This window comes from Pituophis catenifer, unplaced genomic scaffold, assembly GCF_029215685.1.
Source record: "Pituophis catenifer annectens isolate HBS135680 unplaced genomic scaffold, rPitCat1.0.hap2 SCAF_3, whole genome shotgun sequence".
Taxonomy (NCBI): domain Eukaryota; kingdom Metazoa; phylum Chordata; class Lepidosauria; order Squamata; family Colubridae; genus Pituophis; species Pituophis catenifer.
Window position 1 is genome coordinate 88678059 of NW_027256883.1, and position 144179 is coordinate 88822237.

General features: G+C 36.2%; 5 protein-coding genes across 10 annotated transcripts; 3 read left to right on the forward strand and 2 right to left on the reverse strand.

Annotated features, from left to right (window-relative positions):
* Positions 1-12954: 12954 nt before the first annotated feature.
* Positions 12955-24809, forward strand: SNRNP48 (small nuclear ribonucleoprotein U11/U12 subunit 48). Its single transcript, XM_070939099.1, has 9 exons — positions 12955-13128; positions 14535-14648; positions 16410-16470; positions 17826-17891; positions 18753-18941; positions 19401-19522; positions 20501-20622; positions 21470-21634; positions 24661-24809. The coding sequence occupies exons 1-9, from the start codon at positions 13006-13008 to the stop codon at positions 24692-24694; spliced, it is 996 nt and encodes a 331-aa protein (XP_070795200.1). The 5' UTR covers positions 12955-13005; the 3' UTR covers positions 24695-24809.
* A 926-nt stretch (positions 24810-25735) lies between these two features.
* Positions 25736-36578, reverse strand: ROPN1L (rhophilin associated tail protein 1 like). Its single transcript, XM_070942598.1, has 6 exons — positions 36492-36578; positions 33773-33930; positions 33138-33261; positions 32138-32299; positions 27602-27777; positions 25736-25900 (listed from the first exon to the last, which is right to left on the reverse strand). Exons 2-6 carry the CDS (start codon positions 33901-33903, stop codon positions 25840-25842), a joined length of 654 nt encoding a protein of 217 aa, XP_070798699.1. The 5' UTR covers positions 33904-33930; positions 36492-36578; the 3' UTR covers positions 25736-25839.
* Positions 36579-38084: 1506 nt separating this feature from the next.
* MARCHF6 (membrane associated ring-CH-type finger 6) lies at positions 38085-90564 on the reverse strand. 3 transcript variants are annotated; one of them, XM_070940774.1, is made up of 26 exons: positions 90526-90564; positions 81943-82039; positions 77671-77744; positions 71598-71741; positions 70475-70547; positions 69053-69221; positions 66433-66625; positions 61490-61551; positions 60718-60750; positions 59782-59833; positions 58893-58951; positions 57916-57987; positions 57537-57605; positions 57329-57403; positions 56420-56554; positions 53588-53707; positions 52538-52638; positions 51894-52031; positions 50105-50306; positions 48850-48919; positions 46650-46831; positions 44729-44863; positions 43665-43754; positions 41995-42127; positions 40567-40702; positions 38085-40211 (listed from the first exon to the last, which is right to left on the reverse strand). In XM_070940774.1, the coding sequence occupies exons 1-26, from the start codon at positions 90542-90544 to the stop codon at positions 40121-40123; spliced, it is 2724 nt and encodes a 907-aa protein (XP_070796875.1). In that variant the 5' UTR covers positions 90545-90564; the 3' UTR covers positions 38085-40120. The 3 variants fall into 3 exon arrangements, with proteins under 3 accessions (XP_070796875.1, XP_070796874.1, XP_070796876.1); XM_070940773.1 differs by having other exon boundaries at positions 57907-57987; XM_070940775.1 differs by lacking the exon at positions 90526-90564 and adding an exon at positions 81298-81365 and having other exon boundaries at positions 57907-57987; positions 81943-82013.
* Positions 90565-111164: 20600 nt separating this feature from the next.
* Positions 111165-125638, forward strand: LOC139316044 (carboxymethylenebutenolidase homolog). Its single transcript, XM_070942599.1, has 5 exons — positions 111165-111379; positions 113790-113897; positions 118256-118398; positions 122851-122942; positions 125416-125638. The coding sequence occupies exons 1-5, from the start codon at positions 111165-111167 to the stop codon at positions 125599-125601; spliced, it is 744 nt and encodes a 247-aa protein (XP_070798700.1). The 3' UTR covers positions 125602-125638.
* Positions 125639-132176: 6538 nt separating this feature from the next.
* Positions 132177-141866, forward strand: LOC139316045 (carboxymethylenebutenolidase homolog). Of its 4 annotated transcripts, none has more exons than XM_070942603.1 (6): positions 132177-132279; positions 135149-135363; positions 136820-136924; positions 138919-139061; positions 139553-139644; positions 140863-141866. In XM_070942603.1, the coding sequence occupies exons 2-6, from the start codon at positions 135149-135151 to the stop codon at positions 141040-141042; spliced, it is 735 nt and encodes a 244-aa protein (XP_070798704.1). In that variant the 5' UTR covers positions 132177-132279; the 3' UTR covers positions 141043-141866. The 4 variants fall into 4 exon arrangements, with proteins under 4 accessions (XP_070798704.1, XP_070798705.1, XP_070798702.1 ...); XM_070942604.1 differs by lacking the exon at positions 132177-132279 and adding an exon at positions 132446-132473; XM_070942601.1 differs by lacking the exon at positions 132177-132279 and adding an exon at positions 132910-132987.
* The last annotated feature ends 2313 nt before the right edge of the window (positions 141867-144179 follow it).

A 144179-nucleotide genomic window follows, 5' to 3' on the forward strand; every position in this document is an offset into this window, starting at 1 on the left:
GGGGGGGAGTCCCTCCGTGTACGCTGTACACATACACAATAGAAAACGCATCTCAAGGGAGAAGATAATCCACCGCAGGTACCACCTTCCGATGGGGACGGCGGGGTGGGGGGGGAAGGACCCGGTCCTGCCTCAATGGACTTCCCGAAAACTTTCTTCCGTACAATTTAACTGGAATCTTGATACCACGAAATTCTGATGGAATCTACCCGTCCTCCCCCAATCGTTCGCGGAAATCACCCTTCACCCCCTGCGAAAGTCCTTTAAAAGCAAGCCTTTTAAACGTACGTAAAAGTAAAACAGCGGGAATGGGGATTTCTTCTCACATATATTGGAACCGCAGCAAGGCACGTTAAGACTCAGCCTAAGGCTTCCCAGAATTCTAGAGAAGACGATTCTTGTCCGAGTCATCGGATAGCGTTCAAGCATTACGCTTGCTGCATCTTCCTATCTGCTAACGCTTTCGGCATGTCACGAGATGCCTGCCAAGAGTTTTTCCAACGGGGGAAACTCCAGAGTCGGGGGTTTTTGAGAAGAGGTTTTTTATAAAAACCACCCAAGCAAGTGATTTGCTGGCAAACAGCGGCAGCAATTACTTGCTTGCTCGTTCCCATCCTTATTCGCTTGGGGTGGAGAATTGGCAGAAACTCGACAGATGCTATCTATAATAAAAGAACAACAATACAATTTAGAACTATCTGACTTCCAATTGCATAAAGTTTAGACATCCTCGGCACCCTCGACTAAAAAAAAAAAAAAAAACAATTCGCAGGCGGAGGTGTAAATCAAGTGTTTTTCCCGCCGGAAGAAAAATCGTCGTTCGAATTTCTCCCACAACACTTGCTTGCGGCACTGGGAATAAAATATTGCCGGAACATTCGTCAAAGAAAGTTAGTTGCATTTACAGTTTTATTGAAGCTTTTGCAAAAGCTGAGAACAGTTTTTCCATATCGCCACTTCCCTTCAAACAATCCTACATTTTTGTAACCTCCTTTATCCATTCAAGGTCGATAAAGGGGGTCAAAAAGAGGCAGCGATTACCAATACAGCCACCGATCAATCCTATTGCGCAACATTGCAATAGGAATCTTATTGCACAACAAGTGAAGAGGGCAGAGAGACTTCAGAAAAGTCCTGCAATCATGACTCCTAATCGGATCAGCAGAAGATGAAAACTCGAGTTTAGCATGTTGACATCAGGCACATTTTTGCAAACCGATTTACATGCAGCTATAATCCATGTTAGTACAGAGATTGTATGCCTGAGACCCAAAAAAAAAAAATTGTAACCAAGAAGCCAGCCATAAGACTTCTGAATACCTTCAGTTCCCGAGCTTTTCCATCCGTTCTTTGCACTGCAGAACTTTGCCAAAGGATGTGTGGCTCATTTAGCATTTTATAGCCCTAACCTGCCTCACACTCAGGACAGCAAATGTGATAAAAGCAAGCAGGATAAATTTTTAAAATAGGGTTAAGAGGGTTATTTAAAATAATTTTGAAAGGATCCCATGGAACTTGCAGAGAGAATGGCTAAACTGGGACGAAATACGAATGCCTGCACGTTTATAGATACAACTTCAATGTTTAAAATAGGCGGCTAAGAAGCTAAGGAATGGAAAATCCACCTGCTAATAATCACTCTGCCCAGAAAGTGACATGTAATGTATTCACATCTGAAGTAATAAAGGCCTTTAAATCATGGCTTTAATTATGGAAAGGTTAATTCTTTATTAAGCCTGATAAAGAAGCTGGAATAGAGTTCATGTGCCTTGTAGCATTTTTTAAATTAAAACAATAAAGAAGCTACAAGTGTGTAGAACTTTTCTGAAAGACAAACCATCTGATTAAAAACTTAAGAGGAACAAATGGCTTTGTTGCAAGATAGCTGTTTCAAGCACAGCTATTTAATAGGATTATAGTTTTAGGTTCCAGTAATCTGTTCTACTCATGCTGCATTTGAATGATCTATCTTTAGTACAGCCCGTCAGTAATCCAGTAGGTTTTTCCTGCAAACTGGCATAGATGCTTATTTTCTCTACTGCTCCTCAGAAATGACGGAAAGCAATTCTCACTAATACGCACAAAGCAGTACTGTATTCAAGAAGTTGCTGAACTGGGATCAGGCAATTATTGACATTTAATCAGTATCCCCTTGAAAATATTTGATGGAATATAATCACAACTGATTTCAAAGGAAATGTGGGGGGAAATCAGTACTTGGGTTAAAATTCAACATGTCAGGCCAACAATTCCCAAACTGGTCTGCTAGGAGGTCAATAGCAGCCTTTTCAGATTTAGCAGACTGGGCCTACTTGTTTCTGAGCCTTTTGTTTCTTCCTGTTGACAACAAGTTCAGCTGGCCAAGCCAAAGCCTCTTGATAACTCTGCTCCCTGCCTGTTAGCCGGCCAGACCTTTTATTTATTTATTTATTTATTTGTTTGTTTGTTTGTTTGTTTGTTTGTTTATTTATTTATTTATTTTGTCAAACATGTTCGAGATAACAGGAATAAATATAAACATGGATATTAATGCAGGAAATGAGTATGAATAAATGGAGACAGTAGGACAGGGACGGAAGGCACGCTGGTGCCCTTATGCACGCCCCTTACAGACCTCTTAGGAATGGGGTGAGGTCAACAGTAGAGAGTTTAAGTTATGGGGGGTTGAGGATGTAACAACAGAGTCAGGTAGTGCATTCCAGGCATTGACTACTCTGTTGCTGAAGTCGTATTTTCTGCAATCGAATTTGGAGGTCTCTATCTGAGTCCTGCCCTCTCCCTGCTTACCATCAGTTAGCTGTTTCTTGAGAAACTTAAGGTCTGAATGGTGGATATTCTCTGTTGAGACTCCAACTTCGGAACAGTCCCCATATGTGAGGAAGGTGGCTCCTACCCTGTTTCCCCCAAAATAAGTCATCCTCTGATAATAAGCCCAATCAGGCTTTTGAGCGCATAGCAATAAGGCCAAGCACTTATTTCAGGGTTCAAAAAAAAATAAAAAATAAGACAGGTTCTTATTTTCAGGGAAACATGGTATTCTCACGGACTTCCAGAAACGTGTGGAAAAACCTGACTTTTCCAAGGGACCTTTGGAAGATTAATTCTGCATGGAACCATCAATATAATAATGCTTTTACATAAATTGCATTAATATTTGCAGCACTGTTGTTTTTGTTCTATAATTGGATTATGTAAAATGCCTCAGACAGTAAATTGATCCAAAAAATAAATTAATAAATAGGGTATGTGGCCAAAAAGAGGGTTCATTGAAATGTGTAGGTGATAATACAGATAGTCATGTGAATATTAACATTCAGAAAACTGATAATAGTGACCTAAGCCTTAAATACATTTACTGATTCTAAATACACATTTGCAATGTTGGACAGTATATTTGTTCTAAAAATTGGTAAGGGGTACATAAAATACTTAATTTTTGATTTAATTTTTTGCTGCTGATTTTAAGAAAAAGGCCCTTAAACAGGGAGGCTATGGGAAATTATAGATAAATGCAGATATTGCAGATATCTTGCCAAACAACATGGATTTAGATGCTAACAAAGTTGAAAATGTAGGTGGGGTTGAATTGGATGATCACATTTCCCAAAGGTTTATTTTATGATCCATGAATGTAGAAGGTTTGCCTGGACTTGTTACCAGGAGTCATAAGTGACTTGAAGGCACAAAAAAGAGTAGTATCTAGCTACAGAGTTTTGATAATTTATTGTTTCTATTTTTTCTTTAAGTAAATCAAATCACATCTACCAACTGGATGGGAGAGTTGTTCGATCCATATAATTCTATAAATGCCTTCAAGGGAGACATATGTTTAACAATTAAATGAATGCCTAACCTACTGCATTAAATGAGATTCTCATAATTAAATGTCTTATTTAATAGTATCTTTCAAAATCTATTTGATGGAATATATTTCAATAAATCGTGATGTTAATAATGTAAATTTTCCAAAGATCTGTTAGCAAACAAATAACTGTTCAAATAATTCTGCTAAATCTAAAGCAATTCATTCTAGCTAAATCTGATAGTACGCAAAAAGGGCTGTGGAACTGTTTCTTCCTTCATTTATTTTTTAAATTATATATTTCAAATTTAAATATATTTAAATTTATTTAAAATATTATATATTCAGATAGCATGCTCTAGTTACTATATATTATTTAAAAATTACAACTATGGTATTAGATTTGTAATCCACTTTTATTTTCATGTGGTGAAACCCAAAAGATCTTTAACTAACAATTATTTCTATCAACATGACAATTCCATGTTTACCTTTTCTAGTTATTTACGTGTTTTCCTAATCTCAAAAGCCCCACACATTCTAATCACCTTTAAGATTTTAAAGTAAAAAGTGTCTTTTTTAAAGTCTGCCGCTACATGTACAGTATTGACTTTTTTTCTTCTTCTGTTCAATTGTGTCCAGTTCTCACAGCTATCTGGACAAATCCCTGCAGTTTTCTTTGGAATATTTTTCAGAAGTGGTTTGCCATTGCTTCCTTCTTAGGGCCCAGAGAAAGAATGACTAACATAAGTCACTTAGCTGACTTTGTGCCTAAGGTGGTATTAAATAACTCAATCTCCAGATTTTAGCAGATGCCTTAACTACTACATCAAAATGGCTCTCAATAATCAGATTCCCTTGTATAAAACATATAATAAAATATTCAAGTAATAGACCACTTTCACAGTGCAATTCTTTATTTACTCAAGTAATTCCCACTGAGTTCAAAGTAAGATTTTAGGTGTATAGTGTCTTTTAATGATGTTAAATTAGTGAGTAAAATAATTATTTTTTCTGCCTCCTTTGCTGACATCTGTTCTTGAGTAGTTATATACTGTTCAGAAAAACATACCACAGGATATATTAGAGCTGTAACTGAGGAAGAGAGGAAAATTAATGGAAATTGGCAAGCCCTTGTCCAACAACACTGAGTAGGCTTGTCTTCTATCAATGTTAGATTCTCAATAGACTCATATCAGAGATATTAGGTGATATTCTCCTCCCTCATAAATTAAGTAAAAAAAATTCAAATGTAAATATGAAGCTTTTAATGAGGTGGAAATAATTGAACAACAGGCCTGTAGCAAAAGATAGAGTTTTGAGGGAATTTCTAAGTATCATCTTGTTAAAACAGAGATGATAAAAAGAAGAAAAAGTCATTGCCAAGTGTTTAAGCCAGGGATCTCCAACCATGGCAACTTTATGACTTGTGGACTTCAACTCCCAGAATTCCTCAGCCAGCGCATGCTGAGGAATAAGTATACCTGCTTATCCAAGACAAGCAGGTATATCATATAAGCCAGGCAGACAGCCATAGAAAGGAAACTCCTATATCTCCGATACCTTGTCCCTACAAGGAATCAGAGTGTTTTGCAGAACCAGCAGCAAGTTTGATAAAGTGAGACAAGCCTTCCTGACAAAAGGCTCCTTGATGGATCCTTTCTTCTATCCGAAGGTGCAGGGACTCCTATCTGAGAGTGGTGACAGGCTACAATAGAACCAGATAGCCAGAAACAGCCGTTTTACTTTCCCACAATGCTCCACATAAATAGTACATTTGGGCATTCTGGGAAATTAAAAAGATAACCGGAGGGGAGCAAAGAAAATTTATTAAATATTTGTCCTTTTCCTTTTATGTTTCTGTAGTTTATTTTATCTTGTGTAAATTGTTATTTTAACAAAAAATTATATTAAACAACAACCTGTCATATTAAGTACCAATATTTCTTTTTCTACTAAGATAAGGAAAGAATAGATTCATTACTACTCTTACTTGTATCTATGACGCATGCAGCATTTCCTGCTAACAATAGAGATATAATACTTGTCAAGTTTGGGATATTTTAGCCCATATGCAACAGGTGCAAAAAGAAAAAAAGTCCAATTTTATCTCCAGCATGCTTACACAATTTAATGCAACCTAAGATTCCTAAAAGTATCTTGCAAACCAAAATATCAGTGCCTACACACTTTTAGGAACATCTTCAGCATGTGTACTGAAACCAAAATAAATTGGACCCATGATGCAATTTTATAAAGCTTGAATTAAATAAGCCTTTGCCTCTCAGACTTGCAATGAAAAGCAGAGCCCTTGCTCAATTTTATTATGATACAAGTATTGTATTAAGAGTTGGCTCAGGGGAGTATTTTGAAAATAAGTCATACAGTATAAAAAACCTCATTCAAAATTATATGGTGATTTTGCATCCCGGAGAGGCTCTTGGATGCAATTCTACTGCAGGAAAGGTCCCCCTCCCCAAAATAAAATATTCTACATAATAAGAAAAGAAGCAGAATAGAATATTTCATCTAAAGGAAAAGGGGGGGGGAATCATAACAAAGGTAGAAAAAGCCCCAGACTTTCGTCCACTAAAACAGCCTTCAGGCAAAGTTTAAGGAAACTAAATTTCATTCATAAAACAATGTATACACTGTAAAACCAAACTTGGCTAAAGTGATCTCCAAATTGACAACAGAATAGAGCAAGGACTGAAACTGACTATGCAAACAAGATGACCTCATCTGCCACAATAGAAAATCTTACCAACAATTAAAATACTATGTCCAGTCTAAAGAACACAGAAGGAATAAATTTTCATACAAATACCAACACACCAATAACAAAGAACTCAGAAACATATAAAAAGTCACTAACTCACAACCCCAATTTGCCACCTTCCCCCAGGAATCCATGCTATTGTCACTGTTGTTACTGGGCCAAGAAACAGAAACTCTTTCCAACTGCAGCCTGCCTTGAACTTATTTTTCCTTGCGTTTTTCTCCTGGCTTGGAATAAGACAGGGACCAGATTGAACTTCCAACACTAATATAAAATTTCAAGGATATCTGATACCTCAAAAAGGCTCAGCAATAAGGCAATTTCTAACATTAATTAAAATATTTACTGCAGAATATGTTTATTTCATGAACACCCAGCTGATTACAAACTGTATTTGCTTCTTGATATAACAGGCCTGTGGGTCGGGCTGGGGAAGGGGGATTCTTCAAAGTGAAATATAGGCAGCTTTAAAAAAAAAAGACCCATATATTTTATTAGTGTCAATATAAATTATATGTAATTTAATAACTGAATTGCCCCCGGAATGAATTGCCCCCGGAATGAATTGCCCCCGGAGATACAGATGATCCCTGACCTACGCGCCTTTCGCCGTGCCCTCAAGATGTTATTGTTCCAACAAGCTGGGCTGGCCTAAACATGAATTTTAATGGTTGTTTTAGTTTTTTTTAATAATATTGGGGCCAAATTATTTAATATATTTTTAAATTGCTTTTAAATTTTTTGTATATGTGTGTTTTAGTGTTGGCTGTGCACCGCCCTGAGTCCTTAGGGAGAAGGGCGGTATAAAAATTTAAATAATAAATAAATAAAAACTGCATGTTCCCTTACATTCTGTTGATTTAATAAAAAAGGGCACAATGCACAAAGCTCTTTTGCTGTGCTAATAATCCTTTTTCCAATGCATGCAAACTTCTCTGAGTAAATACCAGGCATTCCACAGGTTGTGAGAGAGCCAGCATGGTGTAGTGGCTTGTGCTGGTGTACAAGCTGGAGACCTAGGTTTTACTCTTCTCTTAGGCACAAAATCAAGCTGGGTGGCCTTGGGACAATCACTCCATATCAGCCCTAATCAGCATTAGACTCTCTCATCACATCATGCATTGAAAACTTTGCTGTGTGAACTTAGTAAATGCAATACAAAACCAGTGGAATTACAACCCAATAGGAGAAATGTTTAAGGTCAACAACAACAACAACATTCCATTGCTTGTGCAAACTATTTTGTTCCTTGAAAGAGAATTGCATGATCATTCTAACTATTCACAGCCTCACAAAATCTCCTATGTTGAAATATATCTTTGATTTGGCTTTGGAGTGCATGAGTATGCATGCTTTCACACCCACGTACACTCCTGCAGTTCTGACAGGCTTTCAAATTGCAAGCTGCCAGCTCCAACATGTGAATCAATATCTCTCACATATGATCTTTAATATGCACTCACCCAACCCTTGCCCCCAAATCTGGCTTCTTCAATCATTCCCTCTTTCCTGCAAAGAAAATGTGGGTCCTTAAAAGAAACAAAGTGGAATTCCAGGAACACAGAATAAGAAATTGGGAGTTTCATCCCACCCAAACAACTATGATAAATGTCCTGAATTATCCCAGGAAAGCCAGGACAAATCCAAGGAACAGTTCACTTTGGAATCCAGGGGAGGTGATGTTCAATTTCTAATTTATTTTGACTGTATTAGAAACTTTAGTTTCTCTTATTTGTGTCTGTAAAACGTAACAAAATGTCATCAAACTGGGATCAAGATTTACTTTTCTCATTACTATTTCTTGGGAACTGTCCTTCTGAGACTACTAATTGAAGAACGATCTTATAGTCTCCTGAGAGTGGTGCATATATTGCTTTGCCAATCAGATTTCCTGTGTTTCAGGGTTTGTTAAAATAAAGCTTGACTTTGCTTAACTATATGAGATTTATTTAAAACCCAAAGGTGAGAGGAACAATTGAGACTATTACTTACACACCTTCATTTACAGGACCTAGAAGGCTGCATTATACAAATTATTTCATTTTTCTCAACTTTACCCTATCATGACCAGTAAAGAAGAAAGATGAGAAATATCCGATCTCTCAGAATCACTGGAGTTAGGAAGAATTTATTATGTCTAAACAATAGCATGGCAATCTTTATTTGGAGGAAAATCAAACAAATTTTATTAGTTCAAGAAGCCCCAATCTTCAAAAGCAGGTTTTGGGGAAATAATAATGACATAATAACCAGCATTTTTCTTCAGATTGAAGTCATAGATGTTGATTCTCTTCTATAAAATGTTTGGACTAATTGGTGTATTTTTTTTCAATATTTAGTTTTCTCTTCAAAGAGATTTTTCAAAATGTTCTATTAAACAACTAATTAGGCAATCTATTGTTTCATTATGTAGTACTGTATTCTGCTAAACTCCTTTAGCTCACTGAGGTTCTTGAGAACTTCTTCAGGTGGATCAAATTGCAGGTTTCTCTATAACCTCCTTTTTAATTCAATCTCTTAAACGTCTGGAATTTATCTGCACTTGGATTGCTACTAAGAGGAACTCCAATGCAGATTGCTATTTTGCTTTAAGAAAACAATCCCTTGACAGGTGTGGGGGTAACATTTCCAGATGTGGCCAATTCTGTTCATCTGTCAACTGCTTTGCCTACATCTGCTGCATCCCCATTTGGGAAATTACAAAAGCATAAATATTATTCTGAAGTAGCAAGGAATCTTTAATATATTTTTCAGTGGCTATTGTAAAACAATTAAACAAGAACAGAAATTAATTATCCTCATCAGTAATTAATTCTGAAAAAAGAATAACAATTTCTTTCCAGGCAGCAAGCTAGCTTTATTCTTATTACAAATTGTTTCCAGTTTTCAGGTAATGAAAAGCATAACATTAATTTGAACCTGTAAATAGCATTTCATGGGTTTGAATAAATGATTCTCAGCAGACTTTTAATGAATGTGCAGACTATGTTGTAGATCTGCAGATTTCTTTATATAGAATTTAGAATTCACACCCTTTCTCTTCTATTTACCTAATTTTTTGATGTGCCATTGCTTTTCAGTTTATCAGTTACATATTTCATTATTCCCACCCAAACATTCATGGATGTGATACAGTATCCTGCAATAAGAGCTATCTATATATTTACCAACTGAAATCAATTCCACTGGATTTGGAAACAAATTACAATTCCACTGGAAATTAAATACAAAGCAAGGATCTAACTAGATATTACAATTGTGAAGGATTAAGGTAGAACAGTTATAAATGTTGATTCTAAATCTATTTAGCATTTGAAACTTTGCATTGTTTGTAGAAATAAAATAGAAACCAGTGTTCTGAAGGGTACACATTATTGAAGAAACTTTCTCAGAAAAGGCAGTCACCCTACATTACAGCATTTTGTGCCAATTTAGGGGAATTTCCACACATTCCTCATCCTTCAAACTAGCTGAAAGCCAGTCGTGATTATTTTCACTTTTGTTGACAGGATAGAATAATGCTATGCCAGCTAAACCTCTACAGAACAATTCAAAGAGAACTGTACTGAGGAAAGATTTCCCAAGACAAAAAAACCCTCAGAAGCTCTGCAGAGCTGTATCATTTCAACTAAAAAAAACCCCAGTTTTACTCCAGTGTCAAATGAGCCTCAGCCAAGCCAGTTAAAAATTGGCTTAGCCGATGCTGTATAAAATACCGTAATATAGATTCAGAACTGATTTGGAACAGGCTTAAAGATTTCATTTGGAAATGACAAACTTTGCTTTTTAAAGGCAATTCTACATAAAATATGTGAAAGGCAAGCTTTAGACTGAGATGCTAGAGTTGCCCTTGAATAAATAGCTCAGGACTGAAATGATCTCATTATGGATTGAAATGATGTTGTTGAGACCAATAATACAAAGGATTTGGGATAATCATCCTTGGGATAAGAATAGCATTAGGACTAGAATTATTGCTCATGAGATGAAATACCCAAGACTAGACCCGAAGCAGTGGCATGCTTCGGAGCCTTAGTAGCGCAGCAGACTAAACTGCTGTTAAAGTAGCACTTAGCTGCCAGCTGCCTGCAATTACTGTGAGTTCAATTCTCACCAGGCTCAAGGTTGACTCAGCCTTCCATCCTTCCGAGGTAGGTAAAATGAGGACCCGGTTTGTGGGGGCAATAAGTTGACTTTGTATAAAATAGAACATCGCTTGGGGGGGCTCTACTAAGCAGGTATATACAAAAGTATGAAGGCTATTGCTTAATGCATTGTAAGCCGCCCTGAGTTTCCGGAGAAGGGCGTCATATAAATCGAACTAATAAATAATAAATAAAATAAATGCTGGAACAGCATGAGCTCATGAGAGCCAATTGTTAAGTTTTTTGGTTTAGTGGAGCTTGAGGTACAGCAAAAAATATAATCCTAAGTAATTGTAAAGAAAGGCACTCTTTGATTTTAAAGAATGAATCTAGTATATGAATTAGTTATCTATTTTTGAAAGTCTTTGTGCTCTAAAAATGACAAGATGTGGCATTATTGCTTAACACATTGTAAGCCGCCCTGAGTCTCTGGAGAAGGGCGGCATATAAACCGAAACAATAAACAATAAATAAATAAATAATTATGCTACTACATATATAATCCTGATTTAATAAATGCGACAAATTCACAATCAAAATATGGAACTAAAATGGAGCTAAAATTAAATATAAAAACTAATCTAATAACACACATTTTGAGGGAGCCAAAGGATGGTGCATGCAAACAAGTGCTGTTTAATAATATAAATCACATGAGAAATTAATACTTACATTTAAATATAATAAAAAAGCTCATCCCTTCACTAATAAGGTCTGCCTTAGGAATTTTTTCCTGACTCATTCAGCTGGACTTCAAAGATTATCCTTCCATCTTCCAAGAGATTCTCATGTAACATTTAAAACACATAAATATTGTAGCTAATTAGAATGTATTTAGCTAATTAGAAGGTCATACATTCCATCTCATTTGTACTGTCGTTAGGTTTTCTTTTCAAATTCATTTTATGCCTGATATATAGTTCATGCTTAGTTCTCACTTATTTCATTATCAGAATATTTATTTATTTGTCAGATATTACAGAATATCAGTAATCCATCTTAGTAGTTACTCACAGCTCACACTATAGTTGTTATTCACAACTCATAATCGGAGTGAGTTTCCATTACTTCCTAAAGACATTTTCTTTTCATATAACTCTTCATATTGTTCTTTTTGTATGCAGAAGTGCAATTTCCTCATTTCCAATTATCAAGTACCCTGAGTTTATGACAATTGAGTACAAGTATATTACCCCCGTCAAAAATACTATAATCAAAATAATATAATTCTCCATCTGGTGCACTCCCAATAGGTTGGCACTGTGACTATATATAGATATCCCAAATCTCTTGGTTTCTAGCCTGGTGCTTTAAACACTAGCTCTCTTAGTATTATATTATACACTGGTATGATAACATATTAATTCATATCTTCTGTTTGTCATGGCAATATGTGCTGTGCAACTATTTTTGATTCTCTCTCTCCCTGCACCTCCCCCCCATTACGATCTAGAATTGAGTATAATTTGCGACTATATTGCATTTTTAACAGGATGCATTTAACATTCATTGCCTCTATAAATGGGTGGGGAGGGGATCTAGGAACTGAGCTTAAACAAGAGGCTTGTATGAATGAGGAAGAGAAATATGATTTAAAGAGAAGCAATACGTCATCTTTTTAAAAATACACTTTTGACCATTAATTTGCTTTCATTTATAGTCCAACGAGAAAAAACTGGGGGGGGGGGGGTGGATATTAAGCATGCACATTGGTTAAGTAAAAAATGGTTGCATTCAGTTTCAAAAGTCTATAGAGAAAATATTGATGTGCTATTTTGAGCATGTTTCTCTACGGTTAAAGGTACCACACGAAAACAGAAAACAAGCGTTAATTTTATTACATAACTAGTGGAACTACAGCCATTTAGATCGCAGAAAGAAAAGACTGAGCATTTAATGCATCTGAAATGCTTGACTTGCCAATGACCATTTTGACTCTACTCGCTTGTCTCACTTGCACTAATTTAGTCCTCCAACACGAGATGTCCATAAGAGGGCGATCTTCTGTTTCTCTCGCGGTCGGGCGTAGCGGAGAAATATCACGAGATTCCACCGCGAAATATCGCGAGACTCCACGGCGGAATGTTTTGAAACCAGGCAACTTCGCTTTGCTCGAGGTTTCTTAATTATTGAAGTTGCCTTCGATTTAAAAAGTGCTTTTTTAAAAATAAAATAAAATAATGATCGATGGTCTCCTAGACTCCTTCTCTAAAAACGATTCTCTTGACCTAGCGAAGCTTCCAGGTTCAAAGTAGGACGTTACTTTGCCAGAAGTGAAGATGGTGTCGCCTCTGAATTTGGGCGAAATTGAAGCGAGAGTGCCCTATTCCAAAATGGCTGCCGAGACAGACAGTCCGGTGGAGAAGCGTCTTCTTTCGTTTCCGCTGTGGTTTGGGACCCCGGTAAGGTTCTCTTCGAGCGGCGTCAGATCAGGGTCCCCAAGGGAGCTGGGTTAACCCTCTGTCCGGGGAACGAGGAAGAATGGACAGTCAGCAAGAGCTTTTATTCAGTTACGTGCACCAAACACTTTTTGAAAAACCTCTTATAGGGTTGGCCTGCGCAGATCTGGTCTACCCTGAAACAGTTAGAATTTGCTGCATCCCCTCGAGTGCCATCTAGGGATCATTCGGATTTTTTGCAACTGAAGGCAGTTCTATATTGGGGCCTCTTGTGTGATTTTTGCAATGATTAATGTTACCATATACACAACATAGAGCCAGTTTGGAGTACTGGTTACTACACAAGGTTAGAAACCAGGAGTTCTAGTCCGGCTTGTGGCATAAAGCTGGTTGGGTGACCTTGGGACAGTCACACTGTCTCAGCCCTAGAAAGGAGGTAATGGGCAAACCATCTCTCTCCACACCAGAGGTCTTCAAACTTGGCAACTTTAAGACTTGTGGACTTCAACTCCCGGAATTCTCTGGGACAATTGGCTGGAGATGGCTGGAGAATTCTGGGAGTTGAGGTCCACAAGTCTTAAAGGGGCCAAGTTTGAAGACCTCTGCTCTACGCATACATACACACACAAAAAAACAACAATAGGCAGCATGTAACTAGGAATGGCTGATGATGTGAAAACTAAGGATAGGACCTAGGTAGTACTACTTAGATGGAACACCAGGAATCATAAGGATATATATAAAGTAAACATGGAAGACAAACAAAAATTCCTGGAATTTAGCAGTGGCAAACCATTTATGTATTGCTGCCAAGAAAACTACCTAGATTTTCATCAGGAGTTCAGTTCATCTTAGAAGAAACATCTGCTCAGTGTTATCTTACAGAGGAAAAGAGAGTGAGAGCTAGAAATGCTCTTGAACATTTCATTTATCTAGAAGTGCTGGAACTTGCTTTCTTTGTTTTCTGGAAGATAATTCTCCTGCTAGTTTTAATATTTATTTTTAGATTGTGCCTTCAAGTCATTGTTAGCTCCTGGCAAATGCCCGGACTAGTTCCTGCAGAAATTTTGGAAATGGCTTGCCATTGTCTTCTTAGTGCTGAGAGTGAGTGGCCAAAGGACACCCACTGGCTTTGTGCCTAATAATATTGTTAGCTCCTGTTTGCCCTACAACAGCAGCCTTGTAAGGAAGATTGGGCCTAGAGAATGATTGGTCCAAAGCTTTCATGCCTAAGGAAGGGTTACATCTTACAGTCTCTGGGTTTTAGTCTAGCACCTTAATAATTTCATCAAATGAGGCATGGGGAAAATGAAAAATTGAAAATCATGTTTTATTGTCAAACATGTCTACTATTCTAAAGTCTTACCACTGTGCTTCATGCTAAAACCTATTTTCTCCTTTTTCTCCAGAGTGAGAAAGTGACCTGTCCTTATGATGCTAATCATCAAATGCCTAAATCTTCCTTGGAGAAACATATGATATCCTGTAGATTGAGGAAACTAGACTATTCTAAAGAGGAAGAGGTAATGCTTTGCTATTTTCCCCCCTTTTAAAAAGGTTATTCATATTTTGAGGATGGAAAGAAAACATTTGCTCTTCTTTTGAAAACAAGGCTGGCTTTAGATATTTGAAATGGACACCTGTTAGATGGACACCAGACTATTTTCCCCTAAAGTTGTTACTGCAAAAATCTGTTAGAACTCCATTAGCAAATTAACACAGATACTAAAATCAAAGTCATGGATGAGCAACTTGAAGGCTATTCTACCCACAGCTCATTGAGACCTCCCCACCCCACCCTGTTCACTTTCTCCTGATGCTCAGCTGATGGAGAGAATTTGATAGCTGCGAATGATAAATTTTAGAAAAGACTTCCAATAGTCTCAGAAACTTGCTTCTTCCATAAACCAAACTAATTTGGTATATTGTGATTCACTTTTACATACAGACAAATGGCAGAACAATTATAGCCAGTGTTTATTTTGTTGTTCCCTTTGGTTTACTCTCTCACAGTTCTTTTACCTCATTCTAGTATTTCTGCTAGTTTCAGAAAGTGTTTTCAATTATTTTTACAGATAAAGTTTTACTTTAAATACTTTCCACAGTTATATTGATAAGGTTATTGCAATATTAGATAAGGCGTAAACATCATGCATTCTGTAGATACCATTATACTATCATAGTGCCCAACGATCTTGTCTCACCTTTAAAATAAAATAAAATAAAATAAAGATCAGTAAAATCAGTTTGTAACACAGTCTTTACTGGTAAGAATTTCTTTGTTCCACAAAGGCCACACATGTTGGCATATAAAATTAAAGTTCTACATTGCTTAAAGTGGCAATCTCTTCCTTGCAAAGCCATCCATATACCTGTTTTGGACATTTTTTTTCATGTTTCCAACCTTCTCATTTTAGGAAGGATTGGTGAGAAGTTGGTTGCCTTGCACCTTCAGAGGGATCTGAATGAAATGGTATTCTAGTAGATTTCAGGGTTGGGTATGTGACTGAAATGGCATTGGTTGCATTTGTGGATGGTCTCTAGATGGAACTGAATGGTGGTAGTGCAACTGTCCTAGCTCTGCTTTATTTCTCAGTGGTTTTTAATACCATCAAATGGACTGGCTCCGGTAGTTAGACATTTGGGACAGTGTTGTAGTAGTTCTCTTCCTTCATCCAGGATTGATGCCAGTAGGAGAGAGGTCTACCCCACAACACCTCTTGTGTGGGGTGCCACAGCTGCCTCCCCACTAATATTTAACATCTGCATGAAGCCACTGCATGAGATCATTTGTTGACACAAGTATCATCATTATCACTATCATCAATATGCTAACAATGCTCAGTTGTATATCTCCACCTCTGTTCAGACAGGAGGTTCTGCCTTAGTGTCTGGAAGCTGTGGAGTCTGGATTGGGAAGAACAAGTTTGAACTCAATCCCAGTAAGATGGTGGTTTTAAGTTTTAGGACTGCCTGGATCTAGAGAGTTGTGCTGTGCACCAATGTGAAAAATTATAAAAGGAGTGAGAACTGGACATGATTCTACTACAATTTTGGAGCTGGGGTGCCAAATCTTGTAGATGATTTATGAGGATGACTTAGGAAATTATTTGATCAGGGAAATCCAGTACAGTGGGTTTGTTTATCTGCTACTTTTATCTTTTTGAATATTATCTTATTGAATATTATCTTATTTCATCTATTTTCTATTAATTTCGAGGCTGGTGGCTGATCAATTATACTTCCATTTGATAATATTATTTTACATATATTTTGCTTCCTAGGCTGAAATGTATGATTCTACTTTTTTCTATGACAAAGGCAAAATTCCTAAAGTTCAAATGGGTGAGTATGAATGTGATAATAAATACTAAAGTACAGTACTGAAATGTAACATACTAACAAATGCTCATTCATATTTTTAGAAGCAAGAATAAAAACATCAGACCAGATCTTGTATCTGCTCTCAGTTTAAAACGTTGATGCTATGCAGAGATGAAGTATGGATATATGTTTAAGAGCTGTCTACAAGTAGTCTTCAATTTACAAAGATTGCTTAGTAGTTGTTCAAAGTTACCACAGATCTCTCAAGGTTACATGTCAGGGTTCCAACCGATGCCCTAATTAAATCATAAACCTCGAGCCAAGCTTCAAAAGAAATCCAGTTGTTTATTAGGAGCTTTATGTTCCAAGTGAAGCCAACTCTGACTCCATATAATTTATGTTCAAGTTCTGACCCTGTTTCCACCCTCCTCCCAAGGTGTGTCACAAAGCAATTTCTCAGCCGCTGTGGATAACCTCGGAGATGGCCTTGACAGAGATATAGCTGGAATGTGCTTTTGTTTTGACAGACGTGCTGCCTTGCCGCAGCTGCAGAGTTCATTTTCCCATCCCCTTTGCCTATGGCAACTCAAGAGCAGACCAGGGATGCCTTGCGAGTTGACAACTAGGAATTGAACACACACGTCCCATGACTATGCTGAGCATTTTGGATGGCCTGCATTTATAGCTGTTTGCAGCATCCCCCAGGCATGTGAGCCATGATTGACAATTTTTTTGCTGTAAATTGTTTACTTCTGGTTTCTGGCAAAAAACAACAACACTCATTGTAGGTAATGAATATGCTTAATGACTGCAGCATTTGTTTAGTAAGTATGGTGATTCACTTAACTATTGTCACAAAAAAGGTCCTAAACTCAGATGTGGTTACATCAAGTTGCATTTTTAAAATGCTTTTATTTTCAAGGCTTGGAATCAACTTCTACAGGTGAATTTGTGGAATTATTTGTATTGTAAAGAGACAATTGTTGATCGTTTTTTATAACTTGCTTAACAATGATAATTAAATAAGATACAATTAGCTGCATCATAATAAGTGAAAACCAACACCCCAATCAAAAATAGATAAATAAACATTGTGGCTTAACACGATATATGAACAATGTTAGTTTGACTACCCCAAGACTTATTTTTTTCAAAATCTGTAATTTTTGATTCTCTTGATTTTATAAGATTCAGCAAGTCTGGAATACTAAGAATGACTATAGAAAAAGAAACACATGATTTCCAATGATACAGATTTCTGAGTATATTGTTAACATTGCTCATTACTGCAAAATTATAGTCTCTTTTTCAGGCACTACATTTAATGATTACAAAAGTATACTTATGTTACGGTGTTATCTTTTGTTTTGCTACAGACAAAGATTTGCAGTTTGACATTATTAAAAAAGCCATGGCCAAAGAGTGTGGAAATTATTGCCCAGGTAAGTGAAAGCTAAGCTTTGTCACTGGGGAGCCCACAAACATCCACTTGGTATAGAAACTATGGTACTGACTGAAATTCTAAACACAAATTTGATTTTTATTTACTTGCCTTGCATATGGTGAATAATGGTCTGATATAAAGAACTCTTGTTGAATATCTCCTTTGCTCTTCTCTGGGAACTTACTAAAAACATTTGCTTTTATAGGGCTCAGTCACTGTTTTGCCTACATGCCACCTAATTCCTAACTGGGAAATCATTCCCATTGCCAAATGCAAAATGGGGACTTTGATTTCAAATACACTATTAGCCCTGCTGGGACAATTAGATGTACTATAAAAAACAGCGAGAAGCCCAGTTATGCATATACAGTATACAATATACAAGAAAACTATGTTCCCTAAAAACTGGGTGTAGTCCCCAATCCTCAAAAAATTGCTGATGAAATATAAATTTTAATATGAGAAAGGAGGAAGCTTAATAACGACATGGGAATAATTTTTTATTTGAATGTAATATTTATTTGGTGTTACTCACTTCTTAGTTTTAACTCCCATTTTTCTAAGTGTGAGCTCAGCATCACATTTAAAGGTGCAGTGCAGTCTTCACCCCACCCGACAAATTACATCTCACATTCTAAAATTATGGGCGATTCCTTTTCCTAGCCAATTTCCAGTTTGTCCTAGGAGTAAACAGCCTTTTTGATTCTAATTATAGTAGTAATAGGTCAAATGAAGTCAGTAGCTTCATGGAAACTCCACAAATAGCAGTCTATATCAGGCCACTTGCCACATAAAACTTCAGAACATTGCTAACTGTGTTGGTTTTGATTGATAAATCCAAACTGTCCTCACATTTTAGGAACTTATTCATCTCAGCCTGCGGAAGTTCCACAAAACCACAAGCGTTACGTCTGTGATCTGACCCAAGCTGACCGCCTTGCAATTTACGATTACGTCCTTGCAGAGACAAAGAACCAGAGGTCAAGATCTCAAGCAACAGAAAATGACAGTGATCTGTTTGTAGATTTGGCAGCAAAAGTCAACCAAGGTCTGGAAGAAAAATTTACAGCTTTTACATCTGCTTTTTTATATTTAAAAATTACAAAACATGTAAAATGTCTCTTGCTGAGGGATCCTTTTTTCTGTTAAAATGGGATGCTAATAGTATTCCCTGTTTTCTTATAACACTGGCATTCCCAGATTAATGAATTTGAATTAAAATTAATGGGACAGAAATTGGCCTGAATTGCACTCAGTAGCTATTGCCTGTCATTGGCACCAGGTGATCAACCCCTTTCCTCCATTGCTGAGACAGATTGCTGTCACAGCAGTGACATTAATTTGCTTTATTTGTTATCTTGAAAAACCCCTCCTAGTAAAAGTGGTCTAGATTACAGGCATTTGCTGAAATTATCTATCATATATAATCCTCATTTTTGTACTTATATTACTGAATACATCCACTGGAATTATTGTTTCTAAAACCGCATGCTTTTTTCCCTTTTAGATGATGGCCAGAAAGGTCCAAAATCTCATCTTGAAATTCTTGCAGAGATGCGGGATTATAAAAGACGGCGGCAATCGTACAGAGCTAAGAATGTTCATATAACAAAGAAATCCTACACAGAGGTCTATATGATTTGGGAGTCATATTATCTCAAACTATTTTCTTCTTACTTTAAAAACATCTGTATATTTATTATTTATTTATTTATTTATTTATTTATTTATTTATTTATTTATTTATTTATTTATTTATTATTAATAATAAATTATTTAAGGTATATGAAATACCTTAAATAGGCAGGAATATTTAAATTCTCCTGTTTTCCAAAAATATTGTTGAGTTGAGGCTATCAGTGTGTAGATGCTGTCATTGTAGATAATACATTGCAATAAGTTAAATTTGCCTGATCTTAAAAAGTTTATAACCTTGAATATTTGGTGTCAATTATTGTAACATTTAGATTTACTGCAGTTCATATTTTTCCCAGTTCAGTTCAGTTGGGATGGTTAACTATAGCCAGCACGTGGCAAAAAAAATAGGAAAAATATTTGGATGGATAAATGAAGTACAGGCCTAGTGACCATCTTTCAAACACTTGTTTTATAAGTTATTTTTAATATTTAGTTCTTCATTTGCAGATATTTACTTTCTCTTTCAATTTACGCATTTTAATTGCTTAAGATAATTATAATGCATTAACAATATTAACAGCTACATTACCTTTCGATACATTTTTTCCTTTGTTTTATATTGGGACAATTATTTTACATAATTTTATAATAACTGGAAAACATTAGTAGCCAAAAGGAGAGAAATGGGTTGAAGGAATGAATGTAAGCAAAGTACACATAGACCAGGAGTGTGAAACTTGCATTATCATGGCGTCGTCCTGTGACATATCACGACTTTTTCCCCCTTCATTAAATCGGGCGTGGGTGTGGCCAGTGCGTGATGCATCCAGCCCGCAGGCTGCAAGTTTGACACCCCTGACATAGATCTTATTAGTGACATTGTGCATAAGGCAGCTTTCCATATGATTATTTAGCCTGTTCCGGCATACCTTAATATTTTATCTAATTTCAATATTTCTGAATACTCAGGTAATCAGAGATGTGATTGGTGTACACATGGAAGAACTTACCACTCATTGGCAGGAGGAGAACAGAAATATTGGGGTTCATGAAGATGAAAAATCCTCTTTTTCAGCAAAGTCTTCAGGAAGGTATGATTATCATTGCCAAATCTTTGCTGTTTTCTAAATTGGCAGTAATTTTAAGAAATCATACTTTTTGTTCCTCTGTTAATTCAAACAAAACTGGAATTACTGACTTGCAGATTAGGTCTGTGTATCATGGTATTGTGCTATATATACCCAGTGTCCAATACAGTTTACTTTCACTCTTTCCAATGCCTATTTCCTTTAGTGATGTTACTGATTTTATATTTTGTAAAAGTTGTAGAACATCTATTCCTTTATTGCTTAGAAATGGATTGTTGACCAGTTATTGACAACAGATAAAATTATCGTTTGATAGTTGTGAAAATAATCAGAGAAGTTAAGAATGCTTATGTGAGAAGCAGGGCTTTGTTTAAATATTGTGTCATGGCAAGTGGCAGAAGCAGGTTGTCTTTCCAAGCACAATGGCATTCAGAAAGCAGGGTTAAATATCACAGTTGTTAAAAATAATGGCTTCCTCCTTGCAATATTTTACAGAAAGATTTTTCATAATTCAAATTTTATTAGAAAAACAACTTTATTCACTGTCTAGCTTCCTAAGCGCTGTCATCTTTAAATGGAAATACAACATTCAAATAAAAGTAGGTAGCAAACAATACAGAGGTAGATATTTCACTTTATTTCCCACTAATTCTAGTGCAGCTGAGATCCGACAGCAATGGTGATGCAGTTGGGCTATATTTTGAAGCCCAGTCCTCTCTTACATGATTCTGTGCAGCTAATTGTTATGTCATTAGTGGCAATTTTCACCAAGAGAAATTAGCATTCATTCCCTCCCCCAACATTAATGATCAAGACCACTGCTACGATATAATTACTGTCTTTTCTTTAGTAAAGAAGAGCGAAGATCTGCATCAGCTGATTCAAGGCAGTCTTGTGGAAGTTCAAAAGATATTGATTATACTCGACATAGGAGGAATTCAAGTAGAAGTCCAGGCAGACGGAAAAGAAGTCGAGAAAGAGAAAGAGAGAGAGATTCCCGAAGGAAAAGAGATAGGTAAGTAGTATCTTTGATATCTGACTTGTGTTGAACTAGAGTGATATTACATCAAAGGCTGGGATTGTAGGACATGCTTAAAACTTGTTTACATTCAGTGTTAATTTGTAGGAAAGAATTTCATAGTGATTTTTTTTTTTTAATTTGATTTATATGCCGCCCTTCTCCGGAGACTCAGGGCGGCTTACAATGCGTTAAGCAATAGCCTTCATACTTTTGTATATTTTATACAAAGTCAGCTTATTGCCCCCACAAACTGGGTCCTTAGAAAGGATGGAAGGCTAAATTTTCATCCAGCTATTGGCTTTAAGTCTTATACTTGCCCAAGATATTAAATCAAAAGATGTATCAAATTAGTAATGATATCAGAATCAATTATAAACTCAACCATATACTTTTTAAAAATAAAAGTTGATTTCATAATAATCAGCATAATCTAAAAGAAATAACAATATGGAATTCTATATATCATAATTTCTCCTATTTCAGAGAAAGTACTAAAAATATCCTGACATAAAATAATTAAAAATAAAATGAATTTTGAAACTCCCCATTAGTTTCCTAGGTTGACCAGGTTAAAATAAACTACTATTACATGAACTTACTCCTGTCTTTTTACTTCAACTGGCCTATAACATAGGCAGTGATTTTTTTATATAAAAAGGGCTGTTGGGAATACATGGATTATGAAGTGGTGTAAATAAAACTGAAGACTTAGCATTGGGTTCTGTTTTAACAACCAAATATACAGAAAGAGATGAAAATATTACTCGAAAGTAATTGTGATCTTATAGAAGTATTTTCTTTAGGATTTATAAGCAAAATACAGGTAGTCCTTGATTTACAACAGTTCATTTACTGACTGAAGTTACAACGGCACAGAAAAAAGAGATTTATGACCATTTTTCACACTTATGACCACTGCATCATCCCCATGGTCACGTGATTTACATTTGGATGCTTGAGAACTGATTCACATTTACGACGGTTGCAGTGTCCCAGGGTCATTTGATCACCTTTTCTGACAACCAAAGTCAATAGGGAAACCAGATTCACTTAACAACAGTGTTACTAATTTAACAATTGCAGTGATTCACTTAACAAATGTAGCAAGAAGAGTCATAAAATGGACAAACTCACTTAACAAATGTTTCATTTAGTAACATAAATATTGGGCTCAATTGTGGTTGTAACTTGAGGACTACCTGTAACTTTTTTTCCATAAAACCAGGGTGAATAAATGTAGCTTTTAATAGGAAATTGTTTTATTCCATGTAGGATTAAATCTTAAATGGTAGAAAGTTTTTAAAAATAAGTCCAGTTGCCTCTTCAAAAAGCACCTTTGGAACAACCATGACCTGGATGACTGAGCATCTCCATAGATTTTTAAAAATGAGTTCTTTACTAGTCTGCCCAAAACTGTTCTGTGGCCTGGGTAATTTAATCTACTTAGATAAATTGCTAAACTATTTAAAAAAATAATGAAGCATGCAATATATAAGCAACTGAGTTGTATGAATGTGAAGATTAGCTCTGTTTTGATACTATTGTACTTTGGGGGTAACTAAATCAATTAGTTGTCCTAATAATGCTGATTAATATACACAGTGTACAGAGTAAGATATTACTTATATATTACCATATTAAAAATAGCCATCATTTGCTCTTGTACAACCAGTATTATATAGGGTGTGTTCACACAACCAAACTAAGCCAAAATGTGATCTCCTTATTTATTGCTTAGCTCAGTCATTGCTTAATAACTGGTTATTTAACAATAATTTGAAATTATGAAGGCCTTGACAAGGGTGTTTTACAGCCTGTAAAAAATTGTACAGACTATTGTAAAATGTCATTCCACCCCACATTGTCACAGAATCATGATCTGGGTGCCTGGCAATGTATTTGCACTTAAAACTGTTAACAAATGCCCCATGATTGTGTGATTGTTGCTTGCAATATTTCCTGCTGGCCTCCCCAGAACATCAACGAGGAAGCTGGCAGGGAAGGTTGTGGATTGCTGCAGCCTACCAGGAGGATTCTGTCATCTATGGGGGTTGGATAAAAGAGGTCCCTGCCATTTTGTGCTTGCTTGGATTTCAGCAGCTGAAATTCAATCATGCATGGAGCCCAAAATCCCGCTTTCCCATCCCTGCAGAGAGCTCTGCAAAGGTGGAGAAAGAAGGATGCTCAGCTCCATGCCTACTTGTCCCTTGGCAGCTGAAATCCAAGCACGGACAGAACCCCAAATCCCTCCACAGGCACAGAGTCTCTGTTCACTTAACAGCCCATGAGATCATTTAATGACCATAATGAGGATTGTTGGATCATGGTCATTAAGTGAAGCAGTCAGGTGGGTCATTTTGATTAACAACCCCTTCACTCGATAACGAAGACTCCATTCCCAATTGTGGTTGTTAAAGTGAGGACTACTTGTATTATAAATCACGCTTTATATGTTCAAACATTCTGTGAATCTGGACAGTTTATTTAGTAAACTGTATTTAAGTAGCTTTTAGCTTGTACTATAAGAACATATTCACCATGAGTGTTTTGATTGCAAGAGAAGGGATAGAGTTTTTTTTATCTTCTCTATCTCCTTTTTTGTATATTGGTGAAAAATAACAGATTCCCCTCCATTGGAACAAAGAACAGTCTCAGGAGAAGGGAGACACTGAAAACAGGAGAGGGAAGAAATACTGTAAATTAACTAGCCTTTATACTGCTCTGCTTCGCACTTCTGTGATCTCTCTCTAAAAACTCATTCATTTTGTGCAGTCCAGTTAGATTTAAGATTAAAGGGGAAATAGTTACAATAGTGCCTCAAAGATTCTATATTCTAAGTAGCTGATGAAAAAGGTATCAAAAGATAAATATCAGCAAATGCAGCAGTATGTATTTCAATTTCATTTCAGTATGCATGAGCATTATAAGGATAAACCCTAGTTTCATGAAAATATGATTTTTTTAAAAAAAGTAATAGCGGAATAAGCTCTAACATAATACTGGCTTTCATTTTATTTCAGAGATGAAGGAAAGCATCATAAAAGAAGAAAATAATACTTGCATTTCTATTACAAGAGATGAGGCAAACCAAGTTGTATCTGTTTAATTAACATATCTCACTGACAACTAAGATGTTAGCTACTTTAATAAATATCATTTGAAATCTCTACCACACTTGTAAACTGGATATATGCCACCCAGAGTCACTTTGGATAGTGAAAAGAATGACATAAAAAATTAATAAATAAAATAAATACATTGCTTAATTATTCACATAGACAATTACCACTCTTTAAATCAATTGTTGTTGGTTCTAATATTAAACTATTCTTAAAAAACATTGATTTTAGTAACATTCATCAAAATATTCTGCCTTTATTTTAACAATAAATATATTTTATTGTAAAAATAAAAAATATTATTTATAGTACAAATAAATTTTTACTATAAATATCTGGGTGACAAACATATTCAACACCTCCTCCTCCTATTGTCACCACAACACCCCTGTAAGATGGGTTGAACTGAGAGAGAGAGAGAGAGAGAGTGGCCCAAAGTTACTCAGCTGACTTTCATGGCTAAGGTGGGATTTGAACTTCTACTTTCTAGCCTGGTGCCTTAACCACTAGACCAAACTGAATTATTTTGACAGTGCCAATAAATATATGATGTTCAGTGTTATCACGATTTTGCAGATAGTGAATTGGTACCATATGTATATTCAGACATTAGGAAATAAAAATAATGGACAGCCGTAGACCATCATTTTTCATTTATATGATTGTTGCCCAGACATTATACATAAGAATCTCAAGCACAGAAGGAGAAATCTAAAAGATACTTATTAAATTCAGGGTCTGGAAGGAGCCCTGGGAGAACTATACACTTGATACTATATCACTTACAATATTATCTTCACTGAATGGATGGCATAGCCAGGTTGGCTCTGGAAATAGAAGTCTCCAATTAACTGCTTACTGATTAGATTTTCTACTCTAAATACTGCTTGTTGAAGGAGCAATCAATAGTCATAAAATACCATGATCTGATTTCAGACAATTAGGTGGTACACATTTTATTGGTAGTTCACAAACTGAAAAGCACATTAGAGATTACATTAATGAAAACTCTAATTTTATTACACTATTTGACATGACATGTTATGTACTAAAAATTTGTTACTCTCAAATATTCCTGTTTTAAGGCATCAATTTTACAGTGGAGAAATCTGCAGTGCCAACCATATAGTCCTTACGTGCCCTAAATGAGAAAATAATTATTTTCATTACTATTATTGAAGGAACCAATATTATGCATCAAATCCATCTCACCCCACAGGCATGCAATTTATACATGAAGGAAAAATTCTAAATTTCTTTTGTTAAATAAAATACATTTCTATCGTACAAGATAGACCTCCAATCTGTAGCTTAACTTGATCTCCAACATCTATAACATCTAGGTGCCCAAATGAGGCAGGAAAACAAAGACAAAAGGAGAAACTAGTAATAAGATCCTGTCTATTCTTTTAAATAAGATACATTAAAAGGTAAGCTGTATTGACAACATCCAGCATTTACAAAAGTACATTTAAGGTGGATAAAAGCCTGGTTTTGCTGCCCCTTCATCTAATCAATACATGTAGAATAAATAGTATATAAGAATTAGAATTTATAAAATGATTTAATTTTGTATTAAAGATCCATTATCAGCTCAGTCCGAAATAGTTTTTCTGAATATCGCCAAATTTTGTTACACTGTATGCAGACTTAGGCACACTAAGCACTGATAATCCATCAGTAATCACAATACATTATTTTGTCTGTTTTTTATTTTTATATTTTATTATTACTTTTAATGCTTTTATTTGCAATGCTGGTCTGTGACCATAACAACAATTGATTGACAGTTAAAGACTTAAAACAGGCCAGCACAACATGAAGCCTGCCAATGTTTTCCAACAAAGGAAATTTACAGCCCCTGCTACCATCTCAAAAACATGCTGCTCAGAATGTCCAAGCTTTGTTACTGGTTTGCAAGGCTCCAGTTTTATTAGCCATAGAACAGCTGCTGGCACTCTTAAGCATTCCTTTGTGGCCCACAAGGATTTTTCATTTATCAATGTGGCATTTTCCCATCAACAAATTGGGCATTCCTAATCTACATCAAGATAATAATTTTCTTCCTTTGATTGTCTCACTATTCTCCCGAGTTTTACTTTTCACCTTCAACCATGAAAGTTTGAAGTTTGTGAATCTTGGTTAAAGATTATAGTATAGATATAAAAAGGTAAAGGTTCCCCTCGCACATATGTGCTAGTTGTTCCCGACTCTAGGGGCAGTGCTCATCTCCGTTTCAAAGCCGAAGAGCCAGCGCTGTCCAAAGATGTCTCCATGGTCATGTGGCGGGCATGACTAAATGCCAAAGGCGCACAAAACGCTGTTAAAAGTGGTCCCTATTTTTCTACTTGCATTTTTACATGCTTTTGAACTGGTAGGTTGGCAGAAGCTGGGACAAGTAACGGGAGCTCACTCCGTTATGTAGCGCTAGGGATTCAAACCGCCGAACTGCCAACCTTTCTGATCAACAAGCTCAGTGTCTTAGCCACTGAGCCACTGCATCCCCAATATAGATACAGAGGCATCCTAATTTGTGCTGTAAAAGGAAAGTGAAAATTGTATTTAAACTTTGCATAGCTTATAGAGCAGGAAACACTGCACTGTTACTGGATTCTCCTTTCCCTATTACACTTCTCAAAACTGCTTCATAGAATTAGAGGGCCCTTTGGAGATGTAAGAAAGGATTAGTGGAGCACTCTGCCAAACTGATATAGATTTTGAAGTCTCTTCTCATGATCAAAAGGTTCTAGGCATTTGGAGTGAAGTAAGAGGAGATAAAAAGCTGCTGTTCAGTTTGCGGAGGAGAGGGGGGCACAAGATTCATATACCCATTAATACTTACACTTGTTCTTTAAGAGATTTGAGAAAAGACTCAGATGCTTCCTCTGTTATTTCGTCATCTAAGCTAGCCAAGTAGGAATAGAGAAATTGAAAAGTGACATATGGAATACGGGCTGGTCCACCCTCTGGATCATGCGTCAGAATTTCACATGCATGCTTCATCGAACTGAGCAGGGTCTAAAAAGTGCCAAAACAACAAGCAAACAAGTATACCTTAGAACACAAGGCAAGTACTAAGATTCACTTGTAGCTATTCTAATACTGTATGTAATCAGACTCATAGCGTTTTTCCACAGAAATGCAGAACAAAAGTAAAACGCTACCAGGGCAGCAAATGTGGAAAAGTAGCACAGTTCTTTATAAATATGCACATAATGAAACCTGCATTTATTTCAGTTTTCATCCCAGGTGCATTCACAAAATAAAATAAAATAAATTGCGAAAGTCTATATAAAATACCCAGAAATACCACTTCAAATATTATGCAGTTCTTAGTGAAAAGCATGCAAATCATCCAGAGGTTTTAATGCATGATGATTGCACATATTTAGTGAGGAAACCAGAATGTTGGTAATTTCTCATCATGGTTACAGCAGAAAATGGCACATATAAAACTCCATAGGGGATTTAAGTATTTTTCCTTACCTCTGCATGAGGTTAGTTCTCCATAATTCACCAACAGAAAACATGCTGACACTTAGGAAGGAATTTAGAATGATTCTCTTCCATCAGGCTTTTGGATTTTGATCTCGATCTATTTTATTTTATTGTATTGCTGGCTAGATACATTTATTAATTTTATCCATTTGTTGCAAATAATGTTCTATAGCTTTGTGTTTTAATGGCTATAATCTGTCCATAACTTTATGCTTGGGATGGCAAACAGATCACACAAAACATTTTTAAAATCTCATTTTCAGTCAAAATGAAAATCATAAAATATTTAATACAAAATGCTAGCAAACAGGAATCATTCTGTTTTAACATTATATTATTCATTTATTTTTATTTTAAATTTGTATTCCATCTATCTCACCATCAAGTGATTCTGGGCTGCTTACAATAACATAAATAACAGAATAAAACAATTACTGAATCTGCAGCATGTCACCCAGTGGCCCTATTCAGGATCACCTGATCCTTCAGGTGATCATTTTAGGGGCAGCACAGAATAATTTGTTCAACACCTGATGGACAAAATTTTAATGGTTTTACCAATTTGAATGTTAAGTCACCCAGAGTTGCCACTAGACAGGGTGGATGGCGCATAAATCTAATAAATAAAATAAATTGAATCCATGTCATAAAGGGCTTTAAAGATGAAGACCAATATCTTTTTCATCATTTTCTCTAAAAAGTGGAGATAAGAGTCTGGATGGAAATTGTCCAGGAAGATAAAAGTCTAAAGATGATTTTTAAAGGGATACACCAAGGCCTCCTGAAAAGGTCCCAGGAACATCCCGTTGCAGTGTTGCATTTTTTCACTGCTTAGACACATGGCAGTTCCCATCCTGGAGGTTTTCACCAACTAGGAGGGGCAATGATCTAGATGGCAGATTGTTGTGCTGAGAGCAGAGAATCCTTCCACTTCACCAGATCCAGCAGGACCAAACTGTTCCCAGGTAACTAGGCAAGACACTTGCAGACATCTCCAAGGAACTTGCTCCACACTTATACTCCAACTGGGAATGGAGCCAAGCAATTTTGTCTGCCAGAGGTTCCTTAAATTCCTCCACATGGCCCTGAAGATGAACACCCAAGCCCTCCTTCCCCAGGAGGGACCAGGTGACCCTGACTAGGACCACCAGATGACACTCTGTAGATGCAGTAAGAGCAGAGAAATAATACTGTTACCACTCTTACCACAAGGTAGTCCTTAATAGTAACTCTGATCCATGTCCAGTTGGATTGATGCCTGGTTTTCCTCCAGTGATGCTCTACATTTGTCTTGGTTCTTTTATATTAGTTACCACTAATAAAGTGGGTTTCTATTAAATTCCTCTCAATTGTGAAATTCAAGGAATTTGGATTAATATATTGCAGTTTAGATAATAAAAACCCCTAGTATAGATAGTCCTTGACTTGCAACCATACTGGAGTCTATCTATCACAGTCATAAGCAGTAGTGGGATTCTGCCAGTTCTAGGCGGTTCAGCCGAACCGTTTGTTAAATTGCTGGCTCGCCCCGCCCCTTAAGTTAAGTTGTGGTTTGGAGGAATATATGGGAGAAATTATTTGGTTTATTATTATTGGTAAATATAATTGATTTGTAAGAAATTGTATTGCATGGAAATAATTGGAATATTCATGTTCATATTAATATACAAAAAAGATAGTTATATAACTAATTGATTTATATTAAAATGTTGAATTTATATTAAACAACTGTAATATTACATAATTAACCAATGTGAGGATGGATATAAAAATAGATGACAATGAGAAGGGGTATAATATAGAAGAGAAGAGAAAAATTGAATTTGATTAAGATTAGAGATGAGGATGAAGGGTAATATTGGTTTTTTTAAAAAATAGATGAGGAATAAATATGGCAAAAAGGAAATATAGAAATTGTAAATTTAATTGAAATGATTAAACACTGTTTAAATTTGTGAACCGGCCAAATACTCTGTTCAAAGAAAATAAATTGTATGTTTGTTTGTGTGTTTCTAATTATTGCTATTTATTTATATTTGTTCTCTTTTATTCTTTAAAGTTTAACAATTCATTCTTTATCTTAATATCTTTATATTTCTTTGGGGTTGCCTTCCTTCCATTTCATCTTTTTTACTGTACAGCAATCTTTCTCCTCAAACCTACCACCTCTCTCTTTTCTTTCCTTCTTACTTTTTTTCCCACCCCCCGCTTCTTCTCCTCCCTACTTCTTCTTCCTTTCTCCTTCTCCTCCTCTCTTCCTCCCTCTCTTACCCTCACTCCTACTCTAATTTTCCTTCCCTTCCTTCCTCCCTTCTCTTCCTTCCCTCTCTCTCCTTCTTTCGTCCATCTCTCTTCTCCTTCCTTCATCCCTCTCTATTGCTGTATCCTTTTGTGCATATGGATTACTCAGAGGGCTGAAAAAGTTATTTTTGACTGGTCCTCGCACTTTTGACCAGTCCTTGAACTTACGACTGTCCTCACATTTTACGTTTTGCGCCCTATCTTGTCACCGTGGTGAAGAGAAGTAGTGGTGAAATGACTGACACGGTTGTTAAGAATGTCGCAAAGGGCATAAATGTGAGGATAGTCATAAGTGCGAGGACCAGTCAGAAATGACTTTTTTCAGCCCTCTGAGTAGTCCCTATGCACATAGCCACGCCCACCCAGTCACATGACCAGCTAGCCATGCCCACCCAGTCACATGACCAGCTAGCCACACCCACCCAGTCACATGACCAAGCCACCCCCCCAACTAAGCCACGCCCACTGAACCGGTTGTTAAAAAAATTGAATCCCACCACTGGTCATAAATCATGATGGGCTAAAATGAGTTGGTCATGTGACTGAATCAATTTCACAACCTTTTTTGCGGTGGTTAAGTGAATGCTATGGTTAAGTGAATATCACAGTTATTAAGTGAATCAATAGTTCACTATGGCTGTAGTTTGAACTACAAAACTCGTAAAATGTGGTCATGTGACTGCAGGACACTGCAAAGAGCGTAAATGAAGCTGTGCTGCCGAGCTCCCAAAGTTCAGTCATGTGACCTGGGAGAGGTTTCCATTGTAACTTTGAATCAGGGTTGTAAGTAACCCCAAGATAGGTCCATCAAAACTTTGAACAGTTGCTAAATGTGATTTTCAAATAGAAACAAAATTAAATATATTCTCTTCTTTGAATAAAGGAATCAATTTAACCATCTCTGCTTTAGTTGCAATATGCTTCCGGATTTTGTACTTGCAATAAAAAAAAATGAAATTGATTTTGTTTTTGCTGATTAGATAGATTTGTTGTTATAAAAATGGTTAGCATGTACTATTGTGTAAAAATAAAAAGTTGACGTAATGTTATTATCTTCTACTGTGCTAAAGAGAATTGGAAGTCAATGATGTTTACTTTCTTTTTCCTTCTCTACCCCATATTACCAATAAAAATGTGACAAAAAAGAATAGTCATTAAATGGAACTGGTACTCTGAAGAACGAAAATTTAAATGATGAAATAATTCTGAATCTTTAAGTGCATTTTCCTGTTTTTTAAAAAGTAGATTTATCAAAACAAAGGATTAAATAAATTTAAAACTTTTTAAAAATCATATCTATATGTGTATGTGTGTTTGCATACACCCAAATGTCCATAATGCACATGATTTTCTACGTTTTAAATTATGCAAATGGTGAATTCGATCTAATTAATATTGTATATGTTTCATGGGTCCTATCTTCTGAACCTCAAACTGTTTTTTAAAAAAATTCTCGTAGTTATCTCTTCCTTATACATTTAACCAAAATTAAAAATAAAAAATTATCTTTAAACATCTCTACTATTCATTTCAGAACAACAACAATTCTATACAAGAAAGACTTTTATATCTTACGTACCCCACCAAGAGCACTACAGCCAAGGGCAAAAAATTTCATCCATTCTACTCCATCTTCAAAGGTATCTAATTGAAGAAGATTGCGTAATTGTTCTACTGGTAAGCACAAAGTCTTCCACTTTTTATGGAGATCTATTAAATCCACAGTCTTCTTTTGAGACAACTGTAAAAGCATATACATCATAAAGAAAATATAGGAAAACAAAATTAACTGTTAATTAGCTAGTTCAAAAACTAGTTGCTATCAGGCAGACATGACTGTGTGCCTCCTGGTCACGAACAACCGTGACCCATATGGAAATTGGTAGCACAGTGGACTAAAGCACTGTTATTAACATCTGCTGCTTGCAATTACTGCAAGTTCAAATCTCACCAGGCTCAAGGTTGACTCAGCCTTCCATCCTTTCAAAGGTAGGTTAAATGAGGACCCAGTTTGTGGGGGTAATAAGCTGACTTTGTATAAATATACAAAAGTATGAAAGCTATTGCTTAACGCATTGTAAGCCGCCCTGAGTCTCCGGAGAAGGGCGGCATATAAATTAACGCAAAAAAAATAATAATTGCCAAATAGACTGTGCGCCAGGGTAGTAAGATCAAAGGACAATCTTAAGAAAATGGGACTTTCCTACAGAAGATACTCTGTGTGAACGTGGGGAAGAACAATCTATCTCGCATATACTACGGTGCATACAAGCCATTCAACATGTATGGAGGAAGACCTCATTTGGCAAGAGAAAATGCTGTCAATGTGACCTGATATAGGTGAATGTCATTTAGTTTTAATCCCATTTATTTTACATACTTTTTAACATGTGCTATATTTCTTTGATTATTTTATATTTATTTTACTTGCTCAGTGTTGAATGTTATATGTCTATAATTTGAAGGTGCTTTTGCACGGATAAAGAAAAGCTAGTCCAAAGAAAAATCATTTTAGATAGTACAGATCATTTAAAAATCTAGTGTTATTGTAGATTTCAGCTGTTTAAAAAATATTTTACCTGTTTATGCAAAACTTTAAGGAGGCCAGGGGTCAAACCAGTATCATTTTTCTGTGTAGCAACTGGCATTTCAACACGGTCTTTCACAGGAAGAGGCTCTCCTCTTGACAAAGCATAGAAGTACCTATCATAGTGCCATACCAAATACCGAAAGACAGTTCAAGTTAAAAACATGATGCTTAATGTATAAAGTTTTCAAAATCAATACCACAGCTTACACTAAGTGGGAAAAAGTGTATTTTCGTTTACTCCCTTCAGCTAGGGTGTGACAGGGATTGATCAACTCTTGCTCTCTCAAACAGCTTTCTGTTTAAGTGGATATATTTCCAAATAAAATAAAATAATGCAGCTATCACCATTTCTAGGAATACCTCTGCGGGCTTAAAAGCATTTTAGAACACTCAGTGTATCAGGCTTTTAAAAATAATTTTAAAGATCTAAGCATATTTTAAAAGTCAGGTGAGACAGGAGGCTAGGTGGGCACCTAAACAGCTATCTGTGAACAGACTAATGATATTGGATGTCTGTGGTGCTTTGTGAACAGTGACATAATTACTCTGAGCACAAATATATTTCTAAATGTGTGTGTGTGAAGTCTTCTTAATCAAGACACTTTACTTTGGTTTTCTATTTACCCATAAGACCATTGGAGAACATCACGGGGTTGGGTCCTGATAGCTGCTTTGGTAAATTGTTTCATAATATCTGGCAGTTCAGGTGGAACATGAATCTGCTGTGCACAGAACATAACATCTGGAACAGGCATGGTTATTCAAGGTCCCAAACTAGAATCCTATGAAAATTAAAACGAAACTGTTCATTAATTAATGTATTCTAAAATAAACTCGAGATGTACAAAGGTATAATATATGTTAATATTCTTTAGCACATACACTTCACTTTTCATATTATAACAGCTTATTTTGAAAACAAGCATAGGCAGCACCTATTTATAACTGAAATATGGTTTACATACGAACATAATTTTAAAAAGTCTTCTGATGATAGATTTGGTAGCCAACAAATAGTGATAGCAAAAACAATCCCAACTCATTTTCTGGTACAAAATTAACAACTATATTAGGCTACATCCAAATTATGAAAGCAAACATTTGCTTGCATCAAGGTATTGTTCCCACGCTTTTAGCCATTTGCACATATTACAAATATTTTCCAGAGCAATCTTTCCAACTTTCAGATTATGGGATGGGAGGGGAAAAATAAATATAATCCACTATAAATAGGTGATACATGCTTTGGTGAATTAGAATATCACTTCATAATTTGAGAGTGGACTCCCACATGCACTTGTTGCTCTGCCACAAATTATTTTGTATGTGTTCTAGTTCCTTTAGTCTATCTTCCCATACCTGGCACTGATTACTCTCTTCTTGTTAAAAACCAGGATTCTGGTAGAACTTGTCCAGACTAACAAATTATATTAAAATGCACAATGTTTTGTATGCCTCACTTCATTAGAAACAACTTATTCCTGCTAAGGGCTATACACTCTCACTTCACTGTTGCTTAAATCTTAAAACCCTCTGGTGAGTAGCCAAACCTAAGTGCAACATGGTCCAGAATTCCCTACAGGAATTCATCAATCTGAGATCTTTCATTAGTAAGATGAGATTGCCATACATCAGTAGATACCTGCACCACCTAAGCTACACTGTTTGTTTGTTTTTTGTCATTTTTGTGATCTTTTCTGAAGCAACCAGCAGTTACAGTATTGTGTACAGTACTCAAAAAAATCTGCATGTTTATCTCTGTTCCATGTAAGTCAAACTCTCTCCCATTTGTTTTTCCTTACCACTATAAAATGTACCTTGAAAATAAATAAAACCTGGGAATGACGACTGCAATGATTTCTGATAAATCAGGTTTTAGATATGTATTTCATGAAATCAGAATTCTTATATTAGAATAAACATAGATTTAGGTTCTGCATATTAATCAAATGATTCTCAGGGCATTTAACAAGAAATATATTGTTCTTAACAATACTGTTTTCCAGGAATAATATCCAGAGCCAGAAATTAACATTTTTCTCTTCTGAGGAGTCCTTGGTGCTCTCTGAGCTTCATTGTTTTCTTGCAGACATTTCTTGCATTAGCACTGATGATGTTACCTAGTTTGGATAATGAAACGTCTGCAAGAAAACAAAGGTGCTCAGAGAGCACCACAGGACTCCTCAGGTACAAATTTCTTTTATTGATTTTTCTCTTCTAATATACAATCCAAGTATCTACTAGACTACAGTGTGTTACATACTGCTATTAGTTTAATGCAAAAGTGCAGAACATAACACTCAGCAGAATAATTTCAATATACAAAGTACTAAAACTACAATTAAGTGTTCGTAGCAGCCTTCCACATCATCTTTGGCCTAGGATATGCACTTTCTCTAAGGTGAATGGGATGAGATTGATAGTCTAACATGGTTCTTAAATATTTTGGTCTCAGGACTCCTTCATATTCTTAAAAATGTTTGAGGATCCCAAACAGCTTGGGTTTATGTGGATTTCTCAGGGATCCCCAGAGGTCCCCAGACCACACTTTGACCACACATTGATCTAACATATCTAGGTTAGAGAAAAAAATTAGTTATAGAACCTGGTTTATAGAAAATGCATTTTCTGGGACATTATGTGTGAGGAAAAGAAGCACTGTAGCCAAATAAGATGATTTGGAGGACAATTACAAAAATACAAAAGGCCTTATAGGGCTCCTTCTTGTGAAGAAGGACCTGTATTTACATATAGACATTTGTAAATCCCACTCTCTTAAGCAATTGTTTTATTAAATACTGATGCATCCAGATATTTTTAAATTATAGTCATAAATGTCTATTAGGCTTCTATTTTTTGGTACTGCTCATCTATTTAAAACACTGCTAGCCTAAGGCTCCCTTTTGTCTTTTCGGTGAATAAGATTAAGACACGAAGTCCAGCCTTGATTGCAATTACTGCTTAGGTTCTTTTAAATATATATTTTACAGTCTGCCTTGTAATCCATACAGTATTCATAACTCATTGTGGGGGTAGCAAGTGTAATTCTGCTTCTCAGATTTGTATTCAACAAATGCGTTTTCAGCTGATCGCTTGATGTAACTAGCAGTAAATATTCTGGCTGGACTGGAGTGAGGGAGTCTAGAGTTTAAAAATCCTCTCAGGTAGGAAGGTAACTTTTAGGGGGGAGGGGTGTCAGTCATCCATACGTATATACACCTCCTCTCTCTAGTTGCAACCTATCTCAGGATTGTTATTCAAATAAAATACGATGCTAGAAGCGGGACATCATAAAAAGCTATCCTAAGCTCTCTGTAGAAAGGGGAGCATAAACGTACAGTACCGCAAATGAAGCAGTATCCCCAGCTAATACCCCACCCCACGCTTGAAACGGGAGCTTCGTCCCCTTCCTCCGGCTCAAGTGGCTCTTCTGCTCTAACGGCTAGTTGGTGTTCAGCGGCAAGAAGCTACGGAAAGGACAACTGGTGGAGGCACCGCCACGCCAAGGCTTCGTTTCTCGGCTGCCTCTCGAAAGGTCTGAGCTAGTTAGGTTTCCATGGCAGCGCGCGCGTCTCTGTCTCGTAGCAACGTCGGAAAGGATCGAGAATTGACAACCAAGAGCCGCCGTTGGTCATCCTATTCCGCCGAATCTCTATGGTAAATTCTCTTTTCCCACCTCCCGCACTGGAATTTACAACAGCTCTCGTACTCTTTAGTTTCCTGCGGCCAGCGTACTTTACGCACCCATCTGAGTTAACGTGAGGCCGCGCGACCCTTGATGACGTAGCGTAGGCTGAATACGTCGCGCCCTCGAGCAAGCGCCGTTAATATCGCACAGCGCTGCCTTCGAAACTTCTCAATATTTGAGGAGCTTGTTAAAAATTTGCTCTGGGATAAACTTTAAACCGCACTTTAAAATGCTGCTTAATTTTTAATCTTAAAAAGGAGAGTGTAGATAGAAGTAATATACACGGTAATTTTTTCAAAAGGAGCCATAGAACACTTTTAAATATTACTTTTATTATTAAAAGTTTAAAAGTATTTATGCCAAAGATTATACAGCAACATATGGATACCAGATGTTGGATATTCTCTTTGGTTAAATAAAGGGCCACAACGCAACACAGTTCAGAAAAATATTTTTCTACTGGAAGTTAGAAAGCATGCCACTTAGTTTAATTCTCTGAAATGCTCATAGAAGTAAATTGTACAGGAGATATTTTTCTCCTTCAATTAAAAAAAAAAACCACCTCCATATGGAAAAAGGGATGCACCTGTATATATGTCTTCTCTTAACAAACAGCAAAGCCTACCTGAAAGGGAGATGTGCCTGTATTAAAACACCCACTTCCAGACCTACAAGGAACTAGAAAAGGATTAGAACTGTGCAATACTTGTTAAACTGCGGGCCAAATACTTATGTACCATAGCTACAGAAACTTAATATTCTACTGGAGCAATAAATACTTTTAAGAAATCAAATTGATTACAAATGAAACAAAGTGTTAAGCACAATTGCTAATTTCCAGCAACTTTGGATAGATAACAGATTTTCTAATAATATTTTCCTTTGGCAGATTTAAACACGTTTTGCAATTTACCGGTAATCACAGCAGGCAGAATCAATGTTTGGCATTGGTAGGATTTGTATGTAAAAGCAAAAAAGGCACAAAAGTATATACATAAAAATATAAAAAATAATGAAGTGAACTGGAACAAAATGCCTCTGTATGTTACATAGAAATGCCAGTTTGTATCACTGAAATAGAATACAGTATACAATTCATCTTTTGGGCAAACCAGGACATGTTAAACATTTTGTACATTATTTTAAGTCAACAAATACACTTGAAGATGATCAGATATAAAAGAAATGTTGTAAGGCAAACTATTTATAATTACTGTTAAATAGTAGCAAAAAGAAAACAAGTACCAATACTTTTCTTAACAAATTTTAATAATCATTGAACATCAGGTTGTCTGGGATAAAAACACGAATTACAAGTTACCGCATTTCTGCAAAATGCTACAGGAAGAAGCACAGCATTGCTGGCAATATCCTAAAGGAAAGACTGGATTACTTTGTCTTTTTTAAAAAACAAAGATGTCAAGAACTAATTTTGTGCAACTGAAAGTTTGTCGCTAGAATGCTGTAATTGTGGGCAAACTATGCTCTTGCACAAAATACTGAAATTGTAGTATTTGCATTTCCAAAAGAAATAGATACAAAAATTCACAAGTAAGATCTGTCTAAAGTACAGACAGTTAAAAGCAAGTGGGGGATTTTGGCTATCTTCTCATTACTATGTTTTTTAATGAGAGCAATGTCAAAAAAATTTAACAGCATCAAAATAAAAAAAAACAATCCTTGTATTACTCAAAATGCCAAAATTGAGGTAATGCTCAAATTGTCAGTAATGGAAAAAGAGCACAACCCCATTTCTACTGTATTTTAGCAGTGTGCATAAATTATTGGAAATCTAGACTCCAAATCTTCACCCCCATCCTAAAATCATAGAACCCAAATAACTCTTTTCAGTACAAAAACATGCTGAAGACAGCAAGCTATTTGATAACATAATTTAACTACATTATATTCAGGGGTGCAGTCCTGAGTGGTAACACAACTGCATAGCATTTTCTGAATACAATAAATCTAAAAACTTTTCGCCATTTTTGAATAGGATATTGCATTTTCAAGCACATAAAGAAATTGAAAGGTTTCATATTTCACCTTGTGTTTCAGAAGTAACGACATTAAAATATATTATTATTACCTGCAGAAAAGAATTATACATATAAAAATAACTTGACTTGGGGGATACTTTTGGTACAATTATTGTAAAAATCAACTGATTCTTTAATGTTTCTGTTTCTTGTTCTAGCTGTTAATACTATAGTATTTAGATTCCCTCCCATATACACAAATTCATAAATCCTTCAGAATTAATTGCCATGCAGAATGCTGACCATTTCTAAAATTACAGATACTCATTTTTAATAAAAGAGAATATGAGCTCCATGGTATGCTTTGTGATTTTGGTTGTAATAAAGTTCTAGCAATTCAGAAAAGTGTTGCATTTTTTATCATTTACTTTTCTGTATTTGGTAAATAAGCCAGATAGCCGTTTCTCCTATACTCCAATGTAAATAAATCTTTGCACATTTCAATTCATAACACAGGAAATATTGGCATACACAATGGAAATAAATTCTTACACAAACCTCTCAATTTAGGTATTTTATGCCATTTCTTGTAATGAATTTTAAGTGCATAAAATTTCATTAAAATTCTGTCTTCCAGTTCCAAAAAATTAATGCTTCACAACCAAGCGATTAAAATTGTCTGAAGGAGAAAATTTGTCCTGATCCATTCTACTGTACAATATTACAAAGGAAATCACATGAAAAAAAAATAATCAGGCAATAGAAAATGTACAACAGCTTTGATGTTATACAGAAGTATTTTTTAAAAAATCAAATGAAATTCATGTTTTCTTATCACAGCCACTTCACTGTTGACTGTAATGGTTATTTCATTTTCATATCCTTGATAAGCTAGCCATTGCTATAAAAATGCAATTGATTCTTTTGAAATATATATCTTGCCTACAGCAATATTGTTTTGTGGCACATATGTCAACAGAACAGCAATCCAAAATAAAGTGACAACTAGATTTAATAAATTAATATTCTTTAAAGATGTACAATGAACATTCATTTTTAATCCAAGGTTTTAGGGTATTGGGATATTGCTATTTACACATTTACAGATCTCAGTACTGGTAAATTCAGAAATTGCAGACAGTACACAGCCTTAACTGCTATCTGAATGCCATGAGAAAAGAAACCAAAATTAAAATATAAAACCCCAGCTGAGAAAATAGTTTGGAAATACCCAAATAATAATGACCAGTCTATGACAAAGAACACAAAGGCAAAGGAAGATCAAGTAATTCCATGTGACCATTTCTATTCTTGTGAAGACTGAGGAGGTGACGGTGATGTCCCTGGTTTCCCAGTTTTTCGTTCATAATTCACAAGTCGTTGCCCAACAAGATATCTAGGATTTAAAAGAGGGGTTTTTTTTAAAAAAAAAAACAGTATTCATTTCAGTTTGGTTCTGAAATGAAACACTAACTGAAGGAACATTTCTTCACAAAAGATACAATTTCACTGAAGTTTTTAAAAAAGAAACTTCCATTGTTTTCAAGGGATACAGGAAGGCAGCATTACTATTGTAATGTAGTCAAAACACAATAAACACAAATTCTATCACTGCACAATTTCAGGTGCTTATGAGTGATACTATGAATATCAAAAATTCTGTCCATAGTTCCCAAGTATTCCAGCTTCCTAAATATTTAGGAGATTGTCACTATACTCTGGCATTAATAAATCTTGACTAGGATACTTACTTATCATTTTTAATATGCTCATAAAGGCGCTTGAACTGACGGACCTGAAAGGATAAGATTCCCATCAAAACTACTACCATGAGTAGAAAAGGATAAATCCGTCGTTGTACTAAATTTTGCATCTCAGGAGTGACACCTGTAAATAGTAATAGAAAAACAATGAAACTAAAAATTTGATTAATGCAAATTCTAAACGTTTCTATTACCAATGTGAAATTTTAATGTTAATTAAGTTACCTTTTCATTTGTAATATAACTATAAATATAAACAATTATAAAAATATTACATTTCAACTAATGCATTCTTTTAAAATAAAGGTTGTATGTTTATCTTTGTTAATGCCATTTACATATTTTGAAAAAGCAGTTAATATCTGTGGCATATTCTCAAAAATAAGAAATTGTAGTTAACTGAAAAACCCAACAGCTCAACAACTAGTCTTTTTTCTATTCATTCAAAATTGATTCTCTACTATTTCTTCCTTACTATGCATTCTTGGTAGTAACACCAGGAGCTTTGTGTAAGATCCCATTTGCCTGCTGAGATCCAAAAAGGCAAACAATACCATTTGCCTTCTTTATATGAAATTACTTAAAAGTTTTTATTCCAAATGCTAATTCTGATTAGTAACAACAATAAGGTTATCAGGAATTGACAACTGGCATATATGCCTAATGAAAACTTTAAGGGGAGGGTCACATATATAGGATCCATAGGTCAATCTGCTTTCCATACTGGTATATCAGCTACATTCTAGACTGGTAGTAGTGAACAAGTGAAGCAGGCTGTACTATTCACTGATGCCAGCTATGCTTCCACTCTTCAACTTCCCAAAGGAAATTCAGCAGGTTCTTGGTCACCTGCTGGCCAAATTCATAGAAATTAGAACTAATAAAACTATGGCTTATTTGAACCCTATTTTATATTGAATTTCATATTCATTCGTCCCAAACTTGCTCCAGATTCAGAAAACACTTGCAAACATGACAGGAGCACAAAGTACTTTTCTATGTTCTATGAACTCTCATTTCAATAATCTACTTAAATCAACAGATGAAAAATAACTTATGTGATTATTTTGGGAATGGTACAGATATGTTTATGTTTTGATTACTGAACTTATACTACTCTGTAATAATTTTGATTATAATGCAAATATGACTCCGATATAGCATCAGTTTTTATAGCTTTAATTTCTTGAATATACTTTTTGAGTTTTTAAGCTAAACATAAAATACAATAAGTATATTGAAACTATTGATTAATGTGTTAGAAAGATATGGATATAGTTGATGTATCATTCATATAAATTGCACTATATGAAGATTTGATATTTTTATATAATAATGATGATAATATATTTCCACTGTAAATCTTAACTGAATGTATCGTCCAAGTATGAAATCTGCATTGCCATTTGCACTTACCTAACAAAGGTGTAACGCCAGAAGCTACAATATAAGGTACACAAAGAGAAAGCAGTAAAACTGAAATAACAGGTGCTGCAAGCTTTTGTATTATAAAGTGTAAGTCAATATTTCGAATTCCATTTGCATAAACCTGAAATATAAGATTAAAGATATATGAATAATGATTGCCCAGCAAGATTATATTTAGTGCAAAGCTTATATTCATAACTAGAAGACACTGTCAACGTAAACACAGAGATGAGAGGTACATTTTATTTTTAGTTATATTGATTTTGGCCTCCAAATTCAGGGAATATATCTGATACACAGGGACAACTCAAGGTGGGTAGGACCAAACAAACTGGTGGTAGGAAATTCAAGGATGCAAAATGGATTTAATTTTATCTTTCTAGCACCTAAAGTTACCTAGTTGGTCAGCAAACTTAAATGGCATGATCTGGGGATACTCTGCAACTACATAATAGTTTGAGGGGTAACAAATTATACACCACTGTTTTTTAAAAAATACTTATTTTTTTCTTTCCTAGGGTTCCTATCAGAACTCTAAAATGGGCTGAGAAATAATGACTGTGATAAGCTTCCCAGAATGAGGGAAATATTTCACTGACTGAAAGACACCTAAACAAGGCCATAGTAATCATGAACGAAGTTAAGGAAATGAATGATTACCATTTAGTTGATTTGCAAACAGAATACTAAAGTAAGTGATTCTTCCTCACTAAAGCACATATATGCCTGGGAGATTAGAGCTATGTGAAAATTGACCCATATGGAGGGACTAATTGTTAAGATGTTCTTCAGACCCTCCTTTACTGAATGGGAAGCCTCTGCTAGATTCCATTGTTTTCCATGAATAGGGGAAAAAAAATTCTGTTTACAAAATACAAATCTGTATCCAGGCCATATAATCGAAGTTAATTTAGCTACTAATATACTAATGCTCAATTCAAAATGGACCACTTTGTCTTATATACATGAACATTCTAATAAAACAGACTATTTTCTCAAAATTGTTGTCTTTGATGTAATAGGCCGAGTGACTGATTTTCATCCACAGAACAGTACAGGTAGTTCTTGACCTTACAACCACAATTGAACTCAACATTTCTGTTGCCAAGTAAGACATTTGTTAAGTGAGCTTTGCCCTATTTTGCAACCTTTCTTGGCACAATTGTTAAGTGAATCAATGCAGTTGTTAAGTTAGTAATTCAGTTGTTAAGTGAATCTGGCTTCCCCATTGACTTTGCTTGTCAAAGGTTACCAAAGGTGACCCTGAGACACTGCAAATGTCATAAATAAGAGTCTGTTCTCAAGCGTCTTAATTTTGATCACGTGACCATGGGGATGCTGCAACAGTCATAAGTGTGAAAAACAGTCTTGCCCCTTTTTTCAGTGTCACTGTAACTTTGAACGATCACTAAATGAACTGTTGTAAATGGAGGACTACATGTATTTTCTCCTTTCCTTTTTTTTTCCAGGATATTACATGATCTTCCAAATTGGCTCTGGAGCAGAATTCACGGATGTGCAAGAGAAAAAGATTGCCCCCACTCAGTTTTCTGAGAAAAGCAATTCCAGCTAAAAAGAAATGCCATTAATTATATCATACATTGATATATTCCATCAATATTCTGGTCACTAAATCAAACAAGTTAAATATTTCTGACCTGTTCAATGACTGTTTTCAGCCACCATTGTGGCCCCATTAAAGTTATGGCAGCAATTATTTTAGCATGCAGAACACCAAGGGCCCAGTCCTATTTAAACAAAAGCAATTATTGTAGTTATTATTTCAATACAGAGCATTTTCTCAGTCTAATTAAGACTTAGTAAAATTAGGAAACAGACCTTGTGTGAAACATATTTATCTTGTATCTACATCAGCATAAGAATGTAAATTCAGAAATCCTCATAAAAATGACTTTTCAACTTTTGATGAAAACCCACACGGAACATCTATCTGATTTTACCAACTTGCTACCACTTATATTAAAGTTGTCCGGATTAATGAAGTTATTGATCCTATTTATAGTATATTTCTATATAATACCTAAAAGTGATTACATAGGAGGCTACTGTATATAAATAGAGAAAAATCCCAATCCATTCTAACACTGAAGATAATGAAATGTCTGCAAGCAAACAACCAAGCTCAGAGAGCACTAAGGATTCCACAGGTAGGATGAACTGAACACAAATATGTAAGCAGGCATGTACAGAAACGTATGGTGAAAAACAGCTAAACTATTTTATGAAAGAATAGAAAGCAATTCTCTAAGTCTATTTTCAATATTATTATTTCTGTATGTTTTGAAAGATACATTGATTTAAGCCTAAATTTAGGATCAGAATGTCTCAAGAAGAGTATTATCTGAAACAAGTAATTTGGCACTTAGAAGTTTTCTTTCAGGGTTAGCCATCACATAAAATGGATAAAGAGCCAGAATGAGGTCTTCTCAGGTCTGGAATCTAGGATGTGAAATAGCTTTGAAAGAAGGTATATTTTGAATAACGCAGACTATTTCTTTAAGCAGACTTTTTTAGAACCTTAATTGCATTATATTCTTTGCTGCTTTTAAAACTCTACATTTTAACTGCTATTGGTTCTCCTTGCTGGTTTTAATTTTTAGATCATATTTTAATTTTGTAAGCTATTGCTTTCACAAGGTAGACTTTCTATGTGTCTCCCTTCAATTACAGATTAGCAACTTTAGAAGCTGCAAGAACTGACCTGCCAGGGGTAGAATAATGGGGTCTGATCCAAGGGAACTCTTAGAGGAGCAACAATGACTAGCTCAAACAAAAGTCCAAGCAAGAGTGGAACTACACCAGCCAGCAATGCAGCAACAATTAATGTCTTCATTATCTAAAGAAGAAAAAAGTTTCATTTATTGAGAATAACATAATATGCTGTTTTTAAATAGACAAGTGGGTATATAAATATTAAAATCAAGAGGAACTCAAACATATATAAACTTGTGCAGATGCATAAAATCAGATTTATAAGAGACATATTTTTTACTTAAATCAGATGTGTGACAAAATTAGCATGTCAGCTGGGTGTCAGAGCAATGGCATCATGTCATCAAAGAGGGCACAGGTTTCTGTTAATGATTTTTAAAATTTCCTTTTCCCCCTCTGTATTAAGCCTACTGGAGATTTACGATTAACAGTGACCCAACATTGTGAAGTGATTTCTGTTGAATTTCAGAATTCACTCAGAAATTCAGCAAAAGAACTCCATTCTTTTGTATTGTGGTTCAGAGAGGAAGAGTATCCAAGCAAACTTGATATTTCTTGATGCTCTGCCCTTTTTTGCCTTGAAAATTAGATAGAACTGAAAAAATACAGACCCAGTGAGATGCCAAAGAGTTGAAAAGTATCTCTTTTGTGCCTGTTGTTGTCTGTTGTCTGTTCATCCAATGTTTTTAGATTATTTAAAAAAGATTACAATAGTTCTTGTTTAATGACCAGTTGCTTAATGGCCGTTCAAAGTTATGACGGCCTTTGAAAGGGTGCTTTATGGCCTGTAAAACACTCCTGACTGTTGCAAAATATTACATCCCATTACATCATTGCAATCTGGATGCTTGGCAACCTGTTCCGATTTATGACTGATTGCCAAGCACATTATGATCACATGATCGCCATTTGCAATCTTCTCTACCAACCTCCACAGAAAGTGAATGGGAAAGCTAGCAAGGAAAGTTGCAAGCTGCTGCCACCTGCTGAAAGGATTTTGTCTCATTGCTGGAGGATGGTTGAAAGAGCTCTGTTCAATCTGTACCTGCTTGGATCTTGACAGTCAAAATCCAAACAGACATAGAGCTTAAAATTCTTCTCTCCCTGTCTCTGGGGAGCTCTCCAAAGAAGTGGAGAGAGAACAGACCTGGGGAGAGAAGGAGCCCAAGCTCTGTGCTTGCTTGAACCTCAGCAGCCAAAATCCAAGCATGCATGGAGCCGCAAATCCCTATCTCACCATGGAGAGCCCGCAGAGGCAGGGAGATGATTGTGCGTTGTAGCATGATTGTGCTACAGGACAGAGTTCAAAATTCCTTTCTCCTTACAAAGGCTCCACAGGCACTTAAAAAAAAATAAAAAATAAAAACTATTTTCTAGTGTTTTTTCAATATTTTAATTTTTTTCTTTAAGATTAAAGATTGTCTTGTTAATTATATATGTATAAAATAAATAAGAAAATTAAAAGTGAGAACTGTTTTTTTCTGATGCTCGACTGGAATTCTACTAACTGGTAACAATAATAAACTAGAATGGAGAATATCCATTCTAGAATAAACTAGAATGGAGAATATCTATTGCGGTTATGGCAGATTGGTGACCAGAAGCATTAACCATTCATTTAATGGTAAATGGATATTCTCTTGTCAAATCCATATTGGCACTGATTTTGTAAATGGGTAGCTTATAAGAACCTCCAAAATTATACTCTCAGAATTCCAATAATATTGTAAATCCTTGCATTCAGACTCTGTTCTTTTTCCAATTACTAATATTAGTTTTCTTCTGTAGCTTTCCTGTTTCCAATGAAACATTTGTTAAAATTATAGCATGATCCAAGAGACATGGTCTCATTGCATCTATTGCATTCTCTTCCAAATAAAAATAAATAAATAAATGTTCTAACAACTTACCATGAGGGACCATTCCTTTACCTTCTGAAAAATCACTTGACGTCCTTGTGGCATCCAAGCAACAAGTACCGTCACAGCCCTAATTGTTAGCCAGCAAACATACAGTCCACAAGCAGCTGTATATAATTCATGGATTTTAGCAGTTCCTGTCCAAAAAGACATCAGCCAGCGGCCAGCAAACACTAAAAGCAAAAAAAAAATTAATTATTGCTAGTAAGAAAACTTTGTATTATCTTATGGTCATCAAATAATATGGATCCAAAAAACTCATTCCATAAATATAGTGGGTCAGTCCAGTAAGTTGTCGGCTGCAAACATTTAATGAAATTGAAAGCAATTTCAATACCTGGGGGTCCATTGTTTAATAAAGGAAGGGATGTATGAAATCCTAGTAACTTATTGTAAAATTACTTTTTATTGATCCAAATAGTATGTATTACAAGGGCATTGCACAGTTGCATTACACAAAAAAACAATGGATGTTTGCAAAAACACTTGCCACTTTTGTACTATGTTGTCAGTTTCCTCTAAAGTCAAAAGCACACCCAGTTTTTTTCTAGGAAGCTGAATTGTATACGAGATAGATTATTTATATAATTCGGTATATTATTGATTTACAAAGCTCTTGGTGGTTTGCAATAAAAGCAAATTTAAAATCCAAACATTTAAAGTAAAACAAGTAATTAACATTAGCCGTTAAATTTAACAGCTAAAAGTCTGAACAAGAAAATGTCTTTTGAAGGCCTTTTTAGAAGCCAATAAAAATGTTGGGCCCCTCAACTCTGCAAAAGCAGCATTCCCAAGACTTGGAGTGGCAACACAGAATAACTTTGATTCCAACTTGCCAATAAACAAGCAACTGTGGGTGAAACAATAGATGCTGAGATTCATAAACAGGCATTCTCTAATATAACTTGGGCTGGCATTTATGCCTGAAGAAAGACTAGAATTCAGTTTCTATTCTAGCACCCTAACTACTGAATTTATTGGTTTCTATCCTTTTATTTTTACAACTAACTTAAGGCAGCAAACATCCAATACACCTTCCCCACAACAACAGCCCTGTAAGGTGGACTGGATTAACAGAGAGTCATTGGTTCAAGGTCGCCCAAATGGCTAAGGCAGGATTAGAACCCATGGTTTCCTGCTTTCGAGTCTGGTGCCTTAACCAATAGATCAAATTGACTGTCACAGTTGTTGGTAAATCATCTAAATCACTGTAGTCATTGCCTCAATTGAGGTAAGTAGATTTCAAATTTAAGAAAAATTCTCAAACAATGTATTTGCTTCTTATGAAAGAATATAATCTGATTCAAATAGGCAAATGGACTACCTCTCTGGAATTATGGTCCCTCATAATAAGCACCTCCATTTTGTCTGGATTCCATTTCAATATTTTTTCTTATCTTGTTATTGATTGCAAATACCATTTTCTGACAGTGTTACAGAAAAATAGATGCGGGTATCAATCAACATATTGAAAGCACTCAGCTCCAAATTTCTTGATGATTTCCCCCAATAATTTCATATAGATACCATGTTTCCCCGAAGATAAGACCCTGTCTTATATTTTTTTGAGCACTGAAATAAGTGCTTGGCCTTATTGCCATGTGCTCAAAAGCCCAATTAGGCTTATTATCAGGGGATGTCTTATTTTGGGGAAAGAAGGGTAGTGCAGAAGATTGAAAGTGAATGGAATCCTTAGACACAATTTAATAGCTCCCATCTGAAATAAAAATTGCCTCTGACCAATATTATCAAGTCTGACTCTGAAATAGGAATGGAAATATCACAAAATCATGTCTCCTATTTCCAAATTTCTCAAGGGTTTCAGAAATATACCATCATTAATGGCACTTAGAATTGCTAATAAATCAAGGAAAATTAACAGAATTACATCGCTGAACAGAGATAATCTATCAGATTGGCCAAGGTAGACTTAATGCTGTAGTCTTCCATGAAACAAATATGAAATAGATCATGGAATCTGCTTCTTACAGGACTGATTCGATTAAGTAGTCACCACACTTCCCAACCATTGTAGGTTAGAAATCTGTCTATAGTTGTGCATCTCTGAGGGTTCAAAAAGAAGCATCTTAAGAAGAGGCCTCATTGTCATAGAAAGCTACACAGAACAACATGCAAAATTAATGAAAAATTAAGTGACCAAAATGGATATCTTCTGTTGTGAAATTCATACCTGGTAATGTAAGGCAGATAAGACTTGCAATCAGGAGTGTTATACACATGAAAATGATCAGCAAAAATATCTGAAATATAGAAAAAGAAATGAATTTAATACAAATATATATATGTATGAAAAACAGTATTATAGAAAGTGATTGTTACCTCACAAATCTTACGGTTATATAGTGACAAATAAGCCCTATTAGTGTGATTTACTCTCTGGATAGGATACCTTAATTTATAAATCAAAATTATATTTGATTTTATGAATCAGACCATTAGAGTTTGTTTCATAAGCCATAACTAAGCAAACCATGCTTAGTCTATTGTATGATTTTAGCTTCCGTGTCTGAACAACTGTAATGATCATTTCTGGTTATCTGAAAACCCAGGGCATAATTTCTAAACTTTATTTTAATCTTCATTAGTGCAATTTCAGCACTCCATTTCTACCTATTATATTTTCCCAGCATTCAAAGAATCAAAGTAGTTTTGATTCTTATAAAAAGAATGGCAAATTTCAAACCTTCTCAGAAATATATAGACATACTGATTCACACATGATTACAAGATTAAGATACTTTAAAAGATGGTGTATGCTTGTTTTTGTGTGAGAAACCAACATGAACTACTTAAATGCTATCTCAGCCTATGATTTTGTTAAGAGGTTGTCTAGATTTTTCCAGCCCAGTCCTTACAGTCCTAAGACAGAAATAGTAAAGGTAAAAGTTTCCCCTATCCAGTAATGTCCGACTCTAGGGAGTAGTGTTCATCTCTGTTTCTTAGCCAAGGGATCCAGTGTTGTTCGAAGACACTTCCGTGGTCATGGGGCCAGCATGACTATATACACCAAGATGCACGTAACACTGTTACCTTCCCCCCAAAGTGGTATCTATTTATCTACTTGCATTTGTATGCTTTTGAACTGCTAGCTGGGCAAGAGTTGGGACAGGTAACATGACCTCATCCCTTTGCGTGGTGCTCAGGTCTCGAACCTGGGCTGTCAACTTAACCCACAGTCTTAACTGCTGAGCCACTGCACCCTTCAAGACAGAAATACCCCCTTTATAATTGTTTCATTATATCCCACAGAAAAAAGGCCCAGCCAAGTGAGAATATTGTATCAATCCTATCACAATGGGATTCAAAGTGAACATAAGTCAAAGAGACAGATGATATTATACCCTCTTAAAATTACAACCCTAGGTAAGAAAAACACAGAATAAATTAGACAGTAATTAATTATTCTAGGTATTAAAATAGCCTACCCTGAGTGGGAATTTTAAAGGCCGATGATAAGGCTGAAAACCAACAGGTCCTCCTTGTTGTAATATGGCTTGGTGGGCTGCATGCAGACCTTCTCCTACAACTGGAATGGCATTATTATTGCGAGCTGGTTGGTTATTAGGTTGCTGGTTTGCATTGTTTTCATTCTCTTCCTGGTCTCCCAGTAAGTAAGAATGAAGATCCCTAATACAAGATTTAATAGTATTTAATTGAATATATTAACATGAAAAGAATAAGAATGGCAGTAAGCAATAAAATATGAATATTTTCATGGCAGATTCAAACATTATATTCATTTATTTATTCAATTTCTATAGCCACCCATCTCAAATAAGTGACTCTGGACACCAAAGGTGTCATCTTAATTAAGTGGAATGTTTAAAAGAAGCATTTTAAAACAAACAATAACAAAAAAATAAGTAAATGAAATGTATGTAATATCAGGAAAGTATCCCCCTCCGCTTTATTTTGTGCTTCAAGTCAGTTACTCCTGGCAATTGCATGGAAAAGCCCTTGCAGTTTTCTTGTCAAGATTTCAGAAGTGGTTGCCACTGCCTGCTTTCTAGGGCTGCGTAAGGGTGACTGGCCCAAAGTCACCCACTTGCCTTTGTGCCTAAGGCAGAATTAGAACTCCAAACAGTTCTCCCAGTTTCTGTCCTGATGCCTTAACCACTATACTAAGCAAAGACATTATCAAAGAGATAAACACATGAGATTGCTGCAACTTCATATTTACTCCTTAAAATCAAAATAACTAAAGATGCCTATGTCTGCAACTGCAGCACCCCACAGGATAATACATGACTATAGCCCTTAGTATTCAAGGAGTTTTCAACAACAATTGAGCAATATAGGCCGAGTTATATTCCATTTAAATTAAACAAAATATTGCTTTCATTAAGTGAAAGTAAATGAAAGTTGCTTAACCTTTACTGGGCCAACCTGAAGTCCAATACACAAACCTTACAGGTAGTCTTCGACTTACAACCACAAATGAGCGCAAAATTTCTGTTGCTAAATACATCTTCAGAAAGCAGCTGGTTTGTTGCTCATCCTTCCCACACAGTGGAGGTCATGTGGTGCCATCCTGAAAGCAGGTGCCATTTTGGAAGGAGCCACATTGCGGCCACTCTGAAATTGCACCCACTTGCAGGATGGCACTGTGTGGTCTCCACTCTGTAGAAAGACTACACACAGGGGAAGCTGCTTCCCAAAGAACTACCACAAAGGTGATGGTCTATGACGGAAGGGGGGGAGGAGTGTGTGGGACCCAGCAGAGTGGGAAGCAGGCCTAAGGCCTGTGGGGACCCAGTGAAGGGAGAAAGTGGAGCATAGGATGCCTCAGGTTTGGTGGAGGCCTGAGCCAGGTCATGTGTGAGCTGGGGAGGTACTGCAATCCTAGGCCTCCCAGGGCCTCTCCACTCAAGGTACCCCATCTGCAACAGGAAAAGCAGGGATGGGGGGGGTCATTAAGCAAGCCAGTCACATGGGTGCCTTGCTTAAAGATTGTCCAAACTGTGACCATAATGGACAAGCTCCATTATGGTTACAAGCTAAGAACTACCTGTACTTATCCTCAATGTATATTTTAAAGGAATAAGACAATTTCTCTCTTGCACAAACTTAAAATATAATAAAAATGCTGCATAGTAATTTATACTGCTTCATTTTCAACACATGCTAAGGAGACAAACATTGGACACTCAGCTTCAATTATTTAAGTAATAGAAAGTTTCAATCATTTGAAAGGACTGGACTCTTCACACTTACAATAAGTAGCCAGCAGTAACAGTCCATCCTCGTACGAGCCCCTTCAGCCACTGCCTTGTGTGCCCTTGTTCAAGCAAAGCTGGCAGAACCACTTGAAGCAAAAGTAATTCTAAGGAAAGTTCACTTACAGGAGCATCACTGTGGGAATAAAAGAAGCTGACATATTTAAAAACAAACTCACTGTCTTACTGATGCAAGTCTAACTGTACTGATGCAACTATATCATTAGTTGCATTTTTTCTTAAACATTGTTAATTGTGGGCATTCCTTCTGAGGCAAAATTAAATTAAGTGTTGCATGTCTCCCCCATGACTAGCATAATTCATATTACAATACAAATCATAACATGTAAAAAAAATCCTCCAAATGATAGCCAGCTCATATATATGAAAAATTTATTTTTCATGAATAACTGTTTGGGTCAAATATAATGTTAACTATTCAGTGAAAAACTTGGGTTTCTTGTTTTTAAGATTATGAAAGAGGAAACAGATATTCACATATTATTAAATCCACATTTTAACATCCATCCAAACTAAATATTTATTAGTTAGTTCACAATTATATTACCAGCAGTTCATTTCAAATAAACATAGAATGTTAAAGTCAAAGAGTATCAGCTATGGAATGAAAGTTTTTCTTACCTATAGAGCATTACATTATATGGTAGAAAATGAGGCAGCAGATATTTAATAATTCGTATAGGAAGCCAAAGCATGAGCAAGACAATTGAACCAAAGACAATCTGAAACAACAACAATAAAAAAAAACTCTGTATTAACTTTTCTATTTTTAGCTTCAATTTAAAGCAAATTAAAAATGAGCATAATTCATACTACATGTTTGAAGATAGCAAACTTCTTTCCCCTTTCTTAACTTCCATTCTTTCATTACCATATTTTGCCCTGTCTTTAAAATAAAAAAAATGGTTGATAGATTTTAACATAATCAAAATCCTATGCTAAATTGTAATTTATTCTTTTTAGAATTTAGAAGGACAAGTTTTAGCCATACTATCCTTTGCAAACAATGTTTAGCAATGGACAGAAACTAATTAAGAAGGGGAAAATGCAGATGCACAGCGAGTTTTCTCTAAGAATTTCAAAAACTATCAAAATCCAGGTGTTAATTTGGTTATTTGTAAGTGGTCTGCTCATACACAAAGCCACATTTATGAACCAGTAAGAGTTCAACTATAACTATTTTGACGTTGAAATCACATTCTCAGGTTCCCTTAATTAAAAAAAAGTTAATGTGAGACTATTCATATAAAACACAAAAAATAAGAGGTCAATATAGTGTATACATTGTTAAATAACCTTCAGATGTGGATTATATCGAAAAAATTGAAATTATCTATGACAGCTTTTGTCAAGTTCTATTAGTGTAAGGCACAAAAATGAACCAGACTGCTGGTGATTTAGAACACTTTTCCTTAGAATAATACAAAAAGACAGTAATAAACACATATTTATAAACCATTATTTATGATTTCAATTTCCTATAGATTCAATCAAGTAAATCAAGTAAAAGTATCATCAATGCCTATTAAAATCTGAGAGTAATTATAGTTTGTTAGTTGACATGCTGAGTATAGGGGAAAACATATTTAATTATAAAAAGAACCTGAATGCACAGTTATTTGTTACAATAAGGAAATTAACACTACAAAGAAACTGGAAATGTAACTTTACCACTGACAAAATAAACCTCCTGAGATGTCTATAAATGGGCAAGTGAATCATTTCTTGAACTGGATTAAAATCTGGATCATTTAAATTCCTCAAAAACCAGAGGACACCAGGTCTCAGTACCTGAAAAGGAAAATTAACACTTCAATGTTTTGAAATTATTTTTCTAATAATTTAATATTCTAGAAACCCGTAATGCTCCATATTAATTTTCAGTATAATTACAGCACCCTCAATCTGTTGAAAACTAGTGAGCCAGTTTTGCTGCTAATCAAAGATACAATGTTTTTGGAAAGGTTGTCAGATGATTCTGATGTAAAAAGCCTGCTGGTTGAATGCCATCTTCAGGAGTTGGGAAGCACTCAAACAGCTGAGGCTGACTCCACTAAGAAACATTTGGAACAGTTGGGTCATGTGTTATATATCCCAATCCTGAGCAGTCACACAGTCTCTGATTGAGTCACAAACTTCAGAAAGCTGAACAGAGTTGCTTGGTGTATTTCTTCATAACAAGGCAATAGCCCCATACAGTAGAAGGTAACCACTATGGCAGCTCTTCAATGAGAACAATCAATCCAACCTAGATTCTTGTATTCATGTCTTGTAGCCCATATATCCTGGACTTCTGTTTCTCTGATCTTGGGCCAATCAATAACCCTCCCAAGAAAGTTTGGATCACGATCTTATCATGCTACCCTTTTGCTGCTCTAACTTTGGACTTCTTCACAATCAACCTCTTGCATTTCTGTAAACTAGTGAACAAGCATACATGCCTGTTTTGTGTGCCATTGCCTGTTAATTTGCTTGTAATACAAAGTAACCTACTTTGTAAAAACAGAGTAAACTCAGCTCTATGTGCATGGTTGGTCTGGAAGTCAAGTTTTCAAGAATTCCCTAACACTTTTGGATTTAGCTTGGTCCAGGATTCTCAGAATTTCCCAGTTGAAACTATAGTTGAGTCTGTCCATGTAGTGTGATATAAAGGAGTTTTCATTGTGTTTTCTGATTGTTAGTTGGTGTTCATGGATGCGCTCTGATAATTTAATCCTAACTCCCTCCAGCAACCAACATCCAGATAAACACAGATTAACACCACAAATAATCAAGCAGAAACATAATTTAATCAAAAAACAACCAAGGAGAAAACTACACTCCCACTAACACTGGCAGGGCAATGTATTATATATAAACAGGAGTAAATTCACACTCACTAGCACTAGTTGGGTAACAAAACATCTGTAAGCAAACAACCAAGCTCAGAGAGAACCAAGGAAGACTCAGTTCAATCCTCAACTACATAAATTCTTTTTTATTATATTTATTTTAACAATGATGCTGTAGTTGTGGGAATAACTATTTTGCTGATTGGCCAAAAATATTTAAAAGATCAATGCAACAAAGCCTAGCAGAAGTTTGACAATTTGGAGAAGTCTTACAATAATGGAGCGGGCATCTGAACAAAAGATTGTTTAAAAATTTATGATATTCAGTGTGCAGTGTTTTGCAATTATCATAGTAAGTGCTGACAATGAAAGCAAGCCAGCAAGCTATTTCAAAGGTTCCAGGGTTTCATTAACGGTATGAGGGCAAAAAAGATAATGGTAGATACTTCAATCAAGGCTAGTGGCACTCTACACTAAAACTAACCACCCAAGAGCTGGTTACCTGGTAATTATAATTTTATATAAATCACTTGCAGTCTTAAAATTCTAAGCTATGACAATAGCAGTAACAAATGGAATATTTATCAAATGTCACTGACTCAAAGCTTTTGCATTTCTTGCCAATTCCAGATTAAAGATCTACCTGATTTGCTTCAATGTTCATTTACATTTAATTGGGTGGGAAAAGAACCACTGATAACAAAGTAGTACTTTTTTCTCTCATGTCCTCTAGAGTTTTCAACATGTCAACCCCCCCGCCCCCACCGAGGCAGCTTTAAAATGATGGGTAATTGATTATACAGGGAATGTCCCCATTTAATACAATTAACTTGACTATCTCCCAAACTGAACAACATTCAGAATTTGATCTTCCAAACCTTAAAATTCTTTTAGGGTACCATAATATGATGTTGGAAAAATCTATTCTTTTCAGCTGCAGTACCCAATTCCCATTTAAATTAGGATAGTGCCTGAGTTAAAAGACATTTGAAAAATTTTATATATGCAGGTGTTATGTCTATTTTACACTGTGTTGTAATTGTTTTAATGTCTAATGTAGCCCATGAAAATATACGTGCATATGAAATAATAATACAACTACTACTGCATCTCGCTCTGAAGCTTTGTATAAAGGCCCATAACTTACATATTTTAAAAAATATACAGTTGAAATTTAAATAAATACAAATCCGGTACATATACAGAATCTGCTAGCTCCTTAGTTTAGAGCTCTACAAACTGCTCCCTTCCATCTGGCAATTTAAAAGTTTGTCTCTGAGCTTGTCTCTATCCTCCCTGCCCCCCACCCCCCGCCTTTTCTCCTCTCCTTATCTTTTGTGCCCTTTCTTTTCAGAGTGTAAAACTGTGTGCTGGGATTTTCTTGTTTTTCTCATCTTAAATAAACTGGCTTGGGAAAATGTTCAATTGAACATGATACTAATGGTTTACACAATTAAATCTGCATAGTATTTAGCCTGATTATTCCTGATCTCAATATATTCTGGCATGAAAGGCTTATTCAGATTGTTTGTTGATGAAATAATACAGTTGTCCTCTATACATTTTTAAAATTTAGATTAATTTGAACATTCAATAGATTTTTGCAAAGACACAAATGAAAAAAACTTTTATCATTTAACACCCAGGTTTTCAATGTATTTTCAATACTTACTTCTCTCAGGAGGAGGATGAAGGATGCAAAATAGAAGACATATACCATTCCGACTAGCCAATGTAGGAACATTGTAGTGCCAGGGGCAGACTGAAAGCTTAATTCTCTATCCTTCAAAGTAGCATCAAACATTTCCTATGGAAAAGATAGCAATGATATTTTTCTGCCTTTCAATCTGGGAGCGACTCAGAGCTTTACAATGACAAAAACCACAAACCTTTCCACATGTTCTCATAATAAGAAAACACCTATAGAATATCCATTATGACACTGAATGGTCTATCAATTATTTTTCATAGAAAATTGCAGCACTTCATTGTATGTGTATACTATAAATCTATAGTAATAAACAATCTTCACTATCTAACAGCTAGACAAAATCTTAAAATTAAATTCCAATTTAAAAATATAACCTCTTCAATTTTCCAATTCCAATTTATAAATACAGGTAGTCCTCGACTTATGTCCACAATTGAGTCCAAACTTTACGTTATTGAGGCATTTGTTAAGTGAGTTTTGCCCCATTTTATGACTTTCCTTGCCACAGTTGTTAAGTGAATCACTGCAGTTGTTAAACTAGTAACAAGGTTTTTAAGTGAATCTGGCTTCCTCGTTGACTTTGCTTGTCAGGTCACAAAAGATAATCACATGATGCTGGGACACTGCAACCGTCATAAATATGATCCAGTTGCTAAGTATCTGGATTTTGATCATGCGACCATGGGGATGCTGTGATGGTTTTAAGTGTGAAAAATAGTAATGAGTCACTTTTTTCAGTGCTGTCGTAATGTTGAATGGTCACTAAACAAACTGTTGTAAATTGAGGACCACTTGTATAACTTATCTCGAGCAAAATTGTCACTGCAAAATAAAATAAAGCAATGGTTTCCCCCAAAATGCTAGTCTTACCAGCGAACAAATGTCCAGCCACCAGCCACAGATCAGAGGGAAAACACCTATTTCTACCACCACTAATAAGGACACCTGCAAAATAAAAGTCAGATAGTTGTTTGTATATTCACAAGTGCTGAATATTGACTAAATTCATATTTATTTTTAAAACTTTCTGCCTACAGATTCAATTTTATTAAATATCTGATTTTTAAGACTTTCTTACCTTGACAACTATATAGCACACACCAAGCAAGCGACGTGATCTCTGGAATTTTACAAGCGCTGCCACACCCTATATAATATGGTCAAAGAAATAGGTATATTTCATAGTGTAATATTACTTTGTGGATGAGAGTGTTAATTCACAGGAAATCATTTCAGTCAACAGGACATTCTGAACCCCACACAAATAGAGTAGGTAATCCGCTGTGCTTCCAATACTCCACTACAGAGGGAGCCTGATGCTAATAATCTAAGAATGGAATACAATTAATTGGTCTTTTCTACCCCAAAATAGATAAAGCAAAATCTGCTAGTAGAGTGACCAACCAATGTTCAAATGTTAAGATTTATACAAGTATTTAAAAGGATACATGACTGACAATTAAAGAGACTGCCAGCAGCACATAGCCAACGATGGTTGTGATCAGGCCTTCGAAATGAGAAGCTTGAACCTGAAAACCATAAACAAACATACATCAAATAGACCACTTTTTAAGAAGACCTATAAAACATTGCACATACATTATGAATCGACCATCAGATTTTCTATTACATGTGTATTTCATTTCTAAATAGATTTTAACTTTAACACAAATTTTAACACTAATGATGCTATTTATTATTTTAGCTGACTGAACACTACACAATTGCTTAACTATTTGATTAACCGGTTAATCAAACAGTTATAAACAGATGCTACATTTATATCCTGCCCTTTTTGTAGAGAAACTCAAGTAGGCACACATAGTGTTCCCTTCCTATTTTCCTTCCACAACAAACCTGTGAGTTGAGTTGGGCTGAAAGACAGTGACTGGCCCAAAATCATTCACTGGACACTACGGCAGAGGGTAAACTGGATTGAAAATCCCAATCAATATTCATTTGACACACCACCAATAATCATAATCATCCTCCCACCCAAAGTAGCTTAGTGAAAGATTTTTATCAGGTAGCAATGTCCTTTCTCTGGCCATACCATAGTTTGTGGCTACCATTTAACATTCCCTTTCCCAAAATTCCTGGAATGTGCAGGTAGTATGGGTTTCAGAGGATTATTTGCGTTTCAAAAAGGAATAACTTCTTTCCTTATCTTGTGGGGACAAAAATTCTGTCTATAAAATACCTATTATGAGAAAAACTGGCTGCCCTCTCACCTATATTACAATTTTTGCAGAAAGGAAAGCTAAAGGAATCACAGATACATTCCTTCCCTATGTTTTTGGTGGAAGTTGTGCTTGGATTTCACACCGGATAAAAATCACCCTTCCTTTACTCCAGGAAACATGGGTAACCAGTAGGAAAGAAGGATGATTCAGTTCATAAGTAAAACTTCTGTGGGATTAACAGAATCACTTACATATTCTTCAAAGCCAAGCCCAACTATAGAGAAGTGTCCGATGTGATAGGGGCAAAATGCTAGGAGAGAAAGAAATTGGTGACAGATGGCTCTTTTTGATAAATATACATTTTAAAACTAACCATTAGGTAATAAATAGATGTAAATAACTGGGTTTATAAATTTGCTATATAAACATGGCCCACGTTATGCCAAATAATGATTTAGTGCAAATGAAATGAAACAATTTAGTGCAAAAACCTTTTCAGCCTGTGTCTTGTTTTGTTATTTGAATTAAACAATTCTGGTCATGATTAGGTGTAATTGGTTAAAAACAAGTCAACTTCAGAATTAAGCTGACCATAATTACAATTAACCATAGTTCTCAATTCAGAAACTTGATGAAATAAAAGCAGAAATGAAAACTATCAGCCTCTTCTAGACAACAAGAGCCATGAGCTGAAATCTCTGTGTGGACCAATTATATTTGGGTGAAAATATAATTATTCAATAAAACATTTGATTAATACTGTCTGGATTTTATAGATTTTGTAAAAAAAAAAAATGGCCTCAAAATTATTAGTTTTCATAGCAAAATTATTTTTCTATGGCTTCAGTTTGCATGGGTTATAATTGGCATGTATTAGAATAAAAATCAGATGCAACAAGTAATGGTATGAGCACATTCATGGGTAAAAAAACCATTTGATGCTCTATGTAAAATTATAATTATGCAGTCACTAAATTGCATGCAGGCCTACTATGGAGTCAGTTTCCTTTGAGAAACATAAAAAACCTACTTCTTTTCCTAACAAAAACACATAACTAGTAGTTAAAATTCATGGAGCTCTAGCATAATTTGTACCATATGAAAAATTATTCTGAAATAATTGAAAATGCAATAACTTACCAAAGACAAGTATGAATAGTGTGTTTAATGATACCACCCAAAACACATGTTCCTGAAGAAGTAGGGAAAAATGAAAAGTAACCATACAAAACTAACTGATAAGCAATATTATCTTCTATTGTGTTCTTGTCATTCTGCTATTAATTTCTTTTCTAATTTTTCTACAATGAAATGTAGGGTTTTCTGCAATAAAATTTTTATCTGTAGGCTGTACATTCACATCATCACAAGGAAGGTTAATGCATTGTATTTGTTCAATTTGTATGGCTGACCATCTCAAACAAGTGACTTTGAATGGCAAACTATCATAAAATTAATTAAAACAATTACAATCACCATACAAAAAGAAAAAGTAAAAACATATAGCAGTTGAGAATTATTATATTCCATGTATGTTAGCAAAGCTAGGAAATGGACCCTTTCAGACACTTGAGACCCCAAACCTGGGCATACAGGCAGTTCTTCAAGGCCTTCTGAAAGGCTGACAGAGATGGGTCCCTCCTAATAGCTGGAGGGAGAATGTTCCTGAGGGCAGGCAATAGGCAAAGAAGATATACCAAGAAAGACAAATATCTCTTGGCTGACACGACTCAGAGTATGCCCATCCTGCTAGTAGAAACAACTGGGAGAAGATGGTCTCTCGGGTAACTTGGTCCCAAGTCATGAAGGGCTTTAAAGGGGAAGTGCGCTCAGAAACACACTAGAAACCAATGCTGTTCATGAAGTAATGGGTATTATATATGCCAAGTAATTACTACCTGCGCAGTAAATACGTCACACAAACTATTAAGGTATTTTTTTTTTGGTAAAAACTTGGCATTTCTAAAAAGTATGTGGTATATTTAGCTGACACTGTACTCAAAGATTTAACATATATGAATTCTACTTGCTAGATAAGAATGGCAGTAATAACAATAACCATTACAATTCACTTACCAAAAAAACTAGGGATCCATCAAGTCCAAGCATCTATAAACAAGAAATAATTTTGAACATTAACTAACATAGCCTATATTATAGCATTCAAGAGGCTGCTAAGTTTTAAAGAACTATTTCCCAACCTGTTCTCAATTTATTGGAAAGGTGCAAAAGTTAAAGTGTGTTAAAAGCGACATACACCGTGCTCAACCATTAATTATGGTTTTTAAATAAAAATGGCTGAGTTCACATATTATGCTAATGGCTCAATCACTGTGAATTAGTACAATATGTGCAGCCAATATATGCTGGTCTCTGACCATAATAAAAGTTTGTTTTGATGAATCTAATATTTTTACAAAGTATCATAGAAATGCATATCTTCTATTGCTATTTTCAACTGGAACAGCAGCTTCAAGAATTAGAGAAATAGCAAAAGGGAAAAGGATACTTTATAAAGTTATATTTTACAATTTTCACACTTTAAATTGTTTCAGGACTTTTTGCAAAGTATATTTTCTCTTTTAAATATGCCCTTTTTACCAACAATATTCTTTGTCTTCCCCAAACTGCTGTTTTTTTTCTACTAAAGGAGTGGGGGAACTCTGTATTATTATAGGTTATTTTGTATCAATTGTAATATATGGTTTGATCAATATAAATTGGAAGATGAAGCTGACAAAAAGGATGCAGCATAGAAAACCATCCTCAATGCCAAGCAGATTAAGCTTTTCAAACTGTTTCATGACTACAGGGAAAAAATATTTCTGAACGTATAGGCCATACTCACTCTCTCCCATGTAAGTTCTTCTGCTGCTCGATCCCATTCCAATGCATTCCAATTCATGTCATCTACACAGAGTATCAAAATATTTAACAATAAGAAAAAAAATTGATATATTTGCTATATTCTTCAAGGAGAACACTACTCATATTTGCTCCAGGCTTGGACAGTTCTAGTGTGATGGTTGGGTAACATATTGTGATGTTATTCAGGATATGTTTGAGCTTCTGGAAACAGAGGAATTGGAAAGGATTGTCTGTTCTATAAACACTGCTACTGTACATGTGATCTGTGGACCCTTACTTCTAGCTCATCTAGGCAGGAAAGGTGTGTGTGAACGATCCAAAAAACTGAACTTTCTCTTCTTGGACAGAGAGTATGCCACTAGCATTGATAATGTTACCCAGTTTGGATTAATGAAACATCTGACACCAACATCAGAGAGGAGCAAGGACCCGTCATTTCAACCCTGCGCTACAAATATTCTCCTTTATTGATATGCCACCTGCCTTGGAAGAACACTCTGGCTTGAAGAAGTGATCCCTCTTTCCAGTCCTACTGGAGAATGTTCATCCTATTTCCATATACTTCCCTTTGGGAAGAAAGCTGTTGAAAATGTACTGTTTCAGCTGCAGAGGATTGTTGATGACATGGATTATCTTGGAGCCATTTTGACTGGATTCAAGCCTGAGTACAGAACAGAAGCAGCACTCTTGGGACCCAGTGGGACCTAGGGGTTGGGAGCTTCCCCCTCTTGTTTCTATTAGACTACTTCACATACTTCAGTATCACCATGATACATTATTGAACCACCTATAAAATCAGTCTGCTGGTGGTTCTACTCAGTGCTTATTGATGGGGAGCAATTGAGCAGATAGTTTCCACCCCTGCCTGGGCCAGAACTTGGTGTCTGAAAAACGTGAGGGTCCGCATGGATAGAAACAAATTTAAGATTTAACCTCAGAAAGACAAAGTTACTATTTATCCAGAAACATCCTGATCTGTGAACATTCCATTATTAGTTCTGGACAGAGTTGCTCTAATAAAGTGATCCACACTTCCGCTAAAGGAGGTAGAAACTCTGACTGGAAGCTTTGACCAGGATGCTCAGTCTACAGTGATTCATATCATCATCACTTATACAAATTACTGCATTATAGTCTATAAAGAAATATAAGTTCACAAACTACAGTTGGAACATAAGATTGCCAAGCTACTAGTAGGTGACAGATGCTCTATAAATATTATACCAGTTCTTCAATTGCTGTATTGGTTATCAACAGCTTCCAAGTCCAATTTAAAAGCACTATTTTTGATGTAGCCAATCTTATATGGCTTGACTACAGAGGCTATAATCTCCAGAAATAATCTGCCTGATCCATGCCTGCCTGCAGAGTGTGTATGATTAGGGAGGGACCTGTCCCTATGTAAATTCAAGTGCAAACTGTCAGGAGACCTTGGCAAAGAAATATCTGTAACAAATAAATAAATGCAGGATAACAAGCTATACAATTAAATAGTCCTCTTATAATAATATGCAAGGAAGTACAAATATTTTGGTAACTATAAAGGTGATCTTTTCAATGTTTAGATATGGTCACCTGTTTACCAGAATTCAATAGAATAATTATAATTATCAGAGAAGTCTGAAACTTATTTTATTTGCTGTATTGTTACCGTAATACACTGTGCAAAAATGCACAAAATGATGCTTTTAAAGTATGATAATTGTGTTTACTAATATTATGTGATTTGAAGAAAAAACAAAGTATAAATAATCTTTGAAATTATTATTTTTTCATTAAAAAAAAGATAATACAATTACAGAAAATGGACTTTGGGGAGAGATTTATAAATATCATAAAAACAATATATGACAGACAATTTGCTAAGATAATGATGAATGGAGAAATGACAGAAAAAATCAATATAAGGAAAGGGACTAGACAAGGCTGCCCATTATAACCATTATTGTTTATTCTGACTCTAGAAGTTCTAAATAGAAATATTAGACGAAATGATGAGATAAAAGGGATGAAAATTATAAAAGAGCAGTATATATTACAAGCGTTTGCAGATGACCTGGTATTTATTATAGAGGAATCACAAATAACAGGATCCAAATTACTAGAACAGATAGAAAAATATAGAAAAGTTTCTGGTTTGAAAATAAATAAAGATAAAACAAAAATTTTGGTGAAAAATACAACAGAAAAACAAAACAGAGAAATAAGAGAAAAGTTAGATATACAAGTCGTGAAGAAAGTTAAATACATGGAGATATATTTAACTTCAAGATGTGCAACAATAAAGGAAGAAAATTACTACAAATTAAGACAACAAATTGAAAAAGATTTAGAAAAATGGAAGAATCTTCAAATATCACTTATGGGACAGATTGCATTGATAAAGATGAACATATTACCAAGATTGTTATTTCTATTTCAGACAGTGCCAATTGAAATTGAAAAGACATATTTTCAATATCTGAATAAGATAATGAGGAAATTTATATGGCATAGAAAAAAGGCAATAATAAATTTGAAAATGTTGCAAGATACAAGGTCACGAGGGGGATTTGGGTTACCAAATTGGGAATTATACTACCAAGCAGCAACATTGACATGATTGAAAAAATGGATTGAATTAAGAAATATAAAGTTGTTAACTTTGGAAGGGCATGATTTGCAACTAGGTTGGCATGCTTTTTTGTAGTATGGTAGAAATAAAATACATACATACTTTCATAGACATTATAGAAGAAATGCATTGTTATTGGTTTGGAAGAAGATTAGAGATAAATATTATATGAAAATATCAATATGGTTCTCAATGAAGGAAGCTTTAATACACCCAAATGTTTTTAATTTTGGAAATATTGTTAGATATAAGGATTTGTTAACAGATAAGAGGGAATTGAAAGAGAAACAAGAATTGGAAGAACAGGGGATTGAGATAGATTGGTATATGTATATGCAGATAAGAACAAGTTATGAAAAAATGCTAAGTTACATTTGGAAAAGACTGAGTTAGATAGGATACTCACAGAAGAAAATTTAATATATTTTTTTTAATAATTTTTTGTTATATATTGAATTGGAGGAGGAACAGATGAAAGAATGATAGCTTGGGGAAGAAATTTTGGACATTCAATTGAGCTTGAAAAATGGCAACTATGGGAAAGGAATTATAAATTAACAATGTCCACCGCATACAAGAAAAACCAATATAAAATGTTTTATAGATGGCATATGCCACCGGAGAAGTTAGCAAAAATGTTTAAAGATAAATCAGCGAAATGTTGGAAATGTCACCAACTACCAGAATCTTATTATCATATGTGGTGGACATGTCCTGAAGCAAAAAATTATTGGAATAAAATTAAAATTTGGCTGGAAGAAATGACACAAATACGTATTGAATTTAAACCAGAGTTGTTCCTATTGGGTATCCTACCGGATAAAATTAAAAAGGAATATATTTATTTGATTATACATGTAATAACAGCTGCATTTATTTTTATTGTTGGTTGGAAAAGAGATATAAATTATTAATTTTATAACTATGTATAAAAATTTGATAGTAAGAAAATAATAATAATAATAATAATAATAATAATAATAATAATCCAGAAGTTACATCCAGAAAAGTGAAGAACCAATGATTAAGGAAGTAAATAAAGGAGGCCTTTTAAAGACAACTAAAACAAAAGCAGAATATAAGAAAGAAGTAATTGAGCAGCGAGCTGAAAATTGGAAACACAAAGCTCTGCATGGCCAATACTTGAAAAGTATTGAAGGCAAAGCTGACCAGAAACTAACTTGGAACTGGTTAAGATCAGGAGTACTGAAAAAAGAAACAGAAAGCTTTATTTTGGCAGCTCAAGAACAAGCCCTAGCCACAAACTGTATGAAGGCAAAAATTCAACATGTTACCACCAACAGCAAATGCCGCCTCTGCAATGAAAAAGAAGAGACAGTTGACCACCTGATCAGTGGGTGCAGCAAAATTTCACAAACTGACTACCTACAATGCCATGACCGTGTTGCTAAAATCATTCACTGGAAATTGTGCCAGAAGTTTGGATTTGAGTACAGCAAAAACCACTGGGAACATCAGGTTGAGAAAGTTTTAGAGAATGAGAAACTCAAGATCTTGTGGGACTTTAGGATTCAGACTGACAGGCACTTGGTCCACAACACACCTGACATAACAATAGTTGAAAAGAAAAAAGTATGGTTCATTGACATTGCAATACCTGGTGATGCACGAATTGAAGATAAGCAGCAAGAAAAAATCACAAAGTACCGGGACTTACAAATTGAAGTTGAGCGACTGTGGAAAAAGAAATCGTGTGTTGTCCCGATTGTAATTGGAGCCCTCGGAGCAATACCCAAAGGGCTACCCCGCTATTTAGAAATTCTAAATTTGCCGGACTTGAACATTTTGACTCTACAAAAAACCACCTTACTCGGAACAGCTTACATCCTCCGACGATACCTTAACAGTTCCTAGGTCCTTGGTTAGGACTCGAGCTGCTGAGCTATTAACCAGCCTCAAAGGCTGTGAATCTCACTAAAGATTAACCAATAAATAATAATAATAATAATAATAATAATAATAATAATAATAATAATAATAATAATAATAATTTTATTTCTATACCGCCCTTCTCCCGAAGGACTCAGGGCCGTGTACAGCCTATTTAAAAACACTACAGGAATGAATTTTTACAGTGGATTGGATGACGATTAAGATAGAAGAAACTGTTGGAACAAGAAGAACAAAAAGAAAAGTAGAAGTCAACACCGAGATGTGACAGGAGAGGGATGATTGATGTTTTAAATGTTTATTTGTTTTATAAAAAAAAAATCTTTTTAAAGAAATTATTATTTTTTCCTAGAAAGTAACCCTTGCAATAAATGGGCCACAATATATAATCAGTATACCTTGTCCTCCATTGTTTGCATCTGCTGCATCTTCAACTACAACATCTTCTTCATCTTCATTGTCTTCTTCTTCTTCATCTGGCTGTTCTTCTAGAATTTCTGGATTTTCACCTACAACTACATTCTCAGCAGGCTGGTCCACAGGCTGATCAAGTACAGCGTTTTCAGCACCAGCATTTCCTATACCCTGAGCCTGAATGCAAAAAAATCAACAAAATTTTAGTTGAACTAAGATGATGTGCTGCACTTTATCAATGAAAATTGTTCGGATATTTTAAAGAGCAAATCTAGAAACAAGCTTCATTGAGTGCCGCATCAGGGTTGTGGGGTCAGGTAGGCGTGGCCAGTACATTACTTGTGTCAGGTGCGCCTGTGGTGGCCCGAGCGCTGTGACGGCCTTGTGCAACCCTCTGCCAGTGAAAACGGAGTCCAGGAGGGCTGCAGCTGGCCCTCCCAAGCTCCATTTTCGCTGGCAGAGACACCGCACGCTGCTCCTTTGCTATTTCCAGATTGGCCCCATGGGCCAGATTTAAGTACACCGCGGGCCGGATCTGGCCCATGGGCCTTGAGTTTGACACCTCTGCTATAGAAAGATTCTTAATACCTCAGACCCAGCTGGGAGCTGATTTGGTCTAATGATTAAGGCTCCAGGTTAGAAACCAGGGTACCATGATTTCTAGTTCTGCCTTAAGTTTAAAAACCAGCTGAGTGACTTTGCACTAGTCACTCTCTCTCATCCCAGAATGTCAGGCTCAGGCAATAAACTAATTCCTGCTGCAGCCAATGGATCAACACTCAGTTAACCTGAAAAAAATGTGATCCTGTACTTGCAGGAGAACACTAAGGGGAAAAACAAATGTTGCTATAGGGAGATTCTTAACACTTCAGCACAGAGGTATTCTACACCTCCATCTATAGTATGAAAAGTAGATCCTAGACTGATGTCCCCCTGCTTTGTTTTGCATACATTGCAAAACAAAACATTTGCATACATTGGTGTCATATTACATGCAACGTATCAATCAGCTGAGTATAGGCTGCAGGAAAGAGATCCCTATAGCCCATTAGTTGTACTAAAATTACTCCTTTATTTCCTAAAGGAGGAAATAACCGTAATCTGATAAAGGCCGAGTAACCAAGTTTCAGATGTAGAAATTATTCTGGATGATATAGTACATGTGTTTTCATATATCATCAATCTGTTTGAAATCTTCAAAAGTTTATAAGACTGGAAGCCTCTTCCTTGATATCAGATCAGAAACCAATGAATTTCTGAGATGGACTGGAGATTTTCCATAGCTATCATAGGTGATCCTGTTGAGGCTTTAGTCATGCTGCCAGAGTAACAACACAAGCCATTGACATATTTTCTCCTACGTGCCTTTTTCAACCTAATAGAAACCATAAGGCATTGTAATATGCAGTAAACCAATTCAAGTGGGACATTCAATTCTGAGGGATCAGGAGTTGTAAATTAAGAATGTGGACAAGATGCTTGAAACTTTCTGACTGATTATTTACTGTCAATCTGTTCATCATGGGTGTTTTAACTGCTGGTGAAATGGCCCAGATGGTACGTCCAGACTACAATAAATGTCATTCAATAACTGTATGAAGTCAGTAGGAGGAGTCATCAGCAGACTGGAACAAGATTTAATTTACAGTGTCAATGACACCAGCTTTTCATCTGTTATACCAGAATCAGAAAGGGCTATGAATATTTAAGTCAGTGTCTGGATCATGACAAGTAATTTGAATCTTCTAATAAGATTGACGAAGATTGTTATCTGAAGAAATATGGTTGATCACTTCAGGCATGAATTAGAAGCCTCAACACTTGATATCATAATGCACTCTGTAAATCATCTGAAAGCTATGGATAGTAAACCACATAGCTGCAAGCTTGCTCTATGGTACACTTAGTAGAAAAACTGCATTAGCTACCACTTTTATGCTAAGGTTAATCTAAAAAGTAAGTCTAGGAAATCTGAAAAAATAGATGTTCTTTTATTTTAGGAGCAATGGATACCATCTGGAAGTGTTCCTGGTAACATAGCACTAAACAACCAGTTCTTCATTTAGATCCATAGATTAATCTGCATAGGTCATTATAGTCAAAATGTATTTTAATCCTGTAGAGTGCTGTGAATTATTACATGATGAAAGGTATGTAAATATTTTAAATTTGTTTTAAAAGTAAATGTGCATTTATTCATAAACTTTGTTATTTCAAAATAATGTAAAACAAGTCTGAATTTGTTTTCCCAACAGCGGAAGTAGGTTGTTCATAAAGCTGCTTACTGAAGCTCATTCTTATAATGATAAACCATGAATTAGTAATATGGTTAAACATAGCCTTTCTGTGACATTTAATAAGCATAAAGAATAAAGCATCAGTGTTCAATGTCGGTATAAACATACCACTCTTTGGATTAACCTCAAGTCCTAAAGTTTGTGCTAGAAAAAAAATGTTTTATGCAACAGATTATATGAATGGATCCAACATGTTTTATAAACACTTCCAGCTGTTTAAAGATAGGAAAAAGAGACAGAAAAGGCTTACATGTATCAAAAAAATTCAAACTGAAAGTTACTGCATATAAAGTAAACAGCATGTTACCTCATTCTGTTGCCCAACACCATTAATGGCTTGCTGCTGATTCTGTTCTAGCCACTGTGGTGCACCTCCATGGACAATTTGTTCACGTAACCATACAAGACTGATAAACGCACAGAGTGTGCATGTCACAACAAAACAACCTTGCAAACAGTCTGCCAATAAATTCTCCCTGTTGAAGAAATATTCAACACATTATACAATCAGTTGACATACTGTAACCATTAGTGGAAATCACTGCTGTTGATTGCCTCTACTATCAAGCACCCATAAGGAAAAAAAACATACTTTGGTAGCTTATAGCTATTTCAGCTTCAATTTATTCTATCCATTTCCTTACAAATTAGTCTGCCATTGCATAAAAGTCATTATCAGCAAGTTTCCCTCCATAGAATTTTATTCTATTTTATATTAATAACCATGCTAATTATGGTTATATCATACCAATTAAAATAAGAACTCCTTACCAATTAATTTTCTACAAATAATTAATATCTATTTATTCATTATTAAATTTATTTGTCGCCCATCTCCCTATGGGGCTACTCTGGATTGTTTACAACAGTAAAATGTAAAATTATAAAATATTATAATATTAATATTAAAGTATATATTAAAGTAACATTAAATTAATACATATTTATACATCCTAGTGGTTTTTGTATCTGACAAATAGTGCGTGCATACAGTATAAAATTGGAATTAAGACCACAAATCTTTCAGTTACTTTCCCCATATTATTGGACTCCAGCATTATTAAATAGTATTTCCTTTTATAAACATTTTAGACTGAACTGAAGTGATTTTTAACATCCAGCTTAATGTTTGAAGTCTGACTCTTACTTTATTTACAATTTAAAATAATGGACTGATATTTACCACAAGATTAATGTGGCTTATTAATATTAAAATATATATTAAAGTATGGTTAATTAGATTGCTATTCAATATTAATTCATTGGGTTTTATGTGTGTGGGAGCTTTATAATAGTAACAGAGTAACAGAGTAACAGAGTAACAGAGTTGGAAGGGACCTTGGAGGTCATCTAGTCATGCAGGAGCCCTGTACTAGAGATTCGAACTGCCGAACTGCCTATCTTTCTGATCAACAAGCTCAGTGTCTTAGCCACTGAGCCACCTAGTAATGTTAGAATTGAAGAATTATGTTGCATTTGTAAGTAAAGAAGCCCAATATGCTTTTCTCAAACCAAAGAAATACTATATTCATATACTTTTCTAATAATACAAAGCGAATAGTGAAATTTCATAGTATAAGTTGCATTTAATATGTAGCAACAATTTTATACTGAATTACACAACAGGGATACTAAGATATACAAATGAGGTATCAGACCATAAAAGAGAAGAGTGACCTGTAATTTAGAAGCATAGATGAGAAAAAAAAACTTTTTTGTTAATACTTACGTTGATAACATATCTAATGGCAGCGTCAGTAGTGAGCTCACAGAGCCAGTAAACAAGCACTTGTAGATACGGCCTAAAGAGCAGAGAAAGTAAATAAAATTCTTGGTGAATATCTTGAATGTTATCAAGATATAACTGATAAGAGTATATTTGGCAGCTTCTTCAGGGTTATCTTAACCAATACTAACAATGGCAAATCTCACAGCATATCTGAGGAAATGAACCAATTCAAGCTAAAAAGAGCAAGACATATGTTTTCCCACACAGCAATCTTTACTCTTTAAAATTGGATTGAGTTATATTTATGTCATGTTCCAAAACTGAACACTTAGATACTTAAGGAAATCTGAATCATGTCAGACTATCCACCTAGTAACTTAATCCGTTTAGGTTTGTTTTTTATTACCCAATTAACAATAGAAAATTGCCTCTGAAGTTTCTGGGACAACACATACTATACAAAAATTAAATATTCAATAACTAGTTTACAGGAGAATTAAGCTGCTCTATATAAAGATAAATAAATCAAAACATAAAAACTAAGATTGGCATCGCAATGTGCTGCTTTCTCACAGTTTGGTCTAGTGGTTAAGGCACCCGGTTAGAAACCAGAAACCCTGAGTTCTAATTGTGCCTTAGGCATGAAAACCGGCTGGGTAACTTTGAGACAGTCATTCTCTTTCAACCCATCTCATTTTACAGGGTTGTTGTGGGCAAAATAGGAGGAGGAAGAAGTATTAGATATGTTCGCCACCTTGATTTATTTTTAAAAATAATAAAGACGGGATAAAAAACCTAAAATATAGATAAAACAAAAATAGTCTTTTCTACCACTATTTATGATTTTAGCATGACTACTAAAAAACAGTAAACTTAATATTCTGGAATGCTTCAGAAGGCAGCTTAACACATTTAAGTGTGGCCCTGTTCTTTGTGCAAGCACTAGTAACTCTTGAGGCTATATAGATTAATCTTTGAAGAATTGTGCATGCAACTCTAAGCAACTGCCTTTTCTTTAATGTATGGTCTGATTTTGCTGATAAATTCACTTCCTGAAAGCCAACCAAAAATACGTTTTTCCTACTGCCTTGTACTGCCTATGTATATTGTATAACATACTTACATGCTGTAAGAGGTACAACTCCTAACCATGCAAAGGCCACAAGAGTATAGTGAAACCAGTATCGTATTGCTGTGCCAATACTTGTAACCAATCCTGCAAATATATCTTGGATTGGCAGCCGAGAAGGCATATCTGGAGAATAAACTTTAAGAAAAGGAGGAAACCATGAAACTTTTATTGTTTTAATAGAACTAACATATAACAGAACTGCTCTTAATAATGTATATGACATAAATAAAGAATGGCTAAAATTAATGGGGAGAAAATCACATTGGAAAGTTATTTATACCAAGTTGGACCATTAAGTAAATTACAAAATTAAGTATTTTTATTACTATATTTTATATAGGAAAAGGAAAAGGAAAAACTGCACACAAAGAAATGGAGAAAGAGGGGAGCGAAAAAGAAAATTAAAGCATTAACTAGCTAAATGGAATTTATCAGCATTATAGAATTAGGTTAACATTTCCAATATTTCATTAGTTTTAAATGTGAATATACTGCATCATTTTAAAAATTATAAATGATTGTTAAACGCCAAGTAATATATGAATATCAAAAACAATAGTTAGCACAGTATAAAACATGTAACATTAAGAATAACAGTAGTGCCTATTCAAACAAAGAATTTATGTTAAGAGAAATCCACATTTTGGATGTAACTCCAACTAAATCTATATAAAGATCTATAATCCAAAATCAGTTTCCAACATAATTTAAATTCTATGTCAGGTTTACTTTTGAAATACAAAGTTATTTTGGATATGGAGCAGCACTACTGGAAGTTAATTAGCCGTTCTTCAACAGAAGAAATTGTGCCTTCTTTCCAATAGGAACCACAGAATATCGTTGTAGCATTTCCCATGTACAAACCCAATATATTTTTGCAGGCATGTAGTTCACTAATATTAAATTTAATAATAGTAGGTTGGAAGGGAAATTCAGCTTTTAAAATTTAAAAATGCTTTATAACGTTCTATTATAAAGTATTTTCCAAATTGCTTACAACATTGCCACAAAATATGGAAATAATCCAACCTGCTCATTACACTTCCAACAATATGCAGAGAATCACTATTATACAGAATGCAAGAATTGGGTATTAATAAGACAAAAATAAAATGTTTTGAGGCTTTCTCCTTGCAATGGTCAAAATCATCTGATTTCAAATAAATCCTGCTATTGTAAAAGAACTGCCTACAAAGAGACTTGATAAATTTAAAAACTTATAACACAAAATTCAGAGCATTTGCTGGGTCTCATTTAGAAATTGTTGGTGAAATTGAACTAAGTAAAAATTAAAATAGGTGAAGAATTTAGGTAGAAAAATTGATATGTAACAATGGGAATTTCAGTGGAAAAAACATTAAATTCACACTGGATATTGTGCTTAGGGAAAACTAATATAGGTTGTTTTGTCATTAGTATATTATTCCATTATTAATTGCTAAAATAATTCATTTTTAGTTTAAAAAACAGTGGTCAAGCAGTTTAAAAAGCACTGCTCTATGATTAACCCAGCTACTCAGAAATTCTGGGTTGTACTGGTTGCAAGAACTGGAGGCAACCAGGTCTTTCCAATGAGTGAACTTCTTTATGCTTTCCTCTTCATGAAAATAAAAATTCATAATGCAGCAAGAAATATGTCTGGACTGACTCTTTCCCTGTATTTATTCCAAATTGGCAATACCCTGATAATTATTGCATTGTATTTTATTTAAAAAATTCTGTCAGTATACATCCAAAAATATTTGTGGAGGTAGCCCTCCATTTACAACCACAATCGAGCCCAGTTGCTAAGTAAAACATTTGTTAAGTGAGTTTTGCCCCATTTTACAACCTTTCTGGCCACAGTTGTTAAGCGAATCACTGCAGTTGTTAAGTTTGTAACATGATGGTTAAATTAATCTGGTTTCCCTGTTGATTTTGCTCATCAGGAGGTTGCAAAAGATGATCACATGACCCCAGGACAATGCAACCATATGAGTCAGTTGCCAAATGTCTGAATTATGATCATGTGATCATGAGGATGCTGCAACAGTCGTAAGTGTGAAAAACAATCATAAGTCACTTTTTTAATGGCACTATAACTTTGAATAGTCACTAAACAAACTGTTTTAAGTCAAGGACTACCTGTATAGTCCATCTGGGAGACATGCTCCCTCAAGGGAGGTCATCCAGTTATGGATAATATAAACAAAGTTAAACAGCTACTTGATAATACACAGAATTCAGCATTGTTAACAACGAATGATAACAGTTCTTCAGTTTCAAACAGAAATCTTTCACAGCCCCTATACAGAGATGCAGAATTAAACATGGACCTACAGCAATAAACAAACATGTTATCACAGAATATGGTCCTTCCACTGACTCAAAATAGGAAGGATGGGTTTCTGCCCAGACAAATCAGTCTTGTAAGCTTAGAGGTTAGAACTTAGAGGTTAGAATAATAAATCAGCCATTAAACACTTAAACTGAGAGAGAAGACAAGATCTGTATCAGCAGCACAAGTGTTCTCATCCTGTAGGTTGCTGCGAGTGTTGTGTGGGCACTATGTTGCCGTGAGCGCTGCATGGGCACTACTGTTGCCACCCCATTTGCATTGTGCGTGCTCACGGCCCCGTTCACACATGTGCATGTAAAGACCCCTGCCTCTCCCCCCGAGCCACCAACCCAGAAAGGTTGGGAAATTCTGTCACAGACAACAGGACACAGCAAAATGTAACAGAAAGTGTAATTTGTATTTAGGGTTGGTAAACATTTCCAATTCTTTTATTATCTTTCTGACCTATACTTCCTTTCATTGTCTGTCAAACAATGAATACGTCAAAACATATTAAAGGTATACATTTCTCCTGTTCACTTGTGTCCGACTCTTGGTAGTGGTACCCATCTCTGTTTCTTAGCTGAGAAAGCCAGCATTGTCTGAAGGTATTTCCATGGTCATGTGTCCAACATGCCTAGATGCTGAGGCACATAGAATGCTGTTACTTTCTTACCGAAGCAGTACCTATTTATCTATTTGCATTTGCATGCTTTCAAACTGCTAGGTTGGCAGGAGTTGGGGCAAGTAACGGGAGCAAAGTCTGTCGTGCAATGCTCAGGTCTCAAACCCACTCAGCATCTTTAACCACAGAGCTATCACGCACCCTATATGACTGTTAACAGATTATCTGTTCTTTCAAAGGGAGCAAGAACTTGAGTTATATTAATGCCAAAGTTAAATATTTCATTTTCATTTTCAAAAATGCACTAGTTTCAAATTGCTATTTTTGTAGAATTCTGGTTTTTAGCAGCTTCATAAAAAAGCCAAAAATTACTTCTCTACAAAACTAATAAATGTGGGTATTTGGTCTAGTGCAGGGGTGTCAAACTGGTGACCTGTGGGCCGGTTGTGTCACACAAAGACCACGCCCACCTCGCCTCTGTGAAGGGGAAAAATATCATGATACATCATGTGACGCCAACATGACATGGCACGTTTGACACCCATGGTCTAGTGGATAATGCATCAGACTGGAAACCAGGAGACTATGAGTTCTAGTCTCACCTTAGCCATAAAAAAACCAGCTGGGCGACTTTGAGCTAGTCATGTTTAAGAAACAAGAAAGAAAAGTCTATGGCCTAATTGCATGTAAATCAGATAGTATTTGTTTTATTTAACTGTGACTTATTTAAGAACCTAAATGTAGCATCAAACTACATCAAAACATATAGCTCCCGCAACAGAGCAAAATAGAATACCCATTTCCCAAGAGTAATTATCAAATTTACCTAATAGGTAGACTATTTTTCTACACAACTATCTGGTGTTCAGTGCTAAGAACACAAAAGAATCGCTAAAAGTTCAAATCATTGAAATAAACATTGCAGTAAAACAGCAAATGGTCTTGATGATTAGTTTAAAGATTAGCCTAAACTTGGGGTTGTCTTAAATTTTGGACAATCTTTCTTAGAGGCACATAACAATATAGGTAGTCCTCAACTTACAACAGTTCACTTAGTAACCATTCAAAGTTACAATAATGGCACTGAAAAATGTGACTTATGACTGTTTTCAACAGTTATGACCTTTGCAGCATACTCATGATCATGTGGTCAAAATTCAGATGCTTGGCAACTGGTTCACATTTGACCATTGTTGTGTCCCAAGGTCATGCAATCCCCTTTTGCGACCTTCTGACAAGCAAAGTTAATGGGGAAACCAGGTTCACTTAACAACTGGGTTAATAACTTATCAACTACAGTGATTCACTTAATAACAATTGTGCTTGTAAGTCAAGAACTACCTGTAGTAATTCTCTGAAAACTATACAGATGCTAAACATAAAAATCTACATTAAAAATCTGTCCCTATCTTTAAAAAGACAGCATAAACAGCCTGATCCTTATAGAAAAAACATATACGCCACAAAACCCCCTCAAAACTTAGAAAGTCATATCCTTACATAAAGCCCATGAAATAGACAACACATGTACACCATTAAAGAAAGAAAAACATATAGAAACCTATAGAAAAAGACCTACAGAAACCTAGAAGCAGAAAACAAAACACTGCTTAGATCAGGGGTATCAAACTCAAGGCCCAGGGGTCAGATCCAGTCCAAAGGGTGCTTAGATCTGGCCCTTGGGGCCGCCCTGGAAACAGCAAAGAACTGGCCCGCAGTGCCTCTGCAAGCAAAAACAGAGCTCAGGAAGGCCACCCGTGGCCCTCCTGAGCTGTTTTCACTCGCAGAGGATTGCAGAGGATTTGGTCATCGCAACCAAAAACCAAGCTCGGGAGCCTGTTTTCTCTGACAGAGCGCTCGGGCCACCACAGGCACCCCTGACATGAATGATGTCAAGCTGGCCATGCCCATCCTGGCCATACCCACTCTGGCCCTCCAAGGTCAAACAACACTGATGCATCCCTCAATGAAATCGAGTTTGACACCCCTGGCTTAGATGGTTAGGATATCATCTGAAGACTGGTAAAATTAGGAGCAAATAAACCATGAATTGACTGAAAAAATCATGATTACTTTGGATCTGGTCTGTTGAAATGATCTTGAATCAAATAAATTGTGACTTAATATTCTGTTCACTGGAGTATGAATGAAATAAAGAAAAAGGAACTTCTGTTTTCTTCTTGGCCTTCCTATTGCTTTTCTTTCCTTGCAGCATTTTTCCCGTGGAGAAATACAGTAATGATTCTTCAAGATTTCCCATCATAATGAATTAGAAGTTTGCAAATGAAGTAATTATAACTTAATTTTTTAACCACATCTAATAGCTGAATGACTCTAATAACTAATGACTCTAATCTATAAATTGGTTAAAGCCAGTATGACTTCTTTATGTAAGTACAGTGGTGGGTTGCTCCCGGTTCACAAGAACCGGTAGTAAAAATTTGTAGTAGTTCGGAGAACCAGTAATAATATTGGCTGGCCACGCCGCTCACTTACCCCGCCCACCTCATCAGATGCTTTTTTTTTACTTTTAAAAGCATATCTTTGTGACATATCACATAATATATGTTAGAAGATATTTGTTATATATTTATGTATCTATATTTGTTAATAGAAAGATTGCTTGAAAAGAGAATTATTTGTGATGTATGAACTGCCTCCCTGAGCTAAACCAAGGCAGTACAGTGATACCTTGGTATTCAACTGCCTTGAGACTCATAGAATTTGGTACTCAACACATTTTGACATGAAAATATTGTCCCTGTATTCATCATTTGTTTGGTACTCAATGCCCAAGCTAAAACATGTCAGTGTCAGCTGTCTTGTGTCTCAGTATATTATTCCTTATGGGAAAAATTTGCTTGGTACTCATCATTTTTGGTACTCATTGAGCCTCCCAGAACCAATTAACTATGAGTACCAAGGTACCATTGTAACACCATTTATTCCAAGGGACTGCACTGACTTGGTTAAAATGAAACCAATTACAACATATGTAATTTCACTTCTTGGAACCAATTATTTGAATTTTCCAATCTGGCTAAATAATCCTTTACAAGAAACATAAACCTTAGAATAACTATTTCATGTACACATAGTATATATTCATGTCATATACTTACTTGGTGTGAAAGCAAATCTGTGTTTACATAATTCACAGTATTCTTTTCTGCTGTGTTTGAGCCATTGGACTAAGCTGCAATTAAAATATATGGTAATAATGGATTTACAATGTTAGGAAAAATACATAATATTCAAGAGTTCAGAAACTATTTAAGAATTTTTAAAAAGGAAAATAGTAATATATATTTTAATAACTCAATTTATATTTTATAATTTCATTATAATGTAAGTACTGATTTTCTTCAAATACTTTTGTTAAGAATGAGAGTTTTTGAATTGAATAAGTAAGTACTGGGCAGTGCTGATTAAACCAAAGTATTAAAAGTATTTTTTAAAATATAAATGATTGAGACATTTTGCTTAACTTGAGATACAGTGCTGCTTTAAAAAAAAATGTTTATAAACCTGTTTGAATTTTAAAATGGGTTTGTGAGGCTATACTGAATCTTCAATATTTCTGAATAAATATGAACTAAGAATATAATACAAGCCGTCAAACAAACAAAATCATCCCAAGAACAAGGTGTGTACTATTTCAAGAGGTCTCAAAGAACCCCAAACTAACATCCAGGGGTCTTTCTTGCCTTGGCAAATGTCAGTGTTCATGAATAGAAAAAACAATGGTGTGTGTGGCAGGGTTGCAAAAAGAAAGTCACTACTCTCCCATCTGTAGTTTGCGAAAGACCATTTAGACAAACGAGAAAGCTTTTGGAAGAATGTTCTGTGGACAAATTAGACCAAACTTTTTCCGCTTAAAACGTTTAAGCAACATTACATTAAAAAATTAACAAATTAGGGCATAAAATAAACATAAATATTTAAATGAATATATAAGCAAAATAGAGGCTCAAAATGCATACTGTTATGATTATTTTTGTTTTGAAAAATGAATTCCTCTGTAGTAATAAGCTACTGTTTTAGATCCCACTAAAAATTACTTCTATAACTGATGCTACACCAAAGAAATCACCAAGCCTACACTTTGATCCCGGCCAAGATAACTCATGGCAAATGTAACAAAACGAGAAAACAGAATATAAAAAATGCATATAATGGAAACTTTTATTACAAAATGTATAAAAATGCCCATTAATCATTAATATATTACTCCAAAGGACATTTACAGAATTCTTGCATAATTTCAATAAGAGGATTTAAATTGTATAAACAGTTTGAATTCTGATCTCATATCCAGAATATGTTTTCATAATTAAGCATTTTCACATGTAAAAAAATATTTAGCCCTTTAATAATATATTTTTCTTTAGTTTCTTGCAGGAAGCTTTGGAAGCTTTAGTGAACCCCAACTTTGAAATGATAGGAACAAAAACTCTTGATAAGGTTAGCCCTGCTGGGAATATCAAAAAGAGCTTTTTAGCTAAGGGTAATTCACAATGGAAATGAAGGAAGGCTTTGAAGGTACAGTAAAAGATTAGTCAATTCATCTGAAAGGAGGAACTCCAAAATCAACTTGGAAAGTATTCAAAACATGAAACCATACAAAGGAATGAAGTAACTTAGATATTCATAAAGGACATCGCTAAATTAATTTTATAACCCACTAAGTGACAGGATTATTTCTAGCAAAATTAGTGGATATCCAGTGAACATGAATGTTAAACAAGTATATGCTACTTATACAATGTAGCATACTATAGGTGCAAGAGTGAAAGACATTGAAGAATTCTATGGCATGCTGAAAGAGGTGCTAAACACATCACCAAAAGGATGTATGATTAGTTATTTCCAATCATAATTGGTGACTGAAAATGTTGGGAAAATAGAAGGTCCTAGAATTATTGTAAGATCTTGATTAAATGGATTCAATAATGCAGGAGAAAGAATTTTGTGAAAAAAATATTTCTTAATATTGACTACTTCGACTCTACAACTATTATTGTATTATTTCCTAGAGAAATACTAGAATCAAATAAACTACCTAATAAGGAAACAGAAGATGGAGAACTGCATTCCACTTTCAGAGGCAGATTATAAAAAAATACCATAAATTATGGGGTCAGTCGTGTAGGTTTGACTTATAAAATTAAAGTGAACCAGCAAGATTAAACCTGAAGAGTACATAGTAAAAATATAAATCAGATTAAGAACAGATTTTGAATACTTACCTCCATCAGAATCGATGGAGAAATTATGAAAAGTGAAACAAAAAAAAAAATTATGAAAGGGAAAAGATCCAAGTGAATTCCAACGTAAGTTATCATGTTAACCAAAGATGGAGATAGACTTGGACAATAGAAAGATGCATTGAATGCAGACTTTCAACATCAGCCAAGGAAGTTGAAGGAAAGCTATCTCAATCTAAAACATCAATAGATACATGAAAATGCCAAGAACAAAGGGAAATCATAGGAAAAATTGTACTTAAAATAGGAATAATCAAAAATAATTATTAGAAGAGAGTAAATAAAGGCAAAGGATGTAAATGAAGTCAGAAAGACTAAACTAAAAATCTTTACAAATCATACTGAAGAATGATGAAAGCACTTTCAGGGAGATAATATATTAAATAAGCAACTCTAGAAGAAACTGAGGCATTATCAATTAGCTGAAGAAAAAAGCCAGGTGTAAATATAACACCTTCTGAAACTGTAGAGATAGTTAAAATGCTAAAGATTCTATGAAAACAAGCATGGTGTGTGTTTTTGTGGTCTTGAGATTGGAAAAAAAAATGTACCTTAAACTTCATTTAACTGACAGTTTGGGAAAAAGGGATGTCTGTTACTCCCAAATTTCCATTACATATGAAAGTATGTCACTGTTGTCTAATGTTGTTAAACAAACAACAGAAATGGTGTTTCCTAAATTTTACAACACATATATGGATGTGTATGTATATCATAACATTACAGTAAAATTGATGTAAATTTGACTGCTTCATCCCGAGTATTTTGTATACATGAGCCTCTCTGTTGTTTTAGTATGGTATCCAAATGAAACTTGATCCACAACATCAAAGTCTACTAATGCGGTTCCATTAAATCAAGATTACAACTTTCAGCTATGCTGAAAAGGGCAAATGCAAGAGAATGTAAATACTAAGTCACTGGGCTAATTTCTTGCACAAGTAAGATTTAGCTTCAGAAATTCTAAATAAAAATAAAATCATGCCTATCTATACAGAAGCATGGCAAGTTCAAAAAAGGCAGAGAGCCATGAGATCAAATAGGTAATATAATAATGAAGACAGCAGCAGATTATTAAAAAACCTTGAATACATAGATCATGCCAGAATGTGGAATATATTTAGGGTAATAGAACATCTGAAGAATCATTACAATAAGGAAGAAAATACTGTAAGAACTGAATTTGAAATGATAGTAGTTCAGAAAATGAGAAGTAGCTAGAGACAGGAGATATGTTGCCCCTTTATCTGTTTAACTTATAAAGCAAACAAGCAGTATTGTTAAGAGATGACACCTAGAATCAAAATAGGAGGCTGAAGCACTATATGTTGAGATACATAGGCAACACAATTTTATTAGCTGAAAGTAAAGGTGATTTAGAAAAGCTCAATATAAAATTAAAAATGGAAAGTGAAAATCTGGGTTAATGTTAAATATTAAGACGACAAAGATAATGTCAACCAACATGCTTAGTGAACTTACAGTTGAAGGTGAAGATGGTACATAATTTGTTTTCTTGGGCTCAAGAATAGGTAAAGATGGACAGTAGGCTGGAGAAGTAAAGAGAAGATTAATCCTACGGTGGAAGACAAGATCTGTCAATAGAGCAAAATAGTGGAAGTAGTGATCTTTCGAGTAGGAATGTATTGCTATGAAATCTGGATATTAAGAGAGTGAGAGAAAGACCCTTTCAAATTATGGATCGGAGATGGCTACCGTAATGAAGTACTATCAACTACAAGAAACACCAATCAATGAGACCTAGACAAAATTGAGACTAATAGCCTCCTTAAGGAAAATATCAGCAAGAAGAAATCCAGCTATTTCAGTGATGACAATTTAGAAAAGCTATTCTTGGAGAAGTTGAAAGCTCATAGATAAAGTGCGTGGTCATTTTCAGAGTTTATATGGCTGTCTTTGGAGGATTTACAAATTATTAGTAGAGATGTTAAGGAAGCAAATATTTGTAGAAGGTCAACATAAGTCAAGTTAGAGTTAGTGCTATTTAATTAATTCACTCCATACTAATATCTAGTATACGATCATTTTGAAGATAACATTGTATTGTTTCTGTGCACAAATTGTAGAATGCCATGTATAAATATTTCAAATAAAAAACAAACTTACCATTCTTGATGAATGAATTTAATACTGCCAGTACATACACATGGATGATATAGAGGCTTTTCAGGAGTTCCTTCAGATCGACATACTCTACATATGTCTGTTGACAACAAAGAGAGTTGATACAGAATAAAGTAAATATCATTTTATTTTTTAAAGATATTTAAATGAAATGACATGTTTGATGGCATTCACTGGATGAGTTTCCTTCAATCCTTAATTAAAAAAACCTTAAGTATGACTTTAAGGACGTAGCAATTTCTAGGAATAAATGGCAAACAGGATTAGAATTTTGTTGAAAAGTTATAAATGGACTAAGGGCCTAGATCAGGGGTGGGCAAATGTGGCTCTTTTACAACCTGTGGACTTCAACTCCCAGAATTCCTGAGCCAGCTTGGCTGTCTCAGGAATTCTGGGAGTTGAAGTCCACAGGTTGTATTTGCCCACCCCTGGCCTAGATCAATGCTTCCCAAACCTGGGTAACTTATTCAAAATTATGTAAAAGTAGGCAACAACTGGGTAATGGGTTACAAAATCCGTTATGCAATCCTAACTGGGACATTTAAACTGAGTTACAGTGTTTTATTTACATTGGCTAAAAAGGACTTTATGAGAAGCAGTTTTGGATAATGAAGAAAAGGTTTGGGAAGCTTTGGTCTAGATCACGAGTGTCAAATTTGTGGTGTCTACATTGCCATCATGTGACATTTTGCGATGTTTTTCCCTTTCATGGAGCTGGGGAGGCGTGGCCTGTGCACGATGCATCTGGCCCACAGGCTGCCAGTTTGACACCCCTGGTCTAGATGGACTTGAAACGGGATTTTGAAATAAACTGAATGAATCCTTCCCATGGAGAAACAGCTTGTGTTTTGTATTCTGGGGGAAAACATGATAGAATGAGACTTTGAAGGTTGGACACTAAAAAGAGTGAAAAGGAAGTAAAGATTACAATTACAAGACTATTTGACTTAATACAGAATTTACGGTTTAAAAAATAAATAACAGGTTTCCTGCCACTTTCAGCAACATAGCAGCCATACTAACAATAAAATAGGTGCTAGAATTAAGTGAAAGTTTAGATCTCCAAAAAGATCATATCTATAAAAGTCTGCCATAAAGGTTGTTAATTCCTGCTTTTCTTGATGTTGGGTGCCTGAAAAAGGGCCATGCCAAATCCAAGCACGATTTTCAACTATGAAGCAATTACAGCCCCAGAGGAGAGAGGCAGCAGAATAAGATAAGGAGCGTGGGGCGCATCAGGAAGGGGAGCCTTTAGGAGCCCTGGTACAAGCCACACGTCTCCCACTCAGGGACTGAAAATCGTGTTTGAATATCAGCAGGGAGGATTTTCAGCTCTTGAGCGAAGACATACTTCCACCCAGGGTTTCCCCACTCCAAGGTACTCTGCTCTCCTTTCCAGGGATTGTTTGCTTAACAATCCACAAGATCACTTAACAACTGCAAAGCAGTGGGGAATTGATAGAATATTCACTCCTCTCTATGAGACATCCAAGTTTTTTTGTGAGTTCTTTGGTTATGTTGCAAGTTGGGATCCCTGGTAACAATACAATTGGACAAAGTGATATGTTGGGGTTGTATATTTTGGGGTGGGGGATGAATCCATTGCTTTTCATAAAACATAAGATTTTTGTGTTTTGGGTCACTGTCTTGCTGAATGGATGACGGGGTAATAGAAATATTGATATTAATAAATATATAGATGAAATGAAATAAAATTTAGTATTTGACTTGCCCTAGTACTATAGGTCTAGCACTCCAGACAAGTGCCAGTCCGGTTCCCAGCTCAGAAACATTTGGATAACCCTGCTCTAAACTACATAGGGTGAAACCAATATACCATTTTAGTACTTTATATGGTACTCTACACAGTACAACAGCAACAATAATAAAAACACTCCAAATTAATTTGGAGTGTATGCATATCTCTATACAATTTTAAGAGTACTAGTTGTTAAAACTGTTTAACCAACTGAACCTTTCCCCAATCTCAAAAGTCATTACCCCCACAAAAATAAAAACAAATCCAGACTGTTGTTTTACACATGTATCTTGGCAGCAGGAGTCCCAAATTGAATCCTCAACTCACAAACCAACAATTAAAATTGCTTCATTATCCCAGATGTACTCAAATTACCCACTTGAGGTAATTACACACAGTTTAAGAACCACTACAGTAAAGTACTACAAGGGCCAGTGAGCCAATATTCCCAGACTGGTACGGGTAGATCCTTTCTGCACAGGGAATTTTCTGAAACTTGCTCTCCAGTAGAGCTGATGGCAAGATGTCAAAATGCAATAGTACAAAGGTTTACAAAATCTGTGAACTGTATATACACTGTGTGTGAGGTAGGAAGCATCTTAAACAATAGTTATCACTATATATGCAATAATTTTATTTAGGCTAGCACTCTATAGTTTTAGGAAGAAGACTCATTGAAAATTTGACTGTCTAATAGTCAAGCACATTGTTACTTTTATTTTAGAAAATGGGTACATAATTCTGTAAATGAATATCATTATTAAAGACAAACATCTCTAACTTTCAATTCAGAATCATGCTACCAAAATTTTCAGATAGCAGATTCCCAACCATCTTGGTTTGTGTCAAATTAGTGTTATAGTTTGTGCTTCTTAAAAAGAACCAGGAATTATATCTGAGTAAAAGTGATTTCAATTTATAGAATGATAATAAACAAATACACAGTGGCTGAATCATTTTGATGGGAATATCTTCAATGTTACAGTTTGCCATTTTTTTTAAAGATACAGCTAAACATGAGATAAACATTTAACATACCATTTACCTCTTAATTTTTGCCCTATATTGCAAAACAATATAGGATATATTAGTCAATTTTTTAAAATATATATATAAAATACGGTCATTTAAGGCAAATAGAAATGTGTTAGGAATAACCAATCTCTCAATCAGTTGGAAACTAGATGGACAGCCTTGTGGCAACTACTCCAAAATCGTGAATGGTGCTGAAAATGAAAAGCCAATTTCTAAGCACCCACCTAATTTCTAATGGTGGGATTATATCCAGAAAAGGACCCATCGTGCTTACTGTAATGCAAAGGCAAGGTGAGCTTACCAATGGTTCTTGTTTCAAGCATTTAGAATTTTAGTTAAAAACAATACTAGCTGTACAGCTAGTCCTCGATTTATAACCGTTCATTTAGTGACCGTTTGAAGTTACAAGGGCATTGAAAAAGTGACTTATGACTATTTTTCACAGTTATGACTGTTGGAGCATCACAATGGTCAGATGCGTGGCAACTGACTAATATTTATGACAGTTGCAATGTCCTGGGGTCATGTGATCACCTTTTGTGACCTTTTGACAAGCAAAGTCAATGGGCAAGCCAAATTGACTTAACAACCATGCTACTAACTTAACAACTGCAGTGATTAATTTAACAATTGTGGCAAGAAACGTCATAAAATGGGGCAAAACTCACTTAACAAATGTTTCACTTAGCAATGGAAATGTTGGGCTCAATTGTGGTTGTAAATCAAGGACTAGCTATATTCAGTAAATAACCTAGACACCATGAATCCCACTTCAAAACTTGTGACCACTAAGCTAGCTCTTCCATTTCCTTATTTGCTATACAATTCCAAGCAAACCCAGATGGCAATATGAATGCTAAGTCAGACTAATATTCTGTGTAGGAGGAAGGCTGAGTTAGTAAAAGATATTCCATCTATTTAACAATGTATCATATTGGCAATATTTGGTAAAAAGAACATTATTTTGCTAATACCATACTGTATTCTAGTTCTCTAAATGACATAACACGGCACTAAAAGAAAGTAAATACCCCTGGACAGCAGAGAAACCCACATATCATATTTTGGAAACAATCCAATGATATTGCTTCTAACTAAGATTTGCAATTTTCAGTCTACACAGATAATAAAAATGCCATGTTTAATATTAAAAACTGATAAAGCATAGAAAGTAGCATGTGTATTTTCCTTTCTTCTTTCCTATATACTGTAAATCTTGCACTAGGATAAGCAAGCTACCAAAGAATACATTGAAAGTGACATCAATATTAAAAATCAAATAACTTTTATTTTAATGGTTCTGTTTTGTAGGATAGGTTTAAACACAGTTTCCTAAAATTAAGACCTCTTGTATAAAGTTGAGTAGGTGTGTGGCAGGAGAAAAGAGCATGTAGATACAAAGTGTGTTTCAAACTGAATAAACTAAGTGTCTAAAGCAGAGCATGATACTTAAATATGTAGGGTATTTAGTAAATTTGTATCTTAAATAAGTTCTAAAATTATCTCATAATAGTTGCCAAAACAGAGATATAATATTAGAAGGCTTGTTACATTGAGATTATTGTTTTAAAATACTGCGGGGAATTTACCTAGAAACTAAGGTGTATTTTTTTTCAGAAGTCAAGTATACTGAAAATATTATCTATAAGGTTATTTTGAAATTAAATAATAGAAAAAATATAATGATACTTTTAAAGAGCAGTAAATTGTAATCCAAATCAAATCTTGGTTGAACATAAAAAATGTGGCTTGCAGTTACTAGAAACATGAGAGAACAACTGATGCTCTTTGCTAATGATTTAATATTCCCTAAAGTCCAAACATTCAAACACTCTTTAAAATTACAATATAATATCTATATTAATCGATTTCAAGATAGAATCAACAAATTATGTAAAAAGATAAGGAAAAAGAAAAAAAAATTAAGACTTGCATCAGTTTTTGCTTCGTTTTCATTACAGCAACACAAAATTTAGGTACCATATAGGTGGTAATTTCATATCTCAGCGGAAAATCATAAAAATTACCTGTTGTTCCAGGGTATTAACACAGCAAGATAAGCTATTCCAAATATCCCTATAGAACATACAGTTCAGTAGCACATATTGTTCCTATTTTTATTTCCCTGTATCCCTATAGAACGTTGTTCAACTAATGAGGTTTTACAAATGTATATTGGGAAGCAAGTTATGCCTAGCTTGAAAAAACAATTTTTTCGGCCCAGGAAAGTTAAGAATATTTAAGTATTTTGCAGGTTCCTAAGTACTCTTTTAGAATCCAAGTTTAATTGTCTTGTAACAACAGCTTCAGTCTGAGGCTCTATATATTTAATCTTTAAGAGGATATTTCTTTAGTTTGAACATATCACAAACTTATTTTAAAATCTGCTGATAACTCACATGATGCTATTTTTCATTCTACTGTAACTTCCCCGTTTGAAGAATAACTGTCAACAAAAAAAGCAATAAATCTGTTGTGAAAATAATGGATCATTATCTATAGCTAATAGTCAAACTCTCAGCCAATATTCCTATTTTAGATATTCCCATCTCCAATGTGAACAAGGCATTTGTTTCTTAGGAGAAGCAAGTACATTATTTAAAGAGTTTTAATACTGTGGGTATTAACTTTACTTTTTTTTTAAAAAAGCACTTGGTAGTGGTCAAAGATCTTAAGTCAATTAGAAGGCATATTATTGTTACGCATTCCAAAACCTTGGAATGGAAAACTACTACAAACTATGAATCTATTATAGCTTATGATCCAACCTTGATATCTGATTTTTTTAAACAAAAGCTGGTGGGTTGTTTGTTTGTTTTCCACATGTCAGAGAACAGCCCCTTCTGGGTTGCATTTCTCATATTACAGTATAGTTTCTGGATTTTAAAGTAGTAGTAAACATATTTCTGAGTCTCTCTCATAAAGTGATTATAGTGAATCAAAATACAAATCTTGCTTGTAACTTCCAGGAACATGAAAATATTATGATGGTCTTTACTGAAATTTTAAATTACTTCTTAATGCTCAAAAGATGAGTGTAGCCTTTGAAACTACAAATTAAATTCTTTAAGATTTCTGCAACTGAAAAAGTATGTTAATACCTACTATCTTGATACTGTAATGCACGGGTGTCAAACTGGTGGCCCGGGGACCAGATACATGATGCGCAGGCCACGCCCACCCCAGCTCCGTGAATGGAAAAACATCACGAAACGTGACACGGCGAATTTGACACCCGTGCTCCAATGGGATTGGCCTGCTCTACTTGCTCCAGCAGAAGAGGCCTGCTGCAGACATTATCAGTCAAGGAATTCTGGCTTGCAGGTTCCAGGAGAAGAAACTTTTCTGGCTCCTGCCTTGTGGAACATTGTGCCCCTTGAGCTGAATTTTGTCCCCTCCCGCTTGGTCTTCGGAAAAAACCTCAAAGCTGGTTCTACTGATTGGCCTTGGGGCCCAATAAGGGCATTCCATTCCATACTGAGGTGGTTAGTGAATTAAAAAGAAAACCCCACTTCCATTCCATTGTATACTGATTTAATTTTAATTTTCAACATTTTATATTGTCCTTTTTATCAAGATGTAAGCTACCCAGTGTCACCTGATAGCAAGATGGGTAGTATATATAAATTGAATAAATAAACGAATAAAATATCCAGATAATTCTGCTTCTAATTATGTTGGTACAGATCATAGAGTTTGATAAAAATGTTGTATTTAAGGTTTTTTTAAAAACTGGATGTATTTCAGAGGTAAACGGATATAACAAATGAAAAAAAGAAAAAATATTTTTTATACCAAGAAGGCTAGGCCGGGGTGGGCAAATATAGTCCCTTTATGACCTGTGGACTTCAACTCCCAGAATTCCTGAGTCAGCTTGGCTATCTCAGGAATTCTGGGAGTTGAAGTCCACCAGTTGTAAAAGGGCCACAGTTGCCCACCCCTGGGCTAGGCAATGAAGACACTTCTCACTAGCTATATCCATTATTCCTTTGCATTTCTCCAAGGTGGAACTGGATGTGCAAGTACTTTCCTTTCAAATTTTGAACTCTAACCTCCAAAGATGAAATCAAATACATTCTAATAGTTATAGAATTCAAACATCTATCTTTTCTCTCAATCTGTAAATCATAAAAATATAAGGTATAATATTGGATTTGTAGGAGTTCACTCTGAAAATCAGTAAAGAACAGTGTGAACTTAGACCTGATAAAATAACTGTCTCTTCAGTTTATAGGTTGCCTCTATCAGAGCTGCCATTGCCCCTATCATTGTCTATCAGAGGAGGCAGCTGCAAAATAAGACTACCAAAGACAGAATTCCTACTTCTGAACTTAAATTCAGCTCCTTGGCCAGAAGCATTCTCAATTATGTCATTAAAAACATATTTTCCCTTTTTTTGTGCTTTGTAGATTTAGACTTGTGAACAAGGACATCTGCAAACCACTATAGCTAAAAAAGGGAAAATAATTTGCCTTCATTCTCAATAACATTTTCTAGATGATCTTGAATGCCAGTATCATTTATTAGTTTCAATTCAACTAATTCAAACCAAGGAAGTTTAATTTAGAATGACCAAAAGCAATGTACAGCAAATGTACATTGTACAGCAGTGTACAGCAAATGTAGTGTGTTATAATATTAATAAGCACATTATTTGTTTATTCTTCCACCATGGAACCCAAAGCAGCTTCACTTCAGTCTGTTTCTTGCAGATTTTAGTATCTGCATGATTTCTCAAAGATTTTTCAGAGCGCAAGATTTCTGATGTAAGCTCATGACCCAATGCACACACAATACTTCATTCTTTAAACATGGAGTTTAAGTTGCTTTTAAAAAAAAATAATTGTGTGCAAATGCTCTTTTGCAATCTACCCCATCACCTTTCCTCTTTTCAAGCAGAAAATAGTGAGAGAGAGAACCCACTCCAAGAATTCTTTCAACTGTAGCTGCTTTTAACTGCAGATCACCTTTCCAAATAATTACATAAGGGGCACATGAACAGAAATGGGTATAGCTGGCTTAGTCATCTCTTTCTTCATGAACATATCTTTTCTTGATGAACGTATCTTTTATTTTATTTACACTGAGAGCATATGCACCAAGACAAATTCCTTGTGTGTCCAATCACACTTGGCCAATAAAAAATTATATTCTATTCTTTTTATTCCTTAATGCCAGGTTCGGTGTAACCCCTTAGGCACACTAATCCAAAACACCTGCATCCAGGCCACAACTTTTTCTCCGGAGAAGGGCGGCATATAAATCAAATTTAAAAAAAAAACCAAAAAAACTTCAAAATAAGACGACACCGATCAAGGTGTGCCATATTTTCAAACAAGGCATCTTCCTTCCCATTCTGACCCAGGACTCCCTTTAGGAATAGCAGCACGTATCACAACAACAGCAGCAGCAGCAACCACACACACACACACACACACACACACACACACACACACAGAGTGTTTGTTGAACCGTCTCTGCCACTTGCCACATGCCTCAATACGTACACGTTTATGCACCAACAACTCCACAGTCCAAACTCTTTCTTCGTCTTGTACCCATTACACTGTAGAGCAATTCAGACATCTGCAGGCGCCTCAACAGGCCTCGGACGGCCAGGCACTGGGGTTTGTGTATGTGTGTGTAGAGCACAAATACGGTCCCGAAAGGTGACTACCTTTCTCCGGCTCCCCGAGGCGCCTCTCCCACCCTCGCCCTGGCCCTGGCCCTGGCCTTAGCCCCGCGAACGCGAGTGGTCTCTAGGACGTTACCTTCCTCGGCGGTCTCCATCTTGTCCGGGTGACGCAGTCCGGCCGCGCAGGCGGGTGAGGTGTGATGCGAAAGTGGGATGGCTTGGAGACGGAGAGCGCACGATAGAGAAGAGGCCGAAAGAAGCGGTACGGAGCAGGCCCAGCTGGCTCCGGTAGCCTGGGCCCCTTGCGGCCTTGCCGCGGGCTCCCCCTAGAGGCTTTGAGCCGTCGCTACTTCAACTGCCATGGCCTCGCCGTGAAACGTCACAGAGAAAAGGCAGAGCGTAGGGAGACTGTTAAACCGATGCGGTGGTAAAGCTGTCAGGAAGGCAATTCACATAACGCTGCATGTAAAGGCAACGCTTATTTAAAGCAATATAATGAATCCCTTGCGATGAATGTCGTTTGCAAGCCGCCGCAACGTCCACACAAACACATCCAAGAGACAGACTGACCAAGTCTATTTCACACGGGAGGAATGCAGGAACTGAATTTTCCATAAAAAGGGGTTGTAACTGATCAGATGCACGTTTTTCTTTTCCTAGGAAAATGTTAGAGATTAGCAGTACTTTTGAGACCTCAAACTTTTTTTTGACTGATGTGCACATCTGCAATTTTAAGACCGTGTGGGTTCTTGCAAACTGACTGCTGAGGTTGAACAAATTGCCTGTCATTGAGGATCTAAAGTCTAAACAGTTGGGAGACACCTGTTATCCAGCTAGATTTTCCCTTCCTAGCATGATGCTTCATACTGACTTATCTTTGTTTTCCAGATAAGAGGACATACAGCCAAATAAAGCATGGAATCTGCCCTTCATTTATACTGTCTAATGTAGCTTTTGGAGCCTATTTGCAGTTTAGAGGCATTCTTGGAAAAATCTTTCAAAGATAAAGCATGAAATAAATTAAGGAGCATGGCAAATTCTAAAAACTATAGAGCAAGAAGCAAAGCACTGCTCTGTATCTAATAAACTCAATTTGCGGGAGGATTCTCCAGTACACCATCTAATAATGTCTCTAAATAGAGATGTGATTCAACCACATTTTCCCATCCCACTCCCTTTTCCCCATCTTGTCTCATGAAGAGTGCTTGACATTTAAGAGCTTGCAAGGATTTTATAAAAGTTCATTTATCTAATTAAAGGATTTCTTTTAAAGCATTAGGATACTCTCCTCCCACTATGCATGACCAAGTCACTTACCACTGTATTTTCTAAAAGTGCATGTAATCTTTTATGTACATTTGATATGTCCAATATTTGTTGTTAGTTGCGAAGTCATGTCCAACCCATCGTGACCCCATGGACAATGTTCCTCCAGGCCTTCCTGTCCTCTACCATCCTCTGGAGTCCATTTAAGCTCACGCCTACTGCTTCAGTGACTCCATCCATCCACCTCATTCTCTGTTGTCCCTTTCTTCTTTTGCCCTCAATCTTTCCCAGCATTAGGTTCTTCTCCAGTGAGTCCTTCCTTCTCATTAGGTGTTATTATGTCCAATATATAATGGTTTATATTGGTGGTCAAAAGAATTCTTTACAAATGAATGGCCACACATATAGAATATTATTTTGACAGGAATTGTTGATAAAGCAGTCCTGTATACTACCCCTCATCCCAAAAAGTTGCAAAATTTCATGGATCTTTAATATTTTATTATAGTCAGAAGAGGTTGTCATGTCTCCAGCTTAACTTCCAATTCAGAATCAATATTTTGTGAGATTAGCTTTATAGGTAGTGATACACAAAATAAATCAGCTCAACCAATTAAATGCCCTACAGGGCATGACTGAATATTGCTTGTTTAGTAAATATATAGATACCGTATTTTTCAGAGTATAACACGCACCGGACTATAAGACGCACCTTATTTTTGGGGAGGAAAATAAGAAAAAAAGCTGATTGGTGGGTGGATCAGCCTCCCGGAATACCCCCAATCAGCTGTTTCCAGAGGTGAATTTTAGCAACAGGTTTGTTGGTTGTGAGCTCTGTGCCTTGCTTTCTTTTCAGCCTCTGAAACTCTGTTTCAGAAAAAAACTTTTTTTTCTGCCTCTGAAAGCCTCCGAAACAGAGCTTCAGAAAAAAAGACTTTTTTTTCTTAAGCTTCTTTCAGAGGCTTTTATTCTGAAGGACTATCTGTACTCTGGTCAATCTCCTTTCTTTGGTATTGGTATGTAGATTAACCTCTTCGATCTGTTGGTTATTGTGTCATTCTCCAGATTTATTAGCATAGTTTGGTTAGAATCTTTACTGATTTTTCTTTTGTTGCTTGCCTTATTATTTTAGATAAAAGCCTTTCAGAGGCTTTTTTTCTGAAGCTTCTTTCAGAGGCTTCTTTCAGTTTCTGAAATCTCCGTTTGGAAGACTGGGCAGGACTACATTCGGAGTATAAGACGCACCCAGATTTTCACCCTCTTTTTTTGGGGAAAAAGGGTGTGTCTTATACTCTGAAAAATATGGTAGTTTCAATCTAAAAAGACACTAAATGATGCAAAACAGGTGATCTGTGAAGCAGCAGATCTGTGAAATGATGCAGATGGTGTGGTCATTTTTATTGGCAAGTTTTGGGTATCTTTTTGGGAAAGAGATGCAGAGGTTACCCTATATGGGTTTTTTTTAAAGTTCAAATCATTTTTAGAATATTAAAAAAACCCAAATAACTGCTACCAAATTTTGATGGTGAAATCAGCAGAATGGGTGGCTGCCTTTACTATAAACTTTCAGCCATCAGATTTTCACCAGAGCATTGTATTTTATGTCACTCATGAATATTATCAGATTTGTACCAGCCTAAGGCCTGAAATAAATAAAAAGAACCAGAGCCAACTTCAGTTATGCAGAGGACATCCTCTCTCAAGATCTCCAGAAGATGGATGACTATTTTTAAAAATGATGCCTCCAACCAAGCCTAACAAAAACAGAAGTAGCCACATTCCATCTCAGCAATAGGTATGCAAATTACCAGCTTTCAGTGAAGTTCCAGAACCATACTTCACAATATAATAATTCTCCCCAGTATCTGGGTGTAACACTGGACAGATCAATAACTTTCCAGCAACACCTGGGAAAAACAGCAAAATTGAAATACCACAACAATTTACTGAGCAGACTCAGGTGCTGATGCTGGGGAACATCCTGGGGTGCTGATGCTAACACCTTAGGTACAACAGCCTTGACTATGGTTTATTCCACAGCTTAATAGGGTGCCAACATATGGTTTAAAAGTGCCCACACCCAAATCGTTGATGTCCAACTCCTCCAGAGCATGTGTATTATTTCTGTATCATTGCATCCCACTCCTGTGCACTAGTTACCAGTACTTAATAATATCATACCGCCCTACATTAGAAAATAACAAGCTCTCATTCAGCTATGGCCAAGGATGCTGAACATCAAGGTTCTGCTTATTCACCAGGATAATGCACAGCCCACCACAAGATTGAAATCCCATAGACCAACTTGGAAAACAGCTGTTCACTTAACATCTACCCAGTTTAACAAAGAGAATGCCTGGATATGGGAATGGTCCAAGGTACCTTCTTGTGGCCCAACCAGGAGTGAAATGCTACTAGTTTGCACCGGTTCAGGCGAACCGGTAGTGGTGGCGGCAGGTGGTTCGGAGAACCGGTAGGTAGCGGCGGCAGCGCAAGGCTCCGCCCACCCATCCAGACATTGTTACTTCCTGGTTTTAACCAGGAAGTAACCGGTTTTTTACCCTCTTCACATGTGCAGAAGGTTTTGTGCATGCACAGTGGGTCCAAAATTGCATGTGACGCACACAGCACGCACACTTCTGAACCGGTAGGGAAGGTAGATTTCATCCTTGGGCCCAACCATTAGTGATCCCTCTACCAAACCACTTTTTTTGACCTGCCTTGCTTTGTCTGGTTGAAATTGAACAGAATTATGTGTGAAGAAGTGTCTCTGCCCTGTATCAGTGGGGATGGAAAGATTCCTCTTGTTGCAATTGTGGTGCTGATATGCAAAGTACTGTGTTTTCCCGAAAAGAAGACCCAGTCTTATTTTCCTTTGACCTCCAAAATAAGCATTCAGGCTTATTTTGGGGGGATCTTATTTTTTTCAATACAGGAGGCAGCAAGCGTGGGGGCTGACAGGAGTGGGAATGTTGCTATCACCAGCCCCACCATCCCACCGTCTGCTTGCTTGTGGCCAATGGGCCAAGACTCTTGGCATGTCCCGGACTCTGCCTGCCCTGCCTGCTGCTGCTGGGGACCAGGCACCATGGCAGCAGCAGGGCAGCGACCTGAGCCAAGGTCAGGCAGGGCAGGTTGAGCAGCAGCAGTATGGAGAGCTGTTCAGCTGCCTGTTGGCCTGGCTGAAGAGTAGCCTGGCCTGGATGCCACCGTGCCCCCAACAGCAGCAGATGTAGCAGGCCCAGCATCTGGGCCTTGGGGCCAACAACAGCAGCAGTGGCTTCTGAAATAGATCCAAGAAAGAATGGATGGTTTCTTTCCTTTCAGCCCCTTCTGCATTCTCCAAAAGAGCCAAGTAGCAATTGCTCAGGGAGAAAAAGTAAGGTGTGTATGTAAAGAAATTTTCCTCCCCCTGACAGGCACCTCCCAATGCGAGGAACATCAGCTAGCCATGCCCATCGCCCCACCCCCCGCTGATGATGCTCTTAATTAGGGCTTATTTTGGGGTAGGGCTTATATTACGAGCAGCATGAAAAATAAGGCAAGGGCTTAGGTTTGAGGTAGGTCATATTCTCGGGGAAACACAGTACTAAACATATTGTGCAAGATTACCTATCCCGTGCATTCTCTGGTTCCCTAGAAGAACTGCACAAAGCAATGCCAGAGGATAAGTGAATTGAACATCAGTTATGAGGTCACTGCGATACCCCCATAGAAGTTTTACTTTAATTACATAGACTATGTATATATGTTTACTTCTCGTCTTTCATGTTCCCATCATATACTAAATAATAATTGGATTTGTACCAGACTAAGGTCTGAAATGGAGAACTATTAATGGAGAGATTACATAGCTCAGCATCAAGCCATGAGTCCTGAAATTCATATTTATGTCTTGTTTCACCATCAGGCTAGAAGACAGAAGCCGATTAGAATGGCAGTCAATATATAATAAAGATAATACATTAAATGGTTAATTAAATCCAGCCCACAAATGTAGTGTTTTTCCTTAGTGGTAATTGCTAACTCTTTTCCAAGTGCTTCAGGAAGATAGATGAGAAACTACCAAAAAATCCTAGATTCTCAGCTTGTAAATAGTATGGGTAACGGAAACATGGGAGAAAATTTGGGTTCAGAATGCTAAATTTACACAGTCGCAGAATTTGAGGGAAAATTTTTACAAAATGTTTTATAGATGGCATTTAGATCCTAAGAAATTGTCGTGTATGTACCCTAATGTTCAGCCAAAATGTTGGAGGTGTGATTGTACAGATGCTACATATTATCATATTTGGTGGACCTGTAAGAAAGTTAAGGCTTTTTGGATAAAAATCTGGTGGGTCATGCAGAATGTTTTGAAGAAAAAAATTCAATTTTCTTCACAATTGTTTCTTTTGGGTATAGTTAAGGGTTTTACAGTGGATGAAACAAAATTGATTTTGTATATGATTACAGCAGCGAGATTGTTGATAGGTAAATATTGGAAAAATGAAGCTTTGCCTACTGTTCAAGAATGGACTTTGAAGATGGCCAGTTTTGCTGAGATGGCGAAGATTTCAGCATATTTAAAAGACCGCTCGCAAGAGACTTATGAATGTGAATGGAAAAAGTGGATAGATTATGTGCAGAACAAATATCAAACTAGGAAGTATCAAATAGCTTTTCACTGAAAGTAGTATTATATTAAGATAGTATTATATTATATTATATTAAGATAGAAATATTTGAATTATCTGAAGATGAAAAATGATATGGGGGTTGGGGGGGGTTTAGAGTTCAAGGCTTTTTTTTTTTTTTATACAAAGAGGATAATGTTGGGGTACATTCTATGGAAGTCCGGGGGGGAGGGGAGGGTTAGGGGGGGCTAGGGAGGGGGGTTTGGGGAGGTTGGGGTGGGTTAGGGGGGTGAAAATGGGGTGAAAATGTAATGGTAAAACTTTTACAATAAAAATAAAAATAAAAAAATAGTATGGGTAACGGAGCAAAAATTTCCCCAAAGAGAATTTGCCACAAAACCCATATGGAACCTTGGAAACCCCTGGCTTGGCTTAAAGGAGATGTTATTTTAGAGACAAGAAATTGGAGTATATGATACAATGGCAAAACTTTTCTTAACCTGGCACAATAGAACTCAAAGTCAGAAACAAATCTATTTTAAATTATATTGATTATCAAAGTGATATAACATCAAAATGTAAGGCAAATTCTGCAGTACTCAAGACTTTTGATTGTTATATAGTCTGTCTCTTAAAGAAAAAGCTGCCCTAAGTTAAAGAACTGGTCTCCCAAAAACTCATGTCAAGACCTTCCCAGGTCTTATTCCCTTTGCTTTAAATAAACTGGTACCCTGTGTGTCTCCACCCTTTCTGGAGGCTCTGATGGATCAGTCTCCTCCTCTGCTTTGGAAAATCCACATACTGTAAATGCCACCTCCTACTTGTGAACAGTAGACAGATTGACTGCTAATATTACTGAAATCGCTTCACAGAAATACAATAATTAATACAGAAAAATCCCAAAATAGTTCTCATCAAGTTATTTTACACTGGAATAAGAATAAATTAAGCCTTGTAACTGGTGACTAAGTCCAGGGGGCGAAGGATGGGGATCTCAAACTCCCTAGAAGTCTTGAGTTTTATCACCCTGGCATTTCCTCCTGTTTGGGGTTGAGCTAAGCCTACTGCTGGACCTACCTTCAACAGGGAGCCTCACTGTCAGCCCTTTGAGGTAGTCCAGGCAGTAAACCAAAGTCATGAGTAATAACACTCTTTTTTGTAAGATTAAAGTAACAGAATCTTGCAAGTCTGATCTTTCTCATCTTCCCAGAGAATTAAGGAGAACCCCTTCTGAGATGGTTTCTCCAGCTTGCTTCCTTCTGTGGGCTGAGGTATCTCTCATCAGACCATTGCCCAGGTGGCAGCTTTTTCTCCTATCTCCCAAAACTATTCGCACAACTATTACACCATCTGCTACTCACGATCCAATCCAATGTGACAGATCCGGTTGTCTAAACCTGTGTTGCCTTTCTCACAATTAAGTGGGCAAAATGCATCCCCTCCCCAATAAGGAATAATTTCTATAATCCCACTTCCTGGTCATATAGCATGGAAACATCTGGCTAAAAGATTCAGCCTTTCCTGTCCTCTTGAGAAACAGATCAATCTCACAAGAGATAAGCAAAATCTATTTTTAATTTAAAAAGAAGGAAAAATGTAAAAAAAAAAAAAGAAATCCCTCTTTTTAATATTAAATAATAAAATTCCAACATTCACTCAAATTTAAAATATAGACCTGTTCAGAACACAGAACAGCATCCTATAAGGAAATCATATACACACAAAAATGCATTGCTCTAAGTAGAATGCAGGTAGCGTGATCCTTTCTAGAACTTCAGAATAAGTACTGGAGAAATTTCAAATTACAGTACGTTACAGATCACAATTATATCACAAGGAAATTTTAAGGAAAATCTATGTTTTCTTGCACCTGTCTGAGATATGAATCAGAAGAGCCATTTTTTCTGGCTTGGAGAATGAGTGAGTGAGAAAGGGAAAGGATTTAAAGTTAAAAATAGCCAAGGGAACCAGTGTTGTCTGAAGACACTTCCGTGGTCATGTGGCCAGCATGACTATACTCCAAGGCCCACAAAACGCTGCCATCTTCCCATCAAAATATTTATCTAATCACATTTGCATACTGGAGCTGCCACATGTAATAGGAGCTCACCTTATTGCATAGCACTCAGGTCTTGAGCCCGAGCTCCCAGCTTTCCAGTTGACAAGCTCAGCATTTTTAACCACTGAATCATCAAGCCCCCATTGAGAAGGACTTAGAATCATGCAAGAATAAAAATAATAATAATGTAAATTTCATGGTTAAAATATTAACCTATCTGTACAGAAATAGTATCCTCTTCAAACAAAGATCCAATTTCTTTTTTTTCTAACTGCTTTCCCACTGCTTCATGCAAAGATCCATTGCTTTTTTCTTTTTTTTACCAATTTTAATCAGAAGCAAATTTATTCAAAGGCTTGGAGGAATGTTTATTTGGTACTTTTCCCAAGCTGGGTTCACAGTTTTGTTGGAGATCCGCTCCAAGTTTTAAAAGCCCCTCCTCTTCCCTACCCTCCCTTTAGCAGAGGGAGAGTCTGGAGAATGTTAGATGACAAAGGGAATGTCAACTTCATGTGTTTTCTCTGTCTGGCCAACAGCCTGTGCTATTGTGAATGTCTGGCAAGGAGGCTACACCGACAACAAACCTATTAAAAATCAATATCTTGTCTCAAAATCAATATCTTGTCTCAAGAGCTGGGGTTTCTTTCTTTTGATTTGTAGTGAGCACTTTTGTCTATGCAATGCATCCATCTATCTGCACACTTGCATCTCTCACTGGAGGCCTGCAATCTTAATGAAACAGGTCTCTCCCTGCAGAATATCCCAACCCACACAAAAAGTCTCATGTAGTTGTTTTCTCACTCTCTTACATCTCCTTCTTTTTGCATTTATTTACTTATGAAATGAATAAGGCTTCATATTTATAATTCTAGGTAATAATTTTCCATTAAAAAAAAAAAACTCATTCAAAATAGAACAAACAATAGTTTTTTAAAAATAGCATCCCATATGGGTTATAATTTGATTCCTCTGACTATCTGGACCTCTTCCAGTTGGTTTTATTTTTCACCTTCTTTGCTGACCTATTGAAATTGGGCAAAAGCACAGAGTGTGGAAGTCTGGATCAATTCAAATCTGGGCTCTGTTGAAGAGACACACCATCCTTTGCCCCTCAATTTAGTCTACTTAATATAGGACAATGGGAACACTGATAGCTTTTGGTGCCACATGTATTGGTTGGACGCAACGTAACTGCTGTGATGAAGATTGGAAGCCCCTTCCCTAGATGTTTCTGTTTCCCTCCATTTTTCTTTTTTCTTTTCTTGCAACTTTTATTCTTTTTTTTTTTTTGTAAATATTTTTTATTATTTTTCAAACATAAGCATAAAATATAACTTTCAAGAGCAAAAACTCGATCCGGTCATAGATGGTTACCACGCTTACATTTCTTTGACAGACTCCATTCACAATTTCCCATTGCATCTTTAACAGGTAAAAGTTCAAAACATAAGAAGAATACATTTTAACATAGATTCTAACATCCTTATCTATATAAATCTATTATATCAATACAATTTTAATTTCATATTTACTTTAGCTCATTTGTGTCTAAGTATCAAACCTGCTTATATCTGGTTCTTCTCCACATTGTCTTTATCATCTTTTTTACCATCAGTTGCAAAATACTTTTTAACAATATTCTAAACTCTTATTCTAATTATTAACCACAATTTTATCACCTCAAATCTTAATTTCAGATTCAATACATCTCCATTTTTCTTACCATTTATACAACAAAATTCTAACTACATTTCTTAGACTCTTGACCCATTCCATCAAATCTTTATATCTTAAATTTTATCATTACTTTTACACATTTCAAATTACACAGATTCATCCCTAAAATTTTATTTAAACTGATTGCTAGCATGTTCTCCTCCATACCTCCTTCTATTATTTGGCTAATTTCCAGCATGTTGTGTTTGGCTGATTTCCAGCCTAATCTCCTCCAGAGCATCCACTATTTTGGCTAATTTCCAGCATATTCTCCTCTGAGCCTCCCACCATTATTGGCTGATTTCCAGCATTTTATGTTGGCTGATTTCCACCATATCTCCTCCAACTGTCCTCCTGTTGCTTGGCTGATTTCCAGCATTTTATGTTGGCTGATTTCCAGCATATCTCCTCCAACTCTCCTCCTGTTGCTTGGCTGATTTCCAGCATTTTATGTTGGCTGATTTCCAGCATATTATATTTGGCTGATTTCCAGCACAGTCTCCTCCAAAATTCCCACCATTATTTGGCTGATTTCCAGCCTATTCTCCTCCAACTCTCCTACCATTGTTTAGCTGATTTCCAGCATTTTAACTAGTTTCCAACGTATTTCTCCCGAGTCTCAAACTCTTAACTAGTTGGTGCCCATCACCTCTTATTTTAATTTTCCCTTACAATATAATTATCTATTTCATGTCAGTTTCCCAACATACTTTTTCAAATTAGTTCTCAATATGTTTCATAATAATCATTTCCAGCATATTTTAGATTAAATCACACTTTGTTACTAAGGTCTGTGTATCTTCTTGTTTCATTCAATAGAACCATAATTAAACATTTACCAATCTAACATTGCTTACAAGTTAAAGTCAAAGCATATTACATCAAACATTTATTTTTTCTTAAAGTTATCCCGTATTTGTATATACTCTTCTTTAATATTTTTAGCCACCTTTATCTCAATCCTCTATTTTGATTACCATCTTTTATTTTCTATTTTTATTACTCCAAAACCCCTCCAGTTTTTATCTAAAAATCATTTATACCTTTAAGCTTTTAAACATTACATTTCAATTTAATTACATTTGATTTTATCTTCTTTTTCCTTCCTTCTCCTTTCTGTCCAGCTGTTCCACTTCAAAAGTCTATCTGCTCAATTTAAAAATTGTGTGTATCACTTTAATGCTTTTGGAATGTCTAGTCCATGTATGATGCATCAACTTCCTGTCTTTGTTCCTACGCCGCACCCAGTTTTTTTGCTAGGCTTGTTAAATTCCATTGTGAAAAATCCAAAATATTTTTTCTTTCTTCATATAATCACCCAGGAACAGAGTAGGAGTCTCCAAAATCCATAAATTTAATGTTAATTTCAAAATAGTCCAAGGTATAAAGCCATTTACAATGTTTCTTTTCCAAACGAAAGGGAAATCTCTTTAATCCACTCTCCTGTTTAGTCACCGCAGACTCCATGGCAATTATGTAGCCACCAGTATGTCATTCTTCATTAGCCTCGTTAACTTTCTAAAGGTGTAAATTCCCAGAAAAACATTTCTCCAATCAACTCCAAATAAGTAAAAAAAGATAGAATCCAATTTTAAAATTATTAAGTGCCAATTATTCCAAACCAAATTTCAAAGTCTGTCATGGGTCTTTGTCTCCAAAAGTTTTTTTTTCTTCCTTAATTTTCAAGCCCCATAAATCTACAGCTGCTATTTAAGGCTTCGGGTCTTATTTTTCAATCCATTTAATTCTGTTGCTTTGCCTGGGTTGGTGTCACTCACCCGGCTTCAAGGTATTGCTCTCTCCTCTTCTCTCCAGCACAATCTTTTTCCCGGTCCGCCGCGGCTTTGCGACAGCCGCCATGGCTGCCTCCCCCCATCTCCGATTTAGAGGATTTCCTCTGGCCTCCGAGGAACTTGCCTGTTCCTCTTGGCCCAGCGAGGTACTCCTCTTCTCCCCCCATCCCTACAGGATGGGGTCGGTCCAAGATCGATTGGAGGATGGATTGTCAGTTGGGGTTTTTGCGGGCTCGTTAGAGCCCGCCATTCCCCCGACTGTATCGCCGCGGTTCCAGACCGGAAGTATTATTAATAAAAGCAACTTTTATTCTTTGTTCTAGGTCTTTTTCTAAGTTTAGTCTGTATTTGTTTATACTCTTGTAATCAAAATTTCCCAATAAAATTTAAAAATAAAATATGAAACAATTTAAAATCAAAGAAAATATGATCTGGAAAATATGAAATTGATATCTTTGATTAGGAGTTCATAATGTAAGGGACCATGAAGATCTTTATCTAAATCATAGACCAGTGTTTCTCAACCTTTAAACTGCATGGATTTCAACTCCCAGGATACCCCAGTCAGCACGCTATTAAACAGTGTTAAACATGTTGCTTAAGCAAAAAACAACTCCTTGTAATGCAACCAATAATCAATACATTTTTCTCTGAGATGTCAGTTAAGTACTTTAATAGAACTCACAGCTGCCATCTAGTGACTATTGTATGTTAAATATAAATAAAAGTGAGAGAGATGAAAAATGGAGGGAGGGAATACTTGGAGGGAAATTTAGTTTTCTTTAATGGGTCAATGCTAGTTAAATTATATTTAGACTTATATTTATATCATATACATGGTTAATAAAAATACAACACAAATAATAAAATATAAATTAAAGTGATCATTTCTCATCTCTTGAGATGAATCTCAGAATAGAAGCATTAGTATGGAAGAAATACCTTGACACAAGAGACAAACATTCCTACACATTCCTGAAATTATAATTGCAAGAACATGTTATACAGGCATTTCTCCAACCCAAGAAGGCTATGATTTCCTTCACTAATGAGTCAAATTCTGGCCTGGAGTTTCTTTCCTTATCTGAGATCTCCCTATGCCTACTTCATTTCAATTAAATGACGGAGCTTATTCAACTGGACACACTTAGTGCTTACCCACTTAGAGAGGGGTCCATACAGCACGTAATCTCATAGCACCCCAGGCCTTAAGAATCTACTCTCCCAGGATCTGCTGGAGGGGTAAAGAGGTCTCCTGATAGCACATGTGTCCTGGACCCCTAGGACACTCTAATATTAATAAGAGAAATTAATTCATCTGCTTAGGTGACCACACAATAGAAGAGTGGTTGATTGTGCACTTGACTCTTATAATTAGACATACAGTGACTAGAATATCACTTCTTTAACTTTATCTCTTTGTAGAGCTGAGGCAAGAGCAGGTCAGTTGCTTGCCAAATTCCTTTCATGCATTTCTCTTTCCAATTTATAAAGTGGCTAATATGGAGGACACACTGAATGATGCCTTATTAAAATGCCGCCCATCATAGAAAAGAATGAAATGAGGCATATAAATGGATAAATGAAACCACACACATTCATCACATGAATAATTTGTTAACTATGTTTAAGACAAAAAGCAACTCTGACTCCAATCTCTTCAACATCTTGAAAAACTCCCTTGAAACAATATAAATATGATTTGCTAAATTGTCCAGTTAATTGAGTAAAAACTGATCATTGATTTTATGCTAATTTACCCTAATCCTTCACTATAGACCTTCTTTCTCAATTTTCCTTTCTTGTTTCTTTAGGGGAATATCCAGAATTATGGCAAAATATAGACTGATCCTGACTTCCAGTGTCAAGCAGTTGAGTTATAAGGCTGATTGAGAGACTGACAAAATTGAAAGCTGATTGATAATACTGAGCTTCCAAGGACTGCCATCTTGGTTAAACTATATTTGCACAAGATGCTAATTTCAGTTTGTTTAATCATGATTTATTGAACACAACTGTGGTGGTCCTGGAGAAAAACACCTTTTGCAACATGCTCAAACATTAATTGTGAGGCATAAACCCTAATGATGGAGTTTGCACAACTTTCTAAGCCTAAACTAAGCAGACTATATTGGCTATTTATGTGAGCCCAACCAATACATGTGGCACCTTCCTATTGTCCAATATTGACTAAATTGAAGGACAAAGGATGGTATGTCTCTTCAATAGAGCTCAGATTTGAATTGCTCCAGAGTTCCATACTCCATGCTTTTGCTCAATTTCTATAGTCAGCAAAGAAGGATAGACACAGATCATGTCACAGGACTTTCTTCTTGTTTACACAGATGCTGAAAAGGAAATGGGGAAGTAAAAAATATTATTGGAGTGTTCTTCTTGATAACTTCTGCTCTCAAAGTTATCCCTCCCCATTAAAATACTTGAGGAACAAGAGAAGCTTGCCTCTATGATTCATGCCTCTGCTTCTTTCCTGTCTTCCTCAATCAAACATTTAATTCTCAAGGAGCCTCCTTCTTCCCATAACTACATATCTCTTAGCACATCTGAAATTCAGAGTGGTATAGCTGGTGAGTAGATACGCAGACAGAAAGCTGCAGTTGCTGTTTTTCCCTTCAGCGGAGGACAGAAACACCTAGGCTCTTTCAAAAGGAGTTTGTCCTGGTTTCCAATTACAAGCTTCCCAATTCAGGTATGTACAGATGGAATAAAAACATCTGCTCATCTTTTCTTGAGGTAGAAAAATGATAGTACTACTAGTATAGGACTGGAGAAGATTTATTTATTTATTTATTTTATTTGTTTGTCAAACATGTACAAGATAACAAGTATAGGTATGAACATAAACATAAACAAAGGAAGTAAATACAAATAAATGGGGACAGTAAGACAGGGACGGTAGGCACGCTGGTGTGCTTATGCACGCCCCCTTTACGGACCTCTTAAGAATGGATTGAAGTCATGGCTGATGTTTCATACTGCCCTGGTAGTAAGACAATTATTTTACAAGCAATAAGGGAAGCATTATTAAAATTGCTAATGCTGCAATGGCAATGGCATGTTTAATATGCAGATTATTTTTAATATCTAACAGAAACTCAGTTCTTGGCAGTCTCTGTACATGGTTGTTTGCTTGCAAAAGTTCAGAAGTAATATTTCGACAGCTTGAAGATGTACTGTAACTAGGAATAGGTACTAGTGAATCAATGAAACTTAGCTCTAGTCTAAAGAGTAAAGTCCAGTTTTGCATTGCAAAAATAAGACACAAGGTGGGGAAAAGTTTTTAAGTCTAGTTAGGGGTGATTACATTCCTAAGAATATAATAGGGAAAAACTTTTCCCTATATATGATCCTAACTGGCAAAAGCCCTCTTTTCAACATTTTCTCCTGGTCATCAGCACCTAAACCTGTTATTTGGGAAAGTGCTGATTTGCCAAACTTCATTTTTGGAAAATTAGGGGATTGGAGAAAAATATCTGTCATTGGTAGCATAATATGAATGGAATAATCAGTTCATTTGTTTGGATCTACCCAGTTCTTATAAAGCCAAGCTTATCTGTGAGATCAAGTAAGCTTGTAGAAAGACTTGAGGCCTGGATGTGGCAATCCCAATCTATAGCTGATCTTTTTTCCTAGATAAATTGTCTGCACTGGTTTAAATTAAACCTCTGTTCCAGCATGTAATCCCTTTCAATCATCGCTTGTGAATTAATGCTTTTTCCTAAGAATATAGCAATGCCAACAATAATGTAAATATTCCCACAAATGTTCTAAATAAATAAACATGGATTTATAATGGAAAAAAGAAATAAAAGTAAAATAATAGCAACAGCGACAACAGAAACTCGCCATTCCTGCTCTGTACTATTGAAATATAGAAGGGAACAAGCGTTGTTGACTTTCATAATACTACTAACATACACTGTAAAAAATAATGATGGACAGTTGTATGGTTAGAAGCAGGAGAAATGCTTGCTTCAGAGTTTTTACTTGGAGTTGGGGGGGTTTCTGGAACGCTGACAGAAAGTATTGTAAGGTCCCAAAATATACTTGAGTCACCAGAATGCCAAAGAGAGAGACTCAAGACGAGGGTTGCAAAAAAACCAGATTTTATTTATGGCCAAAAACAAAATATTGGGTGGGACTATATCCAGAACATACAGATACAATGCATGTGAGGAGATAGCCACACCTTGGGGAAGGTATGGCATCCTTTTATACCCTCAGAGACATCATCTGAGTACCCAATTCTGGCCTCCTAGTTTAGGTTTGAGTATTCATTGTTGCTCTGCAAAGGAATAGAAGCCTCCCAATTAGCATTATCTTTTCCTTAAGCATTCCTTTGTTCTCCCAATTGCTCATTTGGCCCCCTGGTTCTGCAAGGAAGGAGCTTATACAGATCAAAGATGTAAATTAGAACTGAAGTGTAAATTATTCCTCAGATGGTGTCTGCAATTCCAACTGAAATACGTACCATGCACTTAGATGGCACAAGAAAAACAGGAAGAAGATTGATATGGGTTCAGATCAAATGGCAGGAACATCTGTTTGACAAATACCAGATACATTACAGAGGCCTAATAACAGAATATGTTTGTTACAGGAGATACAAATATAAAGGCATAATATATGTGATAAAAATACAAAGGCATATATGTATTACAGGAACCTAATGGTTACAGAATCTAGTATACCAGTATATCATATTCTAATATTATTTATTATATCCTTATTATTGTTTCCCTTCAGTATGCTTCCAATTCTACCTACATGTTGGGCAAATTTAAAGTGGAAATGAATAATTAATATGTAAGATCCTTGGGCTAAACAGGATGGCACAAAATTGCTCACTTTATTTTGCTAGGAATAAATACATTACTAAATACCTATTGAAAAGAAAACAAATTAGTCAGAATATAAACTAAGAATGAATAAATGCTAGAAGATGAACTTGTGCATGGTTGCACTAACAATTTTACTCTGATAAGGTAAGTACTTGCTATTTCTAAGGTGTTATGAGATAATTAGCTTTAAGTAGAGAATTGCAAAATTGAGTGGTTTGTCACAGATTCAGTCCATTCTTCTTCAGGAAGTGTTGATCTGAATATGCTAGAATACTCCAAAATTTTGTATTTACCCCAGACTGGCACTATTGGTACCTTACTGGATCCTGTGTAGCTCTTGATTATTTTGATCTTACCTATTGTGACATTAGTCCTGGAAATTGTAAAAGAAATCTTCCATCCATTCTCATTTGCAATGACCCTTTAAGACAGGGTCTCTGAATAAACTGAAATGCACCTTCCCAAGTTTCTTGATATCTGGGTGAAGTTTATGAATAAGCTGTCAAGGGACTCACATTCGGTCTTTTGATTCTTTATGTCCAGTCTCTTGACAGTGAACCATATTACACTCATGGGGATGGGGATTGCATGGTTGAGTATGCTAATTGGTTGGCATGGAGGCCACAGTTTATGGCAGTAAGATTTTTTTTAACAAAATAATTCATTTAATTGAATAGCTTTTTCTCAGAATGTCTTTAAAAAGGCTATAACTTGATTTGTTGTGCTTTTAAATTACAAACATTTGGATATCAATTCCTTTAATAGTGTGTCTGCTGAGTAAATATTTTCTGAAAGCAATTTTGAGAAATAAGAATTTCTCACCATCAGGCAGGTGGAAGTACAGGAATTTGCAGTTGAGATGAAAGTACACTAAAATCAAAGGAGGGTGGATAAGATCTCACAGCTCATCTATGTAATTTAGTTAATCAAGCTCTGCCTTTTCATTTACTCAATTAAAGTATTTATTTCTTTAAACTAAAGGGAAGCCATTTACAATAAAAAATGAAATATGTGTAACCAGTGAATGTTTACACAAACATTAAACAAAGCGTGCCTCTAGCTATTTGTCTTCAGCATCACTCCATCTTCATGTTAGCAGTTTGTACTCTTCAAAATATCAGTGGTGAAATGTAAAATTTGTTACTACCGGTTCTGTGGGCGTGGCTTGGTGGGAGGGTGTAATATGACTGAGTGGGCGTGGCCAACTTTTTTTTTTTTTACTTTTAAAACCATTTTTTCTACAACCTCTTCAACTGAAGAGGTTGTAAAAAAATGCTTTTAAAAGCCTCTGACATCCCAGCTGTCTTGCCTGATCAGCAGAGGCTTTTTTTCCTTTTAAAAACATTTTTTCTATAATCCCTTCGGCTGAAGAGGTTGTAAAAAAAATGCTTTTAAAAATTAAAAAAAAAAGCCTCTGATGACTGCGTGGCTCAGCTGGGTGAGGGGGTGGGCAGGGATTTTTGCTACCGGTTCTCCGATCCGCGATCTGGTCCGAACCGGGAACATTTCACACCTGCAAAATGTCCTTTCAGCAATCTAGTGTTGAATATGTAGATTGTGTGCATCTCCTTCAATAAACTCCCTTTAATCAGGCCTGTTAATTAAATTAAATTAAATAATTTGATTTATATGCCGCCCTTCTCCGGAGACTCAGGGTGGCTTACAATGCGTTAAGCAATAGCCTTCATACTTTTGTATATTTTTACAAAGTCAGCTTATTGCCCCCACAAACTGGGTCCTCAATTTACCTACCTTAGAAAGGATGGAAGGCTGAGTCAACCTTGAGCTGGCAAGATTCGAACTTACTAATTGCAGACAGCTGGAGTTAAATTACAATGCATTAGTCTGCTGAGCTATCCAGGACAAATAATGCATTGAATCTAAAGAACATGTTCATCTTCCAGTCTCCAGTATTTTCTGAATGATGGTGATTTGATACACCTTTCCCTCTGGCTATTTACACAAAAATGCTAACATAGAGGATCTTTTGACATACTGATGATTAATTATAACTTGCCTTGAAGATTATTTGGCATCTTCTTTGATGCTGAATAGATTTTTGCTTCATTAATGCTATCAGTGATAATTATTATGGCTATCGCCACAACTACTTATTCTCTTAATCTGAAGCACCACCAATAGATATTTAAAAGCCCTTAGTGTAGAAATCAGGGTCCAGGCTTTTGCTCTGTCCAAGATATCTCTCTCTGCTTTCGCAGAGACTTTTATTTTTTATACAGTTTTTCACAAGCAAAAGAAAGGCCAGCCAGCAACAAGGCTCTGATTGGCAGATACTCCTCCCTGTTCCCTCACTCAGAAGGAGGGTGAAATAATACAGACCAGAGCCAGAATGAGATCATACAGGAAAAAGATACATAACACCAGAAGCAGAAGTAGTTTGCTGCATTCGGCTCGACATCATGACCTTCAACCTCTACATCTTAGCCACCCCATTTCCTCAGGATTTTTTTTTTTTTTTTTTTTGCAAAATTTGATTTTATTATTGGATCAAAAGTAACAGTTTTCCTGCTTAGCTTAGCATCTATTTTGCTCATAGAATGGATTAGCATTCCAAGAATTTTTATTTTCAAACTTTGTAGTTTGAACATCCTTTTTTCTGTTTTGAATCTTCTTCTTGTAAATAGTCTTGTTGAGCAGCATTATGGAACATTAAAAAAAATAAGTAGGTGTTTAGGAAAGAAACAAACAAAAACTCTTCTGAACTTTTGAAAGTCTGCAACAGAGGGTCTGTTGCTTGTGTTGAGTATACAGAGCATAGATTTATGTCTAGAAAACATGTTGAATTATTTTTATAATGCTTTACCAACCAGTCACCACCACGGACTGTTGGTCCGTGAGAAAATTTTGGTGGTCTGCGGACCAGTCACCATTTAGCGCTCCGAGTCCAACGCGACAGGAGACAAGGGCTGCCTTGCACCATCAGCTGGTGGAAATATAGTAAGGCGAATGCTCATGCCACACAAGTTCAAGTAGTGCTTCGCTCCCACACTTTTTCCGGCCCTTGAATGAGAATGAGAGAGAGAGATTTGGGGGGGGGAGAGAAAAAGAGAATATGTGAGAGAGAAAGAGAGAATGAGAGAGAGAGAGAGTGGGGGAGAGAGAGAGAGAGTGGGAGAGAGAGAAAGAGGGGGAATGAGAGAGAAAGAGAGAATGAGAGAGAGAGTGGGGGAGAGAAAGAGAGAATGAGAGAGAGAGTGGGGAAGAGAGAGAGGGGGGAGAGAGAAAGAGAGAATGAGAGAGAAAGAGTGGGAGAGAGAGAAAGAGAGGGGGAATGAGGGAGAAAGAGAATGAGGGAGAGAGTGGGGGAGAGAGAGAAAGAGGGGGGAGAGAGAAAGAGAGAATGAGAGAGAAAAAGTGGGAAAAAGAAAGAGAGAGGGAGAGAGAGAGAAAGAGAGAATGAGAGAGAGGTGGAGGGGGGAGAGAGAAAGAGAGAATGAGAGAGAAAGAGTGGGGGAGAGAGAGAGAGAGGAGGGAGAGTGCCTGAAGGACCCCATCCCGTCACTGGGAGTCCAGGTGCTTCAGCAAGCGGCACGCTGGATTCGTATTAGTGGTCGCAAAATTTAAAATTATGAACTTGGTGGTCCCTGAGGTTCAAAAGGTTGGGGACCTCTGCTTTACATTGTGGACATGGGTTCAGCCAATGCCACTATCAATTCCTTTTAAAATAAAACTTTTTGCCATTGATTCTTATCAGGAATCAGTCATAATCTGAATATGGCAAGATAGAACACTCAAGAAAGGAAAATTTTCAGTGTCATGAGATCCATTCAGAAACATTTAGAACAAAGATCTCTGCACAGAATCTTTATGCAGAGGAAAATTGCATCTGATGACTTTTGGGCTGTTATTTTTAATTAATAACAAAACCTGAAACTAAACATGAAAGCCTTACCCATCAAACGTGGGCCATGTCTAGCAATATGGAAGTGGAAAGTTCCCATCTTTAACAACAAAATGGAAACAGAGTTGGATTCAAGGCTGTGACAAGGAAATTATCCTTTCATGTTGCATTGGCTTCTTTTCTTAATTGCAGGAGGAGATAATGTTGATGCTACTCATTTAATCACTTCTGTCTCTCAGCAGTTCTATGGACCAGCTCTCTCTTTTTTTCAGGCTGTTTATCTTTTTGCTTTACTTAAATTTTAATTAACTTTTTTTTTTTTTTTGGCTGACTCCAACTCTTCTCCTTATAAGTAAAGTTGTCAGAGGCAACATTCTGTAGGGTTCTCACTGATTTTTTGGGAGTAGCTGATTCCTCCTCCTGATAAAAGAAGTTGTTTTCTTCCTGACAACTTTAAAGAGACAAAATCTGAAAAGTTACATAATTGCCAGTGAGATTCCATTTTAATCTTTTCTTTCTGTTACCACCTGGAATGCCCTTGGTGTTTTTATAGCTTTTGTGGAGTTTAAGATTAATTATTGCGTTTCTCTTTCAGTTTTTTTAAATGACCAGTGGAGATTTGCCGTTCCAATATGATATCGGAAGAAGAAGGAATTATGAAGGGCGTGGCCAGGAAGTGCAAATTCAGAACATCAAAGCATATGTTTGTCAACCTGCTTCTGATACAAACACAGCTGTGATTTTGGTTCATGACATATTTGGGTGGCAATTTCCAGACACAAGATATGTTGCTGATATAATTGCTTCTAATGGATACACGTAAGCAAGGGTTCCTTTTATTTCAAGAATGGGAAAAAAATGTATAGTCAGGGTAGTGATAAATGGTGAGGACTACCATACCTGTGCTACAACAGTCTGACCAGCCTTTAGATGGCAGGAAAGAGACACAGGCATTTATTTTGCTGCTATCTAATGGCATTTATATTTGTCAGTCTAGATATAGTAGACCTAATTTAGAATTGCCTCATAGCAAATAGAGATATGAGATATTCTTCTTTAGCTCATGTAATCAACACTGCCCTGCAGGAATGCAACAACTTTTAAAAAAGGAAAAGCATACATGTAGTCATTTATTTAAACTGTGCAAGTCTTATAGCAATGTCTCTGGGTGGCATGGTAAGTTAAAAATGTAAAGACTTCAAATCACAAATGTTGAAGGTCATAAACAGCAATTTCAACTGATAATAAAACAACCTCAGCCAGCAGAGTGTGCTTAACAGCCAGCTCTTCATTGCACAAGGAAAGGCAAATAGGGTTGAGGCTATTAGCTGTTCTGTAAGGCAGCACTGCCACAGAGAAGGCATGAGTCCTGGGTATCCAACAAGATAATAGTGTTTAATGGAAGGGACCCAGGGTGTGTTTTCCTTGTTAGAACTGTTGGGATGGACTAACGAGATGACTAACGAGACAAGCAGTTCTACAAATAGTCTGGTGCCATGCCATGTAGAGTTTTGGCTTCTTAAGGAGGGGGAAGATATCTGGTTCTTTCAAGGTAGACCAACCTATCCCTCTTGCAAAGAAATATTCATCTTTGCATGAATCTAATCTCAGTTCGTCTCCTAGAAGACTTTAAACAACTAGCAGGGATGTGGATCTAAAATGGCCAAATTCATGGTTCCAAGGAGTCTGTCCACTTCATCAGAGTCAACAGGTAAAAACTCTTCTGAGGTAACCAGGCAAGGTCATTCCTTGGGTAAATCCGTAGAACCAATAGAGCCAGATTCTATCCCTGAGAAAATCCAAAGGACTTATATAACTGATGCCTAGAACAGTCCACGCAGCCCACACAGCAGACCTGTAAGTGTTCCCTAGGACTCTCCTTACCCACAATGGACTGGGATATACTAAAAATGGCCACAGCTTAGTATTTTGCAGATGCAGTAAGGGTGGAAAAATAGCTACACTTTGCCAGCATTATTGCCATTAGGCAATCCTTAAAGAAAACTCTTAATCTGTGTTTGGGGCATTCACACAATTTTCCTATTGTGGTACTCTCTTACACTGAGATATTGTCCAGACCTCTTCTGAAAATCAGGAGCCATCCAGGATCAATGTGCATAGATGCCTCATAGCTGTGATCCAAACCAAGGCTGTTGTCATCCTCTCATTCCCAATCACAAGAAGCCAAACAGTGCACCAGAGCCCTAAGAACAACCCCAATTTTTAAAACCATTCAGCTTCCTTTTCCAACAAAATGTTTAGTTCATGTTTACAGCTTCCCCACTAAAGCAAAATTAATTTTGACGGAATCAAGCCTATATATATTACACCTGCATATATGGGACCAAGAAGCTTAACAAAATCTCCCAGCTAGACGGTGTCGCTTGCCAGGAAATATAACTCCTTTATGTCCAAATGTAAAGGCTTAATGCATATCATTATTATCATATCCACTAAAGCTGCAATCATAAATAATTACATAAACCAGAGTTCTTAAAGTGTAGTCCTAGGAATCTGGATTTCCCCCAAAACCCTTTCATGGGTTCACAAAATCAAAATTATTTGCCAGTCTACCTTGAAAAATAATACAATATTAAAAATAATACAATATTAAAATCCCATTAAATAATCATGAAAAGTGGTAGTGGCAATGAATATGCCCATTTTAAATTTTAATACAATATAACCCCTTGAAACAAAAAGTCTTTTGGAGTCCTCTATAATTTTTAAAAGTGAGAAAGAGTCCTGAGAGGAAAAAGGTTTAAGAAATAATGATGTAAGCATTAAATTAATTGCATTTAGTGGAAATTTCTTCTAAGTAAGAAAATCACTGGATAGGTTAAAAATTAGAAATGTGTTATTTAACTTTATTTTTAGTAGTTAGCTTTAATATTTTGATTTGGGGTTTTTAAAAAAACAATTTATAGAGTTACTGGGAGTCAGGAGTATATAAATTTAATAAATATCTACCTATCTAATCTTCATGCTTGTTAACTTCTTAAGATCTTGTTTTGTATATGTGTGTGTGTTTTTGTTTCTATGTTGTTGTAAATACATATTGTTTTAATGCAGTGATATTTGTATAGAATTGACTGGAGACGAATAACACTTAAAATATTTTAGATAACTTAGACTACTGCAGAAAAATAAAGGGAGAACTAAAGAGATAGCTTGAGAATTAATCTGTCACAGAAACCTTCAAGTAACTTATGAATGTAATATTCTACAGAACCATCTGCCCAGATTTTTTTCTGGGAAAGGTACCTTGGACACCCAGTGATCATTGGCAGAAATTTGGAGACTGGTTAAAAGATCGAGATCCCATGAAAGTGGACAAGTAAGATTAGTGTTTATTTAAAAGTAAATGCAACTGATATGTGTCTCATTAAGAAAACATGTTAATTAAACCAGAAAGTTATTCATAATGGAAAAGCAAGCAAAAAGTGGGAAGAGAAAATTGTAGCCTTTATACTCTTTAAGATAAAATATGCCTTAGGTTCACAACAGTTAAAGAAGGATCAATGTTTTTGTTTCTTTAGGATTTTTTGTTTATATTGGATTCACCAAAGCATACATACTTGCATACCATCGTACAACTTCTTTTCAGGATAAACAACCTTGCCTTGGGTACAGGGTTGGACTAGAAGACCTCCAAGATTCCTTCTAGCCTTCTGTGATGCTGATTCAAATGCAGGCCAATTACTGAGCACCTTAGGTGAAGCACAGAAAAAAAAAAGTAGTAGTAGTAGGCAAATAAATTAAAGGACAAGGAACTATAAACCTAGTTTATACCAATTCCATTCACTCTAACACTACACTTCACTCTGTCGTTGCAAACTATCTTTGCTTTCCCCTTATATTTGCACCAGTTTCTACATTGCATATTGTTTTTTAAACTTCTCATTTTTTTTTGTTGAGGATCTCATTGATTGCATTCAACCACGATTTTCTTTGCTTTTCCCCTTTATCTTGGCCAATTCATTCTTTCATCATCTATCTATTTTGCAATTTTGATCGTTTTCTTCATCTGATCAAACTACTTCAGTGTATTATACACAATGGAAGCCAGAATTTCTCAAGACAGGAATGTCAGTTATATCAGCAACAAGCTGCCATTCCACATTTGAGAAATGAAAGAAAAATTACCATTAAATCATAGAAAGGGAGTAAAGAAACAATGGCTTATGCTACATATAAGAAAGGATTCACCCTCATGTTGTTAGAATGCGATCAACCGCTTTAAACAGATTTAATTTTTTATGCACTCAAGATTTTTATCTAACTTTGCCATGTTGAGAATACACTATTCATAAAAGTGTAGGTACCACATAGAACCAAGCATTGCATGTAAAAACATGTCTTGTTCTATTCATGTACGTAAAAACATATCTTGTTCTCATCCTTAATAAATATTATACTATGATTGGGGTTACTGTACCTGGCCAGCAATTCATCTGCTTACAGAACATATTAATTTATCTCGAACGTCTCTAACATCAAAACAAACATCCATTCATGCATAAGTGGGTTAAACAGGCAAGGAGATATACACATTCTTGTCTTACTCCATGTTCAAAATTCATCTGTTCACTATTCCATTTATTCTCACATACTGTATAGCACTCCTACCATGTTTAGCAACCAATCTTCAATTCCCAATTTTCATGAAATGTCCCATTATTCAATCTATTCAGGTTATAGCATACTTTCTCTAAACTACCAATATATAATGAATGTTGATATTTATACAATTCTTAGTAGGGTGCTGAGAAGCAAAATCTCTACATTCCTTTCCTTGTATAAGAGATATATACAGCATTTCTCAGAGACTTGTTTGTCACCACTTACACACTTTCAGTCAGAAATTTGTCAAATATTCTCCCATGCATTCTTAATAAACTAATGCCCCAATAGATTTTACACTTTTTTTCTTTTCTGTTTGTATAACAAAACAAAAATGCCATTATTCTAATCATTTGGCAGAGATGCAGTCTTCACTTTAAATAAGTTACACAGTCATTCTTTCATATGCCACCCACACCTAAAGCATTCACATTCTCTCAACAATTATGGCGTCATTTTTATCATGATTCAACATTAACATTTAAAACTCTTATTTCAGTTCTGAAAGATATAACTACTATTTCTATACACATTTCTACAATATTTCTCTCATCATTTTTCTTCCTTATTCACTCAGCTAAAAACCTCTTGTTCATCTGCTTCCAAAATATTTTCTCTGTCCAATTACTCTGCATTTTCTACATCAGCCAAGGTTGATTAGGTATTGACACCTGCTGTGACGTAGTGCGTGAATAGTGCTTTATTATCTGTCTAAGATTGCATCTATGGGGGAAATGAAAAATATATCACACACTAAACATTTTTACTGTTACTACAACAGTAGTTACACCTGGATTTGTAGATGATTTTACATATCTTTGTGGAGCTGTACCATTTTTATTGGTGAACTGAACAACCTGACTATGTGATTGAGGGAAGGATGATGCAAGCAATGTTTTCATGTAAAAAATAAATAAATATAAATTATATAGCGACACATACAAGTAGTCCTTGACTACTTCGAGCCCAAAATTTCTGTTGCTAAGTGAGACATGTGAATCACATAACCATGGGGATGCTGCAACAGTCATAAGTGTGAAAAATGGTCATAACATACTTTTTCCAGTGCTGTTTAACTTTGAACAGTCACTAAATAAACTGTTGTAAATTGTGGTCTACCTATACTGCATTGTTTTGCATGTAGAAAAAAAAAAGATACTGTAGTATCATTTCTCTTCTTTCCTTCCTCCTCCTCTCTTGCTTGTCTATACAGTATATTTATTTAATGGCTTTCTTTTAACCTAGAGCTGTGATGGTGAACCTATGGCACATGTTCCACAGCTGGCACGTAGAGCCCTCTCTGTGGGCACACGAGCCATTGCCCAGCTAAGCTCCACTGCGCATGTGTGCCTCCCTCTAGCCACCTGATATTCAGGAGGGGGGGTAGGGCGCATGCGGGAGACACGAATGCATGCGTGGGGATGGGGGGAGCACGGGGGGAGCAGCAGCATCCCGGCCCATTTTTGATCCCAGGAGGCTGCAGATGTTTCAAATAGTTTTAATCAAAATGCAGCTAAAAAGCTGTACAAGCCATCGAGAATATAAATACATATATACAACAGGAACTGGAAGTGCCTCACAGGAGCAAATAGAGGTAAATCCTAGAGAGGCAGGAAATGCATCACAAAACAATGGAGATGAATGCTAAAGAGGAATAAAGCTACATACAAGGCAGACGTAACACCTGTAACAGCAGGGAGGCCTTCTAGGCCCAAAATGGAGCAGGGGGGGGTCATGTGTGCATGCGTGGGGGGATGTGGGGGGGGGTGTTATGTGCACATGCACAGGGGAGTGTGGGTGGGGGTCACGTGTGCATGCACAGGGGGCGCATTGCATTATGGGTGCCGGCACGCGCACATATTGTTGAGCGTCCGTGTACGCTTTCAACACATGGCGACAAAAAGGTTAGCCATCACTGACAGAGTGATTTTAAATCTCTCTCTCTCTTGTTAAAATGCTTGTACTTAATGTGACAGAATCACCAGTGAACACTGAAATCTCACTATGCAAGTTAAAAGTAGGCATCTTCATAAAGATTTAAAATAGTATCAAGGTATTTTTTTAATTTTATTTTATTTTTTTTAAAATTTATTGGAAGTTCAAGAAATGTACATCATGCTTTTAACATTTAACATGTCCATAATAGTAAAACATACTGGTAGTTCAGTACTATGTCTTATCAAACAATGGATTTTATCAGACACCATTTCAAGTGAATCTGTAGACCAGGAATGTTGCCAATTGTGTTTATTGAGAACACCTTTCTTGGATACTTTGCATTTTTAATTCCTTTAGGATGGAATTCAGTGGAGTTAAGCAGTTAATGATAGCTAAAAGTAACAAGTTGGGCAGGGCCGGATTTTCCTATAGGCTAACTAGGCTTCAGCCTAGGGCCTCAAGATCAAGAGGGGCCTACATTCAAATTGTTAGCAAAATTAAAATTACACTTTCACTATAGGTGAAAGGGCCTCATAAGTGGAATAGCCTAGGGCCTCTTTTCATCTAAATCCGGCCCTGAAGTTGGGGCATGAGCAAGGCATTTCACATGCCATCTTCAACTCAAATTAAACCATACTCCAATACCAAGACAACCTATCTTTGCTTTTTGACTCTCTGAACACAAAGAAGATTTTTGAGAGCTTCCCAAACTAAAGGACAACGACCAGAAGAACAGTTTTAAAAAACCTAATTCTCTGTAAAAGTGACTGAGCAGAGCAAAGGGACAATAAGGCTCCAGGATTCTTTTGTAGTTATGCAGGTTATAAAGTTTCAATTCATGTGGGTTTCAGCTTTCAAGAATATGATCAGTATTGGTCATTGGTGCATTTATTTGTAAATGAGTACCAAATACAACAATAAGTTGTTCACAACTGGCATTTAATTTCAGAAAATCCATTCTGAAGACTTAACTTGGTTGTGTATTGTCATCCTCTGAAGAAACCAGCACCTGAGTGGATAATGTTTTATAAGAATTGTTTTTAACAAGCAGGAAAGATACATTTTGATAACCGTGTAGTTTGTTTTACGTACATGCAAAGATGTCATTTTTGTTTATGCATTTCATTTTCTTAGGACAGTCGATACGGTCTTGAAATATTTAAAAGAGCAGTATAATGCAATCAGGATTGGTATTGTTGGATTTTCCTGGGGTGGAATGGCTGTACATCACGTGATGCTAACAAATCCTGAATTAAAGGCTGGAGTGTCCCTCTATGGTAAAAAAGAACACTTATTAATTCTTCAATTTGAACAGTATGAAATCATTGTTTGTAAGGATAAACTGCACTATATAAGTACTTTTTACAAACTGAGTGCTCCTCTCTCTCTCTCTCTCTCTCTCTCTCTCTCTCTCTCTCTCTCTCTCTCTCTCTCTCTCTCTCTCAAACAAGGGGCATATCTGTGCTATCTAATTGCCCCATTACCAGACAGGCACACAATTTCTTCTGGAAGGAAAAAATGGATGTTATCACCCTATTCACTGTCTGAGACCTCAGGTTGCATTTTTCTGCTGTATTTCACTTTTGAAGTACACATTTATATGTTATGTCACCTTTAGGCTTTTATCCATTTCAAATAATCTGCTTCGGTTTGTTCCTGAATAACTGTTGCAATTCATTAGACGGTTGACAGAGGAAAGATTGCTCTTTCAGCTGAGTCAGTGATCACCCGGTTAATGTTTTCTAAAGCTCCTTTTAAAAAAATGTGTTCTGACATAGCCTAATGACTCTAACTCTTGCCTTACAAATAGAAGTTTGTTTAAAATCAGCTTTTAAAAAATGCTTTTTAAAAAAAAAATACTATTTTTTTTCTACTATTTTCTATGCTTCCTATTTTTTATTGTAGGTTTTTGTAAAGTAGTAAACTATTTTTGTTCCTGGGAAGAAGGAAAATGCCCACAATTTTATTGCTTCTGTCATTTCCACTTTTCACAGAAAAACTGAAGAAAATTCAATAAGATGAAAAAATATATATTCCTGTTTTATTATTAAATATGTACAAGATCATCTTATGCATGTTTGCTTCCGCTTATCCTCAATAATCATACCGGTAGTCCTCAACTCATGACCACAACTGAATCCAAAATTTCTGTTGCTAAGCAAGAGAGTTGTTATGTGAGTTTTGCCCCATTATGTTCGTTCTTGTCACGGTTGTTAACTGAATCTGGCTTCCCCATTGACTTTGCTTGTGAGAAGGTCACAAAAGGTCATCACATGACCCTGGGTCACAAATCTGAGTTGGTTGCCAAGCATCTGAATTTTGATCACGTGACCATGGGGATGCTGCAACGCTCGTAACTGGGAAAAACAGTCAACAGTCACTTTTTCCAGTGCTGTTGTAACTTTGAATGGTCACTAAATGAATGGTTGTAAGTCGAGGACTAGCTATATATACAGTCAGGTCCAGAAATATTGGGACATTGACACAATTCTAACATCTTTGGCTCTATTCACCACCACAATGGAGTTGGAATGAAACAAACACAATGTGCGTTAACTTCAGACTGTCAGCTTTAATTTGAGGGTATGTACATCCAACTCAGGTGAACGGTGTAGGACTTACAGCAGTTTGCATATGTGCCTCCCACTTGTTAAGGGACCAAAAGTAATGGGACAGAATAATAATCATAAATCAAACTTTCCCTTCTTAATACTTGGTTGCAAATCCTTTGCAGTCAATCACAGCCTGAAGTCTGGAACGCATAGACATCACCAGACGCTGGGTTTCATCCCTGGTGATGCTCTGCCAGGCCTCTACTGCAACTGTCTTCAGTTCCTGCTTGTTCTTGGGGCATTTTCCCTTCAGTTTTGTCTTCAGCAAGTGAAATGCATGCTCAATGGGATTCAGGTCAGGTGATTGACTTGGCCATTGCATAACATTCCACTTCTGTCCCTTCAAAAACTCTTTGGTTGCTTTTGCAGTATGCTTTGGGTCATTGTCTATCTGCACTGTGAAGCGCCATTCAATGAGTTCTGCAGCATTTGGCTGAATGTGAGCAGATAATATTGCCCGAAACACTTCAGAATTCATCCTGCTGCTTTTGTCAGCAGTCACATCATCAATAAATACAAGAGAACCAGTTCCATTGGCAGCCATATATGCCCACGCCATGACACTACCACCACCATGCTTCACTGATGAGGTGGTATGCTTAGGATCATGAGCAATTCCTTTCCTTCTCCATACTCTTCTCTTCCCATCACTCTGGTACAAGTTGATCTTGGTCTCATCTGTCCATAAGATCTTGTTCCAGAACTGTGAAGGCTTTGTTAGATGTTGTTTGGCAAACTCTAATCTGGCCTTCCTGTTTTTGAGGCTCACCAATAGTTAACATCTTGTGGTGAACCCTCTGTATTCACTCTGGTGAAGTCTTCTCTTGATTGTTTACTTCGACACACATACACCTACCTCCTGGAGAGTGTTCTTGATCTGGCCAATTGTTGTGAAGGGTGTTTTCTTCACCAGGGAAAGAATTCTTCGGTCATCCACCACACTTGTTTTCCATGGTCTCCCAGGTCTTTTGGTGTTGCTGAGCTCACCGGTGCATTCCTTCTTTTTGATAATGTTTCAAACAGTTGTTTTGGCCACGCCTAATGTTCTTGCTATCTCTCTGATGGGTTTGTTTTGTTTCTTCAGCCTAATGATGGCTTGCTTCACTGATAGTGACAGCTCTTTGGATCTCATCTTGAGAGTTGACAGCAACAGATTCCAAATGCAAATAGCACACTTGAAATGAACTCTGGGCCTTTTATCTGCACATTGTAATTGGGGTAATTAGGGAATATCACACACCTGGCCATGGAACAGCTGAGAAGCCAATTGTCCCATTACTTTTGGTCCCTTAACAAGTGGGAGGCACATATACAAACTGCTGTAAGTCCTACACCGTTCACCTGAGTTGGATGTACATACCCTCAAATTAAAGCTGAAAGTCTGCAGTTAACGCACATTGTGTTTGTTTCATTCCAACTCCATTGTGGTGGTGTATAGAGCCAAAGATGTTAGAATTGTGTCGATGTCCCAATATTTCTGGACCTGACTGTATATAGGATATTCTCTTGGGTTGTCTCACAATTTTTCCAGGCCACCAAGGTTGAAAAGCTGTAATCCAAGCTCTCAAAAACCTTCATAGCCTCCTTAACCAACAACATGTGTGCATGAGCGTACACACACACACACACACACGTGTTCAGAAAGACCCACCCACTAGAAAGTGCTTTTCTGAAATATAAAGTAAGATGCGACGGCAGCAAAGGATTGGTATAGTCAGAGGATATCATTTAAATTAATATTGTGTCAAGCCAGCATGAGCACAGATATAGCCAGGAGAATATCCTACATGTGTTTATCTAGTAGAAGGGGAAGTAAACATGCAAAAGATTATGTTCTTTATACAGGAATATATCCTTTGGCTAGCATATTGATATTTCTTTTCAAAAAGTGGAAATAACAGAAGCAGTCAAAGCCTTGGCTAATTTTCTTATCGCAAGTAACAAAAATAGTTTATTCGATTTATCCCAACTTAATGCTATTAAAATCATTTTTCATCTATTTATGCCAAAAATATAAATAGCTTCTCCCTGATTATCCCTGGCAAATAAAAATACTAGCAGATGGTCAGATAGGAAAGCTTTATAAAAAATAGTTTATTTCATCACTACATCATAAATGACAAAGACAGCTAGATTAGTAAACATGATGACTGAAATTATTAAATTTTTGTAGATTCACTTACAAGACTGAATATTATAATATTTGCATAGTACATGTTACTTCTCTATTCTTTAGACTGTTCCATAGGTGGTTTTGAGTTGTGAAGAGTGTATACCCTTTAGAAACCAAATACAAAGTCTATAAATGTTTTACAACTCATGTTCTTCAAATAATTGTGGAAAGTTTAATTTTTTTTATACATATCAAGCTGGTGCAGATTTGCAATCTCTGCTTTAGTACTAGACCAATTCCCTGAAGGAGAACTGGTATACTGCACAGAAAATAATACAATTAGGTATAATAGGACTATGGCAGATGATATATACCAGTATAATTTAGTACGTTCTAGGAATTGGGGATACACCAGTATCATAGAAACTACAGGAACTGGCTGGCACTAAGTGCTGTTTTCAAAATTAATGAATAAAGTACTGTATTTATAAGATGCTCCTGACCATAAGATGCACCTAGGTCTAGAGGAGGAAGATAAGAAAATATATATCAGGCGGAGCCTGAGAGGACCACAGATAGGTTTCCTCTCATGTGCCAACTCTGCCTATTGACTCCTGAGGCAATGACAAAGACAGAAGAGGTGGGATTCAGCACTGTAAAAGAACCCCCCCCCCGCTGCGGCTCAGCTACTATTCACCAAAGGACCAGCACCACTTTTTTTGGGGGGGGGGGCGGGGAAGTGCGTCTTATGGAGTGAAAAATACGGTATATATAAGATGTCCTTAGCCCTGAGGCTCATATTGGAACTGTAACAACATAAATCACTGCAGAACCACTTGAATCTAAAATAACATTTCATATTTTTATTATATTTTCCAATTATACCTTAAAATGTCTACATCATCATCAAATAGCATAATAATTAAGGTAAATGGAGTATTTGTTTTCTACTTTTATTGTTTGCCTTGAAAAATGTAGTTTTAATGTAACTTCTCTTCTTTTAGGAATTATTAGAGATTCTGAAACTAGATATAATTTACTGAATCCAACCTTTTTCATTTTTGGCGAGAAAGATCATACAATTTCTCTTCAACAGGTAAACAATTATCTTCAGTTTGTAAACAGCTTTATGACTGATATCTCTGCAACACACGTAGCGAATGAGTGAAAATGAGGAATAAGCATTGCAGGGGATCCTTATTTTCATTTAAGGATCCTTCCGAAAAATAATGAGTCTGCTCTTATTGTAGTATTACCAGTGGGAACATTTAGCTAGCAGCAACTAATGAGGTACTGGAGCCCCAGCTGAAAACAGCTATTTATCCCTGCTACATAGTGTTTATGTGGAAGAAGGGAATTCCTGCACAGAGGGAGAAACATTTGACATCAATTTAATATTTTCCTGTCCGCCTGATTTTTAGCATGGATAATAATTAGCAGGGTGGGGTTTTTTTAGTAGGGACAGGACTATCATTGACAAAGTACATGCTTACAAGCAGAAGATAGCTAAAATGTGCTATTTTCCCAGAAACCTCCTCTGCAATACAAGGTGCAATTACTCCAAAGCATTTATTCTACTCATTGTGTGCTCAGAGGTATTATACAATATCATTCCGCATATGCACCAGAGGTGGGTTTCAGCAGGTTCTGACCAGTTCTGGACAACCGGTAGTGGAAATTTTGAGTAGTTTGGAGAAACGGTAAATACCACCTCTGAGTGGCCCGGCCCCCATTTATTCTCTGTCTCCTGAGTCCCAACTGATCGGATGGAAATGGGGATTTTGCAGTAACCATCCCCTGGAGTGGGGAGAGAATGGAGATTTTATAGTATCCTTACCCTGCCATGCCCACCAAGCCATGCCATGCCCACCAAGCCACACCCACAGAACTGGTAGTTAAAAAATTTGAAACCCACCACTGATATGCACCCCATTTCCAAGGACTGAAAATTCTTGAGCTGCCCACACTTGATCTGCAGAATTTGGTTTGCTCAAAAGGAACAGACTAAAATAATTATGATGTTTCTGTGGTATAAGGACTAGTAGTCCTCTGGTTAGGACTACTCATTCAGCAACCATTCAAACTTATGACAGCACTGGATAAGGGGCACTTATGACCGTCCTCAAAACTGTGGCCATTTCAGCATCCTCCAGTCACAGGAATGCAATCTGGGCACTTGACAACCAACTTGCAATGACCATGACTGCAGCATCCCAGCGGCCACATGATCACCATTTGCAATCTTCCTTCCTGGATTCCTACAAGCAAAGTCAATGAAGAAGCAAGTAAGAGGTTGCAAGTCATTCCCATTGCTTTTTCTCCCAAGGAGTCCTCCAAGTAGCATGGAGAATGGAGGTGTAGTAGCGCAATGGTTAGAATGTAGTATTGCAGGCTGACTCTGCCGACTGCCAGCCGTTCAATTCTGACCAACTCAAGGTTGACTCAACCTTCCATCCTTCTGAGATTGATAAAATGAGGACCCAGATTGTTGGGGGCAACATGCAGACATTTGTAAATTGCTTAGAGAGTGCTGTAAAGCACTCTGGAGCCGTATATAAGTCTAAGTGCTATTGTTATTGCTACTCTGTAGCACCTGCCTGCCTGCACTCTGTAGTGGTCCACTTGTCCTCCACACTCCCTAGTGCTGGCCAAGAGCACCTATATGTCTATCCAAGCTCTGCAGTGCCTGCCTGTGGAACTCAGAGTACCCACGGGTACTCTGTAGCACCCACCCGCATCACCTACCCATATTCTGGCAGCCTGCCTGCTGGCTTGCTTGACTGGGACATGGTTTCAGCATCTCTTCCCACAATACAATCATCTGAGGTCTTCATTTAACAACCTGTACAGTCCTTGCTTAACAATGTCAACAGGGACTGCCAGGATTGATGATGTGAGATTGTGTTTATAACCACATTGCTTAGAGATTATAGTCCCAACTGCCACTGTAACTCAAGGACTACCTGTATTTGTCATAGAGATTAAGTCTGAGTTGATGTTCCATCATATTTCTGTTATATAAGGATCCAAAATGCCATAGGATTCCATCTACCTTCTTCAGTTCCACGTCAGCCTGACATCTTGATACATATGTATCCCATACTTCCTAAGTGTTGGAAAAAAGAGAACCGCTTCCTGGTTTCCTTTTAAAGCACAACCACTGCTACTCATCATATCTTCTAGTTGAATCTTTGACTACATTGCACGAGGGTCCCAGGTTAGCAATTTCATTCGAGGAATTAAATTTAAGAATTGCAAAGTTGAGAGGGATCTCTTGGGGCTGTCAACCCTGAAGCCGATCTGGCCGAAGCCATTTTGGCCTGACAGGGGCCATCTTGTCCAACTGCATTATCACTAGGTGCAGAAAGCATATTTCTATTTGGATATGATTTTTTTAAAAAGTCAGAGGTCATAAAATCAATGGTAAAGTACTGTTGGTTAACTACATTTCAGGTAGCCTTGACTTTTAAGCAAAATTGTCCAAGAATCCAGGTTACATATGAACAAATAATTTTAAAAATGTAATGTTAAAATTTACCATAAATAACATATATATTTTTCTGCTACAGATCTCTTTGCTGGAAGAAAAACTTGCAGAATATTGTAAAGTAAACTATAAAATTAAAGTATATCCTGGACAAGTTCATGGTTTTGCACAGTGTAAGCCTGAAGACACAAAACCAAAAGATGTGCCATACACCGAAGAAGCAAGAAAGGATTTAATAGAATGGCTGAACAGATACATTATGTTTTAAAGTGACATATCCCATAGTCCTCCAACTTCCACAACAAAATGCCCTTTATTTGTTTAAAAAAAACTTATTGTAAAAATTGTAGGCTTGCCTATTAGAATCTGAAGAAGGGAAAATGCATTTGAAAGATATGGCAATATTAACCATTGAATATCTGTTGTTACTGGATTCATTATTGTATTATTCCATTACTTCTATGGAAATTATACATACTTGAAGATTTTTCCTATATTATATACTGTATTATCATTGTGTAAATATATTGAATATATTCAGCATTTCAGCATTGATACACTTAGCTTTGGACCTTAGTTCTATTGCAGTGATGGCTAACCTTTTCTGGACCAAGTGCCCAAACTGCGTGCCCTCCACACAGACACCAGCGCATGCGCGACAGAGCCCCGAAAACTAGGCTTGCGCGCATGCGTGGTGGAGCTGAACTGGGGTGATGGCTTGTGTGCCCACAGAGAGGGTACTGTGTGCCATCTCTGGCACGCATGCCTTAGGTTTTCCATCATGGTTCTATTACCACTATAACATCTGGGCTGCAAACATCTAATTTTCTATTTGCTTGTGCTGGTCTCTAGACTCAAATTAGACATCACCTTGAAGACACAGACTTTGCCCCCCAAATCTTTCTCTAAGTCTTGCTTTGTAGTAGTTAATCAATGATAACAAATATTTATCTCTGATGCAACATATAGCAATGGATTCAAAGTTGGAATCCGTCTCAAATTAAATTTTGTCTTATTCCAAGGCAATATGATTCTATGAATAATACAATCTTTTTTTTAAAGATGGAGGAGACCAACTTTTTAAAAAGGCACAAAGTAAAAATAAGGCATAGGTTTTTTAAAAAAAAACACAAAGGGATAAGATGTTTGTAATTTTCTATCTCTCCAAATAATTTAAAGCTGAGAGTTTTGAAACTAAATAACAAACACTTGAACTGGTGGTATAATTTGACTTAATGTTTAAATAATATATATCCAAGTAAACATTATTTTCTCACACTAACTTTGGGAAAGAGGTTTTTTTCCCACTACCAGGCAGATGGAGGTATAACTAGCTATAAATTGTGGAAGTTCATTAAAAGTATGCAGAGATATGCGATATGATGCATGAGATATGATCTGACAGCTCAACAATCTAACTTAATCAAGCTCTAACTCCCATTTACTATTTTGTTTTTAAAAATATCTACTTGTTTGCAGTTTACAGTAAAAATTATAAGGAAACACTTCACAAGTAATGTGTGAAAAAAACAATGTAGCAATTAAATCAAATTTGAACTTGGCGTGCCTTCAACAATTTGTCTTTAGAAATGCAAAAACACATATTCCTGGTTGGCAATTTGTATTCCAAGATATTCCTCACCCATCTAATTTCAGTGCAAATTACATTAAGATTTTCAAGAAGCTCTCTTAATCGGGCATGCTTTCTGGAGCCAGCTGAATAGTCTTAATGCACCAAAGGATAAATAATTCAATGGCTTTGAAGCAGATTTTTGCTTTCCAGTCTCATTCTCCAATATTTTCTCAACTATGAAGCTTTGATATACCCTTCCCTCTGGCTGACACTAGAAACAAAGCAGAAGCAGCAGCAGTTTTAGTTCAGCTGTCATTCTACTGATAACTGTGGTAGTTTGTAACATTGAAAGAAAAGATGGCCAGGAAACTACAGACCCATCAGCCTGATCTCAATACCAGGGAAGATTCTGGAAAAGATAATCAAGCAACGAATCAGCGAACACCTAGAAGCAAACAAAGTAATAACCAAAAGCCAACATGAGTTTATCAAAAACAGATCATGCCAGACTAATCTTATTGCATTCTTTGACAAAGTGACAAAACTAGTGGACCAGAGGAATGCTGCCGATATAATTTACTTGGACTTCAGTAAGGCTTTTAACAAAATAGACCATAACTACTACTTGATAAAATAGAAAAATGTGGGTTAGACAGCATCATCACCAGATGGATTCATAACTGGTTGACCAACTGCACTCAATGTGTAGTACTCAATGGAATTTCATCTACATGGAGGGAAGTATACAGTGGGGTACCCCAGGGCTCTGTTTTAGGCCCAGTACTCTTCAACATATTCATCAATTATTTGGACGAGGGGATAGATGGGGAACTCATCAAATTTACAGATGACACCAAGCTGGCAGGAATAGCCAACACTCCAGAAGATAGGCTTAAGGTACAGAAGGATCTTGACAGACTTGATCTTTGGGCGCTATCTAACAAAATGAAATTCAATGGTGAAAAAAGTAAGATTCTATCCTTAGGCAAGAAAAACAAAATGCACAGATACAGTATAGATGGTAACTTGCTCAATAGTAGTATCTGTGAGAGGGATCTTGGAGTCCTAGTGGAGAATCACTTAAATATGAGCCAGCAGTGTGCTGCAGCTGCCAAAAAAGCCAACACAGTTCTAGGCTGCATAAACAGAGGGATAGAATAAAGATCACATGAAGTGTTAATACCACTTTACAATACCTTGTTGAGCCCACACTTGGAATATTGCATCCAACTTTGGTCGCCACGATGTAAAAAAGATGTTGAGACTCTAGAAAGAGTGCAGAGAAGAGCAACAAAGACAATTAGGAAACTCGAGGATAAAACATAAAGAACTGTTGCTGGAACTGGATATGTCTAGTCTTATGAAAAGAAGAACTAGGGGTGACATGATAGCAGCGTTCCAATATCTCAGGGGTTGCCACAAAGAAGAGGGAGTCAAACTATTCTCCAAAGCACCTGAGGGTAGAACAAGAAGCAATGAGTGGAAACTAATCAAGGAGAGAAGAAACTTAGAACTAAGGAGAAATTTCCTGACAGTTAGAACAATTAATCAGTGGAACAACTTGCCTTCAGAAGTTGTGAATGCTCCAGCACTGGAAGTTTTAAAGAAGAGATTAGATAGCCATTTGTCTGAGTGCCTAAGCAGGAGGTTGGATTAGAGGATCTCCAAGGTCCCTTCCAACTCTGTTATTCTATTCTATTCTATTCTATTCTATTCTATTCTATTCTATTCTATTCTATTCTATTCTATTCTATTCTATTCTATTCTATTCTATTCTATGACTGGTTACATAGAAAAAGAAGTCTCTCTTGAAAACCTGCCCTTTATATAATATATACTAATCAGCAGTTTTTTTTTAATTGGAATAAAAAAGGCAAAACAGATTTGCAGTGTAGAGAGATACTTTGATTGGTGACCCCATCATGGATCCACATCTACTCCTTTCCACAGCCATTCAAAGTATATTATACAAAGGAGAAACCAGTTACTGTATTTACAGCATCTACAGTAGATATATACTGAGCAAACTGTTTTCTGTATGTTGGAGGACCCATGAGCATAAAACTAATTTTTAAAAATGGGTTGATTTTTGTAAAAAAGGAGAAGGGGAAAATAGTAATTTCTCTCTAGGTTGAAGATGTCAACTAAACTTTTAGCCAGATGCTGATGACTGAAATTATGATAGATGAAAACAAACACAAATAAAAATTGAACTCTTTGACTAAAGAGTTTTGGTTAAACTCTTCCTTGCATGGGGAAGTGCAACCACATTAGAGACTAAAGATGGAACCAAGAGGTCAAACAAAGAATTTGGTTTTGCCATTTGATCAAGCCTGTTCTCCCTCATCCAGGCTCACGCTGTCTCTAGGTACTGGGTTTGGGAGTACCATAAAGAAGGGTGGCCTAACTGATATACTTTTTTACAAATATAAAGTTTTGTGATGCTTAATAAAAATCCACCACTACCACAACAACAATCTGGGTGGCTTACAGTTACATCTTAATTAAAACATAAAATGTTAAAAATCAAACCTTACAGCCAAAGACACATGGGGAGGATGGCAGTGGAGTGGGAGGGATCTGGGATCTGTTATTACTCAATCAACCACCTCCATTGCACTGATCCCCCACTGGAGCCCTAAGCCAACTGGCACAGTCATGTCTTTAGGCCTTTACAAAAAGATAGGAGAGTTGGGGCTAACCTCACATCACGGGGCAAGATGTTCCAGAGGGCAGGAGCAACAGCAGAGAAGATCCTCCTCCTGGACCCCGCCAGTCAAATTTTCCAAACATGGAAGAATGATCCAAACTGATTTTTGCATTTTTAACCATATTTAGAAAATGGCTTACTTTATGAATGGTCTAAAAGAGATAGCTCATTTTCAAAACTTCGTTGGAAATTCAATAAACTAAAATATACTAAATGTGCATTTTTTAAAAAAATATACATTGTTAGAAGAAATAGGTTTTATCTAGGTTTTATGTTATAGATTTATTTAATGGATTCAGGGGTGAAATCCAGCAGGTTCTGACAGGTTCTAGAGAACCAGCAGTGGAAATTTTGGGCAGTTCGGAGAACCGGTAGCAGAAATTTTGAGTAGTTCAGAGAACCAGCAAATACCACCTCTGGCTGGTCCCAGAGTGGGTGGGAATGGAGATTTTGCAGTATCCTTCCCCTGCCACGCCCACCAAGCCACACCACACCACGCCCACCAAGCCACGCCCACAGAACCAGTAGTAAAAAAAATTGGATTTCACCACTGGATGGATTATGTTATTTTGCTAAAATCTATGACACTTCATAAAAAAATTATGTTAAACTCATTTTTTTTTAAAAAAAAAATCCATTTTAACATCTAAACAAAAGTGCTGCGCTTCCCTTCCAGAAGGGAAATAGAAAGAGATTCATCTCAGAATTTGCTGAAAAGGCAGAGATAATTATTATAAAAACAATGTGTATTGTATAATTACAGTTGCTTACTTATTAAGCTTTCATTCCTTCATATAACTCTTATTCGTTCTCTTTTCGTTCCTTCATGGGAAATAATACACTATAACTAAATCCTTCTAATTTTATTCAGCCAGTTTTTATAAAGCCACTTTTATACAAAAGATACTGTATATTAGACATCTCAAATGTGCCTTCTAGCAATTATTTCAGAAGGCAAAGACATGTAAGAATTAAAAAGATCAGCATGTGTAGGCTTCTTTGGAGTGGCTGTCCACTTCTCTTCATTTGGAGGTACCTTGAAAAAGGATTTGTTCCGAATAATGCATCCTTTCAAAATGAAGCATCTCCATGTTAATGTTTTGCTATCAAGGACAACCCACTAGAACAGATATTATCATGACCTAGTTTCTAAATTGTGAAGGCACAAATTGTGAGCTCTAGGCCAGAATTGGAAAACAGCTCACAGAATCTTTGGTAGATGGAACTGAGCCCAGGCATTGAAGCTGCAAAGTCCAAAGCAATATTCATATCTATTTATACATAAGGTTTGGGGATCCAATTTGTCAGGGGTATCCACAAGTGATCATGTGACCAAAGCCCCACGCTTTTATACAGGACATTGCATTAAAAAGGATGGGATTTCCAATTGTGTGATCAGAACCACTGCCTTTTTAAACTCACCTACCCCTTTGTATGGACAGCCCCATGCATTTGCAAAGTGGCATTTTAAAAAAATTAAAATAAGCATAGTTTTCTTTCAGAGAATGCATGGTATACATTTTGGTTTACAATCAGTGGTGGGTTGCCCCCGGTTTGGACTGGTTCGCAAGAACCGGCGGTAAAACCGATGGGAGGCTCCGCCCACTGACCCGGACGTCATCATAGGTGATCTGCACATGCGCAGAAGAGTGTGTGGGCGCGCGAGCATGATGCAAACCGGTAGTAAAGGTAAGTAGAATCCACCCCTGTTTACAATGTAAATAAATATAAAGGAAATAGAGGTCCTTTAGGCTTGGATGTTTTATCAGAATCACAGAATAACAGAGTTGGAAGGTACCTTGGAGGTCTTCTAGTCCAACTCCCTGCTCAAGCAGGGAACCTACACCATTTTAGACAAATGGTTGTCTAATCTCTTCTTAAAATCCTATAAAAACCTTTAAAGTTATAAATTGTTAGTTTAATGTTGTCAACCTTTAGATTCTAATGTGTGGATAATAGTTAAGGAAAAAGTGATTGCAGAACTGTAAACATTGATTGTATTACACAGCAGACAATTAAAATAAGACTGCAACATTATTTAAAAACCTGGCAACATCAAAATATAGAACATAGTTGGGACAAGCCACTGTATATTTTTCTTTTTACTCAAAGATTAGCATGCACAATAGTGGGGAAACTATAGATTTCTGAATAAACTTAATTAATCGTAACATAATCTATGGCATGCCATACAAAATGGAACATAACAACCATCCCTTGAATGCAATGGTTACATGAATTGAGCTGTAATAACCTTATTTCCTCCCAGCAACTCCCCAAAGGCCTCAGCCATCTCTTAAAACATCAAAACTCTTTTTCAAGATATTCAAGTTTTGCATTCCAAAATTGTGGTTTCTCTCCCAAAGCTGGGCTGAGGAATAAAGAAACCACTGATTCAAAAAGACATGAAACATGAAAAGCGTGTGATACATGATAGCCTGGAGGTCAGTCACGGAGGAGGACTTGTTGGAATCCTCCCCACTTTGGGGTAGAGTTACAGTCTGTCAACCTTTGAGCTCTTTTGTAATAAGCAAACCTTTTTGCTGCCTTTTCAGTGGAGCTGTACCAAGCAAAGTGAAAGAAGCTGCAGCATTCCCCAGCAGCAAGCAGACTGCCTTAAAGAAACAGTTTCCAACCCTTTGATATTGGCTTCAACATTCCAGGTACTGTTGAAATCATATATGTTCCATCTTATTGTTTTCTGGAGAAAGGTTAAATCGGTAGCCGAAATGCTGATGCCTTCTTGCTTATTCTGCCATATTGAAGAAAAGATAACAAAAAGACATGAAAAAACTACAGGGGAATTACTTTCTTAAGGCTACCCAGGAAGGTGTTTGGCAGAGTTCTGAACAAAAAGGTATGAGAGGTAACAATAAGCAAATTTGGGAAAGATTTCTGCTAGGCAGGGACTATGCAGACTAGATTTGCTCTTTAGGAGGTCATAACCGAATGTATGGAAGGGAGAAAAAAAGTTGATTGTGAGTTAGAAGCATATTATAGTTTCATTTATAGAATGTTTTGCACAGATAAGTAAAAGACAGCTACTGAATGCTGTAAGATGCAGAATGTGAGTAAAGGGTATATGAGATAAATAGAATGCTTAAGAAATGGTCCAGGGGATTATTTCTTAAGGGGGATCTAAATCAAGGTGCGTGATGTTCCCTTGATATTGTAATGTATTTATGGATAACCATATAAGGATCCTTGTTGTGAGAGAGATATGTTAACAACAGCTATAAATACTTTGGATATAGATGATGCCCTTTTGCTGGTGAAGAGAGATTCCGAATCATTTGCAGTGAATGTTAGACAAAAGTGAGAACTATGGATTTGAAGATAATGTTACAAAGATCAAGGATATACGTGACAGGGTGAATAAAAAGAAAAATCACGGGATATATAAAAATAGTGAAAATTTGAGCAAGAAGTCAAATTTATGAACCTTGATAGAATGTTTATTAAAGGTGGGAAAATGTTTAAAATGTTCAAGAAAGTTAATTGATAGCATATGGGTGCAAGGAATGAATGCTTGTCAAAAGAAGTGAAAATGGGTGAGAATATGAGTATGCTATGCTTCTTTCTACTTTGCAATTATAAGAGACAACTGGCTATGTAAAAAAGGTACAAAGGTATGCTGAATTCAATAGAAATGGATGGCTGAAGAAGTGGACATGAAAAAAATAAGAAGAAAGTTGCTCAGCATTAAATGCATGAAGGTGAAATATGACGATGAAAAAGTGAGTGAACCATTCCAAAGAATTACACTGAGATGATTTGAGCAGATCAAAAAGGAACCAAACTTGAAAACAAACAGAAAAAAATAAGGGAATGAGTGGAGAAGAAGGGAAAGACTGAGAATGTAGGGCTTGTATGGAACTAAGTCAGAGAGAGAGGCATGAGAAGTTTAAAGAATAAAAGGGAATGGAGGGGCATGGCAGGAGAAAGGATAGTTTACAAAGTTAATAAATAAAGAAGGCTCTACTATTCTGATGATCCAATATGGAAGATTCTTTATCTAACTACTTAGACAAAGTACTTGGCCTGGGTACTACTTTACCCAGGCCAAGTGATAGTAAAAATGAAGGTCTTTAACAACATTTTCCCTAAAAGGAAATAAAGTTGTTAATAAAGATAAATGGGACTCATAATGAATTAGCCAGCGACAAATTTTCAAAGAAGCAAGTCAAGTAAAATGGGGATTTAGAATAAAATTCTAAATAATTTGATTGAAAGCTTTGAGATGGAAACTGTTGCAGTTAAGAGTGAATTGGGGGCCAAAAACTAAAGGACTTCACTCATTAGCATTACATAAGTTAATGGCAAGTGAGAATGAGATATTTGTTACAGCTGGAGGATTTAATGTTTGCATTGGCCTTTTGGGCCTGAGCAATGTTGGAGAAAAACATGTAAACATGTTTTTCTCCAACATGTTTAAACATGTAAAAGGGAACTCCTTAATTTCCATCCTATTTATGGTTTTGTCTCGAGCCTCAAGATGTTTTGTCTATTCAAGCAGGATGCTAGAGTACTTCTATCTCCAAAATGTATTATACGTAGTTTTGCAAAGCCAGGTCAAGCAAACACAGAGATGTTAGAGACAAATCAATGTATTGGAAAAACAAAGGTCACCAATGTCTAGTAATATGATTACTTACAAGAAAACCCAAACTCAAAGGTAAGTGGGTCTGACTTGTGCTATGAAAAACTTTTGAATAACAGCCAAGCTCAGTTTTTCTTGCATGTGATTCTGACACTCTGCAATGAAAAACTACTTCCTCTGCAGCTACATATCTCCTACTACAGTTTGTATTCTATATCTAGGAGTTCCACTCTACAATACTTATTAATATTAAAATTGCTTAAGATCTTCCACTGCAGAACCTTCATGAGTCTGACATGCCTGGGAAGTTGAACTAAAAGTGGACCTCTAGATATATATAAAGGTCTTCACCTTGTTCTCACTTGGAAGCAGGCGACTGTTCATTTATGCCAAGAGTTTCTTAGTAGAAAACTGTGCAGAGGTGATCACATCTCTCTCTCCCTCCCTCCCTCCCTCCCTCCCTCCCCCATATATAGTTTAGTCAAGGAACATAAACCTTCACAAAACTCAGCTTACTACATCTGCATTTATAACAAATAAAGCTTTTTTAAAAAATGTCTATCCTGATTGTGGCATCTTTCTCTTAAATTTCTTCACACAATTTCCAGAAAAGATAAATCTTGATCCGTCTCTTTCGCACTAAGACACTCAACATATATCTTGTATTACCATACTCACAAGAGATTCCAAGATGACAGTAAGACCCAATTGAAAAGTAAATCAGGTTTTGGATGTTTGGTTTGATTTAGATGTCTAATCCTAAATACTTTACTGTAGCTATAAAATTATTGGTAAATTATTGTAATGGTCAGTTACAAGGCTTATATGTAGTTCCATTTTTAAATCTGTAAGTTACAGAGTATATGCATGCACCCGTCATCTACAAACACGCTAAAGAATTGCCTTCCAGATGTGTTCCATTACATTTACAGATGGCAGAGAAGCCTAAATTTTGTCCATGTGACCTTGGAGATGTGTTTGATTATCAACCTCTTGGATGTGAAGTGTCAATTGAGCATATTAAGGCCTATGTGAAGAAGCCCTCTTTTCAGACCGATGCAGCTGTACTTGTGATTCATGACATATTTGGAGGCCAACTCCCAAATACTAGATATATTGCTGATTTGCTTGCTTCCAATGGATACATGTAAGAAATGGATTTTATTTTTTTCTCCATCATAATCTTCTCTCCTTTATGTAATGTGATTCTTAATTCAAAGTGCCTTCTAATTTGTTCATTTGTTCATTATATTACATATGTTTGTATGTCCAAGCTTATATATATGTAATGGAATAGATATGTAGAATCATAGTACAGCATATGTGTTCTGTCCCTCCACCTCACATAGGCAGACACACGAGCAAAATATGTCTATCAGTAATTTATTTTTACAAGCCAACCTGAATCCCTTTGGCAGATAAAAATTCTGGCAGCTACTTTCCGAATGCCTGCCAAGTTTCTTATCACCTCTAGAAACAGGAGTCAGCGTATCTATAGTCCATTGCTGAGGCAACCAAGAGTTCAAAGAGTAGTCAGAAGTCATTCACAAAGTCCAAGCCTTAATACCGAACAATATCCCATCCGAAGCTCACGATATGCAGTTTTTGTCCATCACGGAGCCTGCAGAGCAACCCCACCCACTTTTATCCCCTGTGGGACATGGCTCAGTGACTGAGCAATCTCTGGCCCTTCCCCACCTCTTCCTTTGCTGCGCATGCCTCTCCCTCCGACACTGCCTGGGATCAATCCAAGATTGATCTTCATCACTCCCTATTAGTGGGTGCCCCGACATGCTTTCCTCCTGGCCTTCAGCTGGAACCTGAGGCATTGCCAGAAAGGAGGGTCCTGGAGAGGCAGGCCTTGTCAGTTCCTCCCCATCACTTTCAAAGTCATCTTCCTCTGTGAGGACAGGCTCGGGAGCCGGATTCACAACAATATGAAATACAACATGATAACAATGATTTGTATATTAATTTACCTGGAGCTGGTTTACCTGGTGATTGTTAGCTTTATAAAATAAAACTTGTTTGGAAATGGCCAATAATTTGATTGATTGACTGATCAATTCAGTAAGCTAATATTTAGATGCAAAGAGCAATTAATACTATGCATGACAACCTATATAGGATATGAATTCATATTTGCATTTAAAAGCAGAGACCTACATATATCCACCCTCTCATTTGATCTGTTGGTTATCATGTTCCTCTAGGAGACCTTTGGGATTATTTTCCATATAGGAAATTTTCTCTTTGTACGCACTATAGTGAAATCAAGAAAGTTGCTGACATAGATAAGTTAGTTATGTAACTTATAGCCATGCATCAGCATTCATATAGATTAACCACTACACCAATCATGTATTTTAACCTAATGACAATAATACAGCTTTTGCTTCTATCATGAAAACATGTGGTGAATATGGGGTTAGGCTTTTATTTATTTGCTAGTCATCCAATTTAACAACTCTCATTGTTTAGGGCATGTTATTGTTCCTTTCCCTGAATGAATTTTTGTGAAATGGAGGGAATTGACTGTGTTATAGAGGACTATTGAATAAGAAAGGTTTTAATGAATTATTTTGTTTTTATTTTTTGTACAGTACAATTTGTCCAGACTTTTTTAGAGGAGAACCTTGGAAACCATCTGATGATATATCTAAATTAAATGAATGGCTAAAAACACGAGATCCCAAAAAAATAGATAGGTAAGATTTTATTTTGAAAGGTATTTACTTTTTTTTTTGTACACACACATAAATAAAATTCTATCAAAACATATAGACAAACACAAACAAACCCTCTTCAGATCCTGCAAATTTTAATATATCTTAGCTTGTATTTCCTACACTTTTTTCAGCCAGTTTCAGCAAAATGTTCTGAAAAATAGTGTTTAGTAGAAATGGTTAAGTTCCTGGCCTAGAAAGCAGGAGACTATGAATTCTAAGCCTTCCTTAGGTATGAAAGCTGGCTGGATGACTTGGGGCCAGTCCAGTGGTGGGTTTTTACCAGTTCGCCCCGGTTCGGGCGAACCGGTAGTGGTGGTGGCGGTAGGCTACGCCCACCCGCCAGGATGTCATCCCAGATGCTCTGCGAATGCGCAGAAGGTCTGCGCATGTGCAGAAGCGCCACCTACAAGCAAAGCGTGCACACGCATGCACTCCCAGTTCCAAACCGGTAGCGAAGATAAGAGGAGCCCACTACTAGGCCAGTCACCTTTTCAGCCCAACCTACCTCACAGCCCAATCCATCTCATCTCACTGGATGGATGGATGGATGGATGGATGGATGGATGGATGGATGGATAAATGATAGATAGATAGATGTAATTATACACTTAAACAGCATCGGCACTGATGAAAGACTCCATCAGTCAATTGCAAAAAGATTGCCTATATTGAAGCTTGTTCCAAAAAAACAGCTGGCACAAGTATTAAAAGCTGCCAATAGTGTAATATCAAATATAAAACCAGCTTACTGCAAGAAACAAACCATTGATATATAGCACAACTGCAAGTATAACTGGAGAACTTGGATGCAAAATCAACAAATAAGTGCATCACCAAAATGAAAGATCAGGTTGGAAAATAACATCAACATGTTAAGATCAGATGTAAGCAAGCTAGAACAGATGGGGAAAAAAAGAAGTTGAAGAACAGGAAGACCAAAGAATACCTTATCAACAAATATCACTCAAGACAAGAAAGTTCAAAAGATCATTGGGAAATAATAAAACAGCAAATTACAGTTTAGTCAAGAAAATCAGATATGAAGCTCAAGCTGCACACTGTAGACAGAATCTCCAATTTCAGTTATATCAGAAATGTTTCTACCAATCCATCAATGGAGAGAATGAACTGAAGAAAATCACAAAATATAAAGATGTGAAAATAAAAATAAAATAACTGTGGCAAGAGAAAGCAAAGATAATACCAATAGTAATGTGTATATTTGGTAAAAATCCTAAAACATCTGGAGTACCACTTGAACGTCATCAACATTGATAAAATCACCATCAGTTAACTGCAAAATGTAATTGTGCTTGGAAGACTTTACATCAGTATCATCAAACAACAACATCTGCCAATCCATGGTGGGAAGATCTCGATAGGTAGATTAAAAATGTCAAAACCAGTGTAAATATCTGGCTAACTGTGAAACCAACCATAATATTGTCTTGTATTATGCTCATTCTTTAGGCTGATATACTATAAGTTCTGTTAACCTTCATTTTCACTGGCCAAACAATATTCCTGACAGCTTTGCCACCAATTGTTACATAGGTTTCCAAAATTCATTCCAGGTCTATTAAACCTCAGCTGTCCATTCACCTCATTTCAGTACATGTCCTTCACTGAATCTAGAACAGCACTTAGCAAAGTTTGGTTGTGCTAGAGCAAAGGGGTGTAAAAGATACAGGCTTTGTACTTCATGCTCTGTTTTGCAGCCATCTAAGAACTTGTTCTATATGGTTTGGGATGAAAAACAGGATAAAAGAATTGCAAGGAAAGGCGGAACCTCTAAAGAGTGCCTTTCAGCCACCTTTACCCTGTAAGGAGCCTCCATTACTAGATTTTGGTGTTTTGTGAATACAAGGAGCCCTTTCTATTCATGAAATGGTTATCCTGGGCCCATCTGCTTTTATGTGTTTTCCTTTATTTTCTGGTTGATTTCTTTGCTGATGTACTTTTTTGTGCCTTAGGGAAATCGATGTGGTCTTGAAATATTTGAAGGAAGAATGTAATGTGACGAGGATAGGTGTCATTGGCTTCTGTTGGGGTGGATCTGCTGTACATCATTTGATGTTGAACTATTCTATTTTTTCTGTAGGTGTGTCCATCTATGGTATGTGTTTAATGCAATGGAAGCTGTGCAGTTTATTATTTTCAAGGGAATGAGAGATAATAGAAAAATAGGTGATATAAATAGATTGGGATATGTTTCCTGAAAAATCTATTAGGGAATGTAACCATTTCCATACTAGGAATTTTGGGTCTTGCAAAATTATTGGCAGTCAGTGTTCACATTCTAAGGCAAGCAGCGATTGAGTATCAATCATGAGTCTTTTCTTGTCCTCCTTTTTACTCTGACAGAAACATTATGCTGGCCTGGACTAATGGACAATTCTTGCTATGATATTATAGGGCTCTTCATATACACAACTTACTTTTCAAGTCTATATTTATCTACGGAAGATTAAGTGAAACAAATACTATAAATGGGTAGTTTGTGGGTAATATCTCTGAATTCGAACTGTTTGTATTATACAAAAGGGGTTTTTGTGATGCCATTTAGTACTAATATATTTGGTTTTAATACAACTTTTGGTTTTTTAGGAGTTGTCAGTTTAATGGAGGACAATTTCAACCTGAAAAATCCCACATTTTTCATTGTTGCAGAGAAGGATGAGTACATTCCTCTTGACCAGGTAAGATATTGTTCTGGATAGTGAATTTAGAATCACATCTCACATGTACAAGTAGTATAATAATTAACTGTATCAGTTGGAATAGATTTGTAATTCTCCCCTTTATGGAGTTCTGGCTATTCTGGATGGATGCAATTGATGATTCTTTTAGATACCTGACACAAAATGTGTCTAAATGCAACATAAAGGAGCCTGGTGGTGCAGTGGACTAAACTACTGTTAAAATAGTATTTAGCTGCCAGCTGCCTGCAATTACTGCGAGTTCAATTCTCACCAGGCTCAAGGTTGACTCAGCCTTCCATCCTTCCGAGGTAGGTAAAATGAGGACCCGGTTTGTGGGGGCAATAAACTGACTTTGTATAAAATAGAATACCGCTTTGGGGGGGGTCAAAAGCCCTACTAAGCAGGTATATACAAAAGTATGAAGGCTATTGCTTAAAAGCATTGTAAGCCGCCCTGAGTCTCCGGAGAAGGGCGGCATATAAATCAAACTAATAAATAAATAAATAAATAAATTATTGTATATATTCTAGCAATTTCCCCCCTTTTAAGAGTCACTCCTCAAAAAGGGGCCTGGAAAGAAACATTATTCTGTAAAAGATTTAGACTGTCTCGGGACAGAGGCTAACCCTGTGAGAATCTGCTTCATGAGAGGGAAATGTTGCTTTGTGAATTCAGAAATAATACTAATAATATTTGGGATTAATGTGAGAAGGCAAATTAAGCATCCTTGCAATCCTAATGCAAACCTTAAAATAACATTATGAATCACAAGTTTGTTTATATTTTTAAGATATAGAATTCTAAAACTTCATATACTGTAGGACAAAACTTGAATTGGCTGAGTTTAACTGGGCATATCACAAAATAATCATGCAACTATATTGGCATACTTTACCAGAATAATTGGCTTCTAGAACTCTGCCCACCATCTTGGCTGTTTAGCTCTTTGTGTGATCACGTAAACCCATGTTAATCATCAAAATGTATAGTTCATCCAAAAATGGCACTATAGAATTTGAGTCCCAGGATACTGAATTGCAATAAATGTCTATTTAATTACTGTACCTGTAAAGATCAGAATATCACAGGAACTATATAGGCTGAGGACATAAATGTCTCAACTCCTAATGAGATGAGAGAACATAAGGGGGCTTTGGACATGACATAAGATGAAAATAATTTCATACCATAATAAAAGGGAGTTTTCTGTTACAGTATACTCAGGTAACAAAGAAGTTGGAACAGCAATGCAAAGTTGATTTTGAAGTGAAAATATATCCTGGGCAGACACATGGCTTTGTACACCGCAAGAGAGAAGATATTAATCCTCAAGATAAACCTTACATTGAGGAAGCGAGGAGGGATATGTTGGCCTGGCTCTGTAAATATATTTAGTAATTGGTGTACTCAATCAAAATATGAAATAGAGTTTTCATTGGTGGAAAAAAGTAATGCTAAATGTATCTTTAATGCCAAGATGTAAGCTGTGAGTACTTAAATGCATACTTCGCTCTGCTATAAGCAAATGTCTGTAGCAATAATGTCTCAGCTGCCGCTTGGAACAATCTCCTCCTCTAGATTGCATACCTACCAGAATCAGGTTTAAGAATGGAAATATGGTTCTTTGTTCATACATGCAAACTTGTTTTATACTTTTCTCTCCAATATCATGCTGTCAAATCAGCAAACAAACCAAATACGATACGGCAACTTTGGTCATGGACTATCACCTGAATTACAAGGGCCAATCAATATACTAAGGTCTCCCCATAATTACCTCATAGGAACTGTGCTAGAAGGACAGAAGTTTAAGAATTATTATGGCTTGAGAAAATGGATCTTGGGACTCTATTGCAAGGCAATGGCTTTAACATTTTTAAAAAATTTCTTTAGAGTAAGAATTATTCATAAAACACAACAGAGCTCTTTGGGTTATCTATGATGTATACGTTTAAATCTTTCATAGAGCTCCTACTGTGTTTCCCCGAAAATAAGACCCTTATATTTTTTTCAACTCTGAAATAAGCGCTTGGCCTTATTGCCATGTGCTCAAAAGCCCGATTGGGCTTTTTATCAGGGGATGTCTTATTTTGGGGGAAACAGGGTCGATGGAAACTATGATACTGGGTTATTTTATGTTCCTAACATTTAAAATGTGGAGATATTTTAAATCTGTTTTCCATGCTGATTCCTTCATTCAATAAAATTTTAAATTTTGATGTCAGTTCAGTGGATATCTAAACAGAGTAATTTTAGAATATCTACTTTACAAATCTTCTAGAATCATGTTACATTAATATTTTTAATTATGCAGACACAAACTATATAAGCTTTCAGATTTTTCAACAGCCTTTGTCAAGCTCATTAACAAGCCAAGAGAAAAAGGGGCGGTGACTGATCTCCAGGCCATGGAAGCCGCAAGCATTTTGCTGTGACATTCCATACTATTTCTTGGTCCAGCATGGAGAATCAAATCAAATGTGGAGCCATGCAAAGATGTTTTGTTTGTTTGTCTGTTCTAAATCTCCTTTTGATCAGTTTCATTGAATAACTCCTCCTCCTGTGACCTAAAAGAACCCCGGGTCTTGTAGCTTAAAACAAGGAGAAAATCGTATTTCAGCCAAATTTTTCCATGCCATGTACAATTTTTTACACCTTTATCATTTTCAATCATTTTTCTAAGAATTCCTAGCATATGTTTTACAAAGCAGTGTCTAAGAGGCAAAAAGCCTTAAAGCTCATATCTGAATATAGAAATAAAGGACATTACATGGGTTAAACAAACGACACAATATTATTCCCAGAAGGAAAGTATGAGGTGCTCCTGAGATCAAAAGTTCATACACATCCCTTTGCTAGTTTGCTATGGCTGCTCCAAGTGCCGGTGCTCAGACTTTTATTTTGTTACATCTCTTGGGACATCTGATCTAGGCAGAATGGCTCCTTCTGGGCACAGTCAAAATCCCTGATGGTCAATGCTATCTTTAAGTAAAGCTTTATGGATTTTTTTAATATTTTTTTTTTTGGTCATGCCTGGGCTTAGTATTTCTGCCAGGACGGGGGTTAATTATGCCTGTCATAGCCCAAGTAGTTAAAGATTAAGAAGCTGAGGAATGAAACTTGGCTTGTTATACCGGTAGTTTAACCTACAAGAGATATCCTGTAATGTGCAGAAAAAAATAACCTCAAGAAACAGAAGGAGATCCCCAAACAAAATACTGGTCAGATAAAAGAAATGCAAGTCTCAGACAGAACCCTCCCTAGTTCTCACAAAGACAAAATGAAGGAAGGGGGAAGTATATTAAGATTTGTAAGATTCTAGTACTGTAATCTTATAATATAAGTAGTATTAGCATTCAGAATAGTACTATTTAGTTTCTTGTTTTGAGGTGCCTTGAAGTGCTGACATCTCTCTAATGTTATACATTAGAAGGCCCTATTGAATGTTCACAGAGGTTTAAATGTTCACAGAGGAAAACCATCAGAACAATTTATTTCAACATATTTCATGTCCATGGATTGCTTAATGCCTAATTGATTTACAGGGAAGCTACAAATATTAATACATCAAAAACACTTCTTGGTTCCTTCTGATTCATAATGACACATTACAACAATTATATGCCTGATTATTCTGTTATTTAAAAGGAACTTTGTCAACCATCTTATATAGTAAATGTCTTTATTGAATAGAAAATATAGTCCACAACCAGCTGGGCTTATAATGTTCTTCTAAAAACCACATTTTCTTGAAGCATGTAATTTGCTTTTTTCTCATATACTAAGCCAACATCTTCAATGAGCTATGAACAATGACTATATTTTTCCTGATTAGTTACAGATAGCTCATCTCCATTACAGCATGCTGACATTTTTTGCGGCACTGCACTTCACTTTGTATTTATTTAAATTGAACTGTATAATATGCCACCTGACATTCACCGATATTAATGAGGTCCTTCTGGAGATCTTCATGGTTACTTTTTTCCCATTATTGTGAACAGTTATTATCATCTCTAGACAGAACAGTTCACTGTTCACCTATGAATTCAATACAGCCTCTGTCACTTACTGACCTATGTAAAATTCAGGGTCACAACTGGTAGGCTTGATCATAGTGGGGAAAAAAAAGAAAGATGATTTGACGTCTCAGGAGACATACATAATGTGTATTCAATGTATTAAGAGGCAGTTATTTGATAATTCTGTTCTTAGATTTATGAGTTCTGGTTGCAGATGTACTGCAAATTCAGAGCATACAAGAAAATAATATAAAGCAAGATAATCTAAAGAGAGGACCACACATATAGAAGCATGCACATGTTTATCACTGTATAAGAACAGTGATACACAGTGTTAATGAAGTTCAGCAACAGCTAGGTAAACTGGAAAATGTTAATGCTGAGGAAAAAGAAATGGGGGAAGTTGTTACAAACGGAGAAATTGATCACACTTATAATTATAATCTTAATTATAGTTGCGCAAAAAGAGCTTTCTGAGCCAGTTTCCAGAACCAATTTAAAATGCTAACT

Coding starts and splice junctions, on each gene's coding strand:
- LOC139316044 (XM_070942599.1), top strand. CDS start 111,165: ATGACCAGTGGAGATTTGCCGTTCCAATATGATATCGGAAGAAGAAGG. Junction 118,399..122,850: donor GGCTGGAGTGTCCCTCTATG/GTAAAAAAGAAC, acceptor CTCTTCTTTTAG/GAATTATTAGAGATTCTGAA. Junction 122,943..125,415: donor ATACAATTTCTCTTCAACAG/GTAAACAATTAT, acceptor TTTCTGCTACAG/ATCTCTTTGCTGGAAGAAAA.
- ROPN1L (XM_070942598.1), bottom strand. CDS start 33,903: ATGCCTGTTCCAGATGTTATGTTCTGTGCACAGCAGATTCATGTTCCA. Junction 33,262..33,772: donor GTTCTCCAATGGTCTTATGG/GTAAATAGAAAA, acceptor GCACTATGATAG/GTACTTCTATGCTTTGTCAA. Junction 25,901..27,601: donor AAATCTCTTAAAGAACAAGT/GTAAGTATTAAT, acceptor TTTCTCATTTAG/GGCACGTAAGGACTATATGG.
- LOC139316045 (XM_070942600.1), top strand. CDS start 133,270: ATGGCTGAAGAAGTGGACATGAAAAAAATAAGAAGAAAGTTGCTCAGC. Junction 136,925..138,918: donor GATCCCAAAAAAATAGATAG/GTAAGATTTTAT, acceptor TTTGTGCCTTAG/GGAAATCGATGTGGTCTTGA. Junction 139,645..140,862: donor AGTACATTCCTCTTGACCAG/GTAAGATATTGT, acceptor TTTCTGTTACAG/TATACTCAGGTAACAAAGAA.
- SNRNP48 (XM_070939099.1), top strand. CDS start 13,006: ATGGTGTCGCCTCTGAATTTGGGCGAAATTGAAGCGAGAGTGCCCTAT. Junction 13,129..14,534: donor CGCTGTGGTTTGGGACCCCG/GTAAGGTTCTCT, acceptor CTTTTTCTCCAG/AGTGAGAAAGTGACCTGTCC. Junction 17,892..18,752: donor GTGTGGAAATTATTGCCCAG/GTAAGTGAAAGC, acceptor CTCACATTTTAG/GAACTTATTCATCTCAGCCT.
- MARCHF6 (XM_070940773.1), bottom strand. Junction 60,751..61,489: donor AAGAACTTACATGGGAGAGA/GTGAGTATGGCC, acceptor TCTTGTTTATAG/ATGCTTGGACTTGATGGATC. Junction 53,708..56,419: donor TCATCCTCCTCCTGAGAGAA/GTAAGTATTGAA, acceptor TTTCCTTTTCAG/GTACTGAGACCTGGTGTCCT.